Source organism: Mauremys reevesii, linkage group 15 (assembly GCF_016161935.1).
Source record: "Mauremys reevesii isolate NIE-2019 linkage group 15, ASM1616193v1, whole genome shotgun sequence".
Taxonomy (NCBI): domain Eukaryota; kingdom Metazoa; phylum Chordata; order Testudines; family Geoemydidae; genus Mauremys; species Mauremys reevesii.
In genome coordinates, this window is record NC_052637.1 from 17188373 (window position 1) to 17331074 (window position 142702).

Sequence of the window (142702 nt, forward strand, 5' to 3'; positions counted from 1 at the left end):
TCCCCAGCAGACAGGGCCGGCTCCAGGGATTTTACCGCCCAAAGCAGAAAAGAAAAGAAAAAAGCCGCGATCGCAATCGCGATCTGCGGCAATTCAGCAGGCGGTCCTTCACTCCGAGTGGGAGTGAGGGACCCTCTGGCAAATTGCCGTCAAATATCTGAAAATGCCACCCACTCCCGAGTTGCTGCCCCAAGCACCTGCTTGATAAGCTGGTGCCTGGAGCCGGCCCTACCAGCAGAGGGCTCTGAGTGTGGCGGGAGGGGAAGTGCACAGCAGGCCCCCCACCAAGCACGTACAACCTGGCTGATAGGGAAGAATGGAGCAGAGGGGTATCTTTATTGTGTCCACAGCCTCTCCAGAATGCCCCTACCCCCAATTGCACTAAGAGGTGGGCAGACACAGCAGCACCACAATATTTTGCTGTACCTTGATTCTGAGATTGCCTTAATCCAGCCCTAGCAACAGCAGGGGATGGAAAGGTGATCGGTAGCTGGGGCAGGAAGTTGGGTTGGGTAGTTGCAGAGAAAGCACTTGTTGGGATGGGATTACCTGGGCTGGGCAAACTCTCACTCAGGTGCAGGGTTCTGCCCTTCCCCACCTGTGACCCTGCTAGGGCCCTGTTGCTGGAACAATATGACTGCTACATTCCTGCTCCAGAAGTGGCTGCATCTCAGCATGGCAGGGGCATGAATGCCATTTGTCCTAAGTGTCTGGGACTCTTCAGACAAAAGTGGTGATAGTCTCTGTTCACACCTTTTGCTTCTATATAATGAGTAGTGTCCAGGATGGCTGGAAAGCTCTATCTAGGGGGGGAGGTATCCAGCCTAGCAGAGAACAGCCCTCTGCATGGGGTGGAGGTAGAGGGTGATCTGCTCCCATGCGCCTCATTCTGATAGGGTGACAATAAGTCAGAAAAAGTACAGCTGACATTTGCAGTGGGAGAAACCATACTACTCAACCTTCTCCCCTTGAAGAATATTAAAAACACAAGAGGCCCCATATTGTATTACCCAAGCCCCTGAGCCCTCCTGTTAACATATCACTGTCTGCACCTGGGATTAGGTTGATACTTGTGTCACTCAGGGGTGTTGAAAATCCACATGGACCTAACTCCCACTGCAAACAGCACTATGTCTTTGGAAGACCTGTCAACATAGATGCTGCCTCTCAGGGAGCTGGAGTACCTACAATGCCGGTGGAAGCTCTCTTCGCTACGCAGTACAGTGCTGCAACTGTGGCATTTTAAGTGTAAACATACCCTAACTCTCCTGCTCTGTTCAGTTCTCAGAAGGGAGTATTCCCATGCCCTTTAATTTCTCTCCCTCTCTGCATTGTTGATTTCAGTCACTGTGTTGTGGCAGTCTAAGGCCAGCTCTCTAACACTGAACTGTTATGGCATGCAGGTATGGCCTGGTATGTGGATCTGCCCTGCCCTGCCCTGCAGGAAGCACAGGGACAAACAGTGCCTCAGGCATTCCCTCTCTGAATTCTCATCACTGCCATTCTCTAGGCGCACAGCTTGGTCTAGAACCCTCACTCAATGTCATCCACCCTGTTGCTTGCTTCTGGCAGGAAACTGGTGCTGGGGTAAAGGATTCTAGTTCCTGACAAGACAAGCAAATGAGCACTCCCCCCCCCCCCCACCTTTCTTGGCCCTCCTTTTCACAAGCCCATGCCTACCCTTAGCACCAGGCTTTGGAAAATGTCAACCTCTCATCCCAGTTCCCAAGCACTCCAGGAACAGAACCCTCTCCCCTGCCACCTCCAGAAGACCAGCTCCAACCTGCATCCCCCTTCTACAGCTGACTGCTGCTGTCAGAGTAGATGATCACAATGGTCCCTTCTGGTCTTGGAATCTAGGAGTCTATTTAATTTTGTTAATTAGAGGCACATTCTGTACTCAGACATTACTAAAAGATGTTCCCGGCCAGTAAACTTTTCACTCCTGGCTCCGGGACTCTAAGGGCCAGATTTTCAAAAGCATTCAGCAGCTCCCATTAAGAGCAATGGAGAATCCTTCCCTCCCTACTGGGAAAAAACAGGAGCTGCTGAGTACAGAGCTCATTTTGAGTGGTGAGCACTATTGCAAGTCTAGCCCAAATAGACAGGACCCTGTATGGACACAAAATTTGTATCTGTATCAGATCCACACTCCACAAACATGGTCTGTGGATATCCACAGATTTTCAGGGCTCTACATATAGAAATTGTAATTCAGCCATCCACAAAGAATGAGTCTGATATCCTTGAATTAAACATCAAGTAGCAGCAACATTAAGGCTTGATACTCAACGACCATCCCAGTGCATCTGCATTGTCAGAGATTACCTAATAGAATGTCACCTAATACATCATGAAACACTTCACTAGGATTTAACTCCAAGGCAGATTAACTCTGGTATTTAAACACTGACAACAGTTTAGGTCAGAAAGCAATGGTGAACCTCATGCCCAAAATCAAATTCTAGTGGCAATTTTAGGGAGCCAGAAAGGGATGGGCCCCAAGTGGGGATTTGTGAGGGAAGAGACACATCTGGGCTATGGGTGAGCTTAGAATGGGCCAGTACAAGAAGGCACATAGTTAGCATCTGGAGTGATCAACAAAGGGAATAATTTGAGCAAGGGATTGTGGCAGCTCAGTCTCTTTTTAAAAAGAGACTAGTAGATTAAGAATAGACAAATTAAGGAGCTCAGAATTCCTGAACATCTACAGACTGATTACGAACACACATACAGAGGGGAAACTGACTGGAAAGTGTGAGGTAGGTTAAAATGTCTGAAGGAGTCCAATTCTGCACCTCTTAGTAGGGAAGGATGATCCAGAGAGAAAAGAGCAATGCTGCAGCTGCTGCTGGGGAGAAGGAGACAGGCTGCTCCCCTCTGGACGTGTCTAGCCTCTTGGGATGGGGAGCCACATTAACTCCCAGTGACCTCTTCAGCTCACAGGTCACCTGATTTCTGCCAACAGTACCATGAATTCCCTGAACTGGATTACATTTGGGGTGGGGAAACAGAAGAAAGATTACAGCCCAGAGACAGTAAGAACCACAAGAACAAAGAAATGGAAATGATTTTTGGTTTAAACATTTTGTTAATCGCTATTTGATCTACAGTGCATACAAAAGTCCCCATGTATAACTGCTGGGCTAGCACAGCAATGTCTATTCCAGAAGAGAAAGGAAGGGAATGGTAGTAACTGAGCAGTCTGTTTAAGGTAGAAATGAGACTTTCCTGTTCTAACACCAGAGAGGGAGCTGGCCTCATTTGCCTTTGACCGAAACTAGTTAAATAGATGTGAATGTGCTACTGCTGGAGAGAGGCCCTTGGTACACACAGTATGAAAGCTGTGCCACAGTCCTCTCCTGGGAGAGCCACTTCTAGCATCCCACTCAGTCCCGGTGGCCTCTACCATAGTGAGTCCAGTCTGGGTTAGTCCCGCTGGTGTTCTCATCCTACCTGGAAATGAAAAGAAACCTACAATCCGTTCCACACAGGCCAATAGTAAACATTTAACGAGACACACACACACACTTATCCTACCAGCTACTTGCCCTCCCCAACACCAGCCCATCACTGACCAGCCCTAGTCCCAACCACTAAAACAACCAATTCTCCCAAAAACCAGCACCCTCCCCTAACGATCCCTGCTAAAAAGCCATACCAGTACCCTCCCACTACTCACCACCCCACTAACCAGAAAGCAGATCCCACAAGCACACAGCTCCAATCTCCTCTAGCTACTGCCTCCTACTGCTATGATGGACTTTTCTTCCCTCCCCCAAACTCCTAACATGCTTGAGTTGGGTAGGGCCATAAAGGCAGGAAGGACACAGGGTTCTCTCCTGTGTGGGTTCTCTGATGCCTCTTGTGGTGGGAGCTGCGGCTGAAGCTTTTCCCACAGTAAATGCACTCATAAGGTTTCTCTCCCGTGTGGATCCGGTGGTGCTGGGTCAGGGTAGATTTGTCAGTGAAGCTTTTCCCGCAGTCAGAGCATGTGTAGGGTTTCTCTCCCGTGTGGATCCTCTGGTGTCTGATCAGGTTTGAACTGACATTGAAGCATTTCCCACAGTGAGTGCACTCATAAGGTTTCTCTCCTGTGTGGATCCTCATGTGTTTGACCAGGTCCGAGTTCTGGCTGAAGCTTTGCCAGCACTCGGCACACGTGATGGGGATCTCAATGGTCGAGGTTTTCTTCTTTGAGGTTTTAGTTTTTTTAACCTTCCCAATGGCAGTGCTGTCCCGCTGGGTGCATTTGTCCTGCTTCTTCCCTGGAGGACTCCTCAGGCGCCTCTTGTGATGGGAGCTGTGGCTGAAGCTCTTCCCACAGTCAATGCATTTATAGGGCTTCTCACCCATGTGGACGCACTGGTGCTGGGTCTGGGTCGATTTGTCTGTGAAGCTTTTCCCACAGTCAGAACAGCTGTGGGGTCTCTCCCCAGTGTGGGTTCTCTGGTGACGGATAAGGTTTGAATTGATGCTGAAGCTTTTCCCGCAGTCAATGCATTTATAAGGTTTCTCCCCTGTGTGGATTCTCCGATGATTCGTAAGGTCTGAGCTCTGGGTGAAGCTTTTCCCACACTCGATGCAGATGTTGGGCCTCTCCCCTGCATATGTTCTCTGGCGGACGATAGTGTCTTTGCGTTTTCTCACACCTCTCCCGCGGTGGGTGGATTTACCCTCTCTCTCCTCTGAAGGGTTTTGCTGCTGTGCTTCTGACCTACCCTGACTCTTGAGGGATTTTCCCTGGTCTAGTTTCTGAGATACATTTCCTTTGGATCGTTTTGGAAACATCTCAGGCAGTTCCTCTCCAGCAAGACTTTGAAGATTCTCTTGCTTTGTTGTCACTCACAGTCCTGTCACCTGCTGGGAGAAGGAGAGAATCCAGACACGAGTCATGCTCCAAGCATGGGCAAAGGGAAACAGGAATAATCAGTTGACAAATTATTTTAGAGCGGAGAGAGCTCTTTAATTTAACAAATCCAATGGCTGGATAGTGCAGGCAACTGAGCTCAAAATGGAATTAAGACACAATTTTTAACAACTTCCCAAAGGAGTGGTGGATTTTCCATCATTTAAAAATTTTAAACTAAATAAAAAGATTGGATACCTCTTTCTTAGAAGAGAAAAGAGAGCTCTCTAGCTCAGCCACACCTTATTGGCCTCAATGCAGTAATCACTGGGTGATCTTCTCTGACCTATGCAATACAGCAGAGGTTCTCAACCAGGGATCCGGGGGCCCCTGGAAGGGTCGTGAACAGGTATCAGGGTGTCCTCTAAAATAAAAGCAGAGAGCAAGGCCAGTGTTAGATTCACTGAGGCCCAAGGCAGAAAGCTGAAGTCCAAGCCCTGCCATGTGGGACTAAAGCCAAAGCCCAAGTAACTTAGCTTTGCAGGATCCCCTGTGGTGTGAGGCCCTGGGCAATTGCCCTGCTTGCTACCCCCTAATGCCAGGTCTGGCTTTTAATCTACTGGATATGCAGAAAAACAGTTGCTTTGGCACAGGTGGGCCATGGAGTTTTTATAGCATGTTGTGGGGGGACTCAGAAAGAAAGAGGCTGAGGACCTCTGTTCTAGGGGAGGTCAGACTATGCCTTCTGGAGTAGCCAGCTGAGCTCATAGTTGCCCTGGGTACCCTCTAACCCCTTAGGTTTTCTGTTATGACTGTCACTGATGTAATGTATTAATTTAGGGGCCAGTCATACAACTATTCACACTCATGGGAATAACTATTCACAGAAGCACACTCAAGGCCTCATTCCCCATAGCCTTGTACTTGAGAGTCATTTACACTGGTGCAGATTAAGTGCAAAGTGAGGGAAAACCACAACCATTTCAGATTAGCAGTCACTTCACTTCGCAGAGTGGAGGGTGAACGACACAAGATGCAAGACAAGAGGATCCAGCCCTTAACTGCCAACTCCTTAGGGCAGGGGGACATCTTTATTTGTTTCTGCAAAGAACCCAGCCTGCTCATCTGTGAGCAAGACAAATGATCAAAAGAGCCATTTTATGGGATTCCCTTGACATTATCCTCAAGGGCAGGGACTAGGCCAGGGGTGGGCAAACTAAGGCCTGCGGGCTGGATCCAACCTGTCAGAGCTTTGGATCCGGCCCACGGGATTGCCACCCCTGCAGGCCCCATGTCCCTGTGGCCCCTGGGGTGGGGGGGGATGAGGGGCAGAAGGCTCCATGCCCTGCCCTTGCCTGCAGGTACCTTCCCCAAAGCTCCCACTGGCCACCATTCCCAGCCAATGGGAGCTTTGGGGGAGGAGGCACCTGCAGCTGAGGGCAGCACACAGGGCCCTCTACTCCCCGCTCCCCCAGGGATGTGGTGCCACCTGCTTCTGGAAGCAGCACAGGGCCACAGCCAGGGGCGGCTCTACCTTTTTGGCCGCCCCAAGCAGTCATGCGTGGGAGGCGCCCCGGAGCCACGGGAGCAGCGGACCTCCCGCGGGCATGACTGCAGAGGGTCCGCTGGTCGCGCGGCTCGGCTGGACCTCCCGCAGCTGCGGACGGTTCGCAGGTCCGGCGGCTCCGCTTGAGCTGCCGCAGTCATGCCTGCAGGTCCAGCCGAGCCACGGGACCAGCGAACTGTCCGCAGTCATGCCTGCGGCAGGTCCGCCAGCCCAGCCTGCCGCCCCCCGGGAAAGGGCCGCCCCACGCGCGTGCTTGCCGCGCTGGGGTCTGGAGCCGGCCCTGGCCACAGCACACAGGGAGCCTGCCTTAACCTCGCTGCATGCTGCTGCCACCCTGGAGCCACTCCAGGTAAGTGGCACCAGGCCAGAGCCCACACCCCTCATACACCCCTAACCCCCTGCCCTAAGCCCTCTACCACACTCCACACCCACTCCCACACTCCCTTCCACAACCCAACCTCCTGCCCTACATTCATGGCCCTACATGCAATTTCCCCACCCAGATGCGGCCCTTGAGCCAAAAAGTTTGCCCACCCCTGAACTAGGCAGAGGCTGCAACTGGCTTTTTCTCTCTCTGCTTCTCTGGGGGTTCTCTCTCTGCTTCTCGGGGCGGGGGGGGGGGGAACCCACCCAAGAAAGTCAATTATCAGGTGGCCTTTGCATTAGGTAACCGTCGCTATGAAGAAGAGTTTTTAAAAGGCAGCTTTACTAACTGATGTATCAGTGACCGCAGCACTTGGAGCAGGGCTAGGCAGGTTCGGGACTCGGGACCTCCTCTTCCCAGTTCTCTCTCCTGCTGCCCCTTTCCGGGCTTTCCTTCCCCCGCTGCCCTCCCCTCTGGCTGGGTCCAGCCCAGGGGCATTTCCTCCCCCATCGCTGGCCTGGTTCCTGGCAGTGCAAACAGGAGCGAGCAGCGTTGGGGGTGAGGAGGGGCCATCTGAGCAGAGTCAGCGCGGCTCGCTTTGTTGCCCGGCCCCCGCACTTTCCCCAAGTTCTCTCTTGCAATTACCTGGAGTCTGCGGCTCAGGGGCTGGTGGCGATAGAGCCCAGGGGCTAGTTTCAGCCCGCAGAGGAAGTCCCCCTGGCTGGGCACAGAGGGGTGGTACGGAAGGGCTCCCCAGCACAGCGCCAGCGGCGGCTCAGTCCGGCTCACAATGGAGGTAGCAGCCCCAGCTCCTGACCCAGGAAGTTCAATCCCTTATATCCTGGTCAGAGGAAAGCCAGAGAGACTCGGAGAATCCCCCTCCCCCTTCCTTTGCAGTAACCAGAGGCCAGACTAGCCCTCTAATGACAACAGCTGCTGAGCACCGTGTTTAATGCACGTTTGAACTGCAAATGGCTTTTCAGGCTTAAGACCCACCTGAGAAGGGATGCAGGGGGCAGCTCTTATCTTGGCTGCCCGCATATACTGGGATGTAACTGGAAACGGGGGCTGGAAGAGTTGTGATGGTGACATCAAGCCAGGGGGGAGGAGGAACTCCCAGGATATTCAGATAGGAGTAAAATGTATGGTGATGTGAAAATATCCCCCTGGCAAGCTGACATGCACACTGTGTAGCCTGAGCTCACTGCTAACACCAAGAACTCCTTGCATCCCTCCATTTCCCCCATGAGCTCCCTGCAGGTCACCCTTCCATCACCTTCTATTGGTAGGGTGACCAGATAGCAAGTGTGAAAAATTAAGACAGGAGTGGGGGGTAATAGGCAGGGGCAGCTCTAGTAATTTGGCTGCCCCAAGCAGGGCAGCATGCCGCAGGGGGCATGCTGCCGGTCCCGCAGGTGCGCTGGGAGGTGCCGTGCGGGTGTCCCGGAGGGTGCGCTGGGAGGGCAGCAGGTGGCTCCGGATCTTCTGCAGTTATGCCTGCGGGAGGTCCACCCGAGCCGCGGGACCAGCGAACCCTCCGCAGTTATACCTACGGGAGATCCGCTGGTCCCGCGCCTCCAGTGGACCTCCCGCAGGCATAACTGCAGAAGATCCGCCGGAGCCACCTGCCGCCCTGCCAGCAAAATGCCGCCCCAAGCACGCGCTTGGCGTGCTGGGGTCTGGAGCCAGCCCTGGTAATAGGCGACTATATAAGAAAAAGCCCTGAATAAGAGGACTGACCCTATAAAATCAGGACATCTGGTCACCATATTGGTAAGCCAGAGGGCTCAGCAGTAACCCAGTTCCAATTTGCACCCCGGGGATCCTGATGTTGTAGTGATACTGGGAGACCAGGTCAATCCAGGACCACAGGCCAATTCACTTGTGTATTAATAGAGATCAAGGTATTTGTATAAGTATGGTTGGTGTTTAAAATTCATGAAAACTAATGGGATGTTACTTGTATTGTTTTCACCTCTTTGTTCCTGTTATAATGAAATAGCAAACATTTATATTGTGCATACCCCTGTAAGTAAACAACAAAGAAATCTTGTGGGATGCTAATGAAGGACTTCAACAGAAAAGCAAGTGGTCATTATGGTGATAACTGGTGGCTAATGACTCAAACTGCATTCCTCACTCACCATCATCAAAGGAAAAGCCCATGTGCGTAGAGACACCATCAGCTTGTTTTCCTTGAGAAGCTATATGTATGGATTCCAGGAATGATCCTGCATCTCTGGACTATATGGACTCTTACAGGGAAGGGTACCAGATACAAAGCCAAGATTCCCAGAGACTATCTGGGTACCCTGAAATACTTTTGGGAAACTGGCAGTTCATTACATTACTACTACCATTTGGACTTACAAACTGTGACTTTGCTGTACATATACACCTCTACCCCGATATAACGCTGTCCTCAGGAGCCAAAAAATCTTATGTTATAGGTGAAACCGTGTTATATTGAACTTGTTTTGATCTGCCGGAGAGCGCACCCCCTCTCCCCCAGAGCACTGCATGACCACGTTATATCCGAATTTGTGTTATATCGGGTCACATTATAGCAGGGTAGAGGTGTATTTTACCTGCTTTAACCTCTCAATAATTCTCATTTCCTTTTCTTAGCTAATAAACCTACAGCTAGGTTTCTATAGAATTGGGTGCCAATGTTGTCTTTGGGGTGAGATGTGGAGAACCCATTGATCTGGGGTAAGTGGCTAGTCCCTTGGGACTGAAAGCAATCTGGTGTGGTGTGATTTTTGGTTTATGTGACTATTATCATTAAGGCCACGTCTACACTACCCACCTGATCAGCGGGTAGTAATCAATCTATCAGGGATTGATTTATCATAAGATCACAAGTTGGATGAAGCTGGGGTACATGTGGCTGCTTAGTATGTCTTGGAGACTGAAGTGGATGCCTTGTGGAGTGTCTCTTCATGCCCAACACCTGCACACAGGTCATCTCTACACCTAGGTGATTCTCTGAGTGCTGCCTCCCAGCCTCCCATTGCAGAATCCCAGGCAAATCCAGCTGCAGTTTAGAGCTGGGGTACCTGTAGAATATGAGCTGTATGGTGCCCATGTCTGGGGATTTCAACAACCCACTTAGTGCCCAAGGCAGACAGCAAAAGAAAGCAGCAAGCCTGGGACATGCAGTCTCAATAGGGAAGCATAAATTTCAGTCTCTTCTGAATAATGCCAATACCCAGCTCTTAAATACATCTCTCAACATGCTTTAGAAAGGAGGTGAGAGTCATCTCCATTTTATAGATGGGGACATGACTTGCCATAAGTCTCCCAGCAGCCCTACAGCAGAGCCAAGACTTCCTGAGTCCTAGTCCAGCATGCTACACAATAGGCCCCATTGTTCTGAGATGATAACAGTCAATTGGCATTGCTTGTATACAGCAGCTGAGTAATAATAATCCCATTGAGAGGCTATATAAACACTCTCCATCCACTGCTCTAACAGCTCTTTACACAGGTGGCTAGGGGATCACAGATGGGGAAAATGAAGCCCAGGACTCATAAGCAAGTCAGTCAGTACCAAGGCAGGCGTTGCACTCAGAGCTTTTGCCACTTCATTCAGGGATGTCACAACTACTGTAAAGTCCTCGGGCATGCTTTGCTCTCCATCTCTGACAAATTACATCACTGCAGGGCAGAGACTTCATTATTAATTATTATTATTATACAGCTTTTTACAGCTGTTAAAGCCAGAAGGACCCTAGTGACCATCTAATCTGAACTCCTGCATAACACAAGCCATAGAACCTCACCCAGTGATTCCTGCATCCAGCACAGTCACTTTTTGGTTGATTTTAGTTTTCCCCTGCATGAAAGCAAGAGCCCGTTTAACAGAGAACCGCCGACTTTAACAAAATTCAGGAAATTAAATAAATAATAACAAAGAACATTTTGAAACACTCTACAAAAGGCAGGAACCATGCCCTAAAAGAGCTAACAAGCTGAACAGATGATGGACAGAGACAGGATGAAGCTTGAGATCTGCTGAAAAGCTAGTGTGATCTACCAATGGCATTTAGCACCTGTTGTATGAGTCCCACTATTTAAAACATCTTATTAGCTCTGACCCTTGGCTCCACTGTTCCTAAGCTGTGCGCGTGTGCACACAGATCCTAAACACCGCGCACACGGCGAAACACCACATGCACAAAAATTTGCACAGAAGAATTTTTTTGTGCACACAGCCTGTCAAAAATTAGAGAGAACATCGCTTGGCTCCCATGTTCAGTGCAACTCAGAAGGGAGGTGAAAAGGTGGATTTAAGCAATCTTTTATGTTTCCCCTATCCTAGGAGCACTTGACCCCAGATGCAGGTTAGACCAGCCTGACTTGTACTGACCCTTTGGGGGCATTGGCAACCCATACAGCAGCCAGAGGCTGGCAGGGTATAGTGTAGCCATGTCTCTGCACCACCCACAGAGAGGGTAGGTGGTATAGGAGTTGCTACTCTGCCTCCACACCAGCCAATGCTGTGTTAGGCTGGCTTTAGGGCATCTTTGTCCTGGCAGAGTTGGCACCAATTTTCCCCAAACCAGGGGAAAACCTGCTCCAATCATGTGATCTGGAGTTGATGGGCCCCTTGGGAAAAGTGTTTTAATGAGAGACTCGAGGGATGACTCAGAGATAAATGGAAACTGTGAGCTGCAGGGTGTTCAGACCTCAAACATTGGGCAATGCGCCATGCGCAACATACACCCAGAGGCAAATGCTGCAGGCTCCTCAGTCACCTGGCTGCAGTCCCTCTGGGTTCCCAATAAACACACAGAGACACACACATACAGTAACCAAAGCTTCTTTACTAGGGCAGGCAGAAAATGGAAAGAGTGCAGACAGCCCCAATACAGAGCTCCTACAGAAATCACCTGGTCACATCCTCAGCTAGTGTAAATCAACAACGCTCCATTGGTGTCAAAGCTACACTGATTTACACCCACTGAGGTTCTGGCCCAGCATGTTTGAATAAGTTTGTGGCCAGATTGTGTAATTACAGTGTTTCTTCTTGCCCATGTGGACAGGCAAATAAACAAGTTAGAGGCCCATACTCTAGCTTAGGCATGTTCCAGGCTTCAAGTTGGGCTTGTTAACAGGGTTTTGATGCCCCCCACCTGCAAGGAAAAACCGTGTTGTAGACACCAGGCCCCATCTACACATCATTTATCACTCAGGTCCCAGTTACAGCAGATTCCCCTCACCTGACTTTAACATGGTCATAAGGTGTCTAGTTATGTCCTTGTACACAGTCTGAAGCCTGAGCTTTTAACCCATTTAGGGAAGATTGGATAAGGTTCCATCTTCACTACAACCTGTGTCTGTGTTGTCGCTGGGTCGCCTGGGTTAGGGACGTTACTGTGGGGCTAAGACCAAATGTGATTCCTAGCTGCGTTTAGACACGGGGCCCTTTGAGTTAGTTACAGACAGAAACAGAGGAATCCTTCACTGGGCCATCCAATCAGATCCTGAGCATTACTTGCCCCTTGGGTCTCCACGGATACATGAGAAGTGTCCCTTCAAATACATGCCAGCACACAGGAGATCAGCCTGATGTCTGGCTTGGCTTTGCCTCTGTCAGCTGGCCACCTCTGCTCCTGTAGCTTCGCAGGCCCCCAACCAGCTGGCACCTCCTGGAGACCTGCTGGGACACAACACATTCATGCCCAGATCTCCCTGGCTCTGGGGGTGTTTCATTGACTGGACAGCTCAGATTCACAGCTTTTTCCTTTACCTTTGTACATTCTCTCAGGGACTCTCCTGGGTCCTCTTCAATCCAGTGACTGGACAGAGGGGAAAGAGAGAGAGAGGAAGATGAGGAGACCACCAGGGAAAGAGGAAAATAAGGGCCAGTTTTTTCTAATTGTTAATATGTGCATTACCGAGACAGCCCATCTGAGATTGGAGCCCCATCACGCCCGATGCCATACTGACACCTGGTGAGATCTAGCCTCTGCCTGAATCATCCCAAACAGCATAGTCCTTCTCCAGGCAGCTCCGTTCAGTGACAGACTGGGACAAGGTCACTGAATGAATAACAAGAGACCAAACACCCAGGCTTTCTGAGGGCCCTTTCCAACACCCAGCACCTCAAAGGATCCACAGCTGCCTGATCTGGTTCCCAGACCTATCTTCAGGCCTCACGTAAGCAGCGGCTAAGCCCCAGAAGGGAAATTGGCAGTTGGTGTCTATCACAGGTGGATCCTCTGATGTCTAATCAGAGCAGAGCTCACAGTGAAGCTTTTCCCACAGTCGGTGCATTTGTAGGGTTTCTCTCCGGTGTGGGTCCTCAGATGATTGATGAGGGATGAGCTCTGCTTGAAGCTCTTCCCGCAGTCAGGGCATTTGTAGGGCTTCTCTCCGGTGTGGATCCTCTGGTGCTTGATAAGGGATGAGCTCTCAAAGAAGCTTTTCCCACACTCGGTGCATTTGTAGGGCATCTCTCCAGTGTGGCTCCTCTGGTGCCTGATAAGGGCCGAGCTCTCGAAGAAGGTTTTACCACACTCGGTGCATTTGTAGGGTTTCTCTCCTGTGTGGGTTCTCTGGTGTCTAATGAAGGAGGAGCAGTAACTGAAGCTTTTCCCACACTCAGTGCAATTGTAGGGGCCCTCTCCCATGTGGGCTCTCTGATGCGTGTTAAGGTTCGAGCTCCGATTGAAGCTCTTCCCACAGTCAAGGCATTTATAGGGTCTCTCTCCTGTGTGGATTCTCTGGTGAACAATAAGGTCTGAGCTCCAGCTGAAGCTTTTTCCACATTTTGTACACTTGTAGGGCTTCTCTCCCACGTGCAGCCGCTGATGTTTCACCAGGTGTGAGCTTTGGCTGAAGCTTTTCCCACACTCAGTGCATTTATAGGGCTTATCTCCTGTGTGGATCCTCTGATGTGCATTACGATTTGAGCTTCGTGTGAAACTTTTCCCACAGTCGAGGCATTTGTAAGGTTTCTCCCCCGTGTGCAGTCTCTGATGGATTAGCAGCTCTGACCTCCAAGAAAAGGTTTTCTCACACTCAGTGCATGTTTTCTGGGTTCCTGACTTCTCTGTTCTCCGGTTGATGCTGATGTTGTTGAATTCTTTAAAATCTTCTCCTTGGTGAGTGGATATCCCTAGTCTCACATCTGAGTGGTTTTCCTGCTGCCTCTCCAGTCCACACTGACTCTCACAGGCTTCTCCAAGTTCAGGGCTCTGGAAAATGTTCTCTTCAGCGCTTCCCAGCAACATCATGTCCAATTCCACCATCTCAGGGCTTTCCTGCTCCAGATTCTCCTCCTCATGCTCACTCCCCATCCCATCATCTGCTGGGTCAGAGAGAGAATCCAGACAGGAGTCACTCCCTGTGCCCAGGGAAAAGGGAATCATTGAAAGGGGAATGGGAATGGGGAGGTGGGTACAACAGAAGGGCTAAATGCTGACGGTGAGATCTACCAAGGTACTTAGGTGCCTAAACCCCAGGTCCCAGTTTTGGCTTCACTGCAATTCACAAACTGCCTGCTGAACCGTGCAGTCACCTAAGCTCACTCGACACTGAAGTTTTTTAAAATTAAAGTTCCCTGGATGCCTATGTTCTTGCCTTTGGCCATGTGCACGGCTGCCTCATTCTAGGCATCTGGATGCTCATCTTCCACCGAAGCCCAAGAGTGACCAGTGAACCAGGGGAAGACAGGTGTTCAGACACCTACATGAATGTGGCACCCAATCCAGTAGATGGCCCCCAAGATCCCAGCCAGCAGAGGAGGTGGCGATAATACCTACTTTATAGCTTTTAGCTCAATAGTTAGAGCACTCAGCTGGGATATGGTAGACTCCAGTTCAATTCTCCTCACCTGAAGAGGAGAAAGGATTTGAACCAGGGGTCTCCCACCTTTCAGAAGGGTTCTCCAGCCACTCAGCTCTGGGATATTCTGATTGGCAGTGGCAGGAGGTGCTCTTTCCATCTCTTCCATTGGAGCTGCTGCACTCTGGATAAATGATTAAAGTTACTGGAGCAAGGGCACTGGACCCAGAGTCTCACAGGTGGATACCTGGGGAGGGATAGCTCAGTGGTTTGAGCATTGGCCTACTAAACCTAGGATTGTAAATTCAATCCTTGAGGGGCATTTAGGGCAAAAAAAATCTGTCTGAGGATTGGTTCCCCCTTTGAGCATGGGGGTTGGACTAGATGATCTCCTGAGGTCCCTTCCAACCCTGATAGTCTATGATTCTATGCCCTGACCTCAGTCTCATGTGTGTGCTCTCATCCTCTTGCTCCCTCCCCAACAATTGTTTAAGTGTTTATCCATAGTGGAATAGTCATTGGGCCACAGAGAAAGAGAAAGAATGACTCTATAGTCCAGTGGTTAGGGCACTGAGATGGGAGACCCAGGCGCCAACCACTCTTCAGCCAGCTTCACCATGAGAGATGGAGGGAGCCCCACCTCCAACTATCCCACAGCTCAGTGGTTAGCACACCCTCCTGAGACATGGGAGACCCCTATGCAAATCCTTTTGCCTTCTCTAGCAGAGGGGAAACTGAACCTCCATCTTCCACATCCCAGAGAAGTGCTCTAACCATTGGTCTAAAGGTGGAGGTTTTGGGTAAAGTGAGATAAGCACCTACCTCATTGCCCCAAGAAACAGCTTAGGCTTCTGAGCCACTGACTCCAGGAGAGGGGTTCCCATTGGTGCATCACTAGGCACCTCCCAGCAGCCTGAACTCTATCTCTGAGAGAGGGGTGGGGCTTAGCACACGCCCCTCTGATTGGCATCTCCCATTGGCGAGCTCAGCTGAGGTGCTAGCATTTGTGGATCCCAATTTTAGGCAGCTATCTCAAACCATTCATTGCACAGGGAAACTCAGCGCCTAACTCACTGATACAAAAGGAGCGCTTAAAGATGATAAAGTCATTGCAGAGAAACTAAATGGATTCTTTGCTTCAGTCTTCACGGCTGAGGATGTTAGGGAGATTCCCAAACCTGAGCTGGCTTTTGTAGGTGACAAATCTGAGGAACTGTCACAGATTGAAGTGTCACTAGAGGAGGTTTTGGAATTAATTGATAAACTCAATAATAACAAGTCACCGGGACCAGATGGCATTCACCCAAGAGTTCTGAAAGAACTCAAATGTGAAGTTGCAGAACTATTAACTAAGATTTGTAACCTGTCTTTTAAATCGGCTTCGGTACCCAATGACTGGAAGTTAGCTAATGTAACGCCAATATTTTAAAAGGGCTCTAGAGGTGATCCCGGCAATTACAGACCGGTAAGTCTAATGTCGGTACCGGGCAAATTAGTCGAAACAATAGTTAAGAATAAAATTGTCAGACACATAGAAAAACAAACTGTTGAGCAACAGTCAACATGGTTTCTGTAAAGGGAAATCGTGTCTTACTAATCTATTGGAGTTCTTTGAAGGGGTCAACAAACATGTGGACAAGGGGGATCCAGTGGACGTAGTATACTTAGATTTCCAGAAAGCCTTTGACAAGGTCCCTCACCAAAGGCTGTTACGTAAATTAAGTTGTCATGGGATAAAAGGGAAGGTACTTTCATGGATTGAGAACTGGTGAAAAGACAGGGAACAAAGGGTAGAAATTAATGGTAAATCCTCAGAATGGAGAGGGGTAACTAGTGGTGTTCCCCAAGGGTCAGTCCTAGAACCAATCCTATTCAATTTATTCAGAAATGATCTGGAGAAAGGGGTAAACAGTGAGGTGGCAAAGTTTGCAGATGATACTAAACTGCTCAAGATAGTTAAGACCAAAGCAGACTGTGAAGAACTTCAAAAAGATCTCACAAAACTAAGTGATTGGGCAACAAAATGGCAAATGAAATTTAATGTGGATAAATGTAAAGTAATGCACATTGGAAAAAATAACCCCAACTATACATACAATATGATGGGGGTTAATTTAGCTACAACGAGTCAGGAAAAAGATCTTGGAGTCATCATGGACAGTTCTCTGAAGATGTCCACGCAGTGTGCAGAGGCGATCAAAAAAGCAAACAGGATGTTAGGAATCATGAAAAAGGGGATAGAGAATAAGACCGAGAACATATTATTGCCCTTATATAAATCCATGGTACGCCCACATCTCAAATACTGTGTACAGATGTGGTCTCCTCACCTCAAAAAAGATATACTGGCACTAGAAAAGGTTCAGAAAAGGGCAACTATAATGATTAGGGGTTTGGAGAGGGTCCCATATGAGGAAAGATTAAAGAGGCTTGGACTCTTCAGCTTGGAAAAGAGGAGATTAAGGGGGGATATGATAGAGGTATATAAAATCATGAGTGATGTGGAGAAACTGGATAAGGAAAAGTTATTTACTTATTCCCATAATACAAGAACTAGGGGTCACCAAATGAAATTAATAGGCAGCAGGTTTAAAACAAATAAAAGGAAGTTCTTCTTCACGCAGCGCACAGTCAACTTGTGGAACTCCTTACCTGAGGAGGTTGTAAAGGCTAGGACTATAACAGTGTTTAAAAGAGAACTGGATAAATTCATGGTGGTTAAGTCCATAAATGGCTATTAGCCAGGATGGGTAAGGAATGGTGTCCCTAGCCTCTGTTTGTCAGAGGATGGAGATGGATGGCAGGAGAGAGATCACTTGATCATTACCTGTTAGGTTCACTCCCTCTGGGGCACCTGGCATTGTCCACTGTCGGTAGACAGATATTGGGCTAGATGGACCTTTGGTCTGACCCGGTACGGCTGTTCTTATGTTATGTTCTTATGTGAATCACAATACTGTTCCTGCAATTTACTAGCTACCTAAAAGTTAGGCCCTGTGATGCCCAGCATTGCAATGCCTAAGTCCCTTCATGGATCCCAACCTGAATCCCCCCCAAGCCCTTCCTCAGAGGAGAGAGAGGAGGTGACCAATCCTGCCTCCACAATCCATCTGAACATTCAGGAAAGAGAGTTATTGCTAGGTATTAGTCAGGCTGGGTGGGAGGCTGTGAGTGATGTCTGCTATGAGGGGATATGACACCTGCTGGGGACAATCCTGACACCAAGGTAGAACTGGGGAGCTCATGGGGTCTTTGTAGGAATCTTGTTAGTGCCATTTGCAAATGGTTTCTTACTTGGTTTAATACTAACCCCTCACCTGTGGGGGCTACTCTCAGGATCTCCCATTCCTTAGCGGCGTGGGGATCTGGGATACCCAGCTCTTCCACTGTTTCCATCCGAGAGATCACGTTGGGTTTAGGAATCGGAAAGTCTACTCAGGAGAAAGGAAAGAGGAGAGATCAGAGTTTGTCACACACTCATTAAACAGATGCTACTAAAAAGCTCCATAATTTTAATCAAGTCCCTTCTCTTGCTGCTGCTGGTGAACTCAGGTAAACCTGTAACAGAGGAGGAAATGCTCTTGGAGACCCTTTGGGATAGTTAGAGGTCTGGTGAGCAGCATTCATCCTGAACACTGAATGAGGCAGGATCCTGTGCAAAAAACTCTGTGATCATGCATAAGAGGGCTGAACCTAATCCTGGCATTTCCTAACTTTTGAGTGCTTGATTTTGCAATCTTAATAACATTATTTTAACATAATTTTGTATTATACATCCTAGGGGTTTTTTGTAATAAAAAAAATCAAAGAAATTCCCTCTTTTGCAACCATACTGGTAATTTTCTGCAGCTGATAACTTTTTGTCAAAACTGGCTGCCATTTTCACACAGATGATGAAAAGCATCTCTCCAATCTTATGGCCATCGCCTCCAAGCATGGGAAATTTCCAGGGCTTTGGAGCGGAGCCCGGAGCTGGAGCACAGAGCAGCTCTGGAACAGTGGAGCTGCAGGTTTTTGCCTGGAGCTGGAGCGGAGCCGGAGCACATCTCCAAAGCCCTGGAAATTTAAGCCTGAACAGTTAGTTTGTTAATAAGCAACCGAAGATGGAAAGTTATAATAGAAAATGTTAGGCAAATTTAATAGGGCTTGTCTTCCCTCAGACAAAAAGTGTGGTCTTAACTCAAGTTAGGCACCTCAGATTAACTAACAAGATAAAATGAGTGAAGGTAGGCTGTAGTTTTCACAGGATTTAGTAGCTCAAGGCTGCCATTAAGCTCCCACATAGACTTTAACTCAGGGTAAGAACACACCTTTTTCCTAGTGAAGGTGCACCCACAGGGGTCACTATCACTCCATCCAAAAGGATGATGAGCCCATATGGAGGCAGTGTGGGCCAATGGATTGGACATTAGCCTATGACTATGTACACGACAAGCTCAGGGTGTGATTCCCCTGCTCGTGGACGCATCCTCATGCTAGCTCTCATTGAGCTAGTGCCAGTATAAACAGCAGTGTAGCCACAGTAGCCTAGGTAATGGCAGCGGAGCCATGGATACAGACCCACCGGTTTGTACGTGGCTGGGTTCAGCCATGTTTCTGCTGCTGCTATCGTGGCTACATTGCTACTTATACTCACCCTAGCTCAACGAGAACTAGCAGGAGTATGTGTACATGGGCAGGAGAACCACACCCCTAGCTTGTTGTGTAGACATAGCCTATGATGCAGAAGACCTGAGTTCTATTCCGAGCCCTGCGAATGATGTGGCCTGTTTCTAGGGCAAGTTACTTGCTCTCTAGGTGCTTCTGTTTCCCCTCTCATGCTTTGAGCATCTTTCCAGTCAGACTGTGAGCTCTTCAGAGCAGGGTCTTCCTCTCCCCATGTGCATGCTGGGACCCTGATCTCGGTGCTGCTCTGACCACAAATGACTGAAGCTGACTCAAGCACTTCAGAGATCTCCCCATTCTTGTGAGAATAAAGGAAGCCTTACCCAGCAATATCAGGGACTCATAGTTCTCCTGCATGACGTCTCTCTGACCTGGGTCCCGAAGTTCCCACTGCCCCTTGGTGAAATACAGAACCACCTTCTTGAAGGTCACCAGCCCCTGAAACAGCAAGTATCTCCTGCATTAGAACAATCCCACCTGCTCAGACATAGGAACTGCAAGCTGGCAGCTCCGCTCCCTTTGATCAGGAATCAGGCTGTTTTTCTTATTCTAGCAGAGTTCTTTGTCCAGCGTTGGACAACTGACTCTACGATGCTTTCCCGTTGTCACATGAGTGAAACCCCCAGTGTCTCCCTGGTGAATGCACACACCTCTTGAAGGAACCTGAACCAGGGAATGTCACCCTGCTGTGCCAGCGACAATTCCACAGTTCTGCTCCCCTATTGTTTCCCGTATGGCCTCCTCCAGACCCTCTGTCCTCACCTCCTCTGGCCTCCTTGCTCCTGGGAGCAGAGGGGACCCCTTTTCAGGCTCAGCAGGGCTAAGAGGTGCAGCCAGAAAAGCCCTGGTGATGTTCGAACACTATCCACTCTTCCAGGGCCAGGATTGGTTCCCACGGGCCCTGCACATCAGACAGACAATATCTTCCCTGGATTTTTGATCTGTCTCCTTCATTTTCCACCCCAGCCTCACTGCAAGGACTGGAGTAAATCTGCCCCGGGATGCTGCAGTGAATGGAGCTGAGCAGGGCTGGGAGTAGAGAACCTCCCTCCCCATTTATTACTCCTGCTGCACCTTCCAGTCTCTCCTCCGTCTCCCTCCTGCCCCCTCTCCCCTCCACTCGGTCCCAGGCCTGGCCCGGGAGAGGAGGGGGCCAGGGAGGGCAGCAGCTCTGGGACTCGCAGCTCCTCTGGGAGCAGAGCTGGGGCGAGGAGGGGCCGTTGGTGCAGAGTCACTTTCCTGCCCGGCCCCAGCCCTTCCCCCGGGTCTCTCCCCTCACCTGCAAGCTCCGGCTCAGGAGCTGGTGTCGGCAGAGCCTGGGGCTGCCATCCCCCAGAGAAAGTCACCCCGAGCTGGGCACAGAGAGGCGGTAGGGAAGGACTCACCCCGTTGGGGAGTGGCAGCGGCTCAGCCCGAGCTCCCGGATGCACCAGCGGCTGCCTCTGACCCAGGAAGTTCAGCCTCCAAAATGGTGAGCCCAAATGAGGTTGAGAGAAGGAGAGACAAAAGCAGCTTCTCCTCCCTTCCCAGTGACCAGAGCCCTCTAGTGTGGGGGTGTCCGCCTCCGCAAGCAGCCCCTGGATATGGGTGGGCGACTCACACAAGCTGCAGATCAGTGTCAGAGGGGCGGCTGGCTGGGGTATGTGTACCGTGTAAGAGCTATACCTCAGTCCCTGCCTTCACTCTGGGAGGGGAACCCTTCTTCTGGGGGATGAATGTGACGCTTGTAGTTATGAAAATGGGATAGCTGCCTATTCGGGGAACTTCATGTTAAAATGTCTAAGCCAGAGGTTAACATAAGAACATGAGAATGGCCATACTGCAGGGCCGCCCGGAGGGGAGGAGTGGGGGGGGGCAAGTGGGGCAATTTGCCCTGGGCCCTGCAGGGGCCCCCACGAGAGTTTTTCAGGGCCCCTGGAGCGGGGTCTTTCACTCGCTCTGGGGGCCCCGTAAAATTCTCGCGGGGCCCGGACCCCCGGAGCTTCTTCCGCTCCAGGTCTTCAGCCGCAATTTGTCAGCGGAGGGTCCTTCCACTCCAGGACCTCAGGCCAAAGACCTCAGGCCCCCTAAATCCCCTGGGCGGCCCTACCATACTGGGTCAGACCAAAGGTTCATCCAGTCCAGTATCCTGTCTACCGACAGTGACCAATATCAGATGTCCCAGAGGGAGTGAACCTAACAGGTAATGATCAAGTGATCTCTCTCCTGCCATCCATCTCCACCCTCTGACAAACAGGCTAGGGACACCATTCCTTACCCATCCTGTCTAATAGCCATTAATGGACTTATCCTCCATGAATTTATCTAGTTCTCTTTTAAACCCTGTTATAGTCCTAGCCTTCACAACAGGGCCGGTGCAAGGATGTTTCGTGCCCTAGGCGAAACTTCCACCTTGCGCCCCCGCCCTGAGGGGCTCTCCCCCCCTCACGGCAGCTCTCCCCCTCCGTGCTGAGATTCCCCCCCACGGCAGCTACCCTCCTCCACCCTGAGGCACCCCCCCTTGCGGCAGCTCCCCACCCCTACCCTCCGCCCTGAGCAGGGGCGGCTCTAGGAATTTCGCCGCCCTAAGCACGGTTCCGCGGCTCCGGTGGACCTCCTACTGACGTGCCTGCGGAGGGTCCGCTGGTCCCACGGCTCCGGTGGAGCATCTGCAGGCATGCCTGCGGGAGGTCCACCGGAGCCGCGGGACCAGCGGACCCTCTGCAGGGACGCCTGCGGGAGGTCCACCGGAGCCACCTGCCGCCCTCCCAGCGACAGGCAGAGCGCCCCCCACGGCATGCCGCCCCAAGCACGCGCTTGGCGCGCTGGGGTCTGGAGCCAGCCCTGGCCCTGAGGTGCCCCCCCCCCCCAGCTCACCCCTGCTATGAGCACGAGTACCTCGAGCACACCGTCGCTGCTTCACTTCTTCCGCCTCCCAGGCTTGCGGCGCCTAAGCTGATTGGCACCGCAAGCCTGGGAGGCAGGAGAAGTGAAGCAGCCATGGCGTGCTCGGGGAGGAGGCGGGGCAGGGGTGAGCTGGGGCGGGGAGTTCCCCTGCATGCCGCCCCCACACGCCTACTTGCTGCAGGCAGCCCTCCCCGCGCTCCCCTACCCCAGCTCCCTCCGCCTAAATGCCAGGCGACGGGGGTGGCTGAAGATCCGGCCGCCGCAGTCGCTGCTGACGAAAATGGCGCCCCTCAAGTCCCAGTGCTCTAGGTGACCGCCTAGGTCGCCTAAATGGTTGCACCGGCCCTGCTTCACAACCTGTTCAAGCAAGGAGTTCCATGGGTTCACTGTGCCCTGTTTGAAGAACGTCCTTTAATTTGTTTTAAACCTGCTGCCCATCAATTTCATTTGGTGGCCCTTAATTCTTATATTATGGGAACAAGTAAATAACTTTTCCTCATTCATTTTCTCCACACCACTCATGATTTTATATACCTCTATCATATTCCCCCTTAGTCTCCTCTTTTCCAAGCTGAAAAGTCATAGCCTCTTTAATCTCTCCTCATATGGGACCCATTCCAAACCCCTAATCATTTTAGTTGCCCTTCTCTGAACCTTTTCCAATGCCAGTATATCTTTTTTGAGATGAGGAGACCACATCTGTACACAGTGTTCAAGATCTGGGCGTGCCATAGATTTATATAAGGGCAATAAGATGTTATCTGTCTTATTCTCTATCCCTTTTCTAATGATTCCTAAAATCCTGTTTGCTTTTTTGACCGCCTCTGCACACTGCGTGGACATCTTCAGAGAACTGTCAATGATGACTCCAAGATCTTTTTCCTGACTCGTTGTAGCTAAATTAGCCCCCATCATATTGTATGTATAGTTGGGGTTATTTTTTCCAATGTGCATTACTTTACATTTAGCCACATTAAATTTCATTTGCCATTTTGTTGCCCAATCACTTAGTTTTGTGAGATCTTTTTGAAGTTCTTCACAGTCTGCTTTGGTCTTTACTATCTTGAGCAGTTTAGTATCATCTGCAAACTTTGCCACCTCACTGTTTACCCCTTTCTCCAGATCATTTCTGAATAAATTGAATAGGATTGGTTCTAGGACTGACCCTTGGGGAACACCACTAGTTACCCCTCTCCATTCTGAGGATTTACCATTAATCCCACCCTTTGTTCCCTGTCTTTTAACCGGTTCTCGATCCATGAAAGGATCTTCCCTCTTATCCCATGACAACTTAATTTACGGAAGAATCTTTGGTGAGGGACCTTGTCAAAGGCTTTCTGGAAATCTAACTGATTGAATTGCCCCTGTCAACACTGGTTCTTCACTTGTGAGGTACTCCCTTCTCTTCATGTGTCATTATATAATGCCTGCATCTGTAATTTTCACTCCATGCATCTGAAGAAGTGAGGGTTTTTACTCACGAAAGCTTATGCCCAAATAAATCTGTTAGTCTTTAAGGTGCCGCTGGACTCCTTGTTGTTTTTGTGGATACAGACTAACACAGCCACCCCTGATACTGGAAATCTAAGTACACTATGTCCACTGGATCCCCTTTGTTCACATGTTTGTTGACCCCTTCAAAGAACTCTAATAGATTAGTAAGACATGATTTCCCTTTGCAGAAACCATGTTGACTTTTGCCCAACAATTTATGGTCTTCTATGTGTCTGACAATTTTATTCTTTACTATTCTTTCAACTAATTTGCCCGGTATTGACATTAGACTTATCGATCTGTAATTGACGGGATCACCTCTAAAGCCCTTTTTAAATATTGGCATTACATTAGCTATCTTCCAGTCATTGGATACAGAAGCTGATTTAAAGGTTCTCAAACTGTGTTCTGTGGACCACTGATGGTCCACAGATAGTTCCACTAATTAGATACCTGGACCCTAGAGAAGACACATATGTAAGGTGAGGTGGTGGCCTTGGGGGGAATGGGGGTAGGTGGGAGGAGGCAGTGGGGTGAGAAGAGGGGGTGGGGGGAATTTGGGACATGCAGGGCTGCTGCGGCCAGAGAAAGAGGTGACATTCCCCAGCTCCAGGGCTGCAGTTGCTGGTGAGAGATGGCCCTCCTTCTCAGCCTCAGCTCTTTGGCTGTTGTGGCGAGGGAGAGACCCCCACTCTCCTTCTCAGCCCCAACTTGGGGGCTTCTGCACTGGGGGAGAGAGGGCACATCCAATGCATTAGAAAGGTAAGACTACTGATATTAAAATATGAGTTGTGAGCTTTTATTTCTAGAACAAAAAATGTTAATATTAAGGTTTTTTTAATATAGCGCTTTTATACAAAGCACTTTACAATAGTTAGCTAACGGTACAAACAACATTTGAAAAGATCTTTAAGTGGTCCGCCAAGACCCTCAGCAATTTTCAAGTGGTCCATGTAAAAAAAAGTTTGAGAACCACTGGTCTAATCCCGCTCTGTGCCCTGGTCTACACTACTAGTTTATACCAAATTTAGCAGCGTTAAACTGAATTAACCCTGCACCCGTCCACACAACGAAGCCCTTTATATCGATATAAAGGGCTCTTAATACTGGTATCTGTAATCCTCTCGGACGAAGGGAGTAGCGCTGAAATCGGTATTGCCATGTTGGATTAGGATTAGTGTGGCCACAATTTGACAGTTTTGGCCTCCGGGCGCTAGCCCACAGTACACCATTGTGACCGCTCTGGACAGCAATCTGAACTGGGATGCATTGGCCAGGTAGACAGGAAAAGCCCCACGAACTTTTGAATTTCATTTCCTGTTTGCCCAGTGTGGAGAGCTGATCAGCACAGGTGACCACACAGAGCTCATCAGCACAGGTAACTATGCAGTCTGAGAATCGAAAAAGAGCTCCAGCATGGACCGCACGGGAGGTACTGGATCTGATCGCTATATGGGGAGAGGATTCCGTGCTAACAGAACTCCGTTCCAAAAGACAAAATGAAAAAACATTTGAAAAAATCTCCAAGGCCATGATGGAGAGAGGCCACACTAGGGACTCAGTACAGTGCCGTGTGAAAGTTAAGGAGCTCAGACAAGCCTACCAGAAAACCAAAGAAGCAAACAGAAGGTCTGGGGCAGGGCTGCAAACATGCTGCTTCTACGCTGAGCTGCATGCAATTCTAGGGGGGTCCGCCACCACTACCCCACCCCTGTCCGTGGATTCCGAGGTGGGGGTAATCTCAGCCATGCCTGAGGATTCTGCGGACAGGGAAGATGAGGAGGAGGAAGAGGAGGACGAGCTTGCAGAGAGCACACAGCACTCCGTTCTCCCCAACAGCCAGGACCTTTTTCTCAGCCTGATGGAATTACCCTCCCAGCCCTCCCAAGGCAGTATCCCAGACAATGAAGCCATGGAAGGGACCTCTGGTGACTGTACCTTTGTAAATATAGAACATGGTTTAAAAGCAAGCGTTTTTTAATGATTAATTTGCCCTGAGGACTTGGGATGCATTCGCGGCCAGTACAGCTACTGGAAAAGTCTGTTAACATGTCTGGGGATGGAGCGGAAATCCTCCAGGGACATCTCCATGAAGCTCTCCTGAAGGTACTCTAAAAGCCTTTGCAGAAGGTTTCTGGGCAGCGCAGCCTTATTTCGTTCTCCATGGTAGGACACTTGACCACGCTATGCATGTAGCAAGTAATCTGATATCATTGCATGACAAAGCCTCGCAGCATATGGTCCCGGTGTTTGCTGGCATTCAAGCAACATCCATTCTTTATCTCACTGTGTTATCCTCAGGAGAGTGATATCGTTCATGGTAACCTGGTTGAAATACGGGAATTTAATTAAGGGGACAGAGGTGGCCATTCCTACTGGGCTCTTTGCCTGTGGCTGAAAAAAAATCCTTCCCTGCAGTTAGCCAAGCGGGTGGTGGGGGGGGTGATTGGCACTGAGCTTTTTCGTGTTTGGCTAGCAGGGATCTTCCCTGATACCAGTCACACGGTTGGGGGGTGGTGGCTAGCAGGGATCTTCCATGATACCAGCCACGCGGCGTGGGGAGGGGTAAAGCGATCATCCCAGAGAATTGGATGTGGGGGGGAGTTTGGTTTCTGCTGCTGCATGTTAACAGGAAAGACGCAGCACTCAACGGGCTTTGCTTGGTATTTGGGAAAGGAGGGCGCTGGATATATGAAGGCTGCAGAAACCGAAAGACAATGGCTTACCATGGCCGCATGCAAGCCGAATTCTGTTGCCCGGACCTGCGTCTGTGATCCCTAACACCAAAGCCACAGGCACTCAATATTAAGATGCAAAATGAGACCTTGTACTGAAATCTCATGTGCTATGTAATGTGAATAGTGTTGTTCACCATGAAAGAGTATAACCATTTTTCTGTAAAATGTATCTTTTTAAATACTTCTCTCCTTTTTTTCCCTCCCTCCTGCAGCTGCAAATTTTTCAAGACTCCCTCTTCCGTCCGAAGGCTATCTCAGATAAGGCAGCAAAAAAAAAAGACGTGAGATGAAATGTTCTCGGAAATCATGGAAGTGACCCGCAATGAAAGAGCTCATCTGAATGAGTGGAAGGACGTGGTATCAAATTACAGGAAAGATGCCAGTGACCGTGAGGAGAGGAGAGACAAACGTGAGGAGAGGAGAGATGCTCAAGATGAGAAGTGGCGGCAGGAAGATCAGAGGAGGCATCACTGGGGCTGCTGCGTGATCAAACTGACATGCTCCGGCGTCTGGTGGAGCTTCAGGAATGGCAGCAGGATCACAGAGGGCCGCTGCAGCCCCTGTATAACCACCCTCCCCCCTCACCATGTTCCATAGCCTCCACACCCACCAGACGTGTAAGAACGCATTGGGGGAGGCACCGTGCACCCCCTGTGATGAAGTGGAACGAGTCTTACTGGGGTCTGTGAATGCTGTGTGCAGTTCTTAAGTATCTAGCAAAGCAAAAGGCCAGTGCACCCGAATGCCTGACACTCTGTCTCCTAGCAACTGATGGCCTGGGCCCCTCTCCTGCAAAGGTGCAACTGAAGGTGTTAGAGACAAAGGGGTCAGGTGACCTCCTGGCCCGGGAAAGAAGCTGAGCAGAGAGGAGGGGCTGGAGGGGGGTGGGCAGGCCGGAGGTGGCTGGGGAAGGAAGGGAAGCACAGACAGGGCTCTGATCCCCCAATGGGGGCTGTGGGGCTCATGGGGCCCCAAGATGGACCTAACAGGGGGGATCCTGTTATCTGTGCCTGCAAGACCTGTGTTGGACTGTGTTCCTGTCGTCTAAATAAACCTTCTGCTTTACTGGCTGGCTGAGAGTCCTGGTGAATCGCAAGAAGCCGGGGGTGCCGGACCCTGACTCCCCCACACTCCGTGACAACTGGTGGCAGTAGTGGGATCTACAGCACCCCGTGGACGGCGCTTCCTGCAGTAAGTGACTGGGGAGCAGCCAAATGAGGGGGGACTGACGGGGACCAGGTGGGCTGAAGAAACAGAGAGAGACAGTTTCGGGAGGCGATTAACCCCTGGGAGTGTGTGCCCAGTGAGAAGGACTTTGCAGTAACAGGGTCCCCCGGGGGGATTGCAGGAGCAGTCCCAGGGGCGGAGGAGTCTGCAGCTCGACCCTGGCAGAGAGGGGGTGACCTGAAGAAGGGCTGGTGCACGAGCGGTCTCCTTGGAACCGGTGGGAAGCTGAGAGCACAGGCCAGCGAGTGGCCAGCAGGAAGATGTATGCTAAGCGCCTTAAGAAAGACCTGGTGGAGCTGTGCAGGCAGAGGGGGCTGCACATTGGGAGGTCCACCAAAGACCAGCTAATTGCCTAGCTGGAGGAGACGGATCGCTTGGGTGAACCAGGCCCTGTCCCGGAGGGAAGCCGCCCAGTGGACACAGTGGGGGCCCCGGTGCCTGACATGGCTGGGGGGGCCAGACTGCTGTCGAGGACACCCCGAGACCCTGCCCCCCTATACCTAGGAGAGGGGTTGGGGGAAGCCCAGCGAATACCGAGGGCTCAGTGGCCAGTAGGGAATCGTCCCGGTGGAGCTCCCTGTCCCTGGAGCGGATGCGGCTGGAATATGACAGGGAGGCGCTCGAGTTAAGGAGGCAAGAACTGAAGGAGCAGGAGAACCAGCGTAAACACGAGGAGAACCAGCGCCAGCGTGAGCTGGAGGAGAAGGAGAACCAGCGTAAATACGAGGAGAACCAGCGCCAGCAGGAGCTGCAGGAGAAGGAGAAGCAGCGTAAACATGAGCTGGACCTGGTCCAGCTGAAAAGCAGTGAGGCCCCAGCTGCGGTGAGTGAAGGGGGACCCAAGCCTACAAAGAGCTTTGATAAGAGCTTCCTGGCCCGGCGTAAGGAGGAGGAGGACATAGTTACCTTCCTGACGGCCTTTGACAATGCCTGCGAGCTGCACCGGGTTGACCCTGCAGACAGGATCCCGTTTCTCACCCCCTTACTGGACTCCACTGCCGTGGAGGTGTACAGCCGAATGAAAGGGGCAGAGGCAGGGGACTACAACCTGTTCAAACAGGCCCTGCTCCGCGAGTTTGGGCTGACCCCTGAGATGTACCGGAAGAGGTTCCGGAGTCAACATAAGACCCGGGAGGACACATACTTACAACTGGTCAACCGGGTGCAGGGATATGCCCGCAAGTGGACGGCTGGGGCCCAAACTAAAGAGGACCTGCTTGACCTATTCATACTGGAGCACCTGTATGAGCAGTGCCCGTCTGACCTGAGGCTGTGGTTGATGGACCAGAAGCCGGAGAACCCACAGCATGCAGGCCAGCTGGCCGACCAATTTATGGACAGTTGGGCAGGGGATAGCAGGGAGGCGTCTCGAAGGAGCAGGTCTGCCTCAACGCAGAGAGAGAGTCACCATGGGACCTCCCAGCAGGGGCCTATGGAGAACCCCCACCAAAGGGAAACATCCAGCGTCAGGTCCATCCGACCCACTCGAGGGGACCCACGAGACATGGGCTGCTATCACTGTGGCCAACGAGGCCACATACGGGCCTAGTGCTCCAAGCTCAGGGACAGATCGAGCAGACCCAACCCGCAGAGGGTTGACTGGGTAAAGACCCAATTGAATGAGGGGCAACATTCCCAGGGAAGGGGGGCTGGCCGCATTCCACCTGGGAAGGAGGGAGGAGGGCCCCAGGTCTGCCCCTATGGGGGGCTGGATGCTCCAGACTCCGGGTTTTTGGTTTATAGGGTGGGCATGGGGCTGCCCCTCCGGAGCGAGTGCCTTGTTCCCCTGGAGGTGGATGGGAGAAAGGTCACTGGGTACTGGGACACGGGCGCAGAGGTGACGCTGGCCCGGCCCGGGGTGGTGACCCCAGATCGGATGGTGCCCGACACCTACCTGACCTTGAGGGGTGTGAGCGGGACCCCATTCAAGGTGCCCGTGGCGAGGGTACACCTGAAGTGGGGGGACAAGGAGGGCCCCAAGGACGTGGGGGTACACCCACATTTGCCCACGGAGGTGTTAATGGGGGGGGACCTCGAGGACTGGCCAAGCAATGCCCGTGGTGCCCTGGTCGTGACCCGTAGTCAGAGTCGGCGCAGGGCACTGCGCTTTGACAACGGGGACGGTACTCTGCCCGAGCCGCAGGACCCTGACCTGGTGGGGAGAGAACGCCCAGGGACACGGTTCAGAGAGGCTGTGACCTCAGACCTAGCTGGTGAGAGAGAGCAGGTCCCCATCCCGGCCCCAGCGGCTGAGTTCCAGGCCGAGGTGCAGAAAGTTCCCTCCTTGCGGAAGATAAGGGACCTGGCTGACCTCGGTGGGGGACAGACCATGGGGGGTGGGGGGTGGCCGGAAAAGGTTCCTGTGGGAGAAGGGGTTCCTGTACCGAGAATGGGCTCCCCCAGGGAAAATGGAGTCAGGGGGGATCAGGAGGCAGCTGGTGGTACCCCAGAAGTATCGCTGCCAGCTGCTGTGCCGGGCCCATGACATCCCCCTCTCGGGGCACTGGGGGGCCTGGCATACCCAGCAGAGGCTGCTACGGAACTTTTACTGGCCGGGGGTCTTTCCCCATGTCCGGCAGCACTGCCGCTCCTGTGACCCCCTGCCAGAGGGGGAGGAAGGCCCGGGACAAGGGGAAAATGGACGGTAAGGTGGATAGAAAACTGGCTAGATGGTCGGGCTCAACGGGTAGTGATCAATGGTTCCATGTCTAGTTGGCAGCCGGTATCAAGTGGGGTGCCCCAAGGGTCGGTGCTGGGGCCGGTTTTATTCAATATCTTCATTAACGATCTGGAGGATGGTGTGGACTGCACCCTTAGCAAGTTTGCAGATGACACTAAACTGGGAGGAGTGGTTGATACGCTGGAGGGTAGGAATAGGATACAGAGGGACCTAGACAAATTAGAGGATTGGGCCAAAAGAAATATGATGAGGTTCAACAAGGACAAGTGCAAAGTCCTGCACTTAGGACGGAAGAATCCCATGCACTGCTACAGACTAGGGACCGAATGGCTGGGCAGCAGTTCTGCAGAAAAGGACCTAGGGGTTACGGTGGACGAAAAGCTGAATATGAGTCAACAGTGTGCCCTTGTTGCCAAGAAGGCTAATGGCATTTTGGGTTGTATAAGTAGGGGCATTTCCAGCAGATCGAGGGATGTGATCATTCCCCTCTATTCAGCACTGGTGAGGCCTCATCTGGAGTACTGTGTCCAGTTTGGGCCCCACACTACCAGAAGGATGTGGATAAATTGGAGAGAGTCCAGCGGAGGGCAACAAAAATGATTAGGGGGCTGGAACACATGACTTATGAGGAGAGGCTGAGGGAACTGGGATTGTTTAGCCTGCAGAAGAGAAGAATGAGGGGGGATTTGATAGCTGCTTTCAACTACCTGAAAGGGGGTTCCAAAGAGGATGGATCTAGACTGTTCTCAGTGGTTGAAGATGACAGAACAAGGAGTAATGGTCTCAAGTTGCAGAGGGGGAGGTTTAGGTTGGATATTAGGAAAAACTTTTTCACTAGTAGGGTGGTGAAGAACTGGAATGGGTTACCTAGGGAGGTGGTGGAATCTTCTTCCTTAGAGGTTTTTAAGGTCAGGCTTGACAAAGCCCTGGCTGGGATGATTTAGTTGGGTTTGGTCCTGCTTTGAGCAGGGGGTTGGACTAGATGACCTCTTGAGGTCCCTTCCAACCCTGAGATTCTATGATTCTATGAAAATGGCTGTAGGACCCTGGCCCAGCACAGAGGAGCCTTTCCAGAGGGGGGCCAGGGTCAAAAGGGGGGCTCTGAACCAAGGGAGTCCAAATCACAGCCCCCCAGACTGGAACGCGGGGAGAAGCCCCCAGCCCAGCTTGAACCCCAGGGGTATTGGGGTGGGGAAAGGGCACGAGCTGCATAAGCCTTCCCACCTGCAAACTGCGAGTGCCCTCGAGTCCCCCCGACCTAAAGGGGGGCAGGAAACTGGAATGGCCTGGGGTAACACTTCCCCCATCACTGGGGGGCCCCTGGGGCATCTGTGGGAATGTAGGTGGGTTCGAACTTTCCCAGGTCACTGGCTGGAGTGACCCCGCTCAGTTCGGTCTCGAAGGGGGGAGAGGTGTGACAAAGTGGGACTGGTCTTACTGGGGTCTGTGACTGCTGTGTGCAGTTCTTAAGTATCTAGCAAAGCAAAAGGCCAGTGCACCCGAATGCCTGACACTCTGTCTCCTAGCAACTGATGGCCTGGGCCCCTCCCCTGCAAAGGTGCAACTGAAGGTGTTAGAGACAAAGGGGTCAGGTGACCTCCTGGCCCGGGAAAGAAGCTGAGCAGAGAGGAGGGGCTGGAGGGGGGTGGGCAGACCGGAGGTGGCTGGGGAAGGAAGGGAAGCACAGACAGGGCTCTGATCCCCCAATGGGGGCTGTGGGGCTCATGGGGCCCCAAGATGGACCTAACGGGGGATCCTGTTATCTGTGCCTGCAAGACCTGTGTTGGACTGTGTTCCTGTCGTCTAAATAAACCTTCTGCTTTACTGGCTGGCTGAGAGTCCTGGTGAATCGCAGGAAGCCGGGGAGTGCCGGACCCTGACTCCCCCACACTCCGTGACACCCGCCCACTCCACCCCAGTGGACAGTCCAACCAAAAGGCTGTCATTATTTTGAAATTGTTTTAGTGGCCTTTTCCTTCCCTCCTATCCTCCTCCAAAATCCCACCCAGGCTACCTTGTCAGTTCTCGCCCTCTTTTTATAATCAATTAATAAAGAATACATGATTTTTAAACAATAGTGACTTTATTTCCTTAGAAAGCAAGCTGTAATTGAAGGGGGAGGGTTGGTTGCTTACAGGGAATGAGTTAATCAAGGGGGCGGGTTTTCATCAAGGAGAAACAAACACAACAGTCACACTGTACCCTGGCCAGTGATGAAACTGGTTTTCAAAGCTTCTCTGATGCGCACCACTTCCTGATGTGCTCTTCTAATCGCCCTGGTGTCTGGCTGTGCGTAATCAGTGGCCAGGTGATTTGCCTCAGCCTCCCACCCCGCCATAAAGGTCTCCCCCTTACTCTCACAGAGATTGTGGAGCACACAACAAGCAGCAATAACAATGGGGATATTGGTTTGGCTGAGGTCTGAGTGAGTCAGTAATGTGCACCAGCGTCCCTTTAAATGTCCAAATGCACATTCTACCACCATTCTGCACTTGCTCAGCCTGTAGTTGAACAGCTCCTGACTACTGTCCAGGCTGCCTACATATAGCTTAATGAGCCATGGCATCAAGTGGTAGGCTGGGTCCCCCAGGATAACTGCAGGCATTTCAACATCCCCAACTATTATTTTCTGGTCTGGGAAGTAATTCCCTTGCTGCAGCCGTTTAAACAGTGTTCCTGACGGGAGTGTCATGAATCCTTCCCGGCCATCCCACGTTGATGTTGGTGAAACGTCCCTTGTGATCCACCAGTGCTTGCAGCACCATTGAAAAGTACCCCTTGCAGTTTATGTACTGGGTGCCCTGGTGCTCCGGTGCCAAGATAGGGATATGGGTTCCGTCTATCGCCCCACCACAATCAGGGAATCCCATTGCAGCAAAGCCATCCACTATGACCTGCACATTTCCCAGAGTCACTACCCTTGATAGCAGCAGCTTAGTGATTGCTTTGGCTATTTGCATCATAGCAGCCCCCACAGCAGATTTGCCCACTCTAAATTGATTCCCGACTGACCAGTAGCTGTCTGGCATTACAAGCTTCCAGAGGGCTATCGCCACTCGCTTCTCAACTGTGAGGGCTGCTCGCATCTTGGTATTCTGGCATTTTAGGGCAGGGGAAAGCAAGTCACAAAGTTTCATGAAAGTGCCCTTACACATGCGAAAGTTTCGCAGCCACTGGGAATCGTCCCACGCCTGCAACACTATGCGGTCCCACCAGTCTGTATTTGTTTCCCGGGCCCCAAATCGGTGTTCAGTGGCAAGAACCTGCCCCATTACCAGCATGACCTCCAAAGCGCTGGGGCCTGCGGTTTGAGAGAATTCTGTGTCCATGTCCTCATCACTCTTGTTGCTGCTCTGCCGTAGCCGCTTCCTCCTCACCTGGTTTTGCAGGTCCTGGTTCAGCATAGACTGCACGAGAATGCGTGAGGTGTTTACAACATCCATGATTGCTGTCTTGAGCTGAGCAGGCTCCACGCTTGCCATGGTATGGCATCTGCACAGTTCACCCAGGAAAAAAGACGCAAAACGGTTGTCTGCCGCTGCTTTCACGGAGGGAGGGGGTGAGGCTGTACCCAGAACCACCAGCTACAATGTTTTTTGCCCCATCAGGCACTGGGATCTCAACCCAGAATTCCAATGGGCGGGGGGAGACTGCGGGAACTATGGGATAGCTATGGGATAGCTACCCACAGTGCAACACTCTGGAAATCGACGCTAGCCTCGGTACATGGACGCACACCGCCGCATTAATGTGCTTAGTGTGGCCGCGTGCACTCAACTTTATACAATCTGTTTAAAAAAAAACAGTTTCTGTAAAATCAGAATAATCCCGTAGTGTAGACATACCCTGTGCTGTGATCAGAGATTATCAACCATTTGTTCGCAGAAAGAAATGCCTTGGAGAGGACTAGTGGGTAGGTCGCTAGACTGGACATCCCGATGCACAGGTTGTGTTGGATACTTGCATGCAGTCGGGGATGTGGAGGAGGGCTGGCTTTGTATGGGCAGTGGCTAGCATAGTGGGCCAGGAGAGCTGGGTTCTATGCACAGTTTTGCTACTGGTCTGCTGGGTGACATTGGGCAAACCAATTCAGTACCTCTGTAAAATGTGAGTAATGAAGGTTGTCGCCTTTGTCAAGTGCTCTGAGAAATATTGATGAAAAGAGCTTGGTATTATAACTGTGATTATAATGGACTGAGAGGTACAAAAGCTGGGTTAATTTCCTGTCACTTGCTGTGTGCCGTTAGATCAATCATTTGGTGTCTCCATACCTCATCTGTAAAATGGGGTAGTGATATTTCCGAGACATGTTATGAGCCTGACATTACTAGATGGGGAGGTACTGTAGGATACAGATACTGTAGGATGGAGCTCACAAGCCAAGGTCCAAACTAGATTATAAAGCCTGAAGAGACCACTGCGATCATCTAGTCTCTGACCTCCTATGTAACACAGGCCAAGGGACTTTCCTGAATTAGTTCCTGCTAAGCATGTATTTTTTGAAAACAACCAAACCTGATTTATAGTCAGTGATCACAAATCCATCATAATTGTTAGTAAGTTGTTTCAATGGTTAATTGAACTGTTAAAAATGTGCACCTTATTTCTAGTCCGAATTTGTCTAGCTTCAGCTTCCAGCCATTGGATCTTCTTATACCTTTGTCTGCTAGATCGAAGAGACATTTATTGTGAAATTCCTGTTCCCTATGTAGGTACTTATAAATTGTGATCAAGTCACAATTCTCTTTGTTAACATTCTCTCTGTTAAACTAAATAGGTTGAGCTCTTTGAGTCTATCAGTGTAAGGCATGTTTCCAGTCCCTTAATCATTCTTGTGGCTCTTTTCTGAACCTTCTCCATTTTATCAACATCCTTCTTGAACTCTGAGCACCGGAACTGGACATAGTACGCCAGGAGCACCAAATATAGAGGTAAAATAAAATATTAAAACATGTATAGTTTACTTGTGCCGAGTCTACCAAGAAATCCAGATAACTCTGTATCAGTGTCCTGTCCTCTTCATTACTTACCACTCCCCCGATGTTTGTGTCATCTCCAAACTTTATCAGTAATGATTTTAGGTTCTCTTCCAGATCATGGATAAAAATGTTGAATAGCACTGGACCAAGAACTGATCCTTGTGGAACCTCACTAGAAACACACGTTCGATGATGCTTCCTCATTTACATTTTGAGAGACCTGTCATTTAGCCAGTTTTTAATCTATTTAATGTATGCCATGTTGATTTTGTATCTTTTGAGTTTCTTAATCAAAATGTCATGTGGTATCAAGTCAAACACCTGACAGAAGTCTAAGTATACTATATCAGCAGCATTGTCTTTATCAACCAAACTTGTAATTTAATCAAAAAGATATTCATCTTCTTTCATTTGGCAATAGTGGAACAGTGAAAGCAATGACAAGGGCTACAGTTGGATCCTAAGGTCTATTATTCAGTCCAGAGCATGGCTGTGACACCTCCAGGATGAGCATAGATTGGACAGTCATCCGTGATTTGTCCAACAGTTTGCACCATATCACAGTCACAGTTCGGCAATTCCCTCACTTTCTATCTATGGACTAAGTATGCGCATCTTCCATGTTGGGTGTGTATACGGTTTAGAACTGTCCCTATGCACCATGGGAAGGAGAAGCCTGGCACTTGCATGATTGAGTTGTTGATTAGATTTTTGTTTCATATGTTGATGCTGGCAGCCACCCAGGCTTCAGACCATCTGCTGTGAACGTCTTTATCTTCTGCAAGGAGGGCTGTGGTACGAGACCAGAAGGGTTTTCTTGATTTTAGTTGGTGTTGTCAGTCAGGGTGGTATTTGCCATGATCTTTGTGTACTCCTTTGGAACACTGTGGGATCTTTATGTACTCCCTTGGAAACTGGGGGAGGAGATGACAACCTGCTTGTTTGTCTCCTTGGCTACGTGCGTAAGCACAACAAACATCATCAAATTGGCGACCAAATGCCCTGAAAAAGCCTCTGGTCAGCAAAGCAATGGCCAAAAAAAAAAAAAAGACATTGTTAGTTTGACCAGGTCTATTTTCCATAAATCCATGTTGATTGCTATTATTTTTATTACCCTCCTTTAATTCTTTATTAATCAAGTCCAGTGTGACAGATATGACAATTTCTTTCAATATCTCTGTGAGATCTTACTGTATTATGTTCATGTATCGTTGTGGGCTAGGGATTATATGTAACTCCATGGGGGAGGGAAACCACAGCCCTCCAGGAACCAAGAACAGTGGTGGGAGTGATTAGGCAAATTCAATCAGGTTGTAACACCTCCAGAGGGGTGCCTCTCCACTACCTGTAGAGGCTCATCTATAATGTTTCAAACTGGATTCTCCAGAGATCAACAGACAAAGAAAGGATTTTTGGAAAAATACCCTGAGTTTAAACTGACTCAGGGCCTTGTTTCAGCTCTTCAGACCTTCTGTCCAAGGAATGGGGGAGCTTTCACCCTGAGAATAGATGTGCTTGCTTAGGAAGAGCAGTGTGGGAATTTATAGCTATGGGCAATTATGCTGTTTGTAGCCTCTGGAGAGAGAAAGAGCAGAGCATAGATGCTGGTCTGTTTAGGCAGTCTGGCTTTCTGGGGATAGCACATTGAAGCCAGGGAACTGTGCAGCCTGGAAAACCCCCAGTCAGGAAGGAGAGAAGTGGGTCTCTGCCCAAGAGAAGAAACAGCTGGGAGCCAGAAGCCTAGAATGTAAATGCAGTTGTCCTGAACTGTGACATCCCATATCAGCTGTTCCATTATCTTGGCCAGAATTGATGTTAGGCTGACAGACCTACAATTCATCCTGTTTATCCTTTTTTAAATATTGGTAGAGTATTAGCTTTCTCTCAGTCCTCTGGAATTAACCAGTGTACCAAGACTTATTCAAACTAGGGTTTAGAGAGAAACTGTTTCTTTTCTCTCCGTGGATGATGTAAACAACTAACCAACGCAGTGGACATAGTGAAATTTGCACTTGAATACATCATTTTAAATTTGACTTCAGTGGAAATTTAAGCTTAAAATGTTCTTTGTGTGGAGATCTGTGTTAGTGAAGTTCACATTCTCAAACGTTAACCCAAAGCAACAGATTCAGACAAATCTTTGTGCACAGTTTTTCATCATTCTCCATTTTGTTCCAGCCAAGGTTGATAAAGCTTGTTAGCTCTTCTGCGTGTAGACACAGATAGAGAGGATGGACCAGTGATTAGGGGCACTCAGCAAGGACATTCACCCCCATGGAGGAAGGAGTCCACAACTCATGGGAGTCATCCATGTACAAGGTGAACAGAGATGACATTGTGCAGTTAAATGAACAATTAAGAAGGGACGGTGGAGGATGGGGCGTAATGGGGTAGGAACCGAGCTGGGGTTGCGTAAATTTAAAAAACTGGCAAGGGCTTACATCTGTTTCTTTTCTGAAAACCTCTCGACAGCTCAACACCATCTATCTAGAGGACCCAGAGGCCCTGGACAGTGTTGCCTCAGACAGCGAAGATGAGTCAGGCCCAACTTGTTTTTGCTCACCGCTGGTACAAATCATTGACAAGAACACCGAGGATGATGGCCATATGGATTTAAGGAGGACCCTTAGCATAGAACTAACTGACCCAGTGTCACATCGTGAGCATAAAAAGTCATGCGCTCTATTGTACACATTATTGTTTATGCTGTCCTTAATCACTGCCTTAGGGAGGAGCTTTTGGAAGACTGTGATGCCAACAGCACCATGACTATGTGATTTGGACTTCAGAGGATATAAACTGCAAGCTCCAGGACCTGTGTGCTAACCTGTGTTTGGAAAGCTTATTAAATAGGTTATGCTATGCAATGTCTGTGCTTAACGTAAGAAAATTTAGCACAAGGGGTGACCTTGGTAAATGCTGTTCAAAGTGCTTGAGATCTTGACAGTATTTTAAAGAAAATTACCAAACCAGAGGATACCTGCTTAGTGCATTATATCAACTGTCTGGTCTGCACAAAAAGTTACAGAATCCTTCTTAGGAAAAAAAGTATTTGTAAGAAATCTAAAAGGATTAAGTTACAGAATGGTGAGGGGACAAACGTGATATAAATCTTGGTAGCTGTAAATAAAAGTATCTATTGAAAAGGACTTTGTGACTATCTGTGTTTCTATTAGAAGGTCTGCGTGGCCCTTAAATAAGATAAAAGTTTTGATGGAGCATCTTGATTTGTTTTCAAGGGGCTGTATGTCTTTTAAATCAAAATAGTTTCTGAGAACCCAGCTATTATGTCTTTGTGTAAAGAGACCTATTTACAGCAAAAAGTTGAAATGTGTGTAGTAGACTCGGGGGGGGGGGGGGGAGGAGAGAAGGACACAAAAACAACAACAATGTGTTTATAATAAAGCAATAAATAAATTTTAAAAAGCTCCTATATTCTATATAAAACAGGGAAGTTTGAGATGTGTTTGAGTACAATAGAGCTGCCTTACCCTGTTGAGCTGATGGTTTAACCACATTCCCACTGAAATAGCAGGGGTGACTCTGTTGCCTTCAACGATTCTAGATGTGATTATCCACCCTTGTTTCCATCAGAATTATAGATATTAGTGATCAGTAATGATGTTTGATGGGTTTACACACACAGTAAGGGAGGCGGGTGGTGAGGATGGTGAGCTCTAATTAATATAAAATGAAATAAAACCTCAGGATTTCGTAGAATGCAATTGGACAGTTTAAATAAAACCCCAGGAGTTGGTTGAACACTATGGGTCAGTCTTTCTAGCAACTTAACGTCATTAAAAGTTTAAAATAATATATTTACAAAAATAAACAAGGGTCTAACCCAAAACTGAAATGTTTCAAAGGTTCACAAACCTCCGCCATACTTTTATAAAATAAGCATTTGCTGTAAGAATAATCAAACATTTAAAAACTATGGGTATTTGTAGGGTGTTTACTATGGTTATTTCAAAACAAACCAACAACTTTAAGCATGAAACAACTATGTTTAAAATAAAATTTAAAAAAACAACCTGTAACGTTATTGACATGAACTGTGATCATATAGATCAGGGGTCGGCAACCTTTCAGAAGTGCTGTGCCGAGTCTTCATTTATTCACTTTAAGGTTTCGCGTGCCCCTAATACATTTTAACATTTTTAGAAAGTCTCTTTCTATAAGTCTATAATATATAACTAAACTATTGTTGTATGTAAAGTAAATAAGGTTTTTAAAATGTTTAAGAAGCTTCATTTAAAATTAAATTAAAATGCAGATCTCCCCGGACCGGTGGCCAGGACCTAGGCAGTGTGAGTGCCACTAAAAATCAACTCATGTGCTGCCTTCGGCACACGTGCCATAGATTGCCTACCCCTGATATAGATCATGGCTGCAACCAGGGTCCTCTGGTTGCACCAGGTCTTGTACAGAAGAGGTCAAGTGGGGTGTCTATGGAAAGGTTATAATTTGCTGGTTATGATTATGCTGTCTGTATGTGTGTATCATTTTTATATTTGAAGTTATGAATGTTGGCTATGTACTTGTGTCTCAATGTGTTTGATTCTAAGAATAGCCTCAGTGAAGCATTTGATCAGCTTCTTTAGAAAGGACTATTCTCAGTAAGTGCCCAATCAAGAAACATTTAACTGACAATGGACTTTGGGGGACACCAATCCACATCTGAGCTTTCCTGGGAACACTCAAACTAACATGTAAACAATGGCATTAGCCTGCAAAAAGCTGAATAATTTATAGATATGTGACTTGCCCAGGTGACTACAAACTTCATCTTGTTGCTGTGACTTCGCACAGAACAAAGGGCTTTCTGCCCACAAGAGAGAATATAAAAGGCCCTGGAAGACTCTCTATTTTGTCTTCCGCTGGCTTAAGAGATGGCCTCTCCACCCCAAAGAAATGCCTGAAAGAAACTGGAACAAAGGACAGTAACTACGGGGGTGTGAGTGACTGCTGGACTCAGACTAGGAAGGAGTCCAGTCTGTGAAAGAAGCTTATTGGAACATCTCTGGGGATGAGATTTCATCTGTAAATAGTTTCTTAATGTATTAGGCTTAGACTTGCGTGGTTTTGTTTTATTTTGTTTAGTAACTTGCCTTGTTCTGTCTGTTATTACTTGGAATCACTTAAATCCTACTTGTTCTACTTAATAAAATCACTTTTTGCTTATTAATTAACTCAGAGTAAGTAAGTAATACCTGGGGGAGCAAACAGCTCTATCAGTGTTATAGAGGGTGGACAATTTATGAGTTTACCCTGTATAAGCTTTATACAGAGTAAAATGGATTCATTTGGGGTTTGAATCCCATTGGGAGCTAGAGACAGGAGCACTTCTTAATCTGTTTTCAGTTAAATCTGCAGCTTTGGGGCACGTGGTTCAGACCCTGGGTCTGTGTTGCAGCAGACTAGTGTATCTGACTCAACAAGACAGGGTTCTGAAGTCCCAAACTGGCAGAGAAAATGGGCTCAGAGGTAGTCTCAGCACATCAAGTGACAGTCCCAAGGGGGTCTCTGTGACTGAACCCATCACACAGCCCCTAACCAAGCCTTAACCAGCCAGAGTAGGTGGCTACCCAGCCTCCTTTGAAAACCTGCTGTAAAGGGCTTCCACAACCTCCCGAGGCCTCTGTTACATTGTCCTTCTGTTCACATCCTGGAGTGGGAACCAGACAACATCCCCTCCTCTACTGGCTTCAGCTAACTCCCAAGCATCCTGCAGCCAGAGGTTCCCGCTCTCTGTCACTGCCTCCTTATTGTGCCAGTTTCCGCCTTGTGATTTCCTGCCCCTTCCCTAACTTTCTCCTCCAACGGTCTGCCTAACGAGAGTCCGGCTCACCTAGCCAGGATAACTCCACCCTCCCAGCATTGCCAGACCAAGAAGGCAAGCTGTACACAATGGTGCCAACTCCCCTCCCACTCACCCTGGTGTAAATCAGGTGTGAACCCACTGGGAGTCACTGAGGCAGGTTCTCATCACTGACCCGGGTATAAATCAGGCGTTACCCCCACTGGAGTCACAGGGCTGGTTCCCATCTCACTGACGATGGTGTAAAACAGGTGTAACTCCACTGGAGTCACCTGGGCTGCTTCTCCTGTCAGTCAGTGTAAATTGGGAGTAACCCAGTGGGAGTCAGTGGAGCCACACCAGCGAGTGAGAGAAGAAACAGACATGATGCTTTTACCCAATTATGTGAAGTCTGCCAGGTCGCAGTGGCTAATGGGGGAGTATGCTGGATGTATTGGGGGCAGTTCCAGTTTTTCACGTGTGTTGAAGCTGTATCACCGCGTGAAGCAGAGGTGACTCTGTTTACAAAGGCAAACAGCCAGTGGAGCAAATGCTCCAGGTGATGAACAGTGTTTAAATAGGTTTCAGAGTAGCAGCCATGTTAGTCTGTATCCGCAAAAAGAACAGCAGTATTTGTGGCACCTTAGAGACTAACAAATTTATTTTGGCATAAGCTTTCGTGGGATACTTCCACCTTTTCATGTTCTCTGTATGTATAAATATCTTCTGTCTGTGCGTTCCATTCTATGCATCCGAAGAAGTGAGCTGTAGCCCACGAAAGCTTATGCGGAAATAAATTTGTTAGTCTCTAAGGTGCCACAAGTAGTCCTGTTCTTTTAGTGTTTAAATAAAGAGAAAAGCTAATAACCCAATGCTATCAGAGCTGCTCTTCTGCCCAGTGTGAATGTTCACGATGCTAGTTCAGGGCTTCATGTTAAACTCACCCAGATGCTGCAAAATTCCTCTGGGAAATATGCTCAAACCACTGTTCAGTCAGAAGGCAGCAGTTGCAACACTAGTGCCACATTGAGGGGAAAAAATAGGGCACTTTTGAACGAGTATTTTACAAGCCGCAAACATGTTGCCACCAGTGTCCAGGCTTTTTTATTTTGAAAATACAGTCAGCTTTCCAAGTTGTGTGCTGCACAGCTGTACCCATGATTCTACAGCCACTTAATCACAAGCAGAGAGAATGAAGCTGCATTTTGCTATCATCTGCTATTTTTATCTCTCCCAACTGTGTGTGCATTTGTTTTGTCATAAAAAGAAACAGTATCAGTTGGTGGCAACAGCTACTCAGAGGCTACAACTGACTTTGGGCCATAATACTAGAACTACAAGTTTGTTCTAAAGAAGAATCTACTCAGTCTAGGGGATTGGGAATGAGGGAAACTGCCCATATAAGGTTTTACTTCACCTTTTACATATCAAATGCTTTAAGGTCAAGATTTTCAAAACTGCCTAATGGTTCTGGAGGCCCAACTCCTATTAAATTAAATGGGACTGGGGCATCCAAATACTCATGCAGCTTTGAAACTCCCATCCGGCACTTCCTTTTTACAATTCATAGAGCTTAAGGCCAGAAGGGGCCATTCTGATCATCAAGTCTGACTTCTGGCATAACACAGACTGCAGAGTCTAACCCAACAATTCCTGCCAATACCTTCTGATTGAGCCAGAAATCTTTTAGAAAGAGACACCTGATCTTGATATAAAGACTCCGGCTGATGGAGAATCCACTACATGCCTCGTTACATTGTTCTTCCAATGGCTAATAGTTTGTGTGTGCGTTAATAAAAGGATTAAATGCATTTTGTGATGGTCGTTACAATGGGTGTCTCCAGTTCTGACTTTAAGCAAACCAAAATTAACCATTTAATGCTATAACAGTAATACCGGGGTTCTATTAACCCTTCAAGCCAATGCCAATATGACACAAAACCTACTCCTAGCGATGCAGGATCTTTAGAGTTACAAGCACAATCTGTGGAGTTTGTAAACTCTTCTAGTTGAACCTGTAGGATTCAAGTAACTTGGGAAAGTATGTTTTTATATACTATTTTTCTTAAAATATTAAAAAAAACCAAGAAATTCCCATTTAAAACGTTGTTACAGTAGTTACTCTTGTGAATACGGTCCACTAATTGAAAACATAATGGTCAGAACTTGTTTGTTCTAGTCAAGAAAGTTAGTTAAGGCATAGAAAACAGCTCTGGCCCTGCAAGTATCCCTCGAGGGGAGGGATAGCTCAGTGGTTTGAGCATTGGCCTGCTAAAGCCAGGGTTGTGAGTTCAATCCTTGAGGGGGCCATTTGGGGAACTGGGGTAAAAATCTGGGGATTGGTCCTGCTTTGAGCAGGGGGTTGGACTAGATGACCTCCTGAGGTCCCTTCCAACCCTAATATTCTATGATCTAATGCAGCATCAACCCAAAGCATTAAAAATTACAAGTCAGGTCCCTCACCCCCTCAAAAGCTCAGGAGATTTGAAACAACAATACATTGGGGCAGGGGTTCCTTTGACTTCTGGTTTGTGAGCCCTCAAGAGTCATATTTTCTCCACAACCACAAGGGTTAGAAACTCATTTTTTCTTTCTTTCTTTTTTCCCCTCTTTAAGTGAAAGTAGAGATTCTTGTGCAATGAACACAGGACTCTGTGAGCTAGGGCTTTATAAGAGAAACACCAAATATCAGTAGAGCTGGTGACTCCAGGCAATGAGATTGCATGGGGGTTTCTTTTCTGCCTCCTCTGCAGTCAATCAGCTGAGGGGGGCAGCTGTTGCCCCGTGGCCTTGGGGCTGTGCCAAGCACTGTGGCTAGTAGATGGGTGCATCCTTGCCCAGGTGAGTCCTCTGGTGACGGGTGAGCGTGGAGCTCTCCCCGAAGCTCTTCCCACACTGGACACACTGGAAGGGCCTGTCGCCCGTGTGGGTTCGATGGTGCCGCAGCAGGTCTGAGCTCTCGCTGAAGCGCTTCCCACACTCAGTGCACTTGTAGGGCCGCTCACCCGTGTGCAGGGTGCGGTGCTTCACAAGGTAGGAGCTGAGGCTGAAGCTCTTGCCGCAGTCGGCACAGCGGTAGGGCTTCTCTGCCGTGTGGGTGCGCTGGTGCCGCACGAAGGTGGAGCTGTCGATGAAGCCCTTCCCACAGGCAGGGCACTTGTAGGGGCGCTCGCCACGGTGGATGCGGTTGTGTGTGATGAGGTAGGAGCTGACGCTGAAGCTCTTGCCGCAGTCAGGGCAGGTGTAGGGCTTCTCGCCGGTGTGGGTGCGCTGGTGGATGATGAAGGTGGAGTTCTGGCTGAAGCTCCTCCCGCAGTCCAGGCACTTGTAGGGTGTCTCCCCGGTGTGCAGCCGGTGGTGGGTCAGCAGTGTGGAGCTCTGGCTGAAGCTCCTCCCACAGTCGGGGCAGGTGTAGGGCTTCTCGCCCGTGTGGGTGCGCTGGTGGCTGATCAGCGTGGAGCTCTGGCTGAAGCGGCGCCCGCACTCGGAGCACTGGTAGGGCTTCTCACCTGTGTGGATGCGCTGGTGGATGATGAGGTGCGAGCGCCGGGAGAAGTGCTTCCCACATTCAGCACAGATGTTCTGCTTCCCGCCCACCTGCAGGGCCTGCTGGGCATCTCCAAGCTCCTGGTAGCTGCCCTCCCAGGGACTGGGCACAGCTAGTTTCTCGACTTGCTGCTCTTCTGACCTGTCCTCACTCTTACAGGCCTCTCCCTCGTCAAGGCTTTGGGAAACGTTCCCTTCACATCCTCCTGCTACCAACCTGTGCAGTTCCACTGGCTCAGGACCTTCCTGCTGAAGGTTCTCCTCCTCATTCTCACTCACCATCCCGTCACCTGCTGCCACAGAGAGAGAATCCAGACAGGAGTCAGTCCCTGTGCCGCGGGGAAGGAACCTCAGAAAGAGGAACAGAAAAGAAGGGAAAACAAATCAAAATAACTAAAAACCAGGAACTAAATCCCCCCCACCCTTCCCTCGAGGTGAGAGAAGAGGGAGTCAATTGGCTTCCACATCCCACCCGAACACTCAGAGGAGAGGGAGCTGGGTGGGTGGGAATGCTGATTTTCAATAAGTCTTGGAGCACTGGAGAAGTTCCAGAAGATGGGAAGAAAGATAATGGTAGTAGTGTTGATGTAATATATTTAGACTTCTGTAAGGTGTTTGACTTGATACCACTCAACATTTTGATTAAAAAACTAGAACAGTATAAAATTAACATGGCACACATTAAATGGGTTAAAATCTAGCTAACTGATAGGTCTCAAAATGTAATTGTAAACAGGGAATCCTCATCAAGCGGCTGTGTTTCCAGTGAGGTCCCACAGGGATCGGTTCTTGGGCCTGCACTATTTAACATTTTTATCAATGACCTGGAGGAAACCATAAAGAAATCACTACCGATGTTTGTAGACACAAAAACTGAGGGAGTGGAAATAAAGAAGAGAACAGGTCAAATAAATAAATGTAACTGTATCCATCCAGAATCAAAGAATGCAGGTCATACTTACGGGATGGGGGCTCTATTCTGGGAGCAGTGACTCTAAAAAAGTCTAAAAAGGGGTGGAGGTGAATTTGAGCTCCCAGTGTGACGCTCTGGCCAAAAGGGATGCATAAACACGGATATCTCAAGCAGGAACAGAGAGGTTATTTTACCTCTGTATTTGGTACTGGTGCCACCACCGCTGGAATCTTGTGTCCAGTTCTGGTGCCCTCAATTCAAGAAGGATGTAGATAAATAGGAGAGGGGTAAGAGAACAGTCACAAGAATGAGGGATAAAGAATTAGAAAACTTGCCTTATAATGACAGACTCAAGGAGCTCAGTCTGTTTAGCTTAACAAAGGGAAGGAGAAGGGGTGACTTGATCACAGTCTATAATTACCTACATGGGGAGCAAATGTTTGCTAGAGAAAGGTCTAACACGATCCAATGGCTGGAAGTTGAAGCTAGACAAATTCAGACAGGAAATAACGCACACATTTTTACTGGTGACAGTAATTAACCATTGGCACAACTTACCAAGGGCTGTGGTGGATTCTCTATCACTGACAATGTTTACATCAGGACTGGATGTTTTTCTAACAGATCTGCTCTAGGAACTATCTAGCCCGTGTTATACAAGAGGTCAGACTAGATGATCACAGTGGTCCCTTCTCACCTTGGAATCTATGTAGCTAAGAGGAGCGATGTCTGCCATGAGGATCCAACCCATGCTGTTTGTCCTGAATGAGATGAGAGAGAACCTGGTTTGCTCACGGGACTGTTGTGGAAATCTCTCACCTGTGCTAGCATCACTTGGGATCTCCTCTTCCGAGGAGACCTGGAGATCCAGGACACATGGCTTTTCCTCTTGCTCCATCCAAGGAATCCTTTGAGGTTTAGGAAACTGAAACTCTGTTCATGGGAAGAACAATGGGTGAAGGTTCATTACATATTTCTGAGGAGCCACTCAAAAAAGGTTTCTTGAAATGTAACCCATTCCTCTCATCATTGTGCTGATGCAGGAATGTTTCATCCCAAAACAGGGACAAATGTTTACCAAGACCATAGCAAGAGTCACACCTGGGGTGTTTGTGCTATCAGACACAATTGCAGTAGGGAACAAAAGTGCAAAGACAAAGAAGAAATAGCAACCTAATAAGTTAGCATCATAACCTGAGTCATGCTCTGGACAAAGCTATGCAGCTTGGTGCTGATGTGGTCCCATCACTGTAGCATCCAAGTGCCTCAGACTCTGGCTAGGTCTTCTGGCCCTGCAGTTTGGACTATGGGGCTGTGAACTGGAGAGGAGCAGTTTTAATGAACTGGTCACTTCATATACGTGACTAAATGGGAACTGAAAATACTGCAGCTTGCCCACGGACACGCTTGGCCAGGAGAGAATCCAGATCTCCTGAGACCCACTCCACAGGCTATTTTTGTCTCCTCTCATGTGCTCAGATATAGAGGATGAGCCAGGATCTCTTTGAAATAATTAGCCACCCCTCAAAGAGCACTGAGCATCAGTGATTTAGGCTCAGCAATGAGCGCTAAGAGTGACTTGAAGTATCCGTCAACTTTATAATGAACTCTCTGACCACTTAAGTTTTGCCCTTGGAAACCCAGCCACCTTGATTACATTGGCCTCATTAGCACTACAAAAGTGATTCTCCCTTGGTATTCACCCCTTCTTGTCAACTGTTGAGACTAGCCCACTTCCACCTTAATTGAATTGGCTCATTAGCACTGATCCCCCACTTGGTAAGGCAACGCCCATCTTTTCATGTGCTGTGTATTTATACCTGCCTCCGTATTTTCCACTCCAATCATCTGATAAAGTGGGTTTTAGCCCACAAAAGCTTATACCCAAATAAATTTGTTAGTCTCTAAGGTGCCACAAGGCATAAGTACCTGCTGAATACGCTGTAAAAAGATCTAACTGGAAAGATGTCATCTGCACAGAAATGCATTTGAATCATCAAATTACATTAATAAATTCATAGATTTTAAGGCCAGAAGGAAACATTTTATAACCATCTGGTGTGCCCTGCGCAACGAGAATACTATCCACTGATTCCTGCATCAAGCTGGTATCTTGTGGCTGTGCTCTAGTTTTCCATAGATCCCCAGTCCTGATGGAGAGACACCATGTGATGGAGAAACCATTACATCCCTAGTTTCAAGGGTTAATTTCCCTCAGTATTAAATATGTGCGCCTCATTTCAGGTTCAGATTCCAGGTACTGGCTCTTGTTATACCTGTATCAGTTAAATTAAAAAGCCCACGAAGTATTGTACCTGCATGGAATGAAGGGGTCTGAATGTAGCTGTAAGTAGCTGGGACAGGGTCTGTCATTTACTGCAAGTTTGCTCAAAACAGTTGGTCCCTGGCCTGGCTCTAGGTCAGGGGTCTCAAGCATGCGGCCCGCAAGGTTATTTTCTGCCGCCCATGAGCTCCTCGTGCCCCCGCCTTTCCCCATCGTTTACCTAAAGCGGCTCTGGCCCGGCCCACACCGGGGGACAAGGCAGGCTCCCTGCCTGCCTGCCCTGACCCCGCGCCTCCAGGAAGCAGAAAGAACATGGGGGAGGAGAGGCACAGGGGTGTCTGTTGATGTTGCTTCAGGCACCGCTCCCAGCAGCTCCCACTGGCCACGGTTCCCCATTCCCGGCCAATGGGAGATGCTGGGGGCGGTACCTGAAGCAACAGCAACACACACCCCTGCACCTCTCCTCCTCCATGGTCCAGATGCTTCCCGGAGCGGTGCAGGGGCAGGGCAGGGCAGGGCCAGAGCCTGCCCCCCAAGCCCCTCCTGCAGTCAAACCCCCTGCCGCACCCTGCACCCCTCCTGCACCCCAATCCCCTGCCCTGAGCCCTGCCACACCCCTCACTCCTCCTGCACCCCACACCTCAACTCCCTGCCCTGAGCCCCTGCCACACCCCACACCCCTCCTGGGGGCAGGGAGGGAGCAAAGTTGGGGTGGGGATTTCGGGGAAGGGGTTGGAATGGGGGCAGGGAAGGGGTGGAGCCTCATGGAAAGGGTGGAGTGGGGGTGGGGCCAAGGGCTGTGTGTTGTGGGGAAGGTGTCAGTAATGTGGCCCTCAGGCCAATGTACTAGTCCTCATGTGGCCCTCATGGTCATCTGAGTTTGAGACCCCTGCTCTAGGTGCTATCCCAATACAAAATAAATTGTGTGTGTTCTCCCTGGGCTTGCTTTTAAACACTGATCTAGGGTAACTGGGGATAGGACTATAATACCCGAAACCTGGGAAAAAAAATAGTGGCTGTCAAAAAAGCCAAAAACAGGGGTGATCGGTCATGGCCTAGCCGATCTCCTCTCTTCCAAGTTACAGCTGATTTTCAGTCTCACTCCCTTTCAAAATTTCATCCCTTTCTTCTCCAGTCCACCCCAGTTACACCGGGCTTAACTAATGCTCAGAGTTTCTGGAGCTTTATGTTAACAGCTTCCAAAAAAAAAAACAAAAAAACAGCGTGAGAGTGAGAGAGAAAGTATCTGTCATTCCCTAAAGTGGGATTAAGCACTTGTGCTCCCAAGTTTCTGGACATTTCGCAAACCCGACTCCTATCCCCAGCTTTAGTTTCTGTCTCCCCAACCCCTCCGGCAAGGAAACGGGGGGCATATTTCCAAGAACTGAGCACCCACAATTGGAGCCGGATTCTCCCACCGTGAACTCAACGCGCCGAGTTCTGAAAACTCTGCCCGGCAGACTCGGTCCCTGGCCCAATTCCGGGGTGTTCGCTCTCCCGGAGCTGGCTCGGCTCCTGCAGGCGCTCAGTGAATCAGAGCCGGGGGGGTGGGGAGATCAGGGAGGGCAGCAGCTCTGGGACTCGCAGACCCCCGCCCCCTGGAGCAGAGCTGGGGCGAGGAGGGGCCGATGGTGCAGAGTCACTTTCCTGCCCGGCCCCGGCCCCGGCCCCGGCCCCAGCCCTTCCCCCGGGTCTCGCCCCTCACCTGCAGGCTCCGGCTCAGAGGCTGGTGGCGCTAGAGCCCGGGGCTGCCCCAGGGGCTGGTTCCAGCCCCCGGAGAGAGTCCCTCCGGCTGGGCACAGAGGGGCGCTAGGGAAGGGCTCTCCCCACACACACTCCGCTGGGGAGCGTCAGCTGTTTGTTACAGATTCGGCAGCGTCTCTGACCCAGGAAGCTCAGCCTCCCAATATCCGGGAAAAAGAGGCAGATCAGCTGGTCATGGAGAGACTGGCCGCCAGCCCTCTGGTGGCCTCAGCTGATGGACTCCCCCGCCCCGGCCTGTGCTCCCCCTGGGACAGAAAGGGTGCTGGGGTATCGGCCAGGTTCCTTCCCTCCTTCCTGAGCAGAGAAAAACCTCCAGAGACAGAGCCCCAGAGAAACCTGCCCCTGCTGCCAGCCAGGGCTCTGGGCAGCCACTTGGCCAGGTCAGGTCAGGGCCGCCCAGAGAATTCCGGGGGCCCGGGGTCTTCGGCGACGGGGGGTAGACGGCTCTAGACCCCAGCGCGCCGAAGACCTGGGGAGCAGGTCGACCGGAGCCCGGGACGAGTGACTGCGGCGGGTGCCGTGGTCCCGCGGCTCCGCTTGACCTGCCGCAGTCATGCCTGCGGGAGCTCAACCGGAACCGCAGGGGCCCCAGAAAACACTCGTGGGGGCCCCTGCAGGATGCGGGGCCTGGGGCAAATTGCCCCTCTTGCCCCCCCCTCTGGGCGGCCCTGGGTCAGGTGCCCACCAGCCCTGGAGCTATTCACCCTATTGCCAGCTGCAGATATTCAAAAATCATGAGTTGGGCTCACCAAAAACCATGAGATTCCCTAACAGTAACAGCTTTGGGGTTCTTTTATTTGCCTTCTGCTTTCTGAGCCTTTAGGGCAGGGGTGGGCAAACTTTTTGGGCCAAGGGCCACATCTGGGTGGGGAAATTGTATGCAGGGCAGGGGCAGGGGGTTGGAGTGTGGGAGGGAGTGCAGGGTGTGGGAGGGGGTGTGGTGTGCAGGAAGGGGCTCAGGGCAAAGGATTGGAGCAGAGGAGGTGTGTGGAGTGTATGAGGGGGCTCAGGGAAGGGGGTTGGGGTGCAGGAGGGGGCTCAAGGCAGGGGTGCGGACTGCAGGAGCGGGCTCAGGGCAAGCATTGGGGTGCAGGGTGTGGTGGGGGCTCAGGGCAGGGGGTTGGGGTGCAGGGTGTATGAGGGAGCTCAGGGCAGAGGGTTGGGGTGCGAGGTGCGGGCAGGGAGTTGAGGGGGCAGGGTGCAGGAGGGGTTCGAGCTCCAGCCCGGCACCGCTTACCTAAAGCAGCTCCGGGGTGGCAGTGGTGCGCACTGGGGCCAGGGCAGGCTTCCTGCCTGCCCTATTCCCAGCCCCGCACCACTCCAGGAAGCACTTGGGGGGGGGGGCTCTGCATGCGCTGCCCTTGCCACACCTCCCCTGAAGCTCCCATTGGTCGCGGTTCCTCATTCCTGGCCCATGGGAGCTGTGGGTGGCGGTGCCTGGAGGCAAGGGCAACGCACAGAGCCCTCTGCCCCCCTCACCTGGCAATCCCACGGGCCGAATCCAAACCCCTGAGGGGCCGGATCTGGCCCGGGGGTTGTAGTTTTCCCACCCCTACTTTAGGGTGTGCTGGGGTGACATTTTGAAGTTCCGCCACAGCCAGGAGGGCTAGAAACTTACTTTTTCTTTAAGAGTGAAGGCTGAAATCATCATCACCTGACTCCAGGAGCTGGGGCTTTAAGGAAAACAATTGTCATGAGACTGATGACAAAACCATGAGAGTTGGCAATGCTACATTTATTTTGGGGACCCTCTGAGACAATCCCAAGTCCCCCAGAGTCTCAGTCCCACCTACAGTCTCTGGAAGTCTCATTATTTTTATTGTTATTATTGGTGTGGGAGCACCTGGAGGCCTCAGTCAGGGCCCCAGTGTGCTCAGAGCCACAAACACAAATAGATGGTGTTTGCCCCAAAGAACTTACCCAATCTAACTACAAGACTAGACACAACAGGATAATACAGACAGGTGATGGAGGACCACAAGGGAACAATGACCCCATTCTGATCAGTGTGATAAGCAGCAGTTCCTAGCCATTGTTAGCACCAGCAGCGATGAGGTAACTTTTAGCAGGAAGCAGGGAGGTGATGGTGGGGTGGGACAATGGAATAAGTGGGTGAGGAAGGCTTGACCTCTCAATAGCATAGGAGGGTGATACATCAGCCAGGGAAGGGCCTTGCAATGAGTGGTTTGTGTGTGTGTGATGCGGCGGACAAGGGGAGCCAGCCAGGAACTTCCAGAGATGGGTGATGGGGTCACAGGAAAATGATCTTTGTAGCAGCAGCATTCTGGACAGATGTAGGTGGGGTAAGAAGATGGGATTGGTCCCAGCCAGGGAGGAGGATGTTCAGTGATCGAGACATGAGATGAAGGCCTGGATGAGAGGTTTAGCTGTGATGGAGGAGAGCTGGGTTGACCATAGAGAGGTGAAGCAGGAAGAAGATTGAGACACGGCCAGGATGGGGCCACCAGCCATGTCAAAACAACACACACCTTGCTTGCCTGCATGACAGGGATGGTGGTTCATCCCAGTGACAGTGTATAACAGACTGACTTGCCCCTTTAAGGGTTTGCCTGGGCCCAGCGGACCCTGGTTACTAAGGAGGCACAGCTGAGCAGGAATCAACTTATTACTGCATTAAGAGCAGCAGGAAGCTGCAGGGAGAGTGCATCTCAGGAAGAATGGAGCAGAGCGAAGAGGCAGTTGGGGTGAATCTCCTCCAGCAGGGAAACCTGGGACTTCAGGCAGGAAAGGCCTGAGCATGAACTGACAGAAAGGTAAATGGAGGGACTTGAGAATGTTATTTTGCCAGTTTGTTATTTTAATAAAACCAGAACTTGAGATGGGCTATGAATGGACAACAGCCTGTGTGAATCATTAAAGAAGCTCCTTGAAGGGGGAAACTGAGGCAAGGGGCTGCTTTCAGGGCTGCCCTGAGGCTATGAGTGGGTGTATGGCAGTCAGCCCCCACTGACACTGGGGAAAGAACTCCATTTTGGGGAGAGAGTTGGTGAACGCAGCCACAACTATCCCCTGTTTGACAGAGCACCCTGCTGGAGGATGCAATATGATGAGTGGAACTGGAGGACAGTCAGGTTTTAGGGGAACCTAATCTGGGATGACACTCAGCTAGCTTTGCCAGCTGGTGGCCTGGCTGCTGCTGGACAAAGCTTACCCAATGTGCAGAAAAGTTCCCTCCATCCTGCATACAGCAGGGACAGACCCTGCTCCAGTGGTGACAGTGGAGATAACTCTTCTGTCTCTGTGAATACAGCCAGGAGACATATGCAGTGTACTTGTAGCCATGTGGGACCCAGGATATTAGAGGCAAGGAGGGTGAGGTAATAGCTGTTATTGGCCCAACTTCTGTTGGGGAGAGAGACAAGCCTCCAAGCTACACAGAGCTCTTCCTCAGGTCCTGAGGAAAAGCTCTGTGTATGCTCGAAAGCTTGTCTCTCTCCCCAACAGAAGTTGGGCTAATAACAGATATTATCTCCCCACCTCCCTGTGTCTCTCTGCTGCCAGGACAGACATTCTCTCAAATGGTGACAGCAGGAATATAACATGGCTGATGCTTGGAGCTGGTAGAAATTTTTAAAACAAAAACACTTAGTCCATCAAGGGCTTTTTAAAAATCTCCAGTTAGGTATTTCTAGCAGTTCTTAAAAGTTTTTCTGTGGTAGTTTTCAATAGAGAAATTAGCCTTTTGGTTTTGAACAATGAATGAACTCTCTTGTTCCTGGCCGAGGGTTGCTGCCCCACTGCCAGCATGGCCTGGTGCCCTGGGCAACACACACTGTCTCTCTGATTGGGCTCCCCTGCAAAGCCGGGTGTGCGTCAGGGATGCAGGGAGCCCCAGGAACCTGCCAGATCTCCATGTAGTGATGGCACTCATTCAGCAATCCCAGGGCAGGGCTTGGGTCAGTCTCCACTGCAGCAAGGGAGACTTACATCCAGCACTAGCAGCCTGGTTCACAGTGAGCTGAAGGGCCTGTTGCAGAGTTCTCGTGCAGCATCAGATTGCATGGTCCCTGGAAGGTAGCTGGTCTGGCCCCAGAGGATGGATGGCTACGATGGGAAGCTGGCCTGGTTCATGGAGATTCAGACCAAGCCTGGGAGGGTGCCATTTCAGGCATTGTGTCAAGTATCAGAGGGATAGCCGTGTTAGTTCTTGCATCCGAAGAAGTGGGTATTCACCCACGAAAGCTCATGCTGCAAAACGTCTGTTAGTCTATAAGGTGCCACAGGATTCTTTGCTGCTATTTCAGGCATTGCTTCCCCTAACTGTGAATCCCGGGGTGGGGGTAGTTATTTGGCTTTTGAGTCTTTATGGGAAATCCACACACCTCCAAGTGTGTGTAAGCATCTCAGTGTCAGAGTTCAACCTGCAATGCACATGCTGGCTGCTCGGAGGGGCTCTCTCCTAACCCCTGGGATGAGGAATCTGCAATTTTACTCTTCACCACCACCTCCATTGTCACTGCCCTGGCTCCCTCTGTACACACAACCCTGCACAGCACTGTGGGAACTCCAGGAGATTTCTCCTCCCACCAGGGCACTGCCCTAGGAGGCATTGGGCTAAATTTGGTTCCATATTCTGAGACCTCATCTACATGACAAAGTTAGGTCCCCATAAGTTGCCCTGCATCGACCTCTGTGTACATGTGTCTACACTCATAAGAACATAAGAATGGCCGTACCGGGCCAGACCAAAGGTCCATCTAGCCCAGTATCTGACTACCAACAGTGGCCAATGCCAGGTGCCCCAGAGGGAGTGAACCTAAGAGGCAATGATCAAGTGATCTCTCTCCTGCCATCCATCTCCATCCTCTGACGAACAGAGGCTAGGGACACCATTCTTACCCATCCTAGCTAATAGCCATTTATGGACTTAGCCACCATGAATTTATCCAGTCTCCTTTTAAACATTGTTATAGTCCTAGCCTTCACAACCCCCTCAGGTAAGGAGTTCCACAAGTTGACTGTGTGCTGTGTGAAGAAGAACTTCCTTTTATTTGTTTTAAACCTGCTGCCTATTAATTTCATTTGGTGACCCCTAGTTCTTGTATTATGGGAATAAGTAAATAACTTTTCCTTATCCACTTTCTCAACATCACTCATGATTTTATATACCTCTATCATATCCCTCCTTAGTCTTCTTTTCCAAGCTGAAGAGTCCTAGCTTCTTTAATCTTTCCTCAAATATGCCTCCATCTGACATAAGTGCCCCATTATAGCAACACAGTCAAATCTGCTCCCCCCACACGCCAAATGGCATCAAGCCTTAGTCGACCTGCCAGGGCCGGCTCCAGACCCCAGCGCGCCAAGGCTACAAAAGGGGAACCTACAAGCTGAAGCCAAATGATGGGACTGGGGGGGTAAGAAACACCCTGAATCCTTCACCACATGTTTGTCATATGAAAGGTAGCTCACAGCCAGCTAGGCTGTAAAATGACTGTGGGTGAGCAATAGTCTATACAACAGGGGAGTAGCTTGTTAAGCCAGCCTGGGCTCTAGAATCCCTTCATGGTTCCATTTGATACAGAACCATTTGTTTCCAGTATTTCAATTTGCTATTCCTGGAATCTCTGTGCCTTGTTACCTACCCTTGGCTCTCTGGAGAGTGAAATCACATGTGAGTGCAGTGAGCGGCATGGAACCGGTCAGCTGGGGTGCGCAGTTCCTCTGGAAGCAGCAACTTCATGAGTATTGTGAGTGTGGCTGGTCCCTGCAGGAAGTAGCTCCTAGGGATGGAGGGTATCATGCTCCTATCTAGAGGCACTGACTTTCTAGTGTGCTGGCAGGTGCTCTACCCCTGGTCTGCCCCAGACCCCAACCCCACTCCATCCCTTCCCCCAAAGCCCCACCCACCTCATCCTGCCCATGCTTCACCCCCACCCGCCTCTTCCCGCCCTGTTCTGCCCCCTCCTGCAAGCATGCCCTGCACTCGCTCCTCCCCGTCCCCCAGCGCCTCCTGTACACTGCTAAACAGCTGATCCATGGTAGGGTGCTGGGAGGGAGTGGGAGGAGCTGATCAGCAGGAGTGGGACCACCGGTGGGCGGGAGGAGCTGATCAGGGCGGCTGCCGGTAGGTACTCAGCACCTACTATTTTTTTCCCAGGTGCTCCAGCCCTGAAGCACACATGGAGTCAGCACCTATGTTCCTATCGCTCACCCATAGAGTAACCACAGATTGTGTTGTCCAAGGATAGTGGGATCGGGGAGCTGATCCTGGCAGGCCCAGGCCAGGCTCCCTCATGCACAGGGTAGGCAAAAGGGAGGTGCCTCCCAGCCCTGGGTATCTCTGTCACACCAGGCCAGGAGCCTGAGTGACATGGCAGGCAACAGCATCCCAGGATGAGCCTGCACCTGGCCAGGACTTCCCAGTGCACTGAACCCAGGTGCAGGGAGATGGCTGCTGCGGAGATTCCCCAGCCTCCAGTGGCAGGATACAGCTGTAAGCTGTGCAGGGAGGGAAGGTGGAAAGGAGCAGAATGAACCCAGGGCCCTTTGGTCCCTCAGTGGGACACTGAGGAAGGAGGGGTAAGGGGGGGCACAACTTGGGGGGGGGTGCTCCAGGAGAGGGCTACCTGGGGATTCCCCCCTTCTAGACCCTGCACTTGTGATTTCATGTTATAGTTACAAAGTGCTGACCAGGGGCCACAATCAGCCCTGAGTGAGGCAGCCACCTGGGGTCTCTGTGCAGTTGCACCAGACAGCAATGGAGACCCTTCAACAGGGCTGGGGGCGAACCTGGGTATGCATCAGCAGGGTCTGCAGCAGTGGGGGCTGCAGGGATACCTGCTGAGGCTCTGGGGAAGGGGCAGGGTTTGGGCCCCAGGGCATCTCCTGGCAGGGGAGTTAAGGTGCCATGAGGGCCGCTACACCGTGGGCAATAGCTGTGGAGGGGGATAAAATAGAGACGCTTTAAGGGGGGATGGGTGGAACCTGCCCCTCTCCTGCTAAGCTTGTTCCAGCCCAGACAGTGACAGACCCTCCCCCAGCTGCCTGGGTGGGGGCAAGGGAGGGGTAGCAGCAGGGCCGGCTCCAGGCACCAGCGCAGCAAGCAGCTGCTTGGGGTGGCCAATGGAAAGAGGCGGCACGTCTGGCTCTTCAGCAGTGGGTCCGTCAGTCCCTCTCGGAGGGAAGGACCAAGAATGAAGTGGCAGCAGTAGAGCTGCCACTGATCATGGCTCCCCCACTCCCCCACCTCTTGAGGCGGCAAAAAGGCTGGAGCTAGCCCTGGGCAGCAGCCTTGCTCAGTGCTGCAACACATTAATGCCTCCCAGAGGAGACAGGGGAGTGCCAGGTGCAGAGTTCTCTCCCTGGCTAGTGCCTCAAATAACTGGGGAGGGTGAGAAACACTCCCCCTCCCCTTTAGGGATTTTGTTTGTCTGTCTCTGTTCCTCTTTGCACAACAGTGATAGGAAGGAACTGGGGATCCTGCCCAGTACTTGTAGGCTCCACAAGGATAGCTGAGGGACTGAGATCAGTGTGTGTGTCACAGGGACAGGTCTGGCTGTGGCGCTAGTGAGGGAAGTGGGAATGAAAAACAGAGTGTTCACAGAGAGAGGCAGTGTGGCCTAGTGGCTAGAGCACTGGACTGCAACTCAGGAAACCTGGGTTCTATCGCCACCTGGCCTGCTGGGCGACCTTGGGCAAGTCATGTCTGCGCACCATGCCTCAGTTTCTCCACTTGTACAATTGGGATAATGATATGGCCCTCCTGTGTACAGTGCTTTCAGCTCTGGGGATTGAAAAGTGGCAAGAAGGTAGGGAATAGTATTTCCCTCTCAGTCACTGTTCTCCCCAGCCTTGCATCCTCCACCCGACTCATTCAGCATTCAGCCAGCTCAATCCTTCCTAGCTCAGAAACCACTCCCACTGTGCACATCTCTCTCCTCCCAGGCAGAGAACTAACCCTCTTCTTACCTACCCATGGAGTTAAGAACTCTGCACTATTCGTCATTTTGATAAGTTTCCACCCCTCCTTTTTTAGTTTGTCCCATCCCTGGTCTCATACTTGCACATATACGCATTTGGCATATATATTCAGCAATTTTGAAAAAGAAAATATTTTTCTCTGGGGAACCTTAGGGCAGTTTGTGTGCGTCTTGTTGTACATGTTAAGTTTAGAAGAAAATAGATTTTTAAACACTTGTAAAACAAAATAATTTTATAGGCATTTTTTAAATCATTTACAAAATAAAGCTGATTATCACAAAGCGATAAAGAAAGGACAAATAGAAAAGAGTGTTAAACTACAAAAAAAGACTAAAGTGTTAAGTCACAAATGTGTTAGGTCTTCTTAAAGAAAAAACTATGCATTTTTTTTGAATAAAGGCATTAAATAGTTTTTTTGAAAAAAAAATAAGGGTTATGCATTTAGGTTATTTAGAAAGTCTAAAAAATATTTTGTAAATAAAGAATAGAACATGTATTTTTAAAAAAAAGAAATGACACAAAGTGAGAGGCTTGTAGAAAAGCCAGTTCTGTAACAGAAAGAGAAAAAACAAATGGTGCAACAAAGCCCATGTCACTGACCACATGGCAGAGAGAAGAGTATATGGACGCATAGGCAGCGAGTTATATGGCCCGTGGTGCCCATGCGCCACCAATATTCCTGAAGGTGGGCCAGCTCCACCAATGTTTGGGCCCCAGGCCCCGTGCTCTGGGGGTCCCTGCACCATGTGTCGGCAACGTGGGGGCCAGGATGCTCTCACCTCGGGGGACAGCTCCCTCACTCCTCACAAGCAGCTCCCCCAATTCCCAGAGCCCCGGCATGCTGCGGAGAGGCCTCAGCGCTGATCCAGCTCGCAGCCCATTGGCCGGGAACCCCAGCCAATGGGAGCTGCCGGGGGCAGCGCCAGAGCTACCTGGCTGTGCCTCCACAGCAGCGTGGGGGAGGGAGTAACAGGCTGCAGCTCTCAGCCCTGGGCAGAGAGTGAGCAGCAGGAGTCTGTCCCTGTCAGACAGACACATCGACACAGCCATGAGCCAGGGGGTTGTGGGGGACACAGACAGACACACACGCACACACACACACACACAGCCGGTGAGCCAGGGGGCAATGGGGACAGACAGACACAAGGACACAGCCGGGGGGTTGTGGGCAGGGCCGGCTCCAGGCACGAGCCATCAAGCACGTGCTTGCGGCGGCACCTTGGGGCGGGGCGGGGCGGCGCTCAGGGTTTTGTTTGGTTTGTTTGGGGTTTTTTGGTTTGGTGGAGCACTGCTAGAGGGTTTTTTTTTTGTTTTGTTTATTTTGCTGGGTGGAGCTTGAAGGGGAGTCGGGGGCTTTGGGCGGCACGGCACTCGGGGGGAGCTTGTGTGGCACTCGGGGGGCGGAGCTTCGGGCAGCATGGCGCTCGGTGGGGTGAGGGTTTGGGCAGCACTGGGGGGTAGGGGTTTGCGGCGCAGCGCTCAGGGGCAGGGCTTTGGGCGGCGCGGTGCTTGGGGGCAGGGGCTTGCGAGACGCAGCGCGCGGGGTAGGGCTTTGGGCGCGTGGTGCTTGGGGGGCAGGGGCTTGTGAGGCGCAGCACTTGGGGGCGGGGCTTCAGGTGGTGTGGCGCTCGGGGCGGGGCTTCAGGTGGTGTGGCGCTCAAGGAGGGGCTTGTGTGGCGCTCGGGGATGGGGCTTTGGGCGATTCGGCACTCGGGGGGGGGGGGTGTTACGGTGGCAGGGGCAGCTCTAGGTACCAGCAAAACAAGCAGGTGCTTGGGTGGCAAATTACCAGGGGTGACATAATGCTGGAGCCCCAGCTCCAACCTGAGGCAGCGTCCTGGGCTGGATCCTGACTGCCCGTTGCTCTGACCGGGTGCCGCCTGGGCTGTGCAGCGGGGCAGGGGGAGCCGGCTCAGTGGGGAGCGGCCACCCCCCCTCAGGCAGGAGCCGGTAGCACAGCCCTGCCCCAGCCATGGGGCACAGGGGGTGGCAGCGAAACATGGTGGCTGGGTGGGCCACTCCTCCAGTGCTGGCTGCGGGTTTCTCCTCAGCTTGTTCCCGCTGCCGCCTCCTCCCCGCTGCACTGCCTCCTGCCTGAGGAGTGGAGGGGAGCGGCAGCCTGGGCTGAGTCGAACTAGTGCCAGGGCCAAGGCAAGGATGACCGGGGCTGGGATCCAGCAGCAGCCCCAACCCCCAGCGGTGGGAGACGAGTCCTTGGGCCAGATCCACAGCAAGGTAAGAGCCGGGTCGGGCAGGACAGTCCCCAGGACATCCGGGGAGCTTCTGCCTACTGGAGCCCCAGAGGCTTCCGCGTCCCTCTACAACCCCGCACAGCGCTCCGGTGCCTGGGGTGTCCTCCTGCCTCCTCCCTGCAGGGGGTGAGCAACAGGGCAGAGAGGGGAGCATCCGTCTACCCAGCCTCTTCCTTGGCTGAAGCCCAGCCCTGGAGCTCTCTCCATTGTATGCCCCTCAGGCTTCCAGCTGTGCAGCCTCAGTGCTAGGAAAACACCAGGCAGGGCTGAGTCCAGTGTGTGTCCCAGCTTGTGGGGAGCTCTCTCGCCCCAATGACTAGCGCCTTACCTAAGGCCAAGTACAGTAGTGCGATAGGAGTAATAGGAGCTTGACGTGAAAAATATTGCGTCACGTCGTGTGACACGGTCACTCATAATGGGAATGTGTGTAAATGTGTTAATGATTACTTGTGTGTACTGTGCCGCCCTATCGGCGCCATTCATGCCAATTTCCGTGTCACATCAGTGCCAGTGGTTATAGGGCTAAAATGTGGGGACAAAAATGAAAATGACTTTCCGGTGCTGCCTACATGTGTAAAAGGAAAAAAAAAAAGGGGGGGGGGTGAGTGGGCACTTTATTTTTTTGCTTGGGGCAGCAAAAAAGTTAGAGCCGGCCCTGGTTGTGGGGACAGACAGACACAGCCGGTGAGCCGGGGGTGTGTGGGGACAGACAGATGGAGCCGTGGGCGGGGGGAAGGAGCAGCAATGGGCACCCCGGGGCTGGCATAAAATACACAGGACAGAGGGAGCTTCCTGAGGGGACTATAGCAACACCCCCCTCAGAGCAGACCCGGGCTGTGGTTGACTCCATCCATCACTCCCCCCTGCCCCACAGAGACCCACACAACCCTCTGCCCCTCCGAGAGACCCCCAATGACCCCTGTGCCCCTCTCACCCCTCTCCAGAGAGCCCCCCTTTTGTGCCAGACAACTCCCCTCCCCCACTGCCTCCCCTGCTCCAAAGCTCCCTACAATCTCCCCCTTTGCCTTCTGCCCCCTTTCCATTGGCCAGGAGGCTCCCAGTCTATTGGCCAGCACAGCCAATGGGAGCTGCACCTGAGGCAGGGTGCCTGGTTGCAGAGGCAGACCTGCCCGGCTGTGCCTCCACAGCATGGGGGTGGGGGAGCTACAGATGAGTAAGACCTGGTCATCATCATCACAGGCAATTCTCTGGATATTTAATTTCACTGAGGCAAGTAATTCAGTCTACTCTTCCTTTCCCGACAGTTTGTGGCTTTTCCTGTAAGAAAACTTACAATTTCTTTGCCAAGAAGTCCATTTATAGTTTTTTCACTTGAGAAGTACAGTATATTTTCTGGTTGTTCATAAGCTCATTTATTTTGTTAACTCAGGTTCATAGGCAATTTTAAAAGTCACTTGAATTGTACCTGTTTTTTTTCCATTGTTCCAAAAACACATGGAAGATGTGCAGATTTTTATTTCTGTGGGCCAAACCACCCTGTATAGAAATGTAAATATTGGAGCCAGAAGAGCTCTGCAAGGGTAAGGGTCCTTTCAGGAAATTGTCCTCAAGTCATTCATTCTTCTGGGCATTCCATTTTATTGTTCCCTCTTATAGTGATAGTGATCAGTGTTTCCACCCACAGGGGAGAGGCAGAAGACTGGATCAACCCTGCAGTGACTCTGCCTCTACCATTGTTCTCTGTCTGCTCCCTCTACCAGCCCTTTTGGTCTCCCTAGGATTGCCCCTACCGTTACTCCCTCTGTGTCTTCTTTCTCTGGAGCTTCTCATGAAGTAAAGTCTATCATTGAAGGTTCTTATCTCTGTAATGTATTTAATTTTGATGTATTTATTAAGTGTTAATGTCATAGGGTCTCACCCCCACTTTGAGCTTGTGAGTTCAAAGATGGGGACCCGCAGGTATTCTCCCCCCACCCTAACCCTTAGGGTAGGTTTCCTTTTCGCTGCCACCACTCGATTGATTCGGTGAATCGAGACACCCCTCTGTTCCCCCCCTCCTCCTTCCAGAGACTTTCCTGGGGAAGCACAGATCAAATCACAGAAGGAGAAAGATTCCTTTCACTTCCCTCTCCCTTCCCTGCTTTCTCTGCTTGGAGACAACCCTTGTCTCCACAGAGTGACGCCTAGCTTCCTTCCCCTGAATCCACAGGTAAGGAACTTAACCAAGTCCTGAACCTAAAAGAGTTTATTAAAAGAATAAAAAAAGAAAAAAAATACACAATCTCTATGAATCCAAGATAGACATTCATAGGGTCTAATCTTATTAATCTCTGGAGAAATTTCTCCCTTTTCCTCAGTACAAACAATACAGGCAAAATTACGAATAATCAATACAAACACACAGAATTTCAGACACAGGATTCTTATATGAAATTACCCCATACTTCTAATACTCACTAGCTTGAATAGAAGAAATTAGTTCAGAAAGATGAGCAGACTTGATTAAGCGTCTGGGCTGGTGTAGTTCCAGACGGCTAAGAACACAGAACAAAGAACACAGAGACCCAAGTTCCCGCTCTCTGGGATTTTCAAATTCTCTTCCCTGATTGGTCCTTTGGTCAGGTGTTTCACCAGGTCTGTGTTAACCCTTTACAGGTAGAACTTAACTGTCATAAGTAGTTAGTTAAGGGTTAATTAATGCACTATGGGAGTCCCCTTCAGCCCGCTGTATAAATTGATCCTCTTCTTTCCATGTTTTGCCCATATGGTTTTCTGCAGCCCTAGGGCAGCCAGCAATAACTCCTGTGCCTTTGCAATGGGGTGAGGGAAGGGGACCACGGGTCCCCTATTTATGTGATTTGCAAGAAGTGTCATTACTCAAGGTACCAAATGTGTTTAAATGATATAAGTGCCTTGTAAAATCCCAAAGCAAGCTCATTTTCATTTCTCATATAATCTCATATACAGTATACACACATTTTTCATTAATTATATGAGTTGAATTTATTGTTGTTAGCTAAGTTACTGGTTTGTTTGTTTGTTTTGTTTTTCCAGTGTGGCAAAATGCGTGCTATTTTATGGGTTGAATGATTGAATGACATAATACCCACCTGCCCCCGTTGTCCGTCGCACAACATGGTGGTGCCTACCCCTATCTTGTGCTTCAGGAGGGTCACGGAGTCCAGGGCAGCCTGGGGAGTTAGCGAGGGGCCTGGCGCTGGCAGCAGCAGGTGACCTGGCCCCAACCCACTCCGCTCCACCTCACCGGCTCCCGGCATTGCTCAGGGGCAGGGTGTCACAAAGTCCCCAGGCAATGCTCTGGAACTGCTCCCCACAAAGCCAGTCAGGACTTTGGGGAGCCTCCTCTCCCTCAGAGCAGAGTGTCTTCAGGGCAAGAAGCTCACACGGCTTCACCTCCTGGGTCTGACCTTGGAGCATTCAGCATTTGCCCCTCCATGCGCTCCCCACAGAGTCCACCCAGGTGGGGTCCTGGGGAAGCCAGAGGGTCCTGCATGCACCCCCAACTTCACAGTCAGATGTGACTCTCAGCCAGACAGTAAAACAGAGGTTTATTAAATGACATGAACATGGTCTAAAACAGAGCTTGTAGGTACAGAGAATGGGATCCCTCAGCTGGATCCATTCTGAGCCCTCACTTCCCGTCCCCAGCCAGCTCCAAACTGAAATCCCCTCCAGCCCCTCCTTTCTGGCCTTTGTCTCTTTCCGGGCCAGGAGGTCACCTGATCTCTTTGTTCACCTTTAGCTGTCCCCTTGCAAGGGGGGAAGAGCCCTGGCCTTTTGTTGCTAGGAGACAGATTGTCAGCCATTTATGCACACTGGAGACTTAAGAAATGCATAGGGGAAACTGAAGCACCCACACAGTATTCAGAGGAAATATTAAGAACAGTTCCACTTAGTCACACAGGGACTTCGGGGAAGAGGTGGAGTGGGAAGAGGCAGGGCGGAGCAGGGTTTCTCGCTGCTGTCGGCGCCAGGCACCCCGCTAACCCCCCAGGCCACCCTGGACCCCATGCCCCCCCCAAAGCACAGGGTCTGGGGCAGTTGTCCTGGTCCGTCCTATGGATGAGACGGATACACTTGGGCACCACCAAAAATTATACAAACCTGCCGCCCATGGCTACCCCAGCGCTACCTCTAGGCAAATGCCAACAAGTCTCTGGCAAACCAGCCTCTTGGCTGGGCCAATGAGAAACTGTCCTATAACTATTTCATAGAATTCATTTTCCTGAACCAATCAGAATGTCCCACATAACCACTGAGGTGTGGCTATCAACCACTGGTCTGTTTAAAAAACACAGCTCTTTAAACAACAAAGGAATAAGTGGCCAAAACTGTGCATAGCACAAGTTTTTGTAGAAATACACCAGCCTTTAAAAAACAGTGCGAGCTTGCTAGTTTTGCCTAAAGGACAGCTGCTGCCCTAAAAATTGCAAAGAAGGCTTTATGTTTACACACTTTATACAAATCACACAGGCTAATGCAGGGGTCAGCAACCTTTCAGAAGCGGTGTGCCAAGTCTTCATTTATTCACTCTAATTTAAGGTTTTGCGTGCCAGTCATACATTTTAACGTTTTTAGAAGGTCTCTTTCTATAAGTCTATAATATATAACTAAACTATTGTTGTAAATAAGGTTTTTAAAATGTTTAAGAAGCTTCATTTAAAATTAAATTAAAATGCAGAGCCCCCCGGACCGGGTGGCCAGGACCTGGGCAGTGTGAGTGCCACTGAAAATCAGCTTGCGTGCTGCCTTCGGCACAGGTGCCATAGGTTGCCTATCCCTGGGCTAATGTAAAAGGAATAGTAGCATATGTAAAAGAGTTAACACTTTTTAGCAACAATAAGAAAGCTGTTTCTTCTGACACCTTTTTCCTTTCCCAACTTTAAAAAAAAAAATCTAAATGCTGTTAAACCAAGTAAAGTTTTAACAAATACACACCAGCCTTTAAAATTTTGGCTAAAGGAAAACTGTTCTAAAAACCTGCAATCTGTAAAGAAAGCTTCAGGTTTACACACTTTATACAAAACACACCCAGGCTAACATAAAAGAAAAACTAACATGTAAAACAGTTAACACTTTTTACCATAGATAAGAAGGCTATTTTTCCCCTGTGGGGAATAACGTCCAGCGCTGGGGCTTTGACCACACTGGTGCTTTGCAGCGCCACAATTTGCAGCGCTGGAGAGGGTGTGTTTTCACACCCTGCTGCAGCGCTGCAAATTTGCAAGTGTAGCCATGGCCTAAAAGAGTTGATAACCCTTTTTACCAGAGCCAAGCTTTTGACTTTTTAAAAATGTCTTACCAAACGAACTTTTAAAAGATAGCATGGAAGCAGTTTTGTAGCTTTTAAAGGTAAAATAACCAAAATTCATGTTTTAGGGCTAATGAAATAAAATTGACATTTGTAAATTGTGGCAAAGCAAGCCCTTTTGCTAAAGAATTGAGAAACTTTAGTGAAGAAACATACCCCCCCCCTTTTTTAACTTTTGTAACAAAAGATTTTTTTAATCACCCTGTATTGACATTAAACAAAGTGAGTATAAGCTATACTATCAGACATTTTAAAAATAATGTAAGGATGTTTTTACATTTTAAAAAGATGCTAATATTACTTAATTTCCATAAGTAAATAATTATCATCTGTGTTGCACAACTTAAATAAAGACTTTAGTAATTTTTTATCTACATGACTTGCATAGTAAGAAAAAATCCTGTACAAATAGTTTACAAGAATATAAATTGTGAAGAAATAAGTTCCTGAGGAATAGCAATATTATACAAAACCCTCATGTAAAGAAGGGTTTTACAATTTAAAAAAAAATGTAAAAAGACGTCAGAGCTTTCTAAGTTTGCTTTTTTTAATTTTCCCTAAATGAATTGACCAGAATATTAAAAAAATCAACCAAACAAAAACTGTTTTACTTGTAAATTGTAACAAAAGTTGTAAAATTAGGATACAGTGTAAAACCCACAACTGATGATTTTTACAAATAAAAAAATAAAAATTTTAAAAGACAAAAGCCAGAGCTTTGTGACTGCAGGAAGTTCAGAGATAAGGCTGCAACCTCTGACACAGTTATCTGAAGAAACAGCCCCAACTCTCACCCCAACCCCCCCCAACTCTTTCCTGTCCCCCTCCTATCCTTTCCCCCCCTCAGTTGGAAACAGTCATGTTCTTTTGCTAACATAGAATTTTTAATCATATCAAAAAAAATTTTAAAACCTTTTAAAAGTTTAAGATGTAAAGCAAGCCATAGGGGATAAGAGAGCTGTCCTGGATTTTAGGGGAATGTTCATAACTGGCTGAAATCTTCTTTAATGAAATAATTTTGTAGGCAGCCGTTCTTTGTTAGCTGTCATGTTTTGCCCCTAACCTCTGCCCCCTCCTGCGCCCTCAACTCCTGCCCCTCCCTCCTGCATCCCCAACCCCTGACCCCTACTGTGCCCCAACCTCTACACTGTGCCAACTTCACCCCTAACCCCTGCACTCTCCTCCTGCACCCATATGGGGCAACTGACCTGGATGCATGGAGCAGCTGGCACCCTCACCCCGAACACTGCTCCTCCACACCCCCTGTAGGAGGCATCTATGACACAGCCTGAGCAGTCCAGAAATTGTTTCTCTCTCAAGAAGTGCATGATGGTGTGCACAACTCATACAGTTGCATGTGTGATGCTGGTAAACCAAGTGTCAATTCTGGCTAAGACCATAGGTATTAGCTAAGAACGGACACACTCATAGCTGAAAACCAGACCAGTTCACCTGTATGTTAATTTTGTTCAAAATAGGTATTAGTCTTGTAAGAATGTATTTCATGTTTAGATGCTATGAACTGCTTGTAAATTGCTGCCTGCATTAATCTCAATTGTAATGTCACTATTCCAGGCTATCAGGAAATATGTACATTTTGCTTTATATAACTTTGAAAATGTTTGCTCTGAACTTGTGAACCTAGGCACAGGAATTGTTCCCCCACACACACCCCTCCATTTAGGCCTATCAAGATTAAATGTGCCATTAAGGAACATCACAATACAAAGGATTGGTGAATGGCCCTATCAAACCTTGGAAATCTTATGTGCAAGAGCATTCCCCTCATAGGCTGGAAGACTAATCATAAAAGATAAAACAGGGTCACCCCAGAATTTGTTTCTCACCTCTGCTCTTTGAACTTTCACAGAGCCAGAGACACTAAACAAAATCAGAGAGCCCCAAGGTCAACCTGGGTCCACCCTGAAAGATAGTTTGAACATACAGGTTACCACACCTCAGTCACCTTTAGGAACCACAGATAACTCATTAGTGTGTGTATATCTGTTGGCTTGTTTTAACCTGTACATAACTCTCATTTCTTTTTCCTAGTTAATAAACCTTTAGATAGTTTATTACAGGACCAGCTACAGGTGTTGTCCTTGGTGTAAGAACTAGGGCAGTGGCTCTCTAACTTTTTTTTTCCACGGATCACTTGAAAATTGCTGAGGGTCTCGGCAAACCACTTAATGATCTTTCCAAATGTTGTTTGTACCGTTAGCTAACTATTGTAAGATGCTTTGGCTAAAAGCACTATATTAAAAAAAAAAACAATGTTTTTTGTTCTACAAATAAAAGCTCACAACTCGTATTTTAATATCAGTAGTCTTACCTTTCTAATGTGATGGATGTGCCCTCTCTCCTCCGCCACGGCAGCCCCCAAGCTGGGGCTGGGAAGGAGGGTGGTCTCTCCCTCTATCCCGCACAGGCAGCAGCCCCCGAGCTGGGGCTGGGAAAGAGTGGGGGGTCTCTCCCCTGCCACAGCAGCCACAGAGAGAGGTTGGGAAGGAGGGCCATCTCTCACCAGCAGCTGCAGCCCTGGAGCTGGGGAAAATGGCCTCTTTCTCTGGCTGCCACAGCCCTGCATGTCACAAATTCCCCTCACCCCCTCTTCTCACCCCACTGCTTCCTCCCACCTACCCCTTATTCCCTCCAAGGCCACCACCTCACCTTACATGTACGTCTTCTCCAGGGTCCAGGCACCTAATTAGTGGAGCCATGCCTGCACAGCTCTACTAATTAGGAGAGTGGCCCTTCATTCTCTCGTGTGTGGCCACCCAGGGAATGGAGGGAACTATCTGCGGACCACCTGAATGGAGCTCACGGACTGAGAACCTCTGATCTAGGATACCAATTGACCTGGGGTAAGTGATTGGGGTCTGGGAGCAACCTGAGTGCTGTGTGATTTTTGGTGTAAGTGTCCATTTATCACTAAGTCCAGTTTGGGTGGCAAAATAGGCTGGCGAGTCTAAGGGGACTATCCGTGACTCCATGGCAAGACTGATACAGTGATCCAGGAGTTCACATTTGTTACTGGCTTGGTGAAATCTAATTACAGAACAAACCATCAGTTTAGGGTGTCTGCCCTGTTTTTGACAGTCTGCCCTGAGTAGGGTGACCAGACAGCAAATGTGAAAAATCGAGATGGGGGTGGGGAGTAATACGAGCCTATATAAGAAAAAGACCCAAAAATCAGGACTGTCCCTATAAATTTGAGACATCTGGTCACCCTAGCCCTGAGACAGGCACTCTCAGCTGTGAGCCATGCCAGATAGCCTGACACAGAGATTAAAGAGTGATTAATGGGGAGACAGGTTAATACCTTTTAGTTCATTGACTGATCTCGCCCCTCACACTGACCCTGCAACTCTCTTCCACCGTGCATGTTACTCTGGATCCAGATACGGCTCATCCTGTCTGTGAATCGAAGACACATGAGACTCTGACACATGGGAGGACTGGCCCAACAATCCAGAACGAGTTAATACTGGTGGCAATGACCTGGGTGCTGGGGGGTTCTTCAGCAGGTGGCGTTACTGGAAGGTGAGGGTGGGAGACAAGAGTGAGAGGAGACTGGGGCTTGTAGGGAACCTGTGAGCAGGAAGGGGGTCTATCACCTGAGCATAGGTACTAACTCCTCTGGCTGAAGGGAGATTTCTGCCACCCTCTGGCTCCTTCCCACCAACCCAGCTTGGGGGTGGGATTTTCCTGGACTGTGGGGTGGGCAAGATCTCGTGCAGTGTGACTGGCCAGTCCCATCTGTTCACTTTTACTGCCACCTTCTCTGGGTTGCCCTTCATGGCTTGTGGTGAGTGGGAGGGGTGGGGATGGGGAATGTGGGTCCCTTGGCAATCTGCCTGGTTAGAGAGCAGGGCTGAGGGGCTCTGCCAGTAGGAGTCAGGGGTTCTTTTGTTTAGATGTGTGAGGGCAGTTCAGATGATCTCAGCTGACATCAGACACACAGGGAGGTGAGCTCTGTAATACTGAGGATCCACACTCCCATTTCTCTGAACGGGGAATGAAATGCGGTGATAAGGATGTACGGCTCAACACTGAGAAATGATGGACAGCCCCAGGAATCACTATATACCTCATGTGTAGGGTCCTACCAAATTCATGGCCAGGAAAAAACACGTCACGGACCATGAAATCTGGGCTCCCCCATATCATCTGGTCTTTTGTATACTTTTACTCTATACTATAGGGTAAAAGTATACAAAAATACACAGCATTTCTCAAACTGGGGGTCCCGAACCAAAAGAGGGTTGCAAGGTTATTGTAGTGGGAAGTCACATTATTGCCACCCGTACTTCTGTGCTGCTGCTGGCATTGGTGCTGTCTTCAGAGCTGGGCACCCAGCCAGCAGCCACTGCTCTCAGGCCACCCAGCTCTGAAGGAAGCGCAGAAGGATGGCAATTCTGTGAACCCCCTTCAATAGCTTTGCGACCCCCTTTTGTGTCGAGACCCCCACTTTGAGAAATGTTGAGTCTTAAGGACTTTACATGTTTATATTCTGCCATTTTAAAATACATATTTGTTTTATTACACCACCATGAAATTTAAGATTTAAATATCAAACTGTGAAATTCAAGATTTTAAAAATTTATGAAAATGGACCGTGAATTCCTGTACTGGCCTCTTGGTACTGAACACTACACTGGAGATGTGAGTGCACTATACAACACTACTGACTGACATAACCATCATCTGCAGTCACATTACCTGGGCTAATGGAACCCTTCTCTGACAGGCAGTGACAACAGCAACAAGGGCTGGATTCAATATCTCAGGGCCCCTCTTAAACAATACAAAACAGAACTGGCTACAGCCTCCAGCCAGGAATCTAGGAAAACTGACCACCACCTCTGGGTGCTTCTAAGAGGTAGTACTGCCCCACGTGCAAGCACTGAGTCCATGTATAACAAAAGAGAACTTTTATTAGAAGGGATAAGGAACCAAGCGTTAAGTTGGGAAAACACCATAACCACGTTCCAAGCATGTGACCACAGTGTGTTGGGCAGTATCTTTTGCCTCAATTTCCCACATTGCAGTGGGAGAGTCCTATGAATGAATGTCCCTTTAACACAGATGTGTCACTCACCTCTCCCACTGCTGCACCTCAATCACAGTTGCTGTCCTCGGTCAGTGAAGACCCAGAATTCCGAGGTACATTCATAAAGGTTCACCTCCCCACCCACAGAAAGTGTGGGAGCAATGAGCTATGTCTCTGCAGTTGCTATGCACCTCTGCAACTGGCTGCTTGCCACTGCCTCTGGTCACTTGCTGCTGCTGTTGCATGTTCACCACCACTTCTGTGACACCATGTTCTGAGGTTCCACCGCTTAAGTCAGGTGACTTCAGTGGGTCAGAGGGAACCTCACTGACAGTCCAACTTCTGCATTGTCCTTCATTTCACCACTCTCCCTTCATCAGGTCCAAGACATAGCCCCTAGACTGGCTATCAGGGATTCAGCTGTGGTAATGGCTGAGCAGAAATTATAACTCTCAATTGAATCTAATCAGCTGGTTTTAAACCCTGGAGGAGGAGGAAGGATCAAATGGTGCCTAAAACTCTTTAAACAGCATCCACATCACATACAAACCTCTCCCCTTCATAGGGATTTGACATCTCTAGCCCCTGCTTAGCAAGTGAGGTTCAGTTTAAGGTGACCCTTTCAATCAGGGCAGGCTAAGCACAGTTCTGCTGCCCTTTACTTGTCCAATCAGGATAACAACATTTCATTGCCCCTGCTTTCAAATACTAGAGTGATTTGTAACTCAAAACCAGCCAGAACTGATCACTTTGGCAAAGCAGCTCCATCTGCTGCGCACCTATGCAGAGTAGGCATCAGTGTAAATACAGTCTGCTCCTGAAGTCTTTTCCCTGCAGCTCAGTTCTAGATTATCAGTGGAGCAGTGGCGGCTCTAGACATCAGCACGCCAAGTGCATGTTTGGGGAGGCAAGCCGTGGGGGGCGCTCTGCCGGTCGCCGCGAGGGTGGCAGGTAGGCTGCCTTCAGCGGCATGCCTGCGGAGGGTCCACTGGTCCCGTGGCTTCAGCGGACCTCCCACAGGCTGCCTCCAAATCCGCAGGACCAGGGACCTCCCACAGGTAAGCCGCCGAAGGCAGCCTGCCTGCTGTGCTTGGGGCGGCAAAATGCCTAGAGCCGCCCCTGCAGGGGAGAGCTCATTCAGACCCTATTTACATTCTTATTAATGCAGCCCAGCTTCTGGATTGTGTTAAACCATCGCTGTCCCTTGAGAGGATATTTACACTAAGCTGCCCAGAATGACCCCTCGGCCTTTTTCCTTTGTGGTTACAGTTCGTTTCAGCATGTCTGCCCAACACAAAGTGTTCTTTCCAACATGCTTCACTTTGTTCCTCTCTGTGCTGAACTTCACCTGCCTCTGTGCTGCCCAATCACCCAGTAGACTCAAATCCTTGTGATCAGTGAGAATTGTTCAATAGCACTGAAACCCCATCACTTCCTTGCTTTAAGGTGAAATGAGCCGAGATCAGGCATTTTGTGTAATACAGGATAAGTTGTTTGGGATTCATTATCTCTGCATCTCATTGCTAAAGATGAACAATTAGCTCATACTGAAGAGATGAGCAATTTGCTCATAATGATGAATTTCTTCCAGGAATTGAGCATATTTGCCTGCAATGTAGATCTGCAAATAGATCATGATTTCCTCAGATGTACTGGTTGTTGGATGAGTATCCCTTCAAATGGTTTCCCACTCTCTGGTTTAATTGCAAATACTCCATAGCTGAACTATCAAGTGTGTTCCTTAGTTGTACTGGGCCATGTAAGTCACACGGTATTGTTTGTTCTTGGCTGGATGATCTTGGATTTAAAATCTAGTTTAACAGATTACGCACATGGGCAACTTGGAAATTCATTTCCACAAACACCTGAGCTAATAAAGCACAATGCTTGAGAGCAAATGATCACAAATGGGCATGAACAGGGCCAAAGAAAACCCAGGCACAAATTCAAATAATCTTTGTGGAAATTAGCTGGCATTATTCTGAGCTCTGATCATTATGGACCAGAACTTCAGCTCTAATGGCACCCTGCTTCCTTCCCCCACTGATCCCCACCCACTGTCCATGTCCTCCACAGGCCCCAGCTAGTCTGCTGGATCTGCTGACACCAGCACTACAGCTGCTCTTCAAGAAAACACGTGAGTTTAAGGAATGAAACTTTTATGAACATGTGACAGGCACTAACCAGACCCAGCAGGAAATCAACAACCGTGCTGGAGGGGAGAGGGTTTGTATGACCCCAGCCCTAAAGCACTGGGGTAGGCGCAATGGGAATGGAAATGGGAAGACTTCACTCTAGGGATCTGGCACCAGTAGTAGGTTTCTTCTCTCTCCCTTGCACCAGATCAGCAGGAGGCAGAGAGTCTCAACAGCACTGAGGAGAGCCAAACCCACAAAGCCAAGGGGTCATTGGCCGCTGCCGCTTGCTATGCCATGAAAGGGCAGGCAAAAGGCTGGTGCCATGGGTGGGAATCAGCAGGCTGTTCCCATGGATGACCATGCTGGGGGTGGGGGATGGGCAGAGCTGCTGTTCCTGTGGCGGCTGTGCTGGGGCAGGGGGTCTCACAGGGATTTCCCAGGCTCGGGGGGTGGGGGATGGGCAGAGCTGCTGTTCCTATGGCGTCAGTGCCGAGGGTCTCACAGGGATTTTTCCGGCTAGGGGTGGGGCATGGGCAGAGCTGCTGTTCCTGTGGCCGTCCTGGGCTCTCACAGGGATTTTTGAGGCTGGGGTTGGGGGTGGGCAGAGCTGCTGTTCCCGTGGTGACCATGCTAAGGGTCTCACAGGGATTTCCCATGCTGGAGTCTCCAGTGGGTGATAACGTTTGAGCTCTGAGTGAAGCTTTTCCCACAGTCGGGGCAGACATATGGTCTCTCTCCCGTGTGGATTCTCTTGTGCTTGGTCAAGGCAGAGCTGGTGGTGAAGCTTTTCCCACATTCAGGGCAGATGTAGGGCCTCTCTCCCGTGTGCACTCTCTGGTGGGTGGTGAGGTGAGCGAATTGGCTGTATCCCCTGCCACACTCGTCGCACCGATAGGGCTTCTCAGCCAGGTGGGTTCTCTGGTGCCTGGTCAGGTACGTGCTGGTGGAGAAGCTTTTCCCGCAGTCGGGGCAGTTAAAGCACTTCTCTGTCTGGTGCGTCCTCTGATGCTTGATGAGGAGGGAGCTGTCAGTGAAGCCTTTCCCACAGTCGGGGCAAACATAGGGCCTCTCTCCTGTGTGCGCCCTCTGATGGATTGTGAGGGATGAGCAGTCCCGGAAGCTTTCTCCACAGGCCTCGCACCGATAGGGTCTCTCGCCCGTGTGCAGCCGCTGGTGCCTCGTGAGGTTGGAGCTGCTGCTGAATCGCCGCCCACACTCGGTGCAAGGGTAGGGCCTCTCGCCCGTGTGCGTTCGCTGGTGTTTAATCAGGTCCGAGTTCACATTGAAGCTCTTCCCACAGTCCCGGCACCGGTAGGGCCGCTCTCCCGTGTGCAGACGCTGGTGTGTGATGAGATGTGAGCTCTGGCTGAAGCAGCGCCCGCACTCCGGGCACTGGTAGGGTCTCTCCCCCAGGTGCAGTCTCTGATGGGTGATCAGATTTGACCTCAGGCTGAAGCTTTTCCCACAGTCCTCACACGTGTTGGGTTTCTGCCCGAGGCAGAGTCCCCTGTGGATTGTAGAGTCATTGTGTCTCCCCAAATGTCCCAAAATGTGGCCGGGATTCTCCTGTCTCTCTTCTGGGTGGCTTTCCTGCTCCTTCTCTGACCTGCCCTGACTCCCGCAGGCTTCACCCAGCTCAGGGGAAACATCCCCATCAGATCTCCCTGGTCCCGCCTCATGCAGTTCCACTTGCTCAGGACCTTCCTGCTCAGGGTTCTCCTCCTCACTCTCACTCACCGTCCCATCACCTGCTGGGACAGAGACAGAATCCAGACAGGAGTCATTCCCTGTGCCAGGGGGAACAAACCAAAGTAACTGCCGGGGAGATCAGTACACCAGGAGCTGAATTCCCCTCCCACTCCTTCCTGAGAGGAGGGGGCAAATTGAACCTACACATCCCATCCAAACACTCCGGGGAAATGCAGCTGTTGCCAGGTGTGAATCAGAGGGCAGGAAGCCATGAGTGACGTCTGCCATGAGGTTATGACACCGGCTGGGGACAATCCTGACCACTCATGAGCCCTTCAAGGGAACCTGATTTTTCTTCATTTCCTGTTTTCCCCCAAGCTGGTTTAACTGATTCCTCACCTGTGCAGGTCTCCCTTGCCCTGAAGATCAGACACCGTAACTCTTCTCCTCATTCCAGATGGGAGACCACATTGCTTTTCCAAAACCAGGGTGAATTACATCTTTGTGGGATATTTATCACAGAGAATGTTCCCAGGTTTTAACCCCAGCCCATTTCAAAGCAGTGAAAGCTACCTCTGCCAGCTACCTGTACTTCAAAGCTACCTCTGCCAGCTCTCCAGGGTCTCAAAGTCCAGCCACTCTGCTAATGGGGAACTGGACTCCCACATCTCTGCTCAGAACACACAGCCAGACACACATCATCAAAGGAGCCCCTCAAATACACAGACAGCCAGGGCCAGTGCAACCACTAGGCAAACTAGGCGGTCGCCTAGGGCGCCAAGATTTGAGGGCGCCAAAAAGCAGTGCCCAAAATGTCTGGGGTGCTCACCCGGTACCGGTTAAACATGTAACCCTCTCCCTGCCGCTGTGTGAGGGGGCGCTGCGGCTTTGATCCGCTCCGGCCGGCCAGAAAGTGATGTCATTCCTCCTCCGGCCGCCGGGGGTACTGTGCTGCTCCCCCCGGCTGCTCTGGCTCTGCCCCAGGGCCCCCACCTCTCATAGACTCAGACTCTCAGGGTTGGAAGGGACCTCAGGAGGTCATCTAGTCCAACCCCCTGCTCAAAGCAGGACCAAACCCAACTAAATCATCCCAGCCAGGGCTTTGTCAAGCCTGACCTTAAAAACCTCTAAGGAAGGAGATTCCACTACCTCCCTAGGTAACCCATTCCAGTTCTTCACCACCCTACTAGTGAAAAAGTTTTTCCTAATGTCCAACCTAAACCTCCCCCTCTGCAACTTGAGACCATTACTCCTTGTTCTGTCATCTTCTACCACTGAGAACAGTCTAGATCCATCCTCTTTGGAACCCCCTTTCAGGTAGTTGAAAGCAGCTATCAAATCCCCCCTCATTCTTCTCTTCTGCAGACTAAACAATCCCAGTTCCCTCAGCCTCTCCTCATAAGTCATGTGCTCCAGCCCCCTAATCATTTTTGTTGCCCTCCGCTGCACTCTCTCCAATTTATCCACATCCTTCTTGTAGTGTGGGGCCCAAAACTGGACACAGTACTCCAAATGAGGCCTCACCAGTGCTGAGTAGAGGGGAATGATCACATCCCTCGATCTGCTGGAAATGCCCCTACTTATACAACCCAAAATGTCATTATCCTTCTTGGCAACAAGGGCACACTGTTGACTCATATTCAGCTTTTCGTCCACTGTAACCCCTAGGTCCTTTTCTGCAGAAAATAATTGGAGATATACCAAACTCCTAGAACTGGAAGGGACCTTGAAAGGTCATTGAGTCCAGCCCCCTGCCTTCACTAGCAGGACCAATTTTTGCCCCAGATCCCTAAGTGGCCCCCTCAAGGATTGAACTCACAACCCTGAGTTTAGCAGGCCAATGCTCAAACCACTAAGCTATCCCTCACCTCTGCTTAGCCCCACCCTGCCGCCATTCCCCTGAGCTCTGCAGCAGGGCCGGGCCTGCACTCACCACTGGGGGGAAGTGCAGAGACCCGGCCCCAGCTGCGCCACCGGGCATGGGTGGCAAGTTTGTAGAAATTTTGGTGGTGCCCAGAACCCGCCACCCCAAACTCTGCCCCCACCTGCCTAAGGCTCTGGGAAGGGTTGGGGGGCGAGGTCTGGGGTGCAGGTCCTGGGCTGGAAATTAGGGTGCAGGAGGGGTGCAGGGTGCAGGCTTTGGGAGGGAGTTTGGGTGCAGGCTCTGGGCTGGGGGTGGGGGTGTAGGAAGGGGTGAGGGGTGCAGGCTCTGGGAGGGAGTTTGGGGGTGGGAAGGGGTGTGTGGGAAAGGGGAGGTGGTGCACCCTCTGGGAGGGAGTTTGGGGATAGGAGGGAGTGCAGGGGTGAGGGCTGTGGGGCTGAGGATGAGGGGTTCATGCTGCAGGGGGGCTCAGGACTGGGACAGAGGATCAGGGTGCGGAGGGATGAGGGTTTGGGGTGTTGAAGAGGCTCAGGGCGAGGGCGGAAGCACAGGGTAAGGGCAGCCTGCCCTGCCAGTAGGGGTTGGCGGGCACTAGGACCCTGGGGCAGCAGACAGCAGTTCTGCCAGGAGCCGTTCTACTCCAGCAGCATGAGCAGGCAGGGGAGAGGCGCCATGCTGCTTTCTGTCAGGCAGGGACGTGGCAGAGCAGGGGCGGGGGGGAGACCCGCAGGGGCCGGGGCCCAATCCAGGCAGGGCTGGGGGAGAGACCCAGCTCCAAATATTGCTGGAGCAGGGCCCCCAGCCCTGAATATTCCTGATGCTCGAGCACTGCAAATGTATATAACCTGCCGCCTATGCCACCGGGGAGTGCTGGGGGGTGGTTCCCCCTACCCTCCAAGCCAGCCCCACCCCCCTGAGGAGGCCTTGCCACCCACTACTCCCCCCACAGAGGCCTGGGGCACCCCTCCACACCTGGAGACTGCGTAGGGCCCCAGAATATCTAGGGACGGCCCTAGTACCCGCCACCCTGCCCGCAGTCAGCCCCTGCTGCACCCTCTGCCCTGCCCGCAGCCAAGCCCCACCCCCTGTCTCCAGCCAGCCCCTGCCACACCCCCTGCCCAAAGCCAGCCCCACACCCCGTCTCCAGCCAACCCCACACCCCATTTCCAACCAGCTCCGCATCCCCTGCCCTGCCCAAAGCCAGCCAGCCCCACACTCCCATCTCTAGCCAACCCCTGCCGCACCCCCCTGTCCGAAGCCAGCCAGCCCCACATCCCGTCTCCAGCCAACCCCTGCCGCACCCCCCGTGCCCAAAGCCAGCCAGCCCCACACCCCGTGTCTTCCATCCAACCCCTGCCACAACCCCGTGCCCAAAGCCAGCCAGCCCCACCCCTGTCAGGTTATTCATTTATTTTCATTAAATATGTAGACTAAATAATGAAATTAATCAATTTTCAAGCTGAATGTGTATTAATTCTAATGAACGATGCCACATTATGCAGTATTCATTTTTGAAAGTTTATAAGTGATGCTCGGGGGGGGGGGAGAGCGCACAAGGTGGAAGTTTCGCTTAGGGCACAAAATATCCTTGCACCGGCCCTGCAGACAGCACGTCTGGATCTCAGAAAGACGAGACATAACCCGGGATGGAGCTGCATGGAGCTGCTTCTCACTGCCAGAGCTGAGCCCAGTGAGAGTGTGAGGAGCAGAGGGAATCTTGGGGCCCATGAGCACAAGTGCAGGGCTCAGCACCGTGATAATGGAAGGGTTTTGTCAGAGGATGCAGCAGGGCAGGGGAGTGAGATTTCAAGAAACTGCATTTTGGGGAATGAATGAACCTAGCGAGTCAGGTTCAGCAGCCACAATAGAAACCATAACTGGAAACAATAATGAGAGGAAGCACTAAAATCCCCAGGCTCTGTGCATGCTGGAGAAAGTTACCCTCTAAATAGTATTAATCATGCGTATAAGGCCCTACTGTGCTAGGCACACTCACCTACACACAGCTAGGCACCGTATACACACTGCATATACCCATACACAGAGCTAGGCACTATGTGCACGCGCACACACATGAAGCTAGGCACCGTATACAAACACACACACACATACACACACAGTCCCTTGCCCTGAAGTGCTTACCATGGCAGAGGTCAATTTTAAGGAGGCATCTGAAGGGAGAAAATGGAGTGGCTTTGTTGGTGTCACTAGGCCTGAGTAAACCAAAGTTGTGACTTTGGGCCTGAAGTGAACCAAAGTTCTTACATGCTGTGAACTTTAACCAGCCTAAGATGCTAACAGACTGCAAGCAAAATATGTAACTATCAGCTGTCTCAGCTTGCAAATGTAGGAGTTTGAAACAGCAGAAGCGGCGGGGAGGAGGGGGAGAGGGGGGAGGAAAATCTGTATGCGTTTGTGCTGTGAAGGCCAAAGATAAGCTTGTGGATGAGAACTTTTCTAACACGCTGAAATGTAATGCCTAATGTAACTGCTGTTGGGAAGGGAGGGGTGAGGGAGAAAACCGAACAAAAGGCTTACACAAACAAGTGGGGTATAAATGTTGGGACCCCGCCCGTGTGCGGGTGTGCAGGATTTGAGAATGCTTTTCTACCTGGCACCTTTCTTTGGGCTCAAATAAACCTGGTTTTGCTTCTCCACCCTGGTGTGATAATTAGTGCGACGCACACCGGGCAACGAACCCTGCTGTTGCTCCGCCTCGGGCTCTTTGAGCCGGCAACAGCTTTGTATAGTTTACAGTGAGCTCCTCTCATGCTCAGAGGACAGCGGGAGTGGGTGGGGGCAGGAAACTTGAGGGCAGTGCAAACTGATGGGCAACGTGGCTGATATAGCTGGCAGAGCAGATGGTGGGTAGGGCCAGGGCCGCCCAGAGGATTCCGGGGGCCCGGGGTCTTCGGCGGCAGGGGGCCCTTCCGTTCCGGGACCCGCCGCCAAAGTGCCCCGAAGACCCGTGGCGGGAGCCCCGCGCGAATTGCCGCGGCGGGACCGCGCCAAGCACAGCCCGGTCTTGGCGGTAATTCGTGGCGGGGTCCCGCCAGGCCTCGGGCACTTCGGCGGCGGGTCCCGGAACAGAAGGGGCCCCCCGCCGCCGAAGACCCCGGGCTGCGCTGCGGCGGGTCCCGCTTCCCCCCCGGCCCCAGCCCCAGCCTCTTACCGGAGCGCGTCTCCGGCGGGGTCTGAGCTCCGTCCCGCTCAAAGCCGCGTGGTGAGGGGGCGGGGCTGTGAGCTCCACGCCGAGCGGAGGCAGCTGCCCCGCCCCCTCCCCACACCGCTCTGAGCGGGGCGGGGCTCAGGGGCTCGTCCGGAGACTCGGCGCTTGATGCGCTGAGGCTCCAGGAGAGGGGCGGAGGCGGGAGCCTCCGCTCTTCTCTTGGGGGCCCCTGCGGAGCCCGGGGCCCGGGGCAAATTGCCCCCTTTGCCCCCCCCTCTAGGCAGCCCTGGGTAGGGCAGGGCAAGCCTGTGAAAGGCCTTAAAAGTGACACAAGTCATTTATATTTGATGCATTGAAGGGAGGCCCCAGGAGGATGTGGGGGGTCGAGGGGAGTTACCATGGTGACAGCACAAGCCAGGAAGATGATCTTTGTATCAGCTTTCTGAACGGATGTAACGGGCCCAGGATGGCGTTTGAAATGGCCAGAAGGCCAGGAACCTCAGGGACATGCCAGCTGAATTGAGGCAGTGCAAGTGTTCCAAAACCAACTCGGCAGGGCTGGTGCCGACACCTTGGGTCATTTCAATACAACCAGCCTAATTACAAACCATTTAAGTTTCTAATGCAGACAAGGCCGCAGGCTCGGGGAAGGGAGGGGATGTGGGCAATAGAGTAGTTATTATTCATAGTCAGGCCATGCTCAGAGACCTCAAGCAGGATCCGGGCCCCATTGTGCTCAGTACTCTACAAACACAGCCAGAGACATGATCCCTGCCCCGAGGAGCAGCTCAAGAGTCCAGTTTAAAGCCTGTCTGCTCTGGGGAATTTCAGACTTGCTTTCAGCAGGGATGAGCAACACAGCTCTAAAACCAGCTGCCGCTGAGTCCTCTGCACCAGCATGCCAGTGGAATGGCTGATCCAGGCGCAGCACCCTGATACAAGAGATTTTTCAGCTGCTCTGTTCTATGTAAGGAATACAGCACTAAGACTTCTACACTACCACCACTAGCTGAAGTGGGGAGAGATCAAAATTAAACTTGTTTAAAATAATAAAAAACAGAGTGGTGACAGTGAATCATAGTGTTAGAGTATACTTAGTTGTTTATAATTACAGAGGTTTAATAATTAATAAAGATAGTTTTAGGTGGTTATGGCTAGCAATAACAAAATGGTGGTCAGAAGCAGTCACAGTCAGAGAAATCCAAAATGGAGGTCTGGGAGAGATTTGGCCAATAGCAGGCAGGCAGAGCAGAAATAAAGGTCACTCCAAAACCAGAAGGGAGTGGTCAGTCAGACAAGAGGTAAATCTTCAAGCAGGTCAGTCAAAAAAGGTACAAGTTTTCAATCCGGTCTGGTTTGATTGACAGATAGATTAGCACCCATGACTGGTTCATAAAAAGGAAAGGACCAACCAGAGAAGGCTAGAATCTGTACTTAAGGCAGAAAACTGGCAGATTTCACTCAGTATGAGGCAAGTGGAAGGTACTAGTGTGTGAGTGAACAGAAGGAAAATCAAGAATAAGAAGAAAAGAGTTAAAATCACTTAAGAAGAAATGAGCAGTAGCTACACCAATAACACTAACAGAGCAGAAGGAGCTGTCAGAGGGAAAAGAAGACAGCAGAGAAAGTAAGCAGGATAATTCTCCTATAAAGACTAAAACTGTGTGAATGTGTATGCATGGGGTAATAAAACTGGATGTTTGTTATGATTTAAATGTGTAAGGATTTGCTATCAACACTCTGTGTGTCTGGCCATCACATGTGGAACATAACCACTTGACGCTATTTTCAGTTGTATGGTATTGCAATTTTGTGCATCTGTGCTAATAGAGTTTATGCCTTGTTAAGAAATTTTATGGATTCTTTATTCTTTTAACAAATTTGTATTAAGCAATATTGTGCTAAATAAAGAATATTTTTGTCTTCAAAGAATATTACCTGAGTGTCAATCCTTTGAGAGGAAGCCTGTATCTGTCTCCTTCCAAGAGTCAACAGAGCTAATCTATTCTGGGGAGTCCTCCAAAGTTTGGAGAGAAACCCCTTGGTAAAACCCTGGCAATGCATCCCCTTTTACCTACCAAAACAGATAAATTAACAGAATTATTGGGGTAGGCAGGCCATTATGGGGTGCCTCTAATTTTGGAGCTAACAGCCCCACATAGACACAAGACAATGAGTGAGTGTAACTAACATTGTAAGGAGGGCTCTGGGTTTCCAGACTAAAACAATCAGATGTTTTAACTCCAATAAAGATAAACTAACAAACTGATGCTCCAGCTGCATTTACTTGCACAGTATTTTGGAAAAAGCAAACTTGCAGTGAGGGAGGAATGGGAGATTAGTGCCCTCAGAGATCAGATATTTTTAAGTTGACACTGTCCATTTAACTAACATTCCTGTCTGAAAATCTCTACTTGCTGCAGGTGACACCTAATGTCAGTGTCAATGAAGGGCTTAGAGAGCTTTTTCTATTTTCACCCCAGTCTGCTTTGTGCTAGTGCCAGCACTTGGCATGGAAGTTTCGCTATCTCTCCTGTAGTGTTAGATGCCCACAAACAACAGGGGAGAAACTGCCAAATAGTTATGGGGGAGAGAAGAGCCTTCTGGTTTAAAAATGGAAAAACAAGGTTGTACAACCACAAAAACTGGCTGCAGGATTCTAGGCAGGGGGCAACGCCTGAAACTATATGTTTGGAAACCATTGTTTGGAAATGGACTTGAGTCCAGGCTGACAGGCCCCAGGGAAATGCCACAGAGATTTCAGAGTTTGTTTAGCAAATTCCTCACCTGCCCATGAGCGTCCTGGACTCTCCCTTTCCTCAGCACCCTGGAGATTTGGGACCCACAGCTGTTCCCCTTGTTCCATCTAGAGACCACGCTGGGTTTTGAGAATCTAAAATCCTGCGAAGGGGGAAAGAAACCAGACAAGATCAGGGTGAATTAAGTAGCCATGGAATATTTATTACTAAGAACATTCCATGATTTTAAGCCAGCCCCTTCCTGCACTGAAGACAAGTGGGATCCAAATGGATCAGAATGTTTGTGGAGGCTATTTGGGGAGCCAGATATCTAGGGAATGTGGAGCCTTAGGAGTCTCAACGCACTCACTCTTCTGCAGGAATGCACACAGCCATTTGTTCCATGTCCCCCTCGAGCCACCAGCTCACATCAAGGCAGCCTGGCTCAGGTGTGACTTTCATCTGCTCTGTTAATAGTGATTTTCATCTGCTCTGTCTAGGGCTGAGTTAACATATGCTCAAGGGGGAGTTTACCCTAAGACATTTCATACACCAGGCTTGGAGTTTGCAATTGCTCATACACATGCTTAACTTTGAACCCACTGAGGATTTAGTATTTCCAGGAGAAGGGCCTATGTCAGAGTTGCCAATTCTCACACTGTGACTCATGGGATAGTTCACATTTTTCTTAAAGCTCCACCCCACCTCCTGGACTCAAGTGATCAGGTCAGAATGGGGGGGGGTATTTATTTATTTATTTATTTTGGTGAAAACCAAGTTTCTAGCCATTGTGGCTGCAGAGAAAAGCTTAAAAACACAAAGTGGTACAGAATCCAGAGGGCAAAGAGAAAAGAAGCAGAATTTCAGTTTTTCAAAAAAACCTCATGATTTGTAAGCATTCAATCTCCTGATCTGGGGGGACCGAGTCATGATTTTTCAACTGCTGGGGCTGGCAATACGGTTTTCTGGCCTTTCTTGGTGTTATTGACACTGACGTATGTGTCAGCCCTTTGTCTGCAAAGGGACAATTTCTGCCTTATGCTGAAATAGAAATAAAATTTAGAAAACATGAGTAAACCTCAGTGCTGGAGTAGTGTCGGGCCTGCTAGGGTATTTTTCGGGAGCAATATCAGACCCTTTGCAGTACAGCTCTCTGACAGCTTCTTAGCCCAATGGGGGTCTGCCTCTGCTTTGCCCTTCCTGCAGGGGGCTTGACGTCTACCTCCAGCTGCTCTGCTACAGGAGAGGTTATTGCTGTCACAGTGTTAAGAACTTTCTCCTCCTTGAGGTCCTTTCCAGCCGGGAACCCGAAGGGCTGGTGCCTCTGACGTCCGTCACCCGATAGCTCCTGCTGGCCCTGCCAGTCTCTCCCCCGTCTGCCCCCTCCCCTCGGGCTGGGAGACTCAGTCCATGGCCCGGCCCGGACCGGGGTGTTCGCTCTCCCGGAGCTGGCTCGGCTCCTGCAGGCGCTCAGGGGGGCAGAGCCGAGCCTGGGGGGTCAGGGAAGGCAGCAGCTCTGGGACTCGCAGACCCCCGCCCCCCCGGGAGCAGAGCTGGGGCGAGAAGGGGCCGTTGGTGCAGAGTCACTTTCCTGCTCGGCCCCAGCCCTTCCCCCGGGTCTCTCCCCTCACCTGCAGGCTCCGGCTCAGGGGCTGGTGTCGGCAGAGCCCAGGGCTGCCTCCTGCCCTCGCAGAAAGCCACGGTCCCGGAGCGCTGCAGCCCGGGCTGCTGATACAGAGCACAGGAAGGGGCTGGAGTAGCTGCGCGCGGTAGCTGCTGGGTGCTGGAGGGGCGGGGAGGAAGGGGCAGCGAAGCACGGGATTGCTGAACCTTTGCAGGTCTGGCCCGCATTCAAATCTGTTACCAGCTGCTGCCGCCTCCATGGTGAGCCGGGAAGCCGGGTTGAGCCGCTGCTTCTCCGGTGCGGGGGGAGTCCTTCCCTAGCGCCTCTCTGTGCCGGGGGGACGGAAAATATCTGTCTTCTGATTCAAAATCCCCACCTGCAGTGTGAGAAATCTCCCAACACATGGGGGGGTTGTAATCCCCCGGCCCTCCAGCTACCGGGATGGTGGGGGGAGAGAATGTTTGGGAAGAAGAAAACTCCGAACTGTGTCTTTGTTTTTAGGAAGGAAACACTCCCCAGTGTTCTTAGACCTCCCGCATGGCCCCAGAGAAGCACAAAAGAGCACAGGCCCGAGTCTTATTCTCCTTTCATAGATCCAGAAGGGACCATAAGATCATCTTGTCTGTGTATCATACACCAGTTCATTTTACCCAGTCATCCAAGGCAAGTCACCTGTCTTTAACGAACACATCCTCCAGGAACGCAGCCGGGAAGGATTTGAAGATGGCCAGAGATGGAGACTCCTCTTCAGGGCACCTTTAAAGAAAGGCCATTAAAAAGCATGCTACCCATGTCTCCAACTTTAGACTTTGTCATTTTATTGCTATTTCTTCCATATTGAAAAAACAATCTTCATCGCTCTTCAATATTGATTCGGAAAAAAATTATCTCCAGTTCTGCCACTTTTCTCTCTAGCAAACATATAAAATCCATTAAGCTTCCCCTGTATCTCAAATTATGGAACATTTATCTATACCCCACCCCACATTTTGCCCCTTTATTGAATATTTCTATGAAATCTCTTCAGATTTTTGCCTTTGCTTATTGTCAAATATTCTATAAAACATCTCCAATTTTCCCACTTTCCAAATAATCAAGTATTGATCTAAATCTCTTCAGATTTTCACTCTTTTCAGTTTAATTATTTAATATTGCTATTAAATCATCTCAGATTTCAGGCTTTTCATGTAATTATCAAATACTGATATAAAATCCTCTCAAATTTGTATTGTTTCTCCATGCTTAATTGTGCCAACATCCCCTTTTTTTGGGAGGGAAATTTGTCCTGATCCATTGAGGGCCTGCTGTGCAGAGGGTTTAAAAGACTGATTGATAAATTTCCCCATCATGTTTGAGTAAATTGTTTCCTTTGTTTATGTCCATTAAAAATCAACACATTTGCTGATTAAAGTGACTGCCCCATATTTTATAGCTCCTTTAAAGTCATCTTTATAAATCAGGGAGCTTTAATCCTATAGTCCAGAATTTTCCCAGGAGCTCAGTTTCTATTTCGACACCGAAAGAAGTGGCCAGCTTTCCAAAACAGCTCAGCATATTGTGTGCAAATTCAGAGCTGAGCACTTTGAAAATCTGGCCCTGAGCTCTGTTGGGAGTTTGGCCAAGAAAACTCTGATTTCCTGTCTGGATTATCTTGAGTAGGCCTGTTGCTCGGTGGGGGGTGGGGAGACAATAACAGAAAATGTGGCAATGGCAAAGATGCTTAATGACTTCTTTGTTTCGGTTTTAACCAAGGAGGTTGGTGGCGATTGGACAGCTAACATAGTAAATGCCAATGAAAATGAGGTAGGATCAGAGTCTAAAATAGGGAAGGAACAAGTCAAAAATTACTTAGACAAGTTAGACATCTTCAAATCACCAGGGCCTGATGAAATGCATCCTAGAATACTCAAGGAACTAAATGAGGAGATATCTGAGCTGTTAGCGATTATCTCTGAAAAGTCATAGAAGATAGGAGACATTCCAGAAGACTAGAAAGGGCAAATATAGTGCCCATCTATAAAAAGGGAAATAAGGACAACCTTGAGAATTACAGATCAGTCAGCTTAACTTCTGTACCCAGAAAGATAATGGAGCAAATTAAGAAATCAATTTGCAAACACCTAGAAGATAATGAGGTGATAAGTAACAGTCAGCATGGATTTGTCAAGAACAAATCATGTCAAACCAACCTGATAGCTTTCTTTGACAGGGTAACAAGCCTTGTGGATAGGGGGGAAGTGGTAGATGTGGTATATCTTGACTTTAGTAAGGTTTTTTTGATACTGTCTCATATGACCTCATAAACAAACAAGCAAAATACAACCTAGATGGAGCTACTATAAGGTGGGTGCATAACTGGTTGGAAAATCGTTCCCAGAGAGTAGTTATCAGTAGTTCACAGTCATGCTGGAAGGGAATAACAGGTCCCGCAGGGATCAGTTCTGAGTCCGATTCTGTTCAATATCTTCATCAATGATTTAGATAATGGCATAGACAGTACACATAAAGTTTGTGGATGATACCAAGTTGGGAGGGGTTGCAAGTGCTTTGGAGGATAGGATTACAATTCAAAATGACCTGGACAAACTGGAGAAATGGTCTGAAGTAAATAGGATGAAATTCAATAAGGACAAATGCAAAATACTCCATTTAGGAAAGAACATTCAGTTGCACGCATACAAAATAGGAAATGACTTCCTAGAAAGGAGTACTGCAGAAAGGGATCTGGGGGCCATAGTGGATCACAAGCTAAATATGAGTCAACAGTGTAACATTGTTGCAAAAAATAAAATATTCTGTGATGTATTAGCAGGAGTGTTGTAAACAAGACGTAATTCTGCTCTACGCCACACTGATTAGGCCTCAACTGGAGTATTGTGTCCAGTTCTGGGCACCTCATTTCAGGAAAGATGTGGACAAATTGGAGAAAGTCCAGAAAAGAGCAACAAAAAATGATTAAAGGTCTAGAAAACATGACCTCTGAGGGAAGACTGAAAAAATTGGGTTTCTTTAATTTGGAGAAGACTGAGAGCGTAGGGGACTGGACTAGATGACCTCTCAAGGTCCCTTCCAGTTCTATGATCCTATGATCCATGTAAGTGGATTGCCATGGAATTCATTGCCATGTGGATTACAGTGCTGTGTGCCCTTATGACTCAAGCGAATGCTGGTTAGACACAAAACCATAACCCGACCAGGGAAATTACCAGGTTAGCACAAAGACTATGGGATAGATTCAACAGGGGCATGGGCACTGAGCTACCTCTTTAGGTGCTTAAATCCAACATTTATGTGCCACTGACATTTCCAAACCAACACTCAGCTGCCACCCAACCTTGTAGGTGCCGAAACTCGTTCAGTTCTTACAATGAAAATTCCCTCCACACCTGTGTTTCTGCCTCTTGGCCATGTGCACTGATGCCTCCTGCTGGGCACCTGGATGTTACCACCTGTGTTGGCCAGACACTCCCATTTGTGGGGTCCCATCTGCTGAGAGGCTGCCTTACTCCACATGAACCAAGGGGCAGGGCCCTGTGGCTGGGGTACTCACTTGGGATGTGGAAGACCCTGGGGTCAAGTCCCCCATCTTCCTGCTGAGGAGAAGGAATGAGAAGAGGGAGCTGTTACTTCTCAGGTGGGTGCCCGAGCCACTGGACTGAGGGCTAGTCTGATGTGAGGCTCCCTGACTCGCGCCTAGTGAAATGTGCATACATAAATAGTCCCTGGGTCACAGAGAGGGTGAGGGTGATTCTATAGCCCCATGGGCAGTGCACTTGCCTGAGGCAGTGCAGACTCAGAATCCAGTTCCCCCCCTCCAATTATTCAAAGTGGAACAGCTCCAACGAGAGAAATTGAAGGAGCCTCACAGACTATCCCATCGTCCCAGGTATGTCTGTACTCTAGTGGCAAAGCTACATGCTACGGTTGTGCTGCTGAAGCACCATAGCATACATGCTTCCTACATCAAAGGACAGGGGTTTTCTATCGATTCAGGTAATGCACCTCTGAAAAGTGGTGTCTAGGCTGATGAAAGAAGTCTCCTGTCAACCCAGCTGCATCAACATCAGGTCTTAGCTTGGTGGTTTGAGCACTGGCCTGCTTAAACCCAGGGTTGTGAATTCAATCCTTGCGGAGGTCATTTGGGGATTTAATTGGGGATTGGTCCTGCTTTGAGCAGGGGGTTGGACTAGATGATCTTCTGAGGTCCCTTCCAACCCTAATAATAATAATCAACTACACTATGGCATTCAGGGCACAACATTTTTCCAGTGGGTTACTCCTGATTACACACCAGGTGTGTAAGAGAGGAATCAAGTCCAAATCTTTTAGTGATCTGATCTCTTTTGCAAAGGACAAAATTAAACCCTGTAAATGGAAAATCAAACAGACCCAGCATAGAGCATCCCGGACCGTTAAATGAAGGAGAAAAAGAATTTGAAGTGGGCTGGTAAAAGACGACTTTGAGAAATTACCAGCTACATCCTCTCCTGCAGTTAAACCTGAGTTAAGAAGGATTTATAAGCCATTGGCGCCATCTCCTGGACGCGGGCAGAAACGGCTCAGCAATTGAAGAAGCAGAAATTTGAGACCAGTCAGCCCCGCCCGCTCCCATCCCCTCCAGAATCAGGAGCAGAACGTCTGCACTAAAATGCCAGGGGGGCTTCCAGCTACGTCGCTCTGGGGTGTTAAAACATCCAAACCCTGACACTTAAAAGTTTAGCCTCCCTAGCCCCAGGAGCAGCCCAGCCAGCTTGGTCGACAGAGAAATTCTTCAGTTGCCCTAGATGCCACCTCCTGGGGAAGGGGAGTACCTACCAGGTGTGGCAGCTTTGTAGAAATGTTGGTGGTGCCCAGAAACACCCCCCCAAAAAAAAAACTCCGCCCCCCCCCGCCACATGCCTAAGGCTCTGGGAGGGAGTTTGGATGGGGGTGGGGGTCTGGGATACAGGCTCTGGTATGGAGTTTGGGTGCAGGAGGGGGGCTCTGTGCTTGGGCAGCAGGTAGGGGTGCAGGAGGGGGTAGGGTGCAGGCACTGAGATGGAGTTTGGGTGCAGGCTCTGGGCGGGGGCATGGGTGGGGGTACAGGAGGGGGTGAGGGGGTGCAGGCTCTGGGAGGGAGTTTGCAGGCAGGAGAGGGTCTGTGGGAAGGGGGTGCAGGTGCAGGCTCTGGGTTAGTTTGTGGATGGGAGGGGGCATCCGGAGGATTGAGGTGCAGGGGTAAGAGCTGTGGGGGTGGGGCTGGGGATGAGGGGTTCATGTTGAAGGAGGGGGCTCAGCGCTGGGGCAGAGGGTTAGGGTGCGGGGGGATGAGGGCTCTGGCTGGGGCTGAGGATGAGGCATTTGGGGTGTTGGAGAGGATCAGGGCTAGGGCAGAGAGTTGGGATGCAGGTGGGTGGGGGCTCTGGCTGGGGGTGCGGGCTCTGGTGTGGGGTAGGGCTGAGAATGGGCTCCTTTTGTGTGTTGCAACAAGCATCGCTCTGACAAACCCGAATTTCCTTCTTGTGCGATTGGTGTGTGTAAAATCCTCCTGTATGGGTAACCAGATGTCTAAGTCAGGACAGTTTCCTAAAGGAATGCTGGCTCATTTTATGCATTTTAGGAAGGTTCCAGACTCCTGTAAATTTCTGGAAAAATGGTCTAGGTTAACTCAGGACAATCCCAAAACTCAGTGGCCGCTATTAGGATCTTGGGACAAAGACCGAGTGGACATCTTAAAAGACAAACTCAGCCAACCTAAAACTAAATTGGCCAAAGGCGAGGTTGATTGTTTCATGCAGTGGTAGGAAGAGGCAAATCGTAGGTGGACAGAATCAAAACTCGCCTCTCTCAAAGATTCAAATGATAAGTTAAAAGCTTTATTGAAAGCCTCCTCTCCAGCAACCACACCAAACGTTCCCCTTTACCCCATTCTCTGAGAAGACTCAGATCAATCCCAACCCCCTTCATACTTTCATCTCATTGTGGAAGAGGATGAAGAAAACCCCTTGTTAAATTCTGGGGCCGATGATTAATTCGCTTGGCAGCCTTGCATCGGATCAATAGGCGGTCACCAACCTCCCCAATTCAGGAACAACTCTCAGACGTCACCAGTTCAGGCGAGTCCAGATCATCCGATACTGCCCAGACCCATTCCTCCGGTACCACTCAGACCTGTTTAGAAAAAAAAAACGTTCCCCTGAAACCCTCCAGTCTGCCTGACTCCTCTGCTTTCCCTCATACATACGAAGATAGCCTAAATAACGTTTGGGTCCACTGCTTGCGCTCTGGCTCTACAACTATCCAACAAGAAGGTCCCACTTGGAGCCTGGATTCGTACAGAGCTTCATTCAATTGTAAAAGGCTTCCCGAAGACCCTGGAAAATCCTACCAAATTTGCAGAGGAATTTTTTTTTAGTGTGGGACACCTATGATCCCTCTGAGGCAGACCTCCAGCAGCTGTTACTTGTAAGCCCTAGCAAGCATGGAAAATGGCCAGGGGTGGCTCTAGGCATTTTGCCACCCCAAGCACGGCAGGCTGCCTTCGGCGGCTTCCCTGCGGGAGGTCCCCAGTCCTGCAGATTTGGCGGCAGCCTGTGGCAGGTCCGCTGAAGCCGCGGGACCAGCGGACCCTCTGTAGGCATGCCGCCAAAGGCAGCCTGCCTGCCGCCCACGCGGCGACCGGCAGAGCACCCACCCCATGGCTTGCCACCCCAGGCACACGTTTGGTGTGCTGGTGCCTGGATCCGCCCCTGAAAATGGCTCACAGCCTGTCCTGACACTGAATACCAAAAAAGGTGTAAAGACAGAGCTAAACACCTACCTGAGGCCATTCCTTGAGTATGGACTCCTAAAACCAACTGGAGGGGTATACATTGCTGCGAACAGCAACAGGGAGAAAGCCCAAGCGACTATCGCACCCAGCTGACTGATGTTTTTCTGCAACATTCTGGTATACAGCAACTGGATGAAAATGGACAGGGCACCCTGGCTCATGCGTTTGTTAATGGCCTCCTACCTGCTACTGGCAGTATGCTAAAGTGAATAAGTGTTGGGTGGGAGACAAATTGCAAACAGTGGCAGAGCACTGCCACCGCACTCTAAAAGGAAAGGAGGAACAGTCCTCCCAAAAGTTAATGGCCCTGCAAATACAGCATTATTCAGAGCAGGGCTAACAGTACCGGTGACGGGAAAGGTTCCAAGGACGGGGACTGTTGCGGGAGGGGCCGTGGAACTGGATTTTTGGGTTTTTGGGATTTTTGTAATTATTGTAAGCAGCCCAGACATTGGAATACTGAGTGTCTGCACCGGCCTAATAGCTCTGTAGACAACCACCTAGAACCCCTGTTGGCACAGCCAGTCAGTCCTCAGCTTTACTTTGTCCCACAGCAATGACGGGATTCTGGGGAACCTCAGGAAATTTTAGATCCTTTACTACCTCTCACTCCCACAGGTGAGTGTGTTTTGACTATCAATGATCTTTCGCTCCCTTTTCTTGTTGATAAGGGAGCTTCACTCGCTGCAGTTCATACTACCGACCTGCCTGCGTTTCCCTGCTCCAGAAAAACCATGTCTGTTATGGGCATTATGGGAGTCCCAACTCTATGGGAGTCAAAACCTCTATTGGTCCAGGCTGGGCCCCTTTCCGTAGATCATGTATTCCTTCTCTCTGTGTCTACTCCGGTAAACCCTTTGGTCAGGATCTTTTATGTAAACTTGGCTGTACCATCTACTGTACCAGCTACTGTTCCCCGGATGGTGTCTACTTACAAAGCCCCCAGTCCTCTCTGAATGATTCTGTGGCCTCCCTGCTGTCTGAAACGGCCCTTTCCACTCTGGTTCCCTGTTGCCCATTGATCCCATCCCTTCAACACCTAATTTTGCAGGTCCCATCCTATCTGTGGCCAACCCACCCATCTGAAGGGGGCCGCTTAAATACTGAACCCGGCTGCATTACAATTGACTCCTCCAACCCCCTGCCTCACCTGTCTCAATACCCATTAAATCCCAACGCAGAGGCTGGCATTGCTCCGGTCATGACCGCCCTATGGAAACAGGGCATTATTGTCCCCTGCGCCAGCCCCTTTAACACCCCTATCTTCCCAGTTCGAAAAGCTGATGGTACGTTGTGGCGGTTTGTTCAGGATCTTAGCGCCATTAACCTCATTGTCATACCCACCTTTCCTGTTGTCCTTAACCCGGCTACGATTCTGGCTTCTATCCCACTAGGTGCAACTCATTTTACTGTTGTTGTGCTCTGCTGTCTTTTCTGTCCCGGTTCACCCTGACACTATGTTTTTTGCCTTTTCTTACAGGGAGCAGCAGTACACATGGACCACGCTACCCTCAGGGGTATACTGAAACCCCAACTTACTTTTCTCAAGCATTCGGCCGAGATCTTGCTGACCTTGTTTTCCTGCCTGGGTCCACACTATCTAATATGTAGATGATCTACTCCTCTGTTCCCCTTCGTTGTCTGCCTCAGAAACTGATTCTCTAGAGCTCCTTACTGCCCTAGCAAACAAGGATCACAAGGATTCTCACTCTAAGCTACAGCTCTATCAAGCCTCTGTCACATACCTTGGCTTTCTCCTCTCCCAGAGTTCCCGTACACTTTCTCCTGCCCACGTCCAAGCTATGCTTCGCTTTCCCTGATCCCACTCCCCACGCCTGGTCCCAAAGCTTTTGGGCATGGCTGGATTTTGCAGGTAATGAATTCCTCAGTGTGTCTCCCTTGCAAAGCTCTCTAGGAACTCACGCAAGTCTCTGTGCCTGACCCCATGCCGTAGCTCCCTGAGGCCGACTCTGCCTTTGTTTCCCTCAAACAGGGTTTGGCTTCTGCCCTCGCTTTAGGGCTGTCTGACTGTTGTAACCCTTTGACACTTTTCTGCCACGAACAATCTGGGTGTGGAGTTAGAATGCTCATCAGCTGCATGGAAACAAGAACCGCTCCGGGGCTTACTTCTCTGCCACTTTGGATCCTGTTGCTGAAGGCTTCCCCCAATCCCCCCCCCCCCGCCTGCGCACTGTGGCTGCCGCAGCACGCCTAGTCGAAAATGTCTGAATCCCTTGTCCTCCACTCTCCTCTTACCCTCATGGTACCTCACTCTGTGGAAACTCTCCTGCTCCAACATAACACAAGCCACCTCTCCTCCGCCCGCCTTACCAGTTATGAACATTTACTGCTGTCAGCTTCGTAAATCACCATAAAGCTTTGATCTCAGTTAAACCATGGCACTCACCTGCCTTTATCGGATGATGGTGAACCCCACAACTGCCTTGTAACTGTCTCTGCTGTCACCGTCCCTCTCCCTAACTGACCTGTTCACAGATGGTTCCTGTTTTCGAGACAACCAAGGCCGTGTCCTTGCAGGATACTCTGTAGTGTCACTCTCTGAAACCCTAGAAGCTGCGCCTTTAGCTTCTGTGACCTCAGCACAAGTCGTCGAATTAGTGGCCCTCACCCATGCCTGCTTTTTGTGCAGGGACGCTCTGCCACCATTTACACCGACTCCCGCTATGCTTTTGGGGTTGTACATGACTTTGGCACCCTCTGACAAGCTCGGGATTTTCTTACCTCGGCCGGTACCCCTTTCAAAAATGGCCCCTACATCGCTGCTCTCCTGTATGAAGTTTTACTTCCCTCTGCCCTAGCTATTGTTAAGTACCCTGGCTACTCCATGGCGGAGTAAGGGTAACGCATTTGCTGACGCCCTCTGGTAAAAATGCTGCCGCCATACAACCTTCTCCGGATGCATTTCTAGGTTCCCTTTCTTTTTCTATACTACTGCCGTCCCTTACTAACCTCCCTTTGCTCCAAAACTCGGCTCCAGAAGCCAAGAAAGACTCCTGGGTTGCCCAAGGTTGCTCTCTACATCCTGATTCCCTTTGGTGTTCGCAAACTGGCTCCTTTGTGGCCGCCTTTTCACTGTACCCATCTCTCGCCACCCTGCTACACAGTGTTTCTCATGTCAGAAAGAAGAGGCTAGGCTCTGCTGTAACTAAGGCCCGATGGTGGGCTAACCCCATTTCAGCTCTTTTGCAACCCGCCGCTGTGCCACCTGTATCACTTCCTAAACCAAAAATATTGGTAAATCTGTAAAAGTGGATCAGGAGTTCCAGGGCCTGCCCCAAGCACCATTCTTGCATTGGCAACTTAATTTTGTACAAATACCTACGTGTGAACAATATGACTTTATTTTGGTTATGGTATGTTTATTTTCTGGTTGGATTGAAGGCTTTCCTTGTCACAAATCTGACTCACTGTCTGTTGCCAAATGTTTGTTAAATCTGTCCAGTGACCGTGATACACATTTTACCGGCCAGCTTGTTCAATACCTGGATCATATGTTACATATCACACACCTGTTGCACTGTTCCTACCACCCACAGAGCGCAGGTGCAGTTGAAAGATGAAATGGTGTACTTAAGAATAAGCTTGTTAAATTTTGTGACTCTACAGGGTTAAGCTGACCAGCAGCCTTCCCGTTGGCCCTTATGGAAATGCAAGCCACTCTATCCCAAAGACATAAATTGAGTCCTTTTGAAATTGTTATGGGATGCTGTATGCGAGCTATGGCTACCATCACTCCAGTCAGACTTGAACTTGACTCTCAGTATGCTCCTTCATTACTATAAAGGACTAATAGAAGCTATAAATCACTTCCATTCACAGGTTCGAGCTTCCTGACCAACAGAACCCACCTCTGACACTTGCCATGACCTCGGGCCAGGTGATTGGATCTACATACAGCACCATCATCGAAAACACACCTTGGAGCCCTGGTGGAAGGGTCCTCATTAGGTACTGCTTACTATCCAGACGGCTGTTAAACTATCTGGCATCACAGCGTGGATACATGCTTCATAGTGTAAATAGGCACCATCCCCAGTGAACCAATCATCACCCCAGAACCACGCAGAGTCAATTTGGACTCCAGAAGAAGACAGAGGAACAGCCAGCAATACCTTACAATTTACGTTCTTGTAAGGGTTGCCAGAAGCAGACGACAACCTAAAGAAAGTCCCAAAAAAGAAGCAGTAACGAGCCTAGCGCTTGATGCCTGGCTGACGTAAAACCGTGACTGCGGTTCCCTCAGTTGAGGTTGTCAGAACCAGAAACGTTCTTGCCTCCAACATGCTCTACTGGTGGCATTTGTTCCTCGGCTGCTCCTGTCATAAGGTCTGGGAAGCCCACAATGACCATTCTTTTATCCCTTAATATTTCTAATTGCTGGGTCTGCCGCCACATCCCAGCCCACTCTCAATCTGGTGTTCCTGTCCTGACTATCCCACTCAATTCCCCAGACCTCACTGGAGGACCTCATCCGCTTAACAAAACAAAACACTTGGGAAGCGTTAGGAATAAATGTATCTAAATGGACAAGTGTGGTGGAGGGACAAGGTCATTGGTGGATGTGTAATGGGACTGGGCTGGATCTGTGGAAAAATCACTTGCCTTCAGCATATTGTGACCAATGCGGTATGGGATTATTCGAACAAAACTAAAAAGAAGCGAGCGGGGTAAGGGGATATAATTTTTTTCTCAACCTGGGCTCAAACAGAGAAATTGATCTCATGTTTCCCCTACAGTAATCTTAGTGACGTCAATACAATCTTTCAATGCCATGCAACTATAACACCACTCATCGTGAGGAGAATTACCATGTGCCCTTCGGGGATATTACTCCGCCTTTGCAGACGCCTGCCCAGCTCTTCCCACAATTCCAAGTGCTATAGTCCTTCTCACGGAGAACGCCTCCTTAATGTCAGGCAGAAAAGAAGGGACTTACCAGATATCCAATGGTATGTAAATAGCATAAGACCATTAATCTGGGAAGAGGCTTTGGCAATTCCTTTATCCCATTCGGGGGAGTAATACATCATGCAAAAAGGCTCCTGAGGTTACAAAAAGTAGTTGAAATAATGGCAAATGAAACTGGAGAAAGTTTAAGAGCACTGGCCAAAGAAACAGGGACGATCCGAACATGGCCCTCCAAAACCTTCTGAAATTGGACATAGTGCTGGGGGCCAGAGGAGGACCTGTGATCTCATTGGAAAAGAATGTTGTATGGCTATACCTGATGACACAAATGAGGTAATAGATCGCGCTAGCCACTTAATAGAAGTGGCTAAGTAACCTGTTCACTTTCTCTGGCATAGGAAACTGGTTGTTTCAGGGACCCCTAACTATCCTGTTTGGAATCCTAATGATTTTTGTATGTTTTCAGTTATTCTCCTGTTGTATCCAAATTGTGTAAGTCATGACACGCAGATAGCTGACCTAAACCAGAGTGCTAATATGATGATTTTAAATATTGCTGATGAACAACGAGACAAAGAACAGTTGATATGTGGAACCCAGTAACTATTGGTCATTCCGTAGCTTGACCAAAAGGAGGGATTGTGAAAGTAGAATTAATTAGCTGTAAAAGTAAAATGGATTAAAGAAATACTGTATGTTCCTTTAAGCAGGGATGAGGAATGGTGAGATAAAGTAGTCAGGAAGAGAAACATTAAGATATGGAACAATGAGTCCACTAGTGGGACATTAGCAGGCGATCAGTAAGCCTTAATAAGGAAATAAGATGTGTGTCTAGCCCCAGGTAAATTTATCAGTTCTCTTCTCTTTGTTAGATTGTTACATTTGCGCCCTTTTTTAGCTATATAAATGAAGTAGCGTAAGCCTTGAATGGCACGCACCCAGATAGGGTGTATTGGCAGAGGCTTTGCTAATAAAACAGAATGTTCTGAAAAACTGTGAAGCTTGAGTCTGACTTTGACATGTGAAACCGTTGAAGTTGGACACTTCCTGCCCTCCCCTATCTGGGTATGGTACCCACTACACTGAGCATCGTGTCCCAGCACGCAAAGACGATGGGAAGCATCTTTAGCTGAGGTCGGTTTTGAGCTTGGTTATATTCAGTGCCCACCTTAGAGGTGTGCTCTGGCAGGTGGGACACGTTCTCGAAAGAAGAGACTCTTCTTGGCTTGCTGAGCTACTGTGTGAGCTTGGGGATGTCACTTCCGTCTGTCTCCCCTGCAGTGCTTTGTCTGCCTTGTCTATTTATACTGGGAGCTCTTCAGAGCAGAGACCGTCACATCCTTTTTCTTAGTGCCGCATACAGCACAGTGAGGACTTGATATTGCTGGAGCCAGTCGGCAATGCTGGAAAACAAATCAGTATTATTTGTTTAAATTGGGTTTTTGCGAGCTCTGATCTACTGATCACCTTTTCAGATTCAAGATGTTCCTAGTAGAGTGACAGGACTGAGCAGGGGCCTAGCAAAACTCTCCCATGAAGATGAGATAAATATTGTAAAGACTGGGATCAATCACCTTAGAAAGGTGATGAATAGGAAGGGACATGGTGCAGGACTAAAACGTCTGGAGCAAGGAGATTAGCATTTCCCCTGTCTCATAAGACAACCACAAAGGATGTTCAGTTAACTTAAAAGGTGGGAAACACAAAACCAGTAACAAAGATTGCTGTTCCATACAGCAAGTGATTAGACGGTGGCACTCAGAAAGATGTTGAGACCAAGAATTTCTAAAGATTCAACGAAGGATTGGACATTTCTATGGATAGCAAGAACAGCCAACGTTATAAAAGTTCAAAGCAGGGCTGCCCAGAGGATTCGGGAGGTCTGGGGTAGGGCCGAGTCTTCGGTGCCAATTTAGTGCCGGGTCCCTCTCGCTGCACTGAACGACCCGACGCCGAAAACGCGGAGCTGTTTGCGGGGCCCCTGCAGGGCCCAGGGTCTTGAGCAAATTGCCCCTCTTGCCTCCCCCCCCCCCCCGGGCGGCCCTGATGAGCACTGCTGTGCTGTACAGAGCTTGCCACCTGGCACAGCTCCCCTTCCCCTGGCCAGGACAGGGAAAACGGGAGGAGACAAATGCTGCTGAGCTTCAGTGGCTTCTGAGTAGAAGAGGGAGAGGGAAAAGAGCTGATATTGAGGGTACCTGTCGCGTCCCAATGGAGTAGGAAAGGGGAAGAGAAATGGCTGATAGCTGCATTTCCCTGCCAGCTGTCAATGTGGTCCTAAATAACTGCATTTTAGAGTCACTTTTCAAAACCTAGAGGACAGAAAATAGGGAACACTCAGCAAGGACAATCTAACGAGTGGAACAAACCTGAGCTGACCCTACACACCTTTTCAACAATTAAGCCTTTCTTGTCACCTTGTGCTGGGTATCTTAGAGTCAGCCATTCCGCCTGGGGCTGAGGACAGGCAAGATGACCGCTGCTTCCCTCCAGCCTCTGCATGTGGGAATAAGGCTGCCCCTTGGAAAGAGGCCTTCCACCTCCCATTGTTCTCAAGAGAGTGAAACCAGGTTGCCCTCAGGGGAGGTGGCAGGTGGCTAGTGGGACAGAGAGGAGCCTTTGGGGAGACGGGAGCACGGGTAGCAAAAGGAACGATGGAGAGGTGTAGAGGAAGACTTAGAGGGTGAAGGAGGAAGTGGGGAGGGGGAACAGGAACATGCTCTGGTGGACAAGAGCATGGATGGTGCAGGGCAGTGGAATAAGGGGCAAGGTTAGGTGTGGTTGCAGCAAGGAAGCTGAGGGTTTCTGGGAACTGTCTGGGATAGGAAGAGGCAATTTGTGCACCAGCAGTTTGAACAGATTGACGATAAATTGGTTTCCCCTTCGCAAATACAGTTATTGTTCCACACTGTGGACTAACCACATGTCCATGGGACTGTCTGAAATCATTGGGATGGCGTTAGTAGAAAGGGTTTAATGTAAAAATGGCCTATCTCCGAGCGCGTAGGCATTACGCTCAGACTTTCTGATCAGTGATGTAAAACTGTGGCGGAACCCAGATGTTTAGATGACCAATTCTGGCTTGTGTTGGGAGTTTCTGTACTAAACATTTTTATTATATAATAATTAATTTTTACATGAGAACGGCCAAACTGAGTTCTTAAGAAAAGCCAGTGGTCCATCTAGCCCAGCACTCTGTCTTCTGACAGTGGCCAGTGCCAGGTGCTTCAAAGGAAATTAAAAGAAAAGGGCACTTATGGAGTGTCCTGTCATCCACTCCCAGCTTCGGGCAAACAGAGGATCTCAGAGCATGGGGTTGAATCCCTCCCCCTCCTGGTTTATATTGATGTACATATCCTCCATGAACTTATCTGAATCCTGTTCTAGTTTTGGCCTTCACAACAGCTCCTGGAAAAAGTTCCACAGATTTATTGTTTTTGTGTGACAAAGTATTTCCTTTTGTTTATTTTAAACCTGCTCCCTATTAATGTCATTCGGTGACACCCTCCACGGTCTTATGTTATGTGAGGGAGCTTTCTTGTCCACACCAGTCAAGACTTATAGACCGCTATTATACCCCTCCCCCGCCCTTTTTAGTCACTAGTCCAAGGAAGAAACTCCACCAGTCTTTTTAATCTCGCTTCATATGGAAGTTGTTCCATAGAACTAATAATTTTAGATGCCCTTCTTTTCCAATGCCAATATATATTTTTGAGATGGGGCAATCAAGATTACGTGCATTGTTCAAGATGTGCACATACAATGGATTTATGTAGTAAAAGTGGAGGAGCTTAATTTGTTAGCAAGCTAAGTGAAAATATTGCAAAACAGCAATTCTCTGGACTGCATCGACATGCAGAAAGCTCTCTTAGCCATTTATTGTCAAAGCCTATTTTTAGCAGGACTGTTAAGAATGCTGGCGACAACACAGCTGTAACAGCATTTCTCTTTACGCAACAGATAGCACACACTACAAATTGGAGGCCAATGTAAAGTGCATTATCATTTGTTAATCAGGATGTTGGACAATGGATCCAAGCCAGACAAGCCAGTGCTGACTATCTTTCCGCAAGAAATTCAACTGGCTGGTTGGAAGTATGCAGTGCAACAGTGGAAAGACTCTGTAATTGAAAAACTGAAGAATTCTCTCTCACTGCATTCAGAAAATGTGTACATGTGGCTGATGAATGCACGAATGCAAAGGGGTCTCGGGTGTTGTCACTGCCTATGTTATCTTGATGCCAGTGATAGGTTAATAGATTAATTTGTAGCTGTTCAGGTTACACAAAAGATATCGGCTGCAGCTCTGAAACCCACATCTTAGAAGCGTTAAATTGAACTCTAAACAGATGGAGCTGCAAACGTCTTTGGAAGATACAGTGGCGTACAAGCTTTGCTTAGAGAAAAGTGTAACGCGAATCCCTCCAATACACACTGCAGAGGCCCTCTGTTCCAACAAGCACTAGGTGCAGAATCTTCAAAAGGCATTTTAAAAATTTTAAATGTAATGTCTTCATTATACTCTTTTTCAGCAAGAGGGATGAATGCCTTGGAAAAAATAGAAGATACACTGGGATATAAATTCAAATTAGTTCAACCTGGGCAAAATCCACTGGCTCTCTCATGAGCAATCCTTAGCGGTTGTCTTATGTGACGAAGTCGGACTGGTTTTAAGGTTTCCTCTGAATACTGTGTTCCTGCCTCAATTTCCCTTATTCATTTCTTAAATCTCCAGTGTGCATAAATAGCCAGCAATCTGTCTCCTAGCAACAAATGACCAGGGCCCTTCCCCCCCATGAAAGGGGATAGCTAAAGGTGAACAAAGACAGCAGGTGACCTCCTGGCCCAGGAAAGAGACAAAGGCCAGAAAGGAGGGGCTGGCGTTTGAGTTTGGGAGATGGCTAGGGACGGGAAGTGAGTCAATGCAAACGGCGTTGTCTGGCTCGCTGGACCCCAAAATGGACCCGGCGGACGGGTCCCATTCGCTGTACCTACAAGCTGTGTTTTAGGCCATGTTCCTGTCATCTAATAAACCTCTGTTTTACTGGCTGGTTTAGCATCATGTCTGACTGCTAACTGGGGGTGTTCAGAACCTGCCAGGTTCTTTTTAGGGAGCTCAGGGAAGGTGAGAAGCCATGTGAGTCGGAAGTCAGAAGTAGATTAAGAAGGACACTTTTATTAACTAATTAATTAATGAAGAAGATCAGAAGTGTTTGTTAAGACAGTTGAAAAAGTAGACTGGATGCCATCCTCTACATAGCTTTTTAAAAACAACGATAATTGAGTGGACTGACGCACTAACAGCAATAGGGATGCCGTGTGCGCAGGCCAGACTAGAGAATTTGAAAACAGAGTGGAATATCATACGATGAACAAATGTAGATTTGACTTAGACTTCTTTTTCATCACTAATAGTTCAACCCAATTTTTATGCTATAGTTCCTGGGAAGAAAGAGGTAGGAATTGATCTCGTCCTACTCCCAGTCACAGCACCTACAGTGTAGCATCCTTTTTACTCAGTGAATAGAATTTTGTGTTCTGAAAGAAGTCGCCTTCTGACTGGACATCAGCGTATCATGAAGGACTGAAAGCGTATCTGAAAGGAGAAGCCAAGAAAACTAATGCACTGCATATAAGACTTTAATTAACAGAGTTGTGCAAAATTACAATAAGAAACCAAGAACGATGCAGATATAATGCTTCACAGTAGGCTTATATTGCCAATTTAATTGGGGTGATGATTTAAAAACAGGAGTTAAATCTAATAATGTGGTCATGAAAGAGTTTTCAATATTTACTATTGTGCCATAATGCCCACTTTAGCCCTAAGTCTCACTTCCCATCAGTCTTCCCCCCACTGTATTTAGAACACCACCCTAATCTCAATTTCTGTGGAAAACACTGCACTGAAATATTTTTTTCTGTGCAATACTGGTTTATATCACATTCTGTAGGCTGTAGGATTTCGCATGAATTATCCTAATGTATGCAAGGTAGGTTTGTTTATTTTACTAGGCTGCTTCGCTGGCTCATTTGTTCGTGGGAGAAGCCTAAATATCTAAAGAGCTCACCTCACCAAAGCCACCATGTAAGTTTTTCAATAGATCTCTTTGCCGCCACGCTAAGGTTTGAGATCCTCAGTAGCAAGAATTATAAGAAACTGTATAATGTTTTATAGTGCTCATGAGCACTTTAATTAATGCAGAATCAGTTATGGCGCTAAAGCTTGAGCAATGGTGGGCAGGAAGAGACGGTGGTACATCTTCAAGCAACGGTGGTAGGAATGGTGTTTTTCCTGGTGTAATTCAGGGAAACCCTGTGGCCTCCACGAGCACTGAGATGTGAGAGTTGCCCTCACCAGTACAGACTAGGTGTAGCAGTACACAGTTCATGCAGTGCGTGGCTCTTCTGGGGTATTCAATACAGATGGCAGTGCCTTCTGCCCCTACCCGTTTGCCATCAGGATATTTAAGGAGCAGTACCACTACGACTTCCACACGCATGGAAGAGTTGTGGGGAAAGGACTTTTTGGCCCTCTTTCCACTTTCACCACCACTGATGCCTCGGTCTAATGGTAGCCATATTTTGATCCTGTAATAAATAGGTAGGAACTGCATCTACCAGGAAAAGTTTCAGGCGAGCACAGGTGGTCTTCAGTAAATACACCTGGAGATACCCATATGGCTCATCTTTACCCCACAGCATTCAAAATTGCTTTCTGAACAAGCCTTTTCATCTCCACTGAGATACCCTAGGAGCTTTCTGGAATCTATACATCCTTTGATCAGAAACCTTTCTCAGTCAAGGCAACAGGACAAGGGCATTGCTGCTTGTGCCTGCCTGCTGAGTTTACGAACTGTAATGGTCTGCGATCGCACCAACATAGAAGTATATTGAAGAAAACCCTAAGGAAATTAACAGTTAAAATTATCCGCCTCATATCTCGCGTCCTACTAACATGAAGCAAGGTCGCTTGGAAGATGAACACTATATGCTTACACCCCAAACCAGTGTCAAGTTTTAACAAAGTAGGACAAAGCAAATAAAAACGACCTTCAACTACACAGACTTCTGTTTGAAAATAACACAGCAGGGCACAGAATACCCCGCAAAATCTTGGAATGTATTGGAGACCATTTTTTATTTAAGTAATTGGAGAAAACTACTAGGTGAGAAGGTGCACTAGATTTGATTTTGACAGTTCGAGAATTTGAAAGTGGAAGGCAGCATTTGCGGACGTGATCATGAAATAGAATTGATGACTCTACGGCATGGTAGGAAGGAGAATAGCAAATTAAGGATTGCAGCAAAGAGTCCTTTTGGCACCTTATAGACTAACAGACGTTTTGGAACATGAGCTTTTCGTGGGTGAATACCCACTTCGTCGGATGCATGTTGAAAGCTCATGCTCCAAAAAGTCTATTAGTCTATAAAGTGCCACAGGATTCTTTGCTGCTTTTACAGATCCAGACTAACACGGCTACACCTCTGAAAATTAAGGATAATGGATTTCAAGAAGACAAACTTTAGTTAAGGTAGGTAAGATCTCATGAGACACAAGTCTAGTCCTGTCTACACAACCACTTTAGAACGCTGCAAATTGCTCGCTCAGGGATGTGAAAAAATACTGCTAGTTTCAGCACTGTAATGCGTACACATGGCTACATCTCTGTGAGCCATGCTCACAATACTGAGAAGTAGTCCCGTCATTGGGGTGGTTTTTTACAGTCATTGGAGAGAAATTGAAAGGAAAAACAATTGAAGCCAACTGGCAGTTTTTCAAAGACAATTACTAAGGCTGTAAGAACAAACTATATCACTGCATAGGAACGTTAGGAATAGAGTGCAAGAGACCACCCTGGCTTAACCATACGCTCTTCAATGAGCTTAAAAGTAAGATACAATTCTAGAATAAGTGGAAATAAATTCAAATTACAAAGGATGAATAAGCAGCAAAGAATCCTGTGGCACCTTATAGACTAACAGACGTTTTGCAGCATGAGCTTTCGTGGGTGAATACCCACTTCTTCAGAACCAGACTAACACGGCTACTCCTCTGATAAAGGATGAATATAAACATATAGAAATGTGGAGACAAAATTAGAAAAACCAAGGCACAAAACGACATAAAAACAAGCTAGAGAAATAAAAAGTAAGAAAACATACACCTACATTAGAAGCAAGAGGAAGATTAAGGACAGATTAGGGGCATTACTTAACGAGGGTGAAAAAAAATATTGAAATGGAAGGGTTGCTTAGTGACTTCTTTGTTTTGGTGTTCACCAAGAAGGTTGGTGGTGATTGAACAGCTAACACAGTGAATGTCAAAGAAAATGAGGTTAGGCTTACAAGCAAAAATAGGAAAATAACACGTTAAAAAATTACTTAGCAATATTACGTGTCTTCAACTTACCAGGCATGATGAAAGTCAGCCTAGAATATTCAAGGAGCTGACTTCATCAATGATTTAGATAATGGCATAGACAGTACACGTATAAAGTTTACGGATAATACCAAGCTGGGCGAGGTTGCAAGTGCTTTGGAGGATAGAAGTACAAGTCAATGTGGTCTTAAACTGGCTAAATGGTCTGAAGTAAATAGAATGAAATTTAGTAAGTATCAATGCAAAGTAATCCATTTAATAATGAACACTCACGTGCACGCATACAAATAGGAAATGATTTCCAAGGAACGAGTACTGCAGATAGGGATTCGGCGGTGGTCACAGTGGACCACATGCAAAATATGAGTCAAGAATGTAAGACAGCTGCCAAAAAGGAACATAATTCTAGGCTGTATTAGCAGCAGTGTTGTAAGCATGACAGCTTAATTTACATAATAGCCTTTGGTGAGGGACCTTGTCAAGGCTTTCTGGAAATCTAATAAGACCGATAACATATTATTGCCCTTATATGGACAATATAATCCATGACACTTATATATATATCCATGACAGACCCACATCTCGAATACTGTGTACAGATGTGGTCTCCTCACCTCAAAAAAGATATATTGGCACTAGTAAAGGTTCAGAAAAGGGCAACTATAATGATTAGGGGTTTGGAGAGGGTCCCATATGAGGAAAGATTAAAGAGGCTAGGACTCTTCAGCTTGGAAAAGAGGCGATTAAGGGGGGATATGATAGAGGTATATAAAATCATGATTGATGTGGGGAAACTGGATAAGAAAAAGTTATTTACTTATTCCCATAATACAAGAACTAGGGGTCACCAAATGAAATTAATAGGCAGCAGGTTTAAAACAAATAAAAATAAGATCTTCTTCACGCAGCGCACAGTATTATTTGTTACATTATTATTTATAACACTATTATAAATACTGGAGGCAAAGCGAGGTTTGAGGTGGATGTTGACAGCTCGCGATCCCCAGTAATAACCCAGTGACCCCCTGAAGGGTCCTGACCCACAGTTTGAGAACCCCTTGGTGAATTTAATTTTAGCACCCCGTGTCCATTCACATTCATGTGCTACTTTGAGCATTTCAGTTTTCACAACATAGACTCCTCCCAGATTCTGGAAAAAGCTCAAACGCTCAGTTCATGGAGTATGTACATAAACTATACTAAAGACAAACCCACAGTAACCGGCTCCAGTTTGTGAGCCAGTCTCTAGGAAAGAGATAAATGCATGGAGGTTAAGTCCATTAATGGCTATTAGCCAGGATGGGTAAGGAATGGTGTCTTTAGCCTCTGTTTGTCAGAGGGTGGCGATGGATAGCAGGAGAGAGATCACTTGATCTTTGCCTATTAGGTTCACTCCCTCTGGGGCACCTTGCATTGTCCACTGTCAGTAGACAGATACTGGGCTAGATGAACCTTTGGTCTGATCTGGTACGGCTGTTTTGATGTTCTTATGTTCTTAAGATTCATATACATCAGGTCTTAAGTCAACTTCACTACGGTGCTCAGGTCATAACATTTTTCAAGTAGGTTACTCCTAATTTACACTGCTGTAAGTAGGAGGGGAATTAGACCCAGTGACGCTGATGGGCCTACTCCAGGTTTACACTGAATTTTACAAAAGCGGAATCAGGCCCACATATTTAAGTTACCTGATGGCTTTTGGAAAAAAACCACACCAGAATACACTGTAAATGTAAAGTCAAACCGATACCAGCATAGAGCATCCCAAATGTTTTAATGGAAATGAAAAGATTTACCAGGCCCAACCACGCTGGCTACCAGTGATCACACTTTTTTAAATAAATCAAGAAGGAATGGATTAACAAAAATAGGGAATGTATTTTCTTTGCCACCTATCGAAGGAGGGATTGGCTTAGAAGTAAAGTCAATAAAGGGGCCAGTATTGTATGGAGACGAACACACACAACTGTCATACCGTAGCCTGGCCAGTCATTATATTGTTACGCAGCGTGCCTAGCTGTGCTTGTCTAATGACCCATGTAATCAATGGCCAGGTGCTTAGCCTCAACCTCCCACCCCGCCATAAAAATCTCCCTCTTAAGCCTGGTCTACACTAGGCGTTTAAATCGGTTTTAGGAGCGTAAAACCGATTTAACGCCACAAACGTCCACACTAGGAGGCACCTTATATCGATTTTAATGGCTCTTTAAATTGGTTTCTGTACTCCTCCCTGACGAGAGGAGTAGCGCTAATATTGGGATTAACATATCGGAATAGGGTTAGTGTGGCCGCAAATCGACGGTATTGGCCTCCGGGCGGTATCCCATAGTGCACCTCTGACCACTCTGGACAGCATTCTGAACTCGGATGCACTGGCCAGGTAGACAGGAAAAGCCCCGCGAACTTTTGAAATTCATTTCCTGCTTCCCCAGCGTGGAGAGCTCATCAGCACAGGTGACCACGCAGAGCTCATCAGCACAGGTAACAATGCAGTCTCCTGAGAATTGAAAAAGAGCCCCAGCATGGACTGCACGGGAGGTACTGGATCTGATCGCTATCTGGGGAGAAGATTCAGTGCTAACAGAACTGCGTTCCAAAAGACGAAATGAAAAAGTATTTGAAAGAATTTCTAAGGCTATGACGGATAAAGGCCACAGCAGGGACTCAGTGCAGTGCAGAGTAAAAGTTAAGTAGCTCAGACAAGCCTACCAGAAAACCAAAGAAGCAAACGGAAGGTCCGGGGCAGGTCGAAAAACATGCCGCTTCTATGCTGAGCTGCATGCAATTTTAGGGGCTGCGCCACAAGTACCCCACCCCTGACCGTGGATTCCGAGATGGGGGTTGTAATCTCTGCCATGGCTGAGGATTATGCAGACGGGGAAGATGAAGATGAAGAAGAGGAGGAAGACCTAGCAGAGAGCACACAGCACTCTGTGAGCCCCAGCAGCCAGGAGCTTTTTATCACCCTGACGGAATTACCCTCCTCCCAGCCCTCACAAGCAACTATCCCAGAGAATGACGCCATGGAAGGGAGCTCTGGTGAGTGTACCTTTGCAAATAGCAAACATTGTTTTTTAAGCAAGCGTTTTTTAATGATTGATTTGCCCTGAGGACTTGGGATGCATTCGCAGACAGTATAGTTACTTAGAAAAGTTTGTTAACATGTCCGGGGATTGAGAGGAAATCCTCCAGGGACATCTCGATGAAGCGCTCCTGTAGTTACTCCAGAAGCCTTTGCAGAAGGTTTCTGGGCAAGGCAGCCTTGTTCCGCCCACCATGGTAGGACACTTTACCACGCCATGCATGTAGCAAGTAATCAGGTATCATTGCGTGGCAAAGCATAGCAGCGTATGGTCCCGGTGACTGCTGGCATTCAAGAAGCATCCGTTCTTTATCTTGTTGTGTTATCCTCAGCAAAGTGATATCGTTCAGGATAACCTGGTTAAAAATCAGGATTTTAATTAAGGGGGAAGGCCATTTTCCTACTGGGTTCGCGGACTGCAGCAGCTTAAAAAAAAAATCCTTTCCTCCACGTAGCCAAGCGGGGGGAGGGGAGGAATGAAATGCCGATGATCTTTTTTGTGTTCGGTCAGCGGGGCTTCCCCAAGCTACCAGCCACGCAGTGGGGGGGGGGGGAGGAAGGGTGTTGATTAGCAGGGAGCTAGCGTGCTATTAGCCATGCATTGGGGGGGAGGGGTAAATCACTGCAGAAGCCGAAAGACAGTGGCTTACCATGGCCGCATGCAAGCTGAATTCTGATGCCTGGACCTGTGTCTGTGAGATCTGTAACTCAAGAGCTGCAGGCACTCACTATTAAGATGAAAAATGCGACCTTGTAGGGAAATCACATGTGCTATGTAAGGTGAATAGTGCTGTTCACTGTGAAAGAGTATAACCATTGTTCTGTAAAAATGTATCTTTCTAAATATTTATCTCCCTCATGCAGCTGCAAATTTTTCAACCATCCCTCCTCCATCCCAAAGGCTAGCACAGATAAGGCGGAGGAAAAAGAAGACGCAAGATGAGATGTTCTCGGATATTATGGAAGTTACACGCAATGAAAGAGCTCATCTGAATGAGTGGAAGGACGTGGTATCAAATTACAGGAAAGAGGCCAGTGAACGTGAGGACAGGAGGGATGAACGTGAGGACAGGAGGGACAACCGAGATGAGAGGTGGCGGCAGGAAGATCAGCGGTGGCGGGATGCAACTCTGGGGCTGCTGTGTGATCAAACTGACATGCTCCAGCGTCTGGTGGAGCTTCAGGAACGGCAGCAGGATCACAGAGTGCCGCTGCAGCCCCTGTATAACCACCCTCAACCCTCACCATGTTCCATATCCTCCTCACCCAGACGTGTAAGAATGCGTGGGGGGAGACGCCGTGCACCCGCCCACTCCACCCCCGTGGACAGCCCAACCAGAAGGCTGTCGTTAATGTGAAATTTTTTTAATGGCCTTCTCCATCCTTCCTATCCTCCTCCCAAACCACACCCTTACTTCTCTCCCTCTTTTTATAATAAATTAATAAAGAATTCATGATTTTTAAACGAGAGTGACTTTATTTGCATAAGTAAGCTGTACTCGAAGGGGGAGGGTGAGTTGCTTACAGGGAATGAGTCAATCAAGGGGGGTTGGGTGTTCATCAACAAACACAGCAGTCACACTGTACCCTGGCCATTGATGAAGCTTGTTTTCAAACCTTCTCTGATGCGCACCACTTCCTGGTGTGCTCTTCTAATCTCCCTGGTGTCTGGCTGCGCGTAATCAGCGGCCAGGTGATTTGCCTCAGCCTCCCACCCCGCCATAAAGGTCTCCCCCTTACTCTCACAGAGATTGTGGAGAATACAGCAAGCAGCAATAACATAGGGGACATTGGTTTGGCTGAGTTCTGAGCGAGTCAGTAATGTCCGCCAGCGCGCCTTTAAACAGCCAAATGCACATTCCACCACCATTCTGCACTTGCTCAGCCTGTAATTGAACAAATCCTGACCACTGTCCAGGCTGCCTGTGTATGGCTTCATGAGCCATGGCATCAAGGGGTAGGCTGGGTCCCCCAGGATAACGACAGGCATTTCAACATCCCCAACTGTTATTTTCTGGTCTGGGAAGTAATTCCCTTGCTGCAGCCGTTTAAAAAGAGTAGTGCTTCTGAATACGTGAGCGTCATGAACCCTCCCTGGCCATCCCACGTGGATGTTTGTGAAATGTCCCTTGTGATCCACCAGTGCTTGCAGCACCATTGAAAAGTACCCCTTGCGGTTTACGTACTGGGTGCCCTGGCGCTGCGGTGCCAAGATAGGGATATGGGTTCCATCTATCGCCCCCCCACAGTTAGGGAATCCCAGTGCAGCAAAGCCATCTACTATGGCCTGCACGTTTCCCAGAGTCACAACCTTTCGTAGCAGCAGCTTAGTGATTGCTTTGGCTACTTGCATCACAGCAGCCCCCACAGTAGATTTTCCAACTCCAAATTGATTCCCGACCGACCGGTAGCTGTCTGGCGTTGCAAGCTTCCACAGGGCTATCGCCACTCGCTTCTCTACAGTGAGGGCTGCTCTCATCTTGGTATTATGGTGTTTCAGGGCAGGGGCAAGCAAGTCACAAAGTTCCATGAAAGTGCCCTTACGCATGCGAAAGTTTCGCAGCCACTGGGAATCGTCCCACACCTGCAACACAATGCGGTCCCACCAGTCAGTGCTTGTTTCCCGGGCCCAAAATCGGCGTTCAATGGCTAGAATCTGCCCCATTACCATCAGGATCTCCAAAGCGCAGGGGCCCGCGGTTTGAGAGAATTCTGTGTTTATGTCCTCATCACTGTCATCGCCGCGCTGCCGTATCCGCCTCCTCCTTGCCTCGGTTTGAAGGTCCTGGTTCAGCATATACTGCACGAGAGTGCGCGAGGTGTTTAAAACATCCACGATTGCGGTATTGAGCTGAGCAGGGTCCATGCTTGCTGTGTTATGGCGTCTGCACAGTTCAAAAAAGCAAAAAAGCAAAAAAGGCGCGAAACGCTTGTCTGCTGCTTTCAGGGAGGGAGGGGTGAGGCTGTACCCAGAACCACCCATGACAATTATTTTTGCCCCATCAGGCACTGGGATCTCAACCCGGAAATTCCAAGGGGCAGGGGAGGCTGCGGGAACTATGCGATAGCTACGGGATAGCTACCCACAGTGCAACGCTCCAGAAATCGACGCTAGCCTTGGACCGTGGACGCACACCACCGATTTAATGTGTTTAGTGTGGCCGCGCGCAATCGATTTTATACAATCTGTTTTGCTAAACCGGTTTATGTAAAATCGGAATAATCCCGTAGTGTAGACGTACCCTCTCAGAGATATTATGGCGCACAAAGCAAGCAGCAATAACAATGGGAATATTGGTTGCACTGAGGTCTAACCTAATCACCAAAGAACATCAGTGGGCTTTAAAAGGGCCAAAGGCACATTTTACCACAAATTCTTCAGTTCCTTAGCCTATAGTTGAACTCCTAACTACTTTCCAGGATGCCTGTGAGCAAGGCATAGGCTGGGTCTCCAAGGATAACTACTGGCATTTCAACATCCCCAATAATAATTTTCTTCTCTGGGACGAAAGTCCCTTCAAATTTTTCAAACTGCACATTTTTCGACCATCCCATTTTGCTGTCGGGGAAACATCCCTTGTAATCCATGAGTGCTTTCAGCACGATTGAAAAGTACCCCTTGCTGTTTGTTTTAATCTAAGCCAGTGTGCCTTTGACTGAGTTGTGTGAAAAATCTCGGCTTGGGAACCCAACTGTGACTTAGCCTCGCCACATTGAGAAAGGTGAATTTTATGAGCTTACTTTGTACAGTTACCTGTGCAGAGTCAGCCTAGTCATTCTGAGGTCATACTCCAGAGGGGGAGGTGTCTGGGGAGCGGGGAAAAAAGAAGAGTTTCTGAGCATCGTAACAGATAACCCAGATCCGGCTCTGCAGGTGAGGCTGGGCGAACACAACTGTAACGTGAGAGTGAGGACACTTAGCTCAGCAGTGTGGTGTCTGTCCAACCAGGAATTTGTAACTTTGAACTGAGCCCTGTTTATGTTCATTATGGCCTACGGGTTAGATACAGTCTCACACAGTGGAGCATGATAACCTTTGTGATCCTACATGCCTTATTTAAAGTGTAGAAGTGGCTGTCACTTATAGCCAAAGGACGCAACACTCTGCACTAACTTTGTAGTATTTCTTACTTTTGGATGCCCACATCCATCAGTTGTCCACAGAGACTGAGAGCTGCAGTCAGGCACAGAGAGGTAAAGATATGGGGCTATGCACATGAACCCTAGGAGATTTCCTGAGGCAGGGTTCCTCAGTGCAAAATTTCTGAGCTAGGCCAAAGAGAAGTGAATTGGTGCTGCACTTTTCAGCTGCTCTGTGTTCTTCTGGGAGGTCTACGCGAGGACTCAGATGCCTGCCTCCCGGATGGGATTTCTGATGGTGGATCCCAAGTGGAGCCCAAGTGGAGCCAGGTATACTCCTCCCTATTGAGCTTAGTCCCTAACACCATTTGATGGGTGGTCTTCAGGCTTCACCCCTGTCCTGGCAACCTCTACTGGCTTGCTTAGGTGGCTCCCTGCCACCTGGTTTTTGTGGCTCCCATTCTGAGGCACCAGTCTCTTTCCATTCAGTGTATAGGACACCTGGGCACCTAAGCTAAGTTGTGTGGGTTTCACTGGGTGGTGAGGCACTGCAATGCTTGGTGTGGCTACATCTCGCTGCACTATGGATGGGGCCTTTGACATTAGGGTTCTTCAATTCTCTCGGCCTCAGGAGTGACCCACCAAAAGTGAGTCTGCTCTTGGTGCATGTCAGTATGATATGGCATCCTTCCACCTCCCTTCCCAGGGACCAATGCCTGCCTTAAGACATAAAGGGGACAATCTTTCTTGCCATATACTTTCACTGTTTCTTTACTTTTACCCCCTAGGAAGGTACCTGTTGGACAATCAAAGGAGTTGCTCCATTCCTAAGATTCTGTAAAGAAGAGCCCAAAGGAGGCGAGATTCCAGATCCAGGGCAAGCAGCGGCTTCAGTTTGCTGGCAGGAGAGAGCAGCCTCTGTTACACTTTGCAGCACCAAAGTGGCACTGGCACTGCCATGGGCATGACCCCCTCCCTCACAGTGATCCCCTCCCTGTGGCCACTCTATCGTTACTGGAGAGAAATCTCTCATCCAGGGCAGAGAGGATGTTCCCACCTCCTCTGCTGGGGAATGCGAACAGCCACAGCTGAAGATAACCTAACAGGAGAAGGATCTGTGACTCCTGGCTCTGGGCCTGATCAGTACCAGGGTTAGGGCAGCTGGATGGGAGGGGCCTGGTACCTGAGATTGTAAACCGCGGCTATAGAGCTGGACACGATGGAGCTTGGCTCGGACACCATGGGGAGATTTTCCATCAGCTCCAGGGAGACCCCAAGGAAACAAAACTGTGTGTGAGACTCAGGCCCCACAGAACCACAGATACTTCCCAGGGAGGAACAGAAAATGCTCTGCAGAAACAGCCAGTGTCACTCCCACCCCCAATCAGCTGGGCCCCCCCATTCCTCCCATCCATCAAACTTGGGGAAGGTCTTTGCCTTCGTTTCTCTGGGAATGGTGTCAGCAACATCCTTGCTGAGCAGAGCTGGATCCACAGTTGAAACAGTGACATTTAAAGGCAGGACTCTTCTGTCTGCCACAGTGGATGCAGCTGGATGTGAGCCTTTCACCAAGAAGAAAATCATTGGCTTCACTGTTGGCTCTATCTCCTCCTTGTTCTATCTGTTCTCCTGAGTGCCCCAGATCTACACTAATTTCAAGAGGAAATATACCCAGGGGTGTCATACTGTCTTTTCACTTTGGTGATCCTGGGGAACTCGCTGTATGGAAGAAGTGTGGTTCTGAAGAACCCAGACCCAGGGCAAGCTGAAGGTAATTACATCATTCATCACCTGCCCTGGCTGATTGGCAGCCAGTGACTAGTGAGCAAGTTCTGGCTCTTGATGTGATTATCTCCTTTCAGTTACTTGCCTATCGGAAGAGAAGACCTCACACTTCTGATAAAAGAGAGGCCTTGCTTGGCAAGCAAGATAAATGAATCCCTTGACGAAGGAACTGTCCCCAAGCAAGAATGGGATACTAGACTTCAAACTAGGGCACAGCAAGTTGCCATCGGGTTTCTAGACCTGTTTTCTGTTAACAGGAGTTGCCCAAAGAGGATGTAAGCCAGTGTATGGTATGATGCTTCCTGCAGAAAGTGTTTGGCCACCTGGTAGAGGACTTTCCTGGTAGATCTTACCTGCTTGTAGTAATGACTCAAAAGGGATGAAATACTGTGACATTCGTGTACCTGTATCATAGTCACTGCGTTAATTGGAGCAGAGAAGCCCATCCATCAAACTTCCTTCCCCCTCTGCCACCCAATTCCTCCCTCCCCTTCCTCCAGGTTCACAATACCCCCCCTGCCAGCTCTCGATCAGTGTCACAAAGATCCCCTTCCCTACTGCCCAGCCCTCAGCCCCAGGAACCCCTGTCCTCTGCTTCCCCATCCAGCCCCACTAACTCTTCCTCCCATGTCTGGCTCCTTCACCCCAGGGGCTGGGCATGGGGTCCCACTCACTGCAATGCTCTCCACGAGGGCCGCTTTTGAAAAGTGGGGCTCCAAAGTGTCCCACCCGATTCTGTGCCGAGAAACACAGACTTGGGACACCTTGGATGAAGCGGAGCTATTTGGCCCTGTCCTCCACCAACTAGGAGAGGGGTGGAGGGGGGAGAGAAAGAGAGCCTGTTACATAGGGACCTCCCTCCCCAACCCAAACCAGCTCCAGGGTGGACAGGGAAAGCCTCCCCCTTCCCGAAAACAGTGTCGCCCTGCACAGACAGGGGTGGTAACTTGGACAGTGTCTGCGAGGAGCGGACACCTCGGCCTATGTGGGACAAAGGCTCCCACTTGGGGTGCCAGATAGCAGAGGAGCTGTGTCCCCCCCATTGGGGGTGAGGGATTTTCTGGTACAAGACACCCCCTCCCCGCCGCCTGAGTGGGGATGGAACAAGAGGCAGGACAGACTCCGTGGCAGCGCAGCTGGGGGATTTTTCTACCTCATCTCTGCCATGGAGCTGCTGCTGGACGACCCTGATGATGGCTTGTTTAGGGGACACATCCTCCTCCTCTTCCTCCTCCACCCATTCCAGCTGTGGGGGGAGCTCTTCACCAGGGAGAGAAGGAGAAAGTATAATCCCTTCTGCTGCTGGGGGGAATGCAGTGGACAGAGAAGGCTCCCTGTTTCCCCCTCATTTGTAAGGAACCCCTCGGCAGTGAGGGCCCCACCCTACCCCTCCCAGAGACACCCTCAGCCCCATCAGCCTCAGGGCCGCGAGGCAGTTAGCCCACACCACCCCAACATCATTAGGGGAGGCTGGAGCTCCCGCAACTCCGCCCAGCATCCCCTGCCGCAGGGCGTGTCTGTGCCACCCCCCTGTGACGTTATTGATATAAACCGGGACCATATAGAACATGGTTTGCAACCAATGTCCTGTAGTGGCACCAAATCTTATGTAAAGGGTGGGGGTTATATAAGGTGTCTAAGACCAGGTTATGGGTTGGTGGTTATGATTATGCTGTCTGTGTGTATGTATCATTTTGTAGTTAAAGTTATAAGCATTGACTCTAGACTATCTGTATTTCAAATGTGTGCTGTGTTTCTGGGTGACGCCCCAGACAGGTTGCTGTTAGCTCTGCCTAGCCTGCTTGATGGCCCATTAAGGACCATCAGCTACACAACTGACCCATTGAGAGGAGGCAGATACGCCTTGTAACTCAGCAGGGTGTGCAGGAACTTGCCCATGTGACTCCAGACTCCATTTGGCTGTAATTTTCCACAGTAGGAAGAAAGAGGTGTTCTTAAACCTGGAAAAGCCTATATAAGGCTGATGTCTCGTCTCCATCTGGTCTTCAGTCCTGCTTCTTACCTCTAGAGGGACTTTGCTACAACTGACTCTCTGAACAAAGGACTGTTGACCCATTCCAGCGGCGGATGTTCTCCAGAGACTTGATTTGAACCTGCAGTTTATTCCATCACTGCTACAAGCCTGAACTAAGAACTTTGCCATTATTGGATGTAATTGATTCCATTTATCCAATTCTAGCTCTCATCTCTACTTTTTTCCCTCTATGAATAAACCTTTTTGATTTTAGATTCTAAAGGATTGGCCACAGCGTGATTTGTGGGTAAGATCTGATGTGTATATTGACCTGGGTCTGGGGCTTGATTCTTTGGGATCGAGAGACCCTTTTTCTTTTATTGGGGTGTTGGTTTTCATAACCATTCACCCCCAGGATGAGTGGCACTGGCGGTGATACTGGGAGACTGGAGTATCTAAGGAAATTGCTTCTGTGACTTGCGGTTAGCCAGTGGGGTGAAACCGAAGTCATTTTTGTCTGGCTGGTTTGGTTTGCCTTAGAGGTGGAAAAACCGCAGCCTTGGGCTGTGACAGCCATGTTTGAGCAATTGGTCCTGAATTGGCACTCTCAGTTGGGTCCTGCCAGAACTGCATCGTCACCCCCCCCACTGGTGTCAGTGGGGCTCACGTGGGGGATGGGTTTGAGAGCTGTGGCAGGGAATGAGGTGGCTGTGGTAGGGCTGTGGGGGATGGGTTTGAGCTCTGTGGCAGGAGATGGGGGGGCTGCGGTGGATTTGAGCGATGTGGCAGGGGATGGGGAGGGCTGTGGTGGGGCAGCTATGGCAAGTGTGATAAATGAAGAGGGGGTGTGGCTCCCTTTTATGGATGCCCAGCCAGCCAGTTAGCTATAAAGTCCCTCTTGGTGGCTGTTCTCTGCGTGCTTTACAAGGAAGTGGGCTCCTGACCAAAAAGAGCCAATAGGAAGGGAAGGGGTGTGGCTCCCTTTTATGGATGCCCAGCCAGCCAGTTAGCTATAAAGTCCCTCTTGGTGGCTGTTCTCTGCGTGCTTTACCTGTAATGGGTTAAAAAATTCCTCCAGGTGAAGGAAAGGGAGTGGGCTCCTGACCAAAAAGAGCCAATAGGAAGGCTAGAACTTGGTTTGAGGGCTGCAGCAGGGAATGGGGGGCTGTGGGGGAATGGGTTTGGGGTCTATGGCGGGGTCAGGGGGCTTTGATGGAGCTGAGGGGGATCGGTTTGAGAGCTGTGACAGGGGATGGGGAGGGCTGTGGTGGGGCAGCTATGGCAAGTGTGATAAATGAAGAGGGGGTGTGGCTCCCTTTTATGGACACCCAGCCAGCCAGTTAGCTGGGTGTCCATGAAAGGGGAAAGAAATGGTGACGTAGGCCTGGTCAACACTAGGGGGCGGGGGTCGATGAGAGATACGCAATTTCAGCTACGGGAATAGCGTAGCTGAAGTCGAAGTATGTTATTCCGACTTACATCCCGTCCTCACGGCACGGGATCGATGGCCGAAGCTTCCTCTGTCGATGCCGCTCCTGCCGCTCGCCCTGCAGGGCCGGTTCCAGACCCCAGCGCGCCAAGCGCGCGCTTGGGGCGGCATCCCACGGTAGGGTAGCAGGTGGTTCCGGTGGACTTCCCGCAGGCATCCCCTTGGAGGGTCTGCTGGTTCCACGGCTCCAGTGGACCTCCCGCAGATGTGCCTGAGGAGGGTCCGCTGGTCCCGCGGCTCCGGTGGTGCCTGTGGGAGGTCCACCGGAGCCGCGGGACCAGTGGACCCTCTTCAGGCACGTCTGCAGGAGGTCCACCGGAGCCGCGGAACCGGCGACCGCAGAGGGCCCCCCGCGGCGTGCCGCCGTGCTTGGGGCAGCGCAAATCCTAGAGCCTCCCCTGTCGCCCTGGTGGTGTTCCAGAGTCGACCCGCTGATCCGGCAGGTAGTGTAGACATACCTTGACAGAAGCTTAAGCCTGGAAAGCAGGACGGTCACATCAAGACTGGGACGATAAAAGCCAAGGTCACTCAGAGAAAGAAACTGAGATTGACACTCATCTCTTGCTGTTCTAGCTCTCCTTTCCAGTTCCCCTTCCTTCCTTCCAACCAACTCCCCCCCACACACACACACACTCTGTCTCATTAAGACGAGAAATCGATCGCAACCTGCCCATACGGCGGGTAGTCTAGACGTACCCCCAGAGAGATGCTGTTCATGCTGCTTCAGCCCGTGGTGCTGAGTACAGCATGTAACAAAGCAGAGTCATTTTTAATGCCGGCCAGACCTGGAACAGAATAGAGAGAAAGAAAAGGCTAGTATAGAGCAGTGGTGTGAAAGGATGTGCCAAGACAGAGGCAGCAGGAATCTAAAAGGTAGCATTACAAAAAGTGGGGAATTTCCCTTGTTATGGTGTCTGTGTGTCTTACATTTGCGCCTATGTGAATTTTGCTGTTTTGCATGAAGTGTGTGTGCCTCGGTGGTGGGACTAGGGGTGCGTGACTTTGGCTGAGACCTCTGGGGCAGATAAGGCTGCTCCAGCTGACTGCACGTATGCTGTGACTGGTGCCCTTTGTAACCTGATACCCAGGAGGGGGCTACACCCAGGTGACGCCCAGGTGACTCTTTGCCTGGGAAGCAAGACAAAGACAAGGAGGAGGAGCAATAGGGGTGTCGGAGATCGGGTTGCTGGAAGCTAGTCAGTCTGCTTGGAAGGACTGGAAGAGGGGGAGTCCTGAGACTCCCCAAGATGGACTTGGCTGAACGTCACTGATTTCTGTGCTAAGAAGTTCTGTTCTACCGGCTGCATGCCTGTCAACTAATAAAGCCTTCTGTTTTACTAGCTGGCTGAGAGTCACTGCTGACTGCGGAGTTGGGGTGCAACTTCCCCAGGAGCCCCGTCCGGGTGGACTCGCTGCAGGAAGCGCACAGTGTGGAAGGGGATGCTGAATGATCCGAGGTCAGATCCAGGAAGGTCGAAACTGTGTTTGCCCTGGAGACAGTGCGCTCACAGAGAGGAGGGTCCCCCAGAGTCCTGACTGGCTTCGTATGGAGAAGTTCCAGAGCATAACCTGGGGGGGTCTCTGTGATTTGGGGCTCTGTGACAGTCAGCTAAGATAATATGGTGATGGGCGCCTTCTGAGACCAAAAATAAAGTATCCCAGAGGTTATTTAGGGTGCAATTATATGTAGCTGCAGGCCATTTCCCTACTTTAAGGTGTGTGATTGGGGGAACCACTGCCCCCCTCAAATTTGAGCTTGTAGAGGCGGGCAATCCCAGGCCCAAAATTAGCAACTGAGCCCTACCTCATCCCCTCACTGGCTGTGGGGCTAACCCCTGATTAGCGGACGTAAGAGCTCTACTCCCCGGTTGACATGCCAAGGTAGTAACATGAGCCTCTGCCTCCCAGGGGAGCCAGAGGAAGGGGGACAATATCCCCCTCTTGTCATCACAGCTAGCCAGAGGCAAGGAAGGCCACATGAGACATGCTTCACCCCATCCTGTTTAGTCAGTGGGGTTTTGTTGTGATTTGTGATGTGATTGAAGGAAGCAGCAAGCTCCCAGCTGGTTTCTGTTGCACAGAGCAGTCCCTTTATAGAAGGGCACCAGCCAGCTCCCTGCCCTGTGTGTGTTCGGGGAGAAGTTACTGGAAGTTTCTGGTGAGAGGATGGGGACAGACACCCCTGTTAGGCTGGACCCAAAGGTGAGACAGAACATGCCTGGGACACACAGTGTGCTCAGGTAAGGAACACACAGACTAAGCAGGACAGGGGGACACAAGCACTAAAGGAGACATAGTGCTGGGAGGTACACAGACATTTATCTATCTCTCTCTCACCAGCCATGGTGGGCCCTGTGGCACCCTGGGAGTGGCAGTGTCTCCTGTCTCCATTGCCTGTCAGCCACTGCCAGGCCTGACTGGCCTTCCCATTTCCAGTGCGAGTCCAGAAGCAGAAGTTACCATGAGGTGGTGCCGTGAAGGGTGGTGCTGTTGTCAGGAGAAAGCAGGAGGAGTAGGTGGGGTCCGTGCTACCATGGGGAGGTGCCACCCTTTCTGTGAAAGGGCCCCGGCATTGTGGGTGATTGTGATGGAGTAAAAACTGTCTGCACAGTGACTGGGAGGGCAGGGGATGACTTTAGGTGATGGACAGTACCTGGGCCTGTAACCTGAGCTAGGCGGGGGGGGGGGGGGGAGGGGAGGTCAACACCTTTGCCCCGGAAGCTAGACAAAGGCAGAGTGCAGGCTGGAGAGGGTTGGGTCAGTTTCGGTTTTGGGCTGGCGGGGTGCAGTGCAGGGAATCTCAAGCTGGGAATGAAGCTCCCTGAACCCCCATAAGGGCTTGATTGAGGGGTCCTTGTTGTGCCTACAAGCTCTGTTGTAGCCTGCGTTCCTGTTGTCCAATAAACCTTCAGTTTTACTTGCTGGCTGAGAGTCATTGTGAGTCCCAGGGAGAAGGCCCGACTCCCCCCCACTCCATGATAACTGGTGGCAGCAGCGGGATCTACTGCACCCTGTGGACGGCGCTTCCTGCAGTAAGTGACTGGAGAGCAGTAAAATGAAAGGGGACGGACAGGGACCAGGTGGGCTGAAGAGACAGAGAGAGATGTTTTCAGGAGGTGATTAACCCCTGGGAGTGTGTGTCACAGAGTGTGGGGGTATCCGGCCCTGCACCCCTCTTCCTGGGATTCACAGTGACTCTCAGCCAGCCAGTAAAACAGAAGGTTTATTGGACAACAGGAACACAGGATACAGCAGAGCTCGTGTTCAGAGCCAGGACCCCTCAATCAGGCCCTTCTGGGGGTTCAGGGTGTCTGGATTCCAGCCTAGGTTCCCCTGCAAACCCACCACCCAGGTCCCAAACCGAAGACTGAAAAATTGACTCCACCCTCCCCACTCCACTCCTTTCCTTTGTCTAGCTTCCCGGGCAGGGGTGTCGACCTCCTCTCCCCCCTGCCTACTCATGTTACAGGTTGACTACCTGTCTCTCACCTATCTCCGACAGCCCCTACTCCACTACGCCTCTCCCCCCTCCGAGACTGAACTGAGCGGGGTCACTTTGTCCAGTGACCTGGGGAAGTTCGGGGCCCCCTCTCTGGGACAGCGCGTCCGCTATCAGGTTGGCGCTTCCCTTCACGTGGACCACGTCCATGTCATAGTCCTGCAGGAGCAGGCTCCACCTCAGGAGCTTGGCTCCATCTCAGGAGCTGGTGCAGCCAGGTCAGGGGAGCGTGGTCGGTGGTGAAGTGTCGCCCAAGAGCTATGGCTCCAGTTTCTTAAGGGCCCACACCATGGCCAGACATTCCTTCTCGATGGCTGCGTAGTTCTGCTCCCGGGTTAGCAACTTCTTGGTCAGGTACACGATGGGGTGTCTCTCCCCCTTTTCATCCTCCTGCATCAACACCGCCCCCAGCCCCGTGTCTGAGGCGTCGGTGAACACCAGAAAGGGCTTGTCAAAATCTGGATTTGCCAGAACTGGGCCTCTGAGCAGAGCCTCCTTCAGCGCCTGGAGAGCCTGCTGGCACTGCTCGGTCCAGACCACCTTGTCTGCACAGCTCAGTAATGGGGGCGGCTATGGTGATGAAGTGGGGCACGAACCTTCAATAATACCCCGCCATCCCGATAAAGGCCTGGACCTGCTTTTTGGTCTGGGGAGCGGGCCAGTCTCTGATCACCTCCACCTTGGCTGGTTCCGGCTTTAGGCAGCCGCTCCCCACTCGATGACCCAGGTAAGATACTTCCGCCATCCCCACCTTGCACTTCTCAGCCTTTACGGTCAGTCCAGCCTCCCGGAGTTGGTCCAGCACTTGTCTAACCTGGGACACGTGGTCCTCCCCGGTCTGGCTGAAGACGCAGATGTCGTCAATATACGCCACGGCAAAACTCTTCATCCCCCTCAGTAGCTGATCCACCAGGCGCTGGAAGGTGGCCGGCGCTCCCTTGAGGCCAAAGGGCAGGGTCAGAAACTCGTAGAGCCCCAGAGGGGTGATAAAGGCCGATTTCAGCCTGGCATCTGCATCCAGCGGCACTTGCCAGTAGCCTTTTGGTGGTGCCGAGCGCCTTTAGGTACCGAGCGCCTCCGAGCTTGTCCAGAAGCTCGTCAAGCCTTGGCATGGGGTAGGCATCCGATACAGTGATGGCATTGATCTTTCGATAGTCCACACAGAACCGGATCGACCCGTCTTTCTTGGGGACCAGCACCACTGGGGAGGCCCAGGGGCTGGCGGACGGCTGGATCACCCCCAAGGCCAGCATGTCCCTGACCTCTCTTTCTAGGTCCTGGGCAGTTTTCCCGGTGACCCGAAAAGAGGAGCATCTTAAAGGGCGGTGTGACCCGGTCTCCACCTGGTGGACAGTCAAATTAGTGCGCCCAGGCTGGTTGGAAAACAGCTGTCGGTATAGATGCAGCACCCCTCTGATCTCAGCCTGCTGGGCCGGGGTCAGCTGATCAGAGAGGGGAATCGCCTCCAGGGGGGAACCAGCCTTTGTCCCTGGGAATAGACCCACTAAAGGGTCATCTCCCTGCTCCTCCCAATGTCCACACACGGCCAACACCATATTCCCCTGGTCATAATATGGCTTCATCAGATTCACATGGTACACCCGGCGGTGGTGCGCCCGGTTAGACAGCTCCACCACATAGTTTACCTCATTTAGTTGCTTGATAACCTTGAAGGGTCCTTTCCAGGCGTCCTGGAGTTTGTGCTTTCTCACGGGGATGAGAACCATCACTTGATCCCCGGTGGCGAAGGAATGGGCCCGCGCCGTGCGGTCGTACCAGACCTTCTGCTTCCTCTGGGCTCGGGCCAGATTCTCCCTGGCCAGGCCCATGAGCTCGGCAAGTCTTTCCCGGAAGGTCAGGACATACTCCACCACCGACTCTCCATCGGGAGCGGCCTTCCCCTCCCATTCGTCTCTCATCAGGTCCAGGGGCCCCCTTACCCGCCTTCCATATAACAGTTTGAATGGTGAAAACCCAGTAGACCCCTGGGGTACCTCCCTGTATGCAAACAGCAGGTGAGGTAAGTATTTGTCCCAGTCCTGTGGGTGCTGGTGCATAAATCTTTTTAGCATCATCTTTAGCGTCCCATTGAACGTCTCCACCAGCCCGTTGGTCTGGGGATGATACGCTGAGGCCCAGTTGTGCCAGACCCCACATTTCTTCCACAGGGACTGGTGCAGGCCTGACATGAAGTTGGACTCCTGGTCCGTTAAGACTTCCTTGGGGAACCCCACCAGGCTGAAAATGGTCAGCAGTGCATCTGCCACGGTGTCTGCGTCGGTAGAGGACAAGGCAACTGCCTCGGGGTAGCGAGTGGTGAAATCTACTACCACCAGGATGTGTTTCTTCCCTGACCGGGTCGCCTTGCTGAGAGGTCCCATCATGTCTATGGCCACCTTCTGGAAAGGTTCTTCTATGATGGGCAAAGGTCTCAGAGCTGCTTTCCCCTTGCCCCAGGCCTTCCCCACCCTTTGGCAGGGGTCACAGGATTGGTAGTACTGTCGGACATGGGTAAAGACCCCAGGCCAGTAAAAGTTCTGTAGCAGCCTCTGCCTGGTGCGTCAGATTCCCTGGTGCCGTGCGAGGGGGATGTCATGGGCCAGGTACAGTAGCTTGTGGCGAAACTTCTGGGGAACCACCAGCTGCCTCCTGATCCCCCATGACTCCACCTCCCCGGGGGGAGCCCATTCTCGGTACAGGAACCCCTTCTCCCACAGGAACCTCTCCTTGCAACCTCTCCTCATGGTCTGTACTGCACTGAGGTTGGCCCAGTTCCTGAGCTTCCGCAAGGAGGGATCTTTCTGCAACTTGGCCTGGAACTCGTCGGCTGGGGAAGGGTTGGGTCAGAAGCCACAGCCTCCCCTGAGCCTTGCCTTTGGGTGTTTCCGCCCCTGACTTTGCAGTAACAGGGTTTCCCGGGAGAATTGCAGGAGCAATCCCAGGGGCGGAGGAGGCTGCAGCTCGACCCTGACAGAGAGGGGGTGACCTGAAGAAGGGCTGGTGCACGAGGAGTCTCCCTGGACCAGTGGGAAGCTGAGAGCACAGGCCGGTGATTGGCCAGCAGCAAGATGTATGCTAAGCACCTTAAGAAAGACCTGGTGGAGCTGTGCAAGCAGAGGGGGCTGCGCATTGGGAGGTCCACCAAAGACCAGCTAATTGCCCAGCTGGAGGAGAAGGATCGCTTGGGTGAACCGAGCACCCTGACCCCGGCAGCCAGCAGGGTATCGTCCCGGCGGAGCTCCCCGTCCCTGGAGCGGATGCGGCTGGAATATGACAGGGAGGTGCTCGAGTTAAGGAGGCAAGAACTGAGGCAGAAGTGGGAGGAATGGGAGAAGCAGCACAAGCGTGAGCTGGAGGAGAAGGAGAACCAGCATAAGCATGAGCTGGAACTGGCCTGGCTGAGAAGGAGTGGGGCCCCGGCTGCAGTGAGTGAAGGGGGACCCAAGCCTACAAAGAGCTTTGATAAGTGCTTCCTGGCCCAGCGTAAGGAGGGAGAGGATATGGATACCTTCCTGATGGCCTTTGAGAAGGCCTGCGAGCTGCACAAAGTTGACAAAGTTGACAATGTGAGTCCCAGGGAGAGGGGTACAGGAACTGACTCCCTCCATTCCATGACAGAGATGTCCTCTCCCTGCTATCTCCCTGCCATGCCATGCTCTGCACCAGACCCTGCCTGTCCCAGGAGGTGCAGGCTCCAGCCTGTGGAGCTGAGGTAATGAACGCCATACCCCAACACGTCAGCACCCCATTCTCAATTTCCCTTGTCCCTGCCGCCACCCCACCCCATCAGTTATCGAATGGGAGGAAACTTTATTTCTGCTCACTGTTCCTGGTTGGACTCTAATAGAGCGAGTACCAGAGCATCTTAACGTCCATTCACTGTTCCGGTTGGACTCTAATAGAATCTTAACTTCCAAATTGGGAAAGAGATTGTTTTTCCAGTGGCCATTTACCAGGAAGTGTATGTGATGGAGGCTTTACAGAGTAGGCAGCTACTTCACTGCCACACTGTAAAATAGCTTTATCCCTATGGCGAAGCTCACAAATGCTCCATAAGGACAAACATTGCTTGTTTCATAGTAAATAGATAAATATGGGCTGAAAATCCTCATTACTGAAAATAATGTGGAAACTAACACTTTAAAGTGAAGACCATAGGTTTGATTGTTAATTATTCATGCCTCCAGTAATAAAACTTCCAAGGAAGCTCCAAATTATTAATGAATTGTTTCTAAAGTTCATTTCAAGTTGAACTTTTTTTAAGGAATAACCAAGCTCCTTAAACCAAGTTTATACAATTACACAAATTTTGGACAACCTTTTTAATGCAAAGACCTGTTTTAAGGCCCACTTGGACAGCAGTTAAATATGGGATAATAACTGTTTGAAATGTATAAAGTATTTTTCTCTTTAGACAAGGTTAACCATTTGTATGTAGGAATATGACTGAATCTGGTCACACCTTGTCAGGTGTGTATCCCAACAGGCTTGGTCTCACGTGCCTGCAAGAGAGTAGCTTGGGGAGGAGTGCAAGAGACTCACACTGAGGTACTGGGTGCTAGAGTGATGCGGAAATGGGTGTAACCAGCCTATTGATCCATTTCTGTTCCTTGACTGGGGGTGATGCAGAGCAGATGGGAGAGGGAGGCCGGGAGAGCAAGATCACACGAACCAGTAGAGCTTTGGGAAGTGCAGACTATTTCTTGGGTTATTTCCTGTGCTCGCAGAAGAGTCCTCCAGGACAGTGGAGCGGAGCAGGGCAGGAGTGTCAGTTCCAGGAAGAGGATCTGGAAGAAACGGACCTTAGCAATCTAGACATCCAACTTTCCAGAGGCATGTAACCAGAGATGCTCAGTCCTCACCTCACTTCCTTCCACATCACTGGGCAAGAGTTCCTGGTCATGGCAGGAACTGCTCTCTACTTTTCTTCAGCGGATGTGAGCATTCTGGTTGGGGAGACCTCTGTGGGATAAAGGTAAGGGGAAAGGACAATAGAATGCTATGCAGTGTAATAATTTTGGATGTGGGATTAGCCTGGAGCCTCTTACATATAGCCATGCCTGCCTTGGGGAGGCGTAGGACCAGTCCTTCTGGAATAGCAATCACTGGAGCCAAATACCTTTAGAGTAGGTCCAGACTTACGGGCCGGGTCGACGCGGAGAGTTCAACTTCTTGGAGTTTGAACTATCGCGTCTAATCTAGACGGGATTGTTCGTACTCCGAACGCGCTCCCGCCGACTCCGGAACTCCACCACCGCAAACGGCGGTGGTGGAGTCGACGGGGGAGCCGCGGAGTTCGATTCCGCGGCATCTGGACATGTAGGAAATTGAAGTCGCGTACCTTAGTTCGACCCACCCTCCCCCGTAGTGTAGACCAGACCTTGGTGTTCTTGGATTGTTTCCTGCAAGGGAGAACTGGTGGAAAAAATCACTTCAGCTTTGTCCTGAGATTGGCTTTGAGACAGATGCCAGGCAAGATCAGCTGGGCGATGAGGACTGTGACTCTCACTGAGATGAGGGGGACTTGTAAGGGCTCTAGCCACCCCAAAATTTGCCTCAACCTCTCTGTATCCACCCATCCCAGCGCAAAGGTAAAATGTTAGGGAACCACTTTATTAGTGCTGGCAACGGCCTCCAGCGCTCAGTGCCTCTCCAGAAGCTCCCGTTCTCAGCCCCCACCACCTCTGATGTCAGAGCCACCAGCAGCATAGAGTGGCTAACTTTCTAATTTGGGAAAACTGGATGCTGAGCACTGGAACGTCCTTGCCCCCTGCTCCACCTCCTGTATGAAAGCACTGCCCCTGCTCCTCCTCCTCTTCCCTCAAGGCTCCCCCCCACCGTCTTCCCCACTCTGTCGCTCGCTGATTTCCTCACCTCCCTCCCCCCACCAGCTGAGCAGGCCTTGAGGGGCGTGATGGATTGGATCATAGAAACTCTCCTGGGAACTGCCACCTGTTTTGCCAAGTCTATGCCAGCATCCTGTCTTGTTGAGCCAGACATGCCCATCTGCTCCAACACAGACCCAGGGTACTGAACCACATGTCCCAAAGATGCAGACTGAAACTGAAAGCAACTTACAGATGTGTTCCTGTCTTCAACACTCAGAAGACTCCCAATCGGCTCCAACACCCCCCCAAAAAACCATTTTACCCTAGATAAAGCTTTTTCAGGGTAAATTGTTCACCCTCTAGAACAGACAGCTGTTTGCCCCCCACCCGGTTATTAATACATATTCTGGGTTAATTAATAAGCAAAAAGTGATTTTATTAAATACAGAAAGTAGGATTTAAGTGGTTCCAAGTAGTACCAGAGAGAACAAACTGAATTACCAAACAAGATAAAATAAAAGAAGCATCAAATGAATACAGATAAAATCTCACCTTCACAGATGTTTCCATACGTTTTTTTCACAGACTGGATGCCTTTCTAGTCTGGGCACAATCCTTACCCCCCCCCCCCCCGGTACAGCCCTTGTTCCAGCTCAGGCTCAGATGGTAGCTAGGGGATGCCTCATGATGGCTGTCCCTTTTGTTCTGTTCGACGTATTTACATATCTTTTGCATAAGGTGTGACTCCTTTTTCCCGCTCTGGGTTCCCCCACTCCCTCTCAATGGAAAGACACTCAATGGAAAGATGGATTCCAGTTCAGATGACATGATCACATGTTACTGTGAGAATTCATTGCCCACTTGCCAGCACACAGGGAGACTTACAGGTAAAACAGAGCCATCTACAGTCAATTGCCCTGGTTAATGGGATCCATCAAAATTCCAAACAACCATTCATGGCCCACACGTTGCATAATTACAATAGACACTCAGAGTTAGAATTCATAGTTCTAGTTTCAGATACAAGAGTGGTACGACTAGGAGGAACACACTCAGTATTTATAAGCTTTTTAATAATCCATTGCAAGAGACCTTTTGCATGAAGGCTAGTCCAGTTACCTTATATTTAAATTCAGCATATTTTCATAAACTCATGTAGAGTGCAATGTCACAAGCGGTAATTGGGATAGGATGGGGAGGGAGAGCTGTTCTCCCAGGGTCGGGAATGTGTTTGACTGGGGCAGGATGTGGGAGGGAGAGCCGTGCTCCAGGAGTGGGGAACAAAGGAAGCTGGGAAGGGCGTCTCGGAAGTGACCCTGCTCGTCAAATGTTTTGCACTTCAGGCTCCCTTCCCCGGGCCACCCCACCGGTACCGCTCTCTGACTGAATTGGGCAGTTCCTGAGTGCTGCTCCAGCAGCAGCTGCTCTTCCTGCCCCATTGTGGAGGGTTACTTTGTACTACTGATCGGACACTGCAGGTACCGTTTTCCAGCGGCGATCTGGCAGCCCTACGCCAGCAGCAGTGCAGACGTGAGCCCGAGCAAGGGGCCGGGGTGCCAAGAGAAGACCACAGACCATGTCGCCACACATTGCCCAGGGCAGGTGGAAGGGACCAGTTTCCCCACAGCAACCCCGAATGAGCCACTCTGGCCCTTGCACCCCAATGGCTCTGCTGATCCCGGAGCCGGGCCCCTAGCCAGGGAGAGCCTAAGGGCTGCAACCAGTAATAGGGCGGCCACATCAGTGCATCAGAATTACAGTTAGACAACGATTCCTTTAGACCTTTGTCGCTCACAGAGCTAAGGCTCGAAAGGGTGATGTTTCACGAAAGGCTCTCTGCCAAAAGGCCACCAGTGCTTTCGAATACCGTTTGCAGGTTGTTTCCAGGGAAAAGTCGGGTCTAGCAGTGATCTAGTGCTTAATGATTCACTTTTAGCTATTTTCAAGTTCCTCGATATCATCTGGAATGAATGTCTCGTGTTTAGCAGTTTTCACAAACGTATCGCTGTCAATTGGCCAGCAATTTGGAAGATGGGTCCAGGAGAAAGTGGTGCCTAGCAGTTGTCTGCACTGAACGTCTCCTATTTGGCAATTTTCATGAAAGGAACGCTGCCAAAAGCCCAGCAGTGGATCTGAATAGCATTTGTAGGAAAGTGCCAGGAGAAATTCGTGCCTATCAGTAACTTGCGGTGTCTAGCTCATCATGTTTAGCAATGTTCACGAAAGGAATCGCTACGAAATGTCCAGCAGGGGATGCTATTGCCTTGGAAAGACGATTCTAAGAGAAATCTGTGTCTAGTAATGAACTGGAATGACTTTCTCATATTTATCAATTTTCGCACACCCAGATTAGTTTTATGGCCAGCTTAGCATTTGTTGACTGCTTCCAGGAGAACGTTCTTCTCAACAGTGATCTGCAGTGAATGTCTAATTTTCACAAAAATATCTCTGCCAAATAGCCATCAGTGCTTTCGAATAGCATTTGGAGGTTGGTTCTAGGCAGTGATGAGCTGCCAAAATCTTAACAACGGGTTCCCTATAAAAAGTTCTGATTTAACAACGGGTTCCCTATAAAAAGTTCTGATTTAAGGGATGTGCGACAGCATGTATTTTTTGTACCAATAGGGTTACCATACGTCCATATTTTCCCAGGAGGTGATTAAGAACCGAAAAGCCTGACATGTCCAGGAAAATACAGATGTATTTTAACCCTACCTAAAGTTCTTTTTTAAAAAGATGGGGCTGAACTAGAAATGAGCTCCGTTTCACATGTGTGGGTGGTGATCAGGGACAGTCTCAATTTTTGGGTCTTTTTCTTATATAGGCTCCTATTACCCCTCACCCCCGTCCTGATTTTTCACATTTGCTGTCTGGTCACTCTAGGGTGTGCACATGTGTGGGTCCCAGCTGCTCCCTGCCCCCCCCCTCATTGAAGCAGGTGTGCAGGGTTACTGCCCTGGGAACTGCAGGGCACCAGTGGATGTGGGGCTGGCTGCAGATAGGGGCGTGGGGCAGGGCTAGCTGGAGGCAGGGAGTGACACGGGCTGGCTGTGGACAGGTGATGCAGACGGGCGGGCTGCGGGTGGCTGTGGGCAGGGGGTGGCTGCGGGCGGCTGTGGGCAGGGGGCAGCTGTGGGCGGCTGTGGGCAGGGGGTGGCTGCAGGCAGGGGGTGGCTGTAGCAGGGGCTGCAGGCAGAGGCTGGCTGCGGGCAGGGGGCAGCTGTGGGCAGGGGCTGGCTGCGAGTGGCTGTGGGCAGGGGGTGGGGCAGAGGGCGGCTGTGGGCAGGGGCTGGCTGCGGGTGGCTGGGGGCAGGGGCTGGCTGGGGGCAGAGGGAGGCTGTGGGCAGGGGCTGGCTGGGGGCAGGGGGTGGGGCAGGGGGCGGCTGTGGGCAGGGGCTGGCTGTGGGCAGGTGATGCAGAGGGCGGCTGTGGGCAGGGGCTGGCTGTGGGCTGGGGATGGGGCAGGGGGCGGCTGTGGGCAGGGGCTGGCTGTGGGCAGGGGTAGGGCAGGGGCGGCTGTGGGCAGGGGCTGGCTGCGGGCAGGGGGCTGGCTGCGGGCAGGGGGTTGGTTGGGGGCAGGGGCTGGCTGGGGGTGGCTGGGGACAGGGGCTGGCTGCGGGCAGGGAAGGCGGGGGAGGGGCGCAGATACTCACACGGGGGGGGGGAGGGGCTGGGAGCAGCAGGACGCAGCCGGGGACTCACCAGGCAGCAGCAGCAGGAGCCCCAGGGCCAGAGGTCCAAAGAGCAGGAGCAGCAACAGGGCCAGGAGGCAGCTCACATGGCTCTCGCAGCACAGCGCAGCGCCCCCGGCGGCCGGGAGGAGGCAGGCAGAGCCCATCAAAGCTTCCCAGGCAGAGCCCATCAAAGCTTCCCTCGCAGGGAAGCTAGTTAACAAGCGGTTCTAAAACCACTTCTAAATTTAACAACGGGTTCGCGCGAACCGGTGCCAACTGGCTCCAGCTCACCCCTGGTTCTAGGGGAAAGTCGTGTCTAGCTTAATAAGTGGGCTTAATACCTCATCATTAGCTATTTTCAAGTGCCTAGGGTTCATTTGGAATGAATTTCTCGTGTTTAGCTGTTTTCACAAAAGTATCTCTGCCAATTGGCCAGCAATGCATCGGACTAACATTTGGAAGATGGGTTCAGGAGAAAGTGGTGCCTAGCAGCTGTCTGCAGTGAACGTCTCCTATTTAGCAATTTTCACGACAGGAACTCTGCCAAAGCCCAGCATTGGATCCGAATATCATTTCTAGGCTAGTTCCAGGAGACAGTCGTGCCTACCAGTGATTTTGAATTAATTTCCCATATCTAGCCCTTTTCACAACATATCTGGGTCAAATTGTGAGCACTGCATCAGAATTACAGTTACACAACGATTCCTTTAGAACTTCGTCGCTCGCAGAGCTAAGGCTCGAAAGGGTGTTGTTTAGCTGGTTTCACGAAAGAAGCGCTGACAAATGGCATCCGAATACTATTTGGAGGCTAGTTCAAGGAGAGATTCGTGCCTATCAGTGACCTGCAGTGTCGAGCTCATTTTTAGAAATGTTCACGAAAGGAATCTCTACCAAATGTCCAGCAGGGGATGCTATTGCCTTGTGAAAAGCGATTCTAAGAGAAATCTGTGCCTAGCAATGAACTGGAATGAATTTCTCACATTTATCAATTTTCGCACAACCTGATTAGTCTTATGGCCAGCAATGCATCCGAATAGCACTTAATGTCTCACTTTTAGCTATTTGCAAGTTCCTCGCTATCATCTGGAAAGAATTTCTCACGTTTAGCTATTTTCACGAAAGGATCTCTGACAGAAGCCCCGCAGTGGATCCGAATAGCATTTGTAGGAAAGTGCCAGGAGACAGTGTTTTGGAATAAATTTCTCATGTACAGCTGTTTTCAAAGCGTATCTCGATCAAATTGCCAGCTGTGCATCCGAAGAGCAATTTTAGGATGGTACAAGGAGAAATTCGCGCCTCCCAAAAATTCGCATTAAATTTCTCGTTTTATCTGTTTTCACAACCTATCTCTGCCCCAACGGCCAGCAGTGCGCTGAGGAGACTACAGCGCTGCAGCCACTCGCCCCGTGGCACCAGCTAGCAGAGCAGCTGCCGCACACTGCCCGGCTCCACTCGCCCACCTCTGGCGTAGTCCACCAAATTTTCCATCTAGCCCACCTCAGCCCCACCACCTGGCTAGTGACAAATGTCTCACGGAATGTTCCTCTAATAGTCATTAAGATTAGCTGCTGCTGTTTGGTAGAGATAGGGTGTGATTAAAATTACCCAATGCGAAATTCATTCCTCGTCAGTTCTAATGACTAATTACTCATGGATTCATCGCGTTAAAGCCACGAGAAATCTCTCCTAGTGGTTTGGTAGCCATCGCTTAACGAAAATAACCAAACTGAGACACGCGCGAATGCGTCCCGTGGCAGACGTATTCGCGAATAAGCTTTCGCGGGTGAATACCCATTCACACTTCGAAATTCATTCCTGATCAGGGCTAGAGACAAATGTCTCATGGTATGCTCCTGCGAAAGTATTTCAGTTTCCCTCCTGGTGTCTCTCGGGAGCGAGCAGGTCCCAAAAAGGGCGAGAGAAACCAGAAAATGTGGGGGCAGGAAATAAGCCAAAGGCCGAATGTTGACATCGACGTCACTGGAGCCATGATTTCATCATCCCTTTAGCCTCATCGGTGTCCTAATCACGCTCTCTGTATTAGGGAACATTGGGACTCTGTAATGAACGCGTGAAACAAGACAAGCTGCTCAAACCCCTGTAATTCCATGATAAGGAAAATGCCAGGAAACGTACAGGATTATTTTTAAAAGGAAGATAACTGACCTAGAAAAGCACAAAATTACTTTTCAAAAGATTAATGCTGTTTCAGGAAAAAAGTTTATCTGCAATTTTGTTAGAACCATGTCTGTTCCAGGCTATTAGCGCGACAAATTGGGTGACGTCACGGATTTCAGCTCAGCCTGTTTCAGGGGTTCCGCGAAGGAGGGTTGGAACTTGACTCACCATATCCAAGCAATCTTTATTTCCCTGCTGGTTTGCTTGAGATCGGGTCGTGAAACTTGTTAAAATAACCGTTCAGTTGCTGTATAACCCAAGTGCTAGACTTTTCATCCTCTAAAAGCCTTTCCGTTTCCCTCCTGGTGGTTGGTAGGGAACTGTTCGTGGAAAATGCTAAAAAAAGAGAAAATCTTTCCAGATCCACGCTAAGGACAAAATTGTTCATGGCCGCGTCCTTCCAATGCCATAGCCGTTTGGAAGACTAAATAGTTGAGCAATTCATTCTTGATCTCGCCTAGTGACAAATTTCTCATGGAATCTTCATCTAAAAGCCATGAGAAAGCTCTCCTGGGTAGTTTGGAAATGATCGGTTGGTGAAAAAAGAGCAAGTACTTCCTGCGTAGTCCTAGTGACAAAACTTTTTAATGGCATAGTCCTTCGAACCCATTCATTCGTATTCCTCACTAATTCTTTGATAGAGGCTGGCTCATGAAAATAAGAAAAAATTAGAACGTCATTCCTGACCTGTGCTAGTGACAAACTTCTTAAAGAATGTTACTCTAAAAGTCTTTAGGGTAATCTGCCAGTGACAGTGAAATTACTCATGGATTCTTCATGTAAAAGCCATGAGAAAGCTCTCCCGGTGGTTTGGTACCGATCGCTTCACGAGAATGACCAAACTGAGAAATTGTAATAATAAGTCATTGTAATAATAAAAATAATAATAATAAGGAGACAGCGTTCTTGGGTGAAGATCCACTAGTCAGACTTCGAAATTCATTCCAGATCGAGGCTAGAGACAAATTTCTCATGATACGATCAGCCGAAAGAATTTCGGTTTTCCTCCTGGTGTACAGAGCAGATAACCGAAAGGGGGGAGAGAGATTGAGCGAGAAAGAGCGAAAGAGAGAGCAGACAGAAAATTTGGGGCCAGGAAATAAACCAAAGTCAGTTTATCTTCACTGGAGACATGATTTCATCCTCCATTAGCCTCATCGGTGTCCTTAACTCACGCTAGCTGTATTACGGAACATTTAGCCTTAGTATTGAAAACATGAAAAAGACAAGCTTCTCAAACCCTTGTAAATCCATGATAAGGAAAAGGCCAGGAAACGTCCAGAATTATTTAAAAAAGGAAGATGGCTTACCGAGAAAAAGAGAAAATTACTTTTCAGAAGGTTAATGTTCTTTCAGAGAAAAAAGGCTTTCATTTTTCATCTTTCTCACAAACAAATCTGTTAAAAACCAATAGCAGTGCATCCAAATGGTTATAAAAGGAATAGTCCTAGAGAAGGTTATCCCTAGTACAGCTCACCAAGGAATTTCTCTTTTGCGCTCATGAACAGATCTCTACCAAACCATTAGCAATGCACCCTCACGGCTTTTAAACCGTGATTCCTTGAGAGAGTTAGCCCTACCGCAGCTCAGGAACAGCATTCTCTTTCTCGTCTTCTTTGTCATGAACAGCTCAATTCCGAATCGGGAGCAGTGCTTACTAGTGGCTTTTTAAGCATGATTCATTGAGAACGTTAGCCCTAGTACAGACCAGGAATGAATTTATCAGTTTTCGTCTTTTTCGTGAACTTTTTCCACTTCCAAATCGTTAGCATTGCATGCTAATGGTTTTAAAGCATGATTGCTTGAAAAAGTCTTCCTTACAGTGATCAGAAATGAAATTCTAATTTTTCCTCTTTCTCACGATCCGATCGTTCCAAATTATTAGCACTGCATCCTGATGACTTTTCAAGCAAGGTTGCTTGAGAAATTTAGTCCTAGCACAGATCAGGAATAACATACTCTTTTTCGTCTGTCCGCCAAATATGGAGAAGTAAATCTTAATGGCTTTTCCATGATGTTTTCTGGGGACGTTTGTCAGTAGCAAACATTCCAGAATAAAGTTCTCATTTTTACTCTTTGTCGCGAACCGCTCGCTTCCAAACCATTAGCAATGCACCCTAATGGCTAAGCCTTATTATCATGATTCCCTCTTGATAAACTTTTCACTATCACAGCTCAGGATTGAATTTCTCATTTTTCATGTGTGTCACAAACAGATCTCTTCAACACCATTAGCAGTTCATGGTACGTTTTTCAAAGGAAGTGTCCTAGAGAAGAGTATCTCTAGCACAGCTCACCAATGTATTTCTCGTTTGATCGCATGAACAGATAGCTTCCAAACATTTAGCTTTGCAGCTTAATTTCTTTTAAAGCATGATTCCTTGAGCACGTTATCCCTAGCACAGATCAGAAATAACGAACTACTCTTTTGTCTTTCTCACCGTCCCGTCTTTCGTAAACACTAGCAGCGCATCTTATAGGTTTTTAGACGAGAGTTTCTTGAGCAATTTGTCAGTAGAAAAAAATCAGAACCAAGTTTATAATTTTTCCTCTTTCTCTCCAACCGATCTTTTCCAAACCATTAGCAGTGCAGCCTCATGACTTTTGAACCGTGATTCCTTGAGCCATTTGTCTCTACCGCAGATCACGAACAAAATTCTCTTTTTCGTCTTTATCACGAACCGATCTCTTTCAAACTTGGAGAAGTAAACCGTAATGGACGATGCCTAGAAATAGCTTGAAAGTAGCACATCTCACCAATGAAGGTCTCATTTTTTTCTCTGAACAGCTCTAGCCCGAATCAGGAGCAGTGCTTACTAGTGGCCCTTGGATCTAAAAACAAGGACTCAAAACACAAGATATTCCCCTGGGCAAAACTAGCTTACAAAAAAATACCCAATTTGATTAGTCCCCTAATGCCAAGACAAGTTACAAAAAGAAAATAAACCTAAACCTATTTATTTTCTGCCTTAATACTTTCTACTCTGATAAGAGGCTGATTCCTTGATCTCGTCCACTCCGGCCAATACAGACTGAAACTTCCCTCCTTCCTTTTGAAACATCTTGTTCCCACATTCGTCCCCCTGGTCAGGTGTCAGCTAGGCTAGGTGAACTTCTTAACCCATTACAGGTAAAAGAGGCTTTAACCCTTAACTATCTGTTTATGACAGCACCCAAAGCGTGTTTGGGGTTTGAATCCTTAATACACAGCTCAGGAATCAATTTCTCATCGTTCATCTTTCTCACAAACAGATCTCTCTTCAAAGCCATTAGCAGTGCATCCGAATGGTTTCAAAAGGAAGATTCCTAGAGAAGTTTATCCCTAACACAGCGCACCAATGAATTTGAGCTCAGGAACAGATCTCTTCCAAAGCAGTAGCAGTGCTTAATAGTGGCTTTTCAAGCATGAGTCCTTGAGAAATTTATCATTCTCAAGGCTCAAGAATGAATTGATCATTTTTCGACTTTCTCCTGAACCGATCTCTTCCAAACCGTTAGCACTGCTTGCTAGTGATTATTCCCTAGCAGCGATCAGAAATGACATTCTCATTTTCCCCTCTTTCTCACGAAAATTCTCTTCTAAAAAGATAGGTAGTGCATCCTAATAGCTTTTGAATCATGATTCCTTGTGAAATGTATCCCTAATAGGAAAAAAGCCTCTTTTTTGTCCTTCTCCCGAACCCACCACTTACGAACCATTAGCAGTGCAGAACAAATCAGAACTAATTAACTTTTTTTGTCTTTCTCATCGACTCATCTCTTCGGAGACACTAGCAGTGCATCTTATGCTTTTTTTTAGACGAGGCTTTCTTGAGAAATTGCTCCCTTGCATAGATCAGGAATAAATTTCTAATTTTTCCTAGTTCTCTCTTCTAAACCATTAGCGGTGCATCCTAGTGGCTTTTGAAACATGATTCCTTGAGGAATTTGTCCCTAGCACAGCTTTCTAGAATAATATCTTGCTGACTTCAGATCTGCCACACTCGTCTGTTTGACTTTTGTTGCCAATTACTGTATGATCTCATTTTGAATAGTTTTTCCAAGGTCATCGGGTTTGTCCATTTCTAGAGCGGTGACTCTTCTTAGATACTCATGGAGTACCGCATCAAACTCAGCCATCAGCTCCACAATTTGAAGGAAGTTTCCATTGTTTGGGACATTCAGCTTAGCTGAAGTGCCATGCAGTGCTAGGTTTTGGGTAGCAAGCAGTCTCACAGTGACAGTGAGCCTTTTCAGAACATTTTGCCAGTAAAGCGACTCTGATGGACTCGTCTCTTGATGCTGATCATCTTTTTTGTCCTTTAACCATAATCTCATCTCAAGTTCTTTCCACCTATGGAATGCTCTCTGGAGATTTGATGCCTTCTCATGGCATGCCAGATTTCTAGCCAGTTTTTTCCAGTCCTTTGTCTGTGTAGTGTGGTTGGCTCAGCGGGTAGCAATCGGTTTATCGGGGATCGCGCCTCATCTAGACGTGATATATCGCTCCCCGAACGTTCGCCCGTCGACACCGGAACTCCACCAGGGCAAGCGGCGGTAGCGGAGTCGACAGCGGGAGCCATGGACGTGGATCCCGTGCCGTGAGGCTAGGAGGTAAGGCGAAATAAGAGACTTTGAGTTCAGCTATTCTATTCCCATAGCTGAAGTTGTGTATCTCTCATCGACCCCGCCCCCCTAGTGTAGCCCAGGCCTAGGTAGCACCTCGCAGTGATCCCCTCCCTGTGGCCACTCTAACATTACTAGAGAGAAAACAACCACCCATCCAGGAAATCGGGGGACGTCTCCCATAAATGTAACTGAATTTATTTTTCTTAGTGATTGACTGAAGAAGAAGTAGGACTGAGTGGACTTGTGGGCTCTGAAATTTTACATTGTTTTGTTTTTTAGTGCAGTTATGTAACAAAAAAATCTACATTTGTAAATTGCACTTTCAAGATAAAGAGATTGCACTATGGTACTTGGTATTCTGTTTAACAGTGCAATTAAAACTATGATTAATTTTTTAAATCATGATTAATTTTTTGAGTTAATCGCATGAGTTAAACTGTGATTAATTGACAGCCCTAATTATGAGCTTGTCTTACATATTCCTCTTAATTATCCTGTCCCCTTAGGGTCTCTAGTGCTTGTAGTAATTTCCTCCATCCTGATCCTCACCTCCCCCTATAACAACATCCAGCAAATGTAATGAAATGCATTCATTTTCAGTATCATGTTAGTCTGTGTGTCTAACAACAAAAAGCAACAAGCAACAGATAGCCCAGACAGCAGTGCAGCCAGTTAGCTTCTGGAGCAACCCACTTCTTCTTCAGATGCAAGTTGATCTGAAAGAGTATTCACTCTGCATCATGCTGCGCTACGTCTTGTCTCTCATCATAAGGTGCAGGATTCTTTGTTGCTTTCATTTTCAGTGAGCCCTACATGAAGGCTCACATAGGTGCTTCATCTACATTTTCTTGTCCCTGAGAGAGATATTCATCAGAACTGACAGTATCTCCATGTGGTCTCCTGAGTATTTGTCTGTCTGGCAGTTCAGCTTACCAAACCAATTGTGCAGAGCACCATCTTGATCCTGACTAACCTCATGTAGTGATACACTATCAAAGCACAAAGATGCAACATTGTTGTGAATTCTGAAATTAATGTGGGACTCTTTTGTCATCCTGCAGATGAAGGACAAACTTATGGTAAATCAGGATTGCCCCATAACACATTAGATGCAGGATGACTCTATTTGAAAGCTTTCAGTAAGAGACTATTTAATCTAGGATCCCATGAACCAAGCAAGTCCCAGACATCTGAGAAGCAGTGAAGTGCGAGCGCTCAGAACAGCTGCTCAAACTCTGTATCAGGTGATCAACTGGTGTAAATCATGGTACTTCCATTGTCTTCCATGAACTGGGACTCCTACAGCACTTGCCTTCAATGTCCATGCCAGTGATGACTGCCAGTGTTAGTGAATATCCATATCCGACTGCCCATATCTAAGAACATAAGAACGGCCCGTCTAGCCCAGTATCCTGTCTACCGACAGTGGCCAATGCCAGGTGCCCCAGAGGGAGTGAACCTAACAGGAAATGATCAAGTGATCTCTCTCCTGCCATCCATCTCCACCCTCTGACAAACAGAGGCTAGGCACACCATTCCTTACCCTTATCTGATCGGCTTAGGGACAGCTGAAAGGTTAATCACTGTTATTGTTTATTATATTTTTTTTAACAAGAAGATTTTAGTTTTACTATTTTTTTGCATTTTTTTCAACATCTGTTCAGAGACCACTTGCCCACTGAAAGTTTGTCTGTTGGTCTCTGTGGTGACATGAAAAGAGGTCTAGAATTTGTCCTGTGTGTAGTCCAACCAGACATGATGATCATGCCATTGCTGTTTATGATCAGATGAAAACAGGTTTGTGAGTGCCTGCGTAAGAGTATGTGTTTGTATGCATATGAGGGTACATGTGCTGAGGATGTTTAGAGAGAGAAATATCCTTGTTGGCATCTGGATAACCCAGGCATGTTCTTGTGCCTGCAATTTTCTCATCTTGAGGATCTATAGTTATCCCATTGTCTTCTTACAGATATAGTGGATGTGTGAGGATTCAGAACAAACTGCAGTCACCACCTTATTAAAGCCAATAACAGCGCAGGCATAGTCATGGAGATTCTTTTGTATATCAAATCTGTGCAGTGAGAAAGCGAATTGAAAATATGGCTTTAGCTCCAGCTATGTCCCAACTATATACCCGTGAGCCTAGAAAAAGGGGACAGATGCTCAGAGGGGACAGTGACTCTGCTACTGATCACTTTTCTGTGGAGTGAAACTAGAGGCTGCTTCCCAGTGAGATCCCAACCCCACACTCCTCAACCTCCCTTCCCACAAACACATCTGAAAGTTATTAGGGTCAAATAGTCTTCTTCCCTTCCACTTCTGTTGGCTATATTCTCCTGGCACCTCCTCTGGGCTGTTCCAGCCAACACATCCAAGTTAGTTATATCCCCACTAATATCCCCTTCACACAAACACCTTTCTTCCCACATCTGTATGAATACAAATTACCCTCTTCCCATTTCCCTCCCAAGTTCCTTTCCTCTTAGTGGGAGTCCTAGTCCCTCATATGACACCAGCACTGATTCCACTAGTGAATACTGTTACCCATTCAGAGAAATCCCTGACAATTTTCTGTTCCTATTACTGGCCTTGGGGCTAGTAAGTCCCAGATGTCCAACAGAAATATTTACAGAGTTAGAAAAGAATGAAGCTACACATCACTGTTCAGTTCTTCATTGCTGATCCACTTTCATCTGCCCTCAAGCTTTGAGTATGTCAGTCCAAGGAAATAATAACCAGCTCTTGTGTGGTTAGAGAGAAATTCCTGGAATAAAAGGAAAAAGCAAATTGGAGGCACACCGAGACATATTTCCCTCCACCACAGACAATTCCACCTAGTTCATTTCAGAGTGACTCTGAATATGAAACATGAAATGGGTAAGTTGACAAAGGGACATGAGCTGCTATCACTGTGGCCAGAGAGGCCGCATATGGTCCCAGTGCCCCAGGCTCAAGGACAGACAGAGCCGACTGACCCCCCACACCGGGTTAACTTGGTAGAGGCCCAGACGGACAAGAGGCAGGCTTCCCAGGGGCTGGCAGCTTATCAACTGCTCAGGAGAGAGGCGGTCCCCAGGTCAGCTCCTCTGGGGGGGTTGGATGCCCCGGACTCAAGGTTCTCGGTTTACAGGGTGGGCTGTCCCTGTGGAGCGAGTGTCTTGTTCCCCTGGAGGTGGATGGGAGGAAAGTCTATGGATACTGGGACACGGGCGCTGAGGTGACGCTGGCCCGGCCCGAGGTGGTGGCCCCAGATCAGGTGATGCCCAACACCTTCCTGACCCTGATGGGGGTGGGCAGGACCCCATTCAAGGTGCCCATGGCGATGGTGCATCTGAAATGGGGGGACAAGGAGGGCCCCAAGGAGGTGGGGGTGCACCACCATTTGCCCACCGAGGTGTTGATGGGGTGGGGATCTAGAGGACTGGCCAGCAACCCCCGGAACGCCTTAGTCGTGACCCAGAGCTGGCGAGGGACACTACGTCCTGACCTTGGGGAGGATGTCACCCCAGAGGCACAGAACCCTACCCTGGTGGGGCGGAAACACCCAAAGGCAAGGCTCAGGGGAGGCTGTGGCTTCTGACCCAACCCTTCCCCAGCCGACGAGTTCCAGGCCAAGTTGCAGAAAGATCCCTCCTTGCGGAGACCAAGGGACCTGGCTGACCTCAGTGTGGTACAGTCCATGAGGAGAGGTTTCAAGGAGAGGTTCCTGTGGGAGAAGGTGTTCCTGTACCGAGAATGGGCTCCCCCAGGGGAAGTAGAGGCATGGGGGATCAGGAGGCAGCTGGTGGTTCCTCAGAAGTTTTGCCACAAGCTATTGTACCTGGCCCATGACATCCCTCTCGCAGGGCACCAGGGAATCCGGCACACCCGGCAGAGGCTGCTACAGAACTTTTACTGGCCTGGGGTCTTTACCCATGTCCGACAGTATTGCCAGTCCTGTGACTCCCTGCCAGAGGGTGGGGAAGGCCCGGGACAAAGGGCCTTTACCCATCATAGAAGAACCTTTCCAGAAGGTGGCCATGGACATAGTGGGACCTCTCAGCAAGACGACCTGGTCGGGGAAGAAATACATTCTGGTGGTGGTAGATTTCGCCGAGGCGGTGGCCTTGTCCTCTATCAAAGCAGACACTGTGGCAGATGCGCTGCTGACCATTTTCAGCAGAGTGGGGTTCCCCAAGGAAGTCTTAACGGACCAGGGGTCCAACTTCATGTCGTCCCTGCTCCGGTGCTTGTGGGAGAAATGCGGGGGGTCCGGCACAACTGGGCCTCAGCGTATCACCCCGAGTCCAACGGGCTGGTGGCAAGGTTCAACGGGACGCTAAAGATGATGCTAAAAACATTTATGAACCAGCACCCGCAGGACTGGGACAAGTACTTACCTCACCTGCTGTTCGCATACAGGAATGTACCGGGTTTTTGCACTTTGAACTGTTGTATGGCAGGCGGGTAAGGGGGCCCCTAGACCTGATGAGAGACAAATGGGAGGGGAAGGCGGTGGAGTATGTCCTGACCTTCCGGGAAAGACTTGCCGAGCTCATGGGCCTGGCCAGGGAGAATCTGGCCCGAGCCCAGAGGCAGCAGAAGGTCTGGTATGACCGCACGGCGCAGGCCCGCACCTTCGCCACCAGGGATCAGGTGATGGTTCTCATCCCCGTGAGCAAGAACAAATGCCAGGCTGCATGGGAAGGGCCCTTCAAGGTTGTCAAGCAACTAAATGAGGTAAACTGTGTGGTGGAGCTGTCGAACCGGGCGCACCACTGCCGGGTGTACCATGTGAATATGGTGAAGCCATATTATGACAGGGGAACTGTGGTGTTGGCCGTGTGTGGACATTGGGAGGAGCAGGGAGATGACCCTTTAGTGGATCTATTCCCTGGGACAAAAGCTGGTTCCCCCTGGAAGCAATTCCCCTCTCTAATCAGCTGACCTTGACGCAGCACGCTGAGATCAGCGGGGTGCTGCATCTGTACCGACAGCTGTTTTCCAACCAGCCTGGACGCACTAATTTGACTGTCCACCGGGTGGAGACCGGGTCACATCCTCCTATAAGATGCTCCCCTTTCCGAGTCACCACGAAAACTGCTCAAGACCTGGAAAGAGAGGTCAGGGACATGCTGGCTTTGGGGGAGATCCAGCCGTCTTCCAGCCTTTGGGCCTCACCAGCGGTGCTGGTCCCCAAAAGGGATGGGTCGATCCGGTTCTGTGTGGACTATCGAAAGCTCAATGCCATCACTGTATCCGATGCCCAGGCCTGACGAGCTCCTAGACAACTGGGAGGCGCTCGATACCTCACCACCATGGCTCTTACCAAGGGCTACTGGCAAGTGCCGCTGGATGCAGCTGCAGGCTAAAATCGGCCTTTATCACCCCCTGGGGCTGTATGAGATGCTGACCCTGCCTTTCGGCCTCAAGGGTGCGCCGGCCACCTTCCAGCACCTGGTGGGTCAGCTACTGAGGGGGATGGAGAGTTTGCCGTGGCGTATATTGACGACGTATGTGTCTTTAGCCACACCTGGGGTGACCACGTGTCCCAGGTTAAACAAGTGCTGGACCAACTCCGAGAGGCTGGGTAAAGTGCAAGGTGGGGCTGGCTGAAGTATCTTATCTGGGCCATTGGGTGGGGAGCGGCTGCCTAAAGCGAGAACCAGCCAAAGTGGAGGTGATCAGAGACTGGCCCGCTCCCCAAACCAAAAAGAAAGTCCAAGCCTTTATTGGGATGGCGGGGTACTATTGAAGGTTCGTGCCCCACTTTAGCGCCATAGCCGGCCCCATCACTGATCTGTGCAAGAAGGGGAAGCCAGACATGGTGGTCTGGACAGAGGAGTGCCAGGAGGTTCTCTGGGCGCTGAAGGAGGCTCTGGTTAATGGCCCAGTTCTGGCAAACCCAGACTTTGAGAAGCCCTTTACTGGGGGCGGTGTTAATGCAGGAGGATAAAAAGAGGGAGAGACACCCCATCGTGTACCTGAGGAAGAAGTTGCTACCCCGGGAGCAGAACTACGCGGCCATCGAGAAGGAATGCCTGGCCATGGTGTGGGCCCTTAAGAAACTAGAGCCATATCTCTTTGGGCGACACTTCACCGTGTACACCGACCACTCTCCCCTAACCTGGCTGCACCAGATGAAAGGAGCCAATGCCAACCTCCTGAGGTGGAGCCTGCTCCTGCAGGATTATGACATGGCCGTAGTCCATGTGACGGGAAGTACCTGATAGCAGACGCGTTGGCCCGGAGAGGGAGCGGGGGCAAACTTCCCCAGGTCACTGGGCAGTTCAGTCTCGAAGGGGGGAGAGCTGTGATACAGTAGGGACTGTCTGTGTGGGGGATGGGAAAGCCGGGGATGACTTTAGGTGAAGGACAGGACCTGAGCCTGTAACCTGAGCCAGGCAGGGAGGAGGTGGGGGTTCGACACCTTTGCCTGGGAAGCTGGACAAAAGAAGAGAGCCTGCTGGAAGGAGTTAGTTCAATTTCGGTTTTGGGCTGGGGGGAGGAATTCAGGGAATTCCAAGCTGGGAACTAAGCTTCCTGAACCCCCAGAAAGACTTGATTGAGGGGTCCTGGTTGTGCCTACAAGCTCTGCTGTAGACTGCGTTCCTGTTGTCCAATAAACCTTTTGTTTTACTGGCTGGCTGAGAGTCACTGGGAGTCCCAGGAAGAGGGGTGCAGGGGCTGATTCCCCCTGGCTGGAGCTGCACAACCCCTTGGTCACGCTCCCCCGGCCGGAACCCCGCAACCCTGCAGCACCGCTCTCCTGGCGGGAACCCCGGATACCCACGGTCCCACTGCCCCCGGCCTACGCGGCCATTCTGGTGGCCCCGCTAACCGGGCTAGAGCCCCGCAACCCCGCAGCCGCGCTCTCCCGGCCCGGAACCCCGCAACCCCGCGGTTGCGCTCCCCCGGTCAGCGGTCCGCATCACCGCAGCCCCGCTCTGCCAGCCAGAGTCCCGCAACCTCGCGGTCCCGCCACCCCGGCCAGAGCCCCGTATTCCCTGCTCCCTGGTGCTCAGCTGGCACTAGGGGAATATTGGCCAACCCAGGTTCTAGTCCCCAGGTCT

At 49.7% G+C, this 142702-nt stretch overlaps 2 protein-coding genes and 1 pseudogene across 5 annotated transcripts; 1 reads left to right on the forward strand and 2 right to left on the reverse strand.

The window, feature by feature from the left end:
- Positions 1–2934: 2934 nt before the first annotated feature.
- Positions 2935–7613, reverse strand: LOC120383261 (zinc finger protein 436-like). 3 transcript variants are annotated; one of them, XM_039501159.1, is made up of 3 exons: positions 7426–7613; positions 5152–5273; positions 2935–4863 (listed from the first exon to the last, which is right to left on the reverse strand). In XM_039501159.1, exon 3 carries the CDS (start codon positions 4789–4791, stop codon positions 3787–3789), a length of 1005 nt encoding a protein of 334 aa, XP_039357093.1. In that variant the 5' UTR covers positions 4792–4863; positions 5152–5273; positions 7426–7613; the 3' UTR covers positions 2935–3786. The 3 variants fall into 3 exon arrangements, with proteins under 3 accessions (XP_039357093.1, XP_039357092.1, XP_039357094.1); XM_039501158.1 differs by having other exon boundaries at positions 5108–5273; positions 7426–7612; XM_039501160.1 differs by lacking the exon at positions 5152–5273.
- Positions 7614–11589: 3976 nt separating this feature from the next.
- On the reverse strand, positions 11590–83319 carry LOC120383256 (zinc finger protein 345-like). 2 transcript variants are annotated; one of them, XM_039501144.1, is made up of 5 exons: positions 82784–83319; positions 81755–81868; positions 46322–46435; positions 43876–44882; positions 11590–13691 (listed from the first exon to the last, which is right to left on the reverse strand). In XM_039501144.1, exons 2-5 carry the CDS (start codon positions 81831–81833, stop codon positions 12993–12995), a joined length of 1899 nt encoding a protein of 632 aa, XP_039357078.1. In that variant the 5' UTR covers positions 81834–81868; positions 82784–83319; the 3' UTR covers positions 11590–12992. The 2 variants fall into 2 exon arrangements, with proteins under 2 accessions (XP_039357078.1, XP_039357077.1); XM_039501143.1 differs by lacking the exons at positions 11590–13691; positions 81755–81868; positions 82784–83319 and adding an exon at positions 55154–55276 and having other exon boundaries at positions 42396–44882.
- Positions 83320–111959: 28640 nt separating this feature from the next.
- Positions 111960–112551, forward strand: LOC120383120 (annotated as a pseudogene).
- Positions 112552–142702: the final 30151 nt, after the last annotated feature.

Excerpts from the sequence above, each read along its gene's own strand:
- LOC120383261 (XM_039501160.1), bottom strand. The coding sequence starts at position 4,791 with ATGTTTCCAAAACGATCCAAAGGAAATGTATCTCAGAAACTAGACCAG.
- LOC120383256 (XM_039501144.1), bottom strand. The coding sequence starts at position 81,833 with ATGGAACAAGGGGAACAGCTGTGGGTCCCAAATCTCCAGGGTGCTGAG. Across the intron at positions 46,436-81,754 it reads TCCAGGACGCTCATGGGCAG|AGTTTCAGTTTCCTAAACCT; the intron begins GTGAGGAATTTG and ends TCCCATGAACAG. Across the intron at positions 44,883-46,321 it reads CCCAAGTGATGCTAGCACAG|CAGGTGACGGGATGGTGAGT; the intron begins GTGAGAGATTTC and ends TCTCTGTGGCAG.